The sequence below is a fragment of the Anguilla rostrata genome, chromosome 3, assembly GCF_018555375.3.
Source record: "Anguilla rostrata isolate EN2019 chromosome 3, ASM1855537v3, whole genome shotgun sequence".
Classification (NCBI taxonomy): domain Eukaryota; kingdom Metazoa; phylum Chordata; class Actinopteri; order Anguilliformes; family Anguillidae; genus Anguilla; species Anguilla rostrata.
The window spans coordinates 12,920,063-13,064,241 of record NC_057935.1 but is presented as its reverse complement, the minus strand read 5'-3'; the positions used below and the strand labels follow the sequence as shown (position 1 = coordinate 13,064,241).

The window sequence follows — 144,179 nt, the reverse complement described above, 5'->3', positions numbered from 1 at the left end:
CACGGAGGCAGAACGTTCCATGTTAAAAATACAGAGCAGGTTATCTGGCGGGTCTGTACGCTCTGTGTTAGCATCCCCATTGCTTCTATTTCACATGTCTCCAGGACACATAGTTATTGGACAGAGTGGGAACAGAATATTTGTCGAAAGCAGATTGTCCTGTTGAGAGCGGTGGAGATTGCCGCCAGCCGCGATGCTTACCACAGCGTCATTCATCCCCGTCGTCCCCCCTCGCCGCGCCCGCCCCGCGCAAGGCTCCCAACTGTCGTCGCTACATAATTACCTGCGTTGCATATCGGCTTTTTCCACACGCGGGAAGTAAACAGAAAAACGGTGCCAGCGAAAGCACTGCTGTGGCTACGTCGGCTGGGAAAGGCAGGGCCCAGCTAATCCTTAAAGAACAGGCACGCGAGGTGGTGCCACTTCCTGCTTTTATTGATGTCGTCATTAGCAATGTCAGGATGCCGTTATTTATGGACAAAAATAATACGCTGTTTTTCATGTCAGTCCGCTTTTGTGAATATTATATTTAATTAACATGGAACATTATGGCTGGGTGTTCCTTAGCTCCGTGCAGACCTGGTTGCTCACACTGATGCCCTGTGCAGAACTCCTCACAGTGTATACTGTCACTGTACAAAATCTGCCATCATTTTGCTACACTTTGGTTTTATTATCTTCTCTTACTCTTTTGTGTGCACGACCAGCACTCTCCTCCTGTTTATCGTAAATCCCTTAATTAATTAAGGGTCTGCTGTGTGACTCCCTGGACGGTAAAATGGCCAACGTTGATTCAACTATGAGTGCATTAAAAAAAAGCCTTAAATGAATATAGTCACAGGCACTTTGCATCGTGCCTAACAACGCCCTTTAGCCGTGACTATATTCACAATGTAGTATGGCTTCTCCTGCTTTTTTGCTTCATTAGGACCCCCTGGCTTTCATTGTACCCAAAGTCCCCACTGTGTGATTGGAGTTGTTAATCGGAGGGTGATAAGGCAGGTTTCCTGTTATTCTGAGGTCCAGATCATGCCCATCCACATGCTGGCCCATTCACACTACCTTCAAGAAAATAAAAAATCCAGTTTGCTTGAAGGTCAAGGTTAAACAAATCCCCCTTCCCTCACCAGCGATATGGAATCCATATGGGGTCTGAAAGCCCTGACTCCATGTCCTCATCTTGGCTTGTCAGAGGGGCCAAATGGCAGCCGTGTCATAAATCTCTTAGATATAGAAAATTCTAATGGGGTCTGGGCTTCAGAAAATCTTATATAACTCTTGTATGAAAAAGAAGACACTATGAACTGTGGACCCCTGCAGACCCGAGACCCGTGCTTGGTCTGAAGGGAAACACAGAAGTAATTTGGAATCTGGAATTCACAGAATTCACCGGGAACGCTGCGTGTGGCCCTGTGATGTCAGTGGCAGCGATGGACGTCACTTAACGGCCTCCCGCTTGCATGGTAATAACTCTAATATTGAAGATCGTGTTTCAGGAATTATGATACCATGCCCATTCAATTTTGCACTTGCGTAATACGTCTATTAATCACTCTTGAAATCTACATGGAAATACAGGGGACAAGATGATGAGAAATCGCTGTTTTATTACCCCACAGTAAATGAAACTGCAGCCAATTAAAACCATCAGATAATTTAATCTGGCGCGGATACATTAATATTCATATGGTACCTGTCTTTTGCTTTTCAGTAAATATTGAGTCCTATGAAGTCCTGAATTAGGGGTCAGCTAAAAACATTGGCTGCTCGCATGGTAATTTGTTCCTGTTCAAGCCATTATCATCCCTTTGGTCTAAGACGTTACATCTTGCTTGGGTTGTAGACAAAATGATGGACTTTTTGTTGACAGATTTAACAGAACAAAGGAAAGCATATTGACTGTCAAGGTTGCCACCTGTTCAGTATAATGTTAGTTGTCCCCTCAATGGTACAACACTGCTAGCGTTTACATCAGTATACAAGCATCTGCCCTACTGTACATGGTAGGAATTATGATCTCATTGTCTGCAGGGTGCTGACAACCGTGACAGGAGGAGATGAAGGACTGTATGTATGATGGAAGGGAGGTGTGAAAAACATTGGCCGCCAAAATTTGATGATAACATTTCACATTTCCACATCCAGGGTCTCCGGATCTTACGCCGAGCCATAGCCATAGCCCACCACTGTTGCCACGTAATTGAGACAACGAAAGACCAATCACACCAGGGTGGCAGAACTTCGGGTCACAGGGAGGTGCAATGTTTAACTTTGTTTTTTATTTTATTTTTTTTATATATGTAATGAGGTATTATTTATATAAAAATGAATGTATACGTAGCTTAAAAGCTTTTTATTATTTCTAACTGTCATCAGGCAGTTGGTCAGAGGCTCATGAAGGGCTCAAGCTCTGACCACACATAAACGCCTGAGCATTTGTGGCTGTGAACTAAATGTGAACCATGGTACATTAAATAACAGCCATTGTTTTTTTTCCCCCTCCTTTTCATTTTCACTGCATTTCTCCTGTTCATTATTATTCACATAATTCCACCTGCGTTTGTTTTAAATCTGCGAGAGCTCAGTCCGCTGAGCCTTCCCCATTAGGGAGTCTGCTGCCACCTGCTCTCTGGGTCACATGGTACAGCTTGTGTCATCCAATGGCATCTCGTGTTTTTGCATTATTATGCGAGGCTTTATTTATTTTGGGGATTCGAAACTTCCAGAGCTGTGTCTGCTCATTCTGCTGGACCCTGGCCGAGACAGACAGATGTGCCCCATAAACGCCACGGCTTAAATTATCGATACAATTCTCTTCGCCGAGGTTTATCTGCTATATATTTTTTCACCACTGATTTTTGGATGTTGTCTGGTGGAAAAAAAACCCATCATCGAATCGTCAATTCAGGAAAAGAGTGAAGGAGATTAAATGATGTGAAGGCCTCCTGTCCGTTTGTAAAAGATGATTGTGTTCTGCCTTCACCCACCTCCTGTCAGGTTCAGGGTCCTACGTGATGCGCTGGCGCTCTCAAATAAATGGCGCTCGCAAATAAATAAATGAAAAAATGCGATGTTCTTGCAGTTTAGAGTGCGGTCGCAGCTGTTCTGTTTTGTTATTAATACATAAACGAAGCGTTCACCAACCTGAGCAGCGCCGTGCACCGCCCCTCCCCCCCCCCTTGCAAAAAGGAAGGAGGTGGAACAGAAGGGAGGGTATGAATTAATCAGTGACGGAACGGGCGTCTCAATCATGCGTCTGAAGCTTTAAGCTACTTACTTGTCACGTGTACTGTGCGTCTCCGAGATGTTAATGCGTTTCATGGTGCCCCAGTCCACACTGTCTGTCCCCTCTGGGCTCTTGTCAGGTCTTGTATCTCAAGGCACTTCCGGCACAGGAGGGAGACCCACACTGTGTCCTTCCACGGGTCTCATCCCCTCAGTTCCTACTGGTTTATTACACGAAGTGGGTGAGCCCTTGTTGTCCAAATGGGATCAAAATTCTCTGCGCTGAAGGTCAAAGCAAAAGAGCGGGGGGGAACATAACTAGTGATAGTTATCCACTTGACTTACAAATGACATCACAGGATGTGTGATTCCACTCAATATCCTTTGTTAAAGTATAATCCATAGTGTAATTCTGAACATGTACATCATATTGCTAAATACGCTATATACGGCATATTGTTCTGTTGCTCTGTACTTGAAAAATATGCTAAATTATTGAACAATCTCTTAGAATATTTCCAATTTAAAAATGTTTCAAAAATAACACTGCCTTAGATGTTCTTTTGGTACACATAACCAAATAAGTATGGACTGCTAATTAAATTTCCTAATTAAATGCACCACTAACATATTCTTGAAAATCCACATGACACATTTTAAATTTTGATTGATCTCTTAAGGTAAAGTGTATATTATGGATGCACTTTTTGTATATTAATGTTGGTATAGTGTTTTGGTATAGAAATGGAAAATTTAAAATTGAGAATACCTAAAAAGATGTAGGTGCAATAAACTGAAGTAAAATTTATCCAATGAAGCATTTTTTCCCCAGTACAACAGTAGGCTAATATACGCTAATCATGCCTGAGGCAAAAATCACATCACATTAGTCGTATAGGATCAGAGAAATGCTAGCACATCCATTATTGTTTTATTTAATTATTTATTGTATAATTCTCCTCTATTTAGCCAGGAAAACTTTCCTGCAGAGTCCTGCAGTCATCAAGAAGGCAGTCAATGGCACTGATGTTTCAAGCAATTAAATTAAGCAGGTGCAATAACAAGACTACTATAAAACTTATAATATACAGTATAATAATATTGACTCTGCTTGGTTTATAATCATTGAAAAGAACAAGGGATTCTAATTTCAATTGTTTGGGGACTGTCTTGTTCTTAACAGGAACAGTGTGTAGATCAATTATTTTAATATAATGAATTAAATGAATAATCATTTTAAAAATGAACATAAGACAAATTTATTTGCACTGAATTTAGATGCTACCAAGGAAGGAAGGAAGGAAAGAGAACAGAGTGGAAAGATATGCTGGAATTTTCCCAAGACACTCTGAGATAAAAATATTAGAGCAACCCACTCTATGCATGGTTAACGCTGTTCGTGCCACCCTCTAGAGCTATGTAGAGTGACGGCTGAGAGACTTTGAATTTGTTATAAAGCACAACGCTCCCTGCGAAACTAAATCTAAAATCTACAGTGTTATAGTGAAGCCATGCATGAACGGTGCTGTAAATAAGCATTCCCTATCAAAGCGATGCAATTAAAATTTGTTTTCTCTTGGCGTTGAAAGAGGAGCTGGGTTCATTTTCGGAAGTGAAACACCTAGCATTGATTTAACCTTCAAGGATGCAAATGTGGGTTTTAAAAGAGAGTCATAGCTCCAGGCAACCTTAAGAAATCACAATTGAACTGTGTAGTTGGTAATACAATGCATGTTGTTTTAATCACAGTTAGTTTTTGATATTTTTTTTGCCTTTGCAAAAAAAACAAATAGCTGTGTGTGTGTGTACGTGCATGCGTGCATGCGCATGTGTATATGTGTATATATTCCACTTCAAAGAGCAGGGAGTAGGTGGTATGAATCAGTCAAAATAACAACTATACATTTCACACATTTAAAACATGTCTCTGTGTGACTTTTTAAAAATGCTCATATATGCATGTATATATTGTAATATCGCTACGCCTTAATGCCATAAAATGTTTGGAACCGCAGGAAAAATGGCTAGAGCATGATCTTGATAGAATGTTTTTGTTAAAGCTTAGCCATTTGGCCGAAATGCAACCAACTACAGCATAAATAAATTAGCAGTTGAGTAAAAAAAAACATGCCATACATGTTTTTAAAACATTTTTAATCTACTTATCACTACAAAAATAAAAACTCAGGCACAAAGGAGTAGAAAACCAGCAGTATATGAATATTACTGTATAGGCTATGTTCTTAAAATCAGTTCATACTTCTAGATTCTCTTGGTGATAAGTGGGTGGACACAAGTTCTGGCTTATTAATAGAAATATGATTTCTTCCAGGGCCTAAGTGGATGAAACTCATTTGAACATTGTTTTGCAGTTGTAAATGCAGAGAAACATTAATGCAGTAATTTATGTTTAATCTTTATAACTCATTTATTTCATTTCCATCATTGACTTAAGTATCTTTAATCCAGTTGTTGTTCATCTATCTTAATGTATTGCTGCCCAAAGTGAATAAAGCCTAAATGAGTATAAATATTTATTTACCTTGTTTCAAATGATTATCTCTGTAAATCCAATTGAGGGGTCATCTACTGATATGCTGCACATAGTGCTTAATACAAATGAATGAATGGATGCAGTGATTTTATTTTCCACAAGGGCCTTGCAGCATTACAGTTGCACACAGAATGATGTGATATGAAACACACGCACACACACACGAAAACACACACACACACACAGACGCACAGAGAGAAGAGTAAATGCGTGATGTAATGCACCATATAAGGACACTATGATTTTGCCTATGATTTGATGCTCGCATGTGGTGGTGTGTTGAATAGCGATGTTTTATAGAGGCGGCAGTCAGCTATTGGAGGGTCATTCCAGGGAGGCCTTGAAAAGCTTTTAAACTTCAAAGCTTGCATTACAAACAGAAATGGTTATATATATATATATATATATATATATATATGTATACACACACACATTGAAATGACTGCAGATTAAATATATACATTTTACTCCAGATTTGGTAACAGAAAATGCTTAAGAATTGCTTAATTAGGTGTTGGCCCACCATGTGTGGCTAGTACACATCATTCTAGCTCAGAAAAGCCAGTCAACTCATGCTTAGTTAATGGAAGTGCAAAATGCTGCCTGAGATGTCATGTCAAAATTTCCCACACGTTCCTGATTGGGTTCAGAACCGGTGATTGAGAAGGCTGTGACATATGTCATGACATGTCATGCTCCTCAAACTAGCGGGTGGCTACTCCTAGCTCTGTATATGCAGACATTGTCGTTTAAAGGACACCCCTCCCTGCAGGACAGAAATGCTTTAACATGGATTTGAAGGTTAATGAGTGACATCTGCCTTACCTTCTAAGGGTATGCATCCGCACTGATGATGCCAGAAAATGCAAACCACATCATTACAGAATCATGGGAACCCCTCACCATTGGAACTCTGTTCCAAGTCCTTATCCACCAACTGTTTATACATCGACAAAACAAAACCCATAAATACCAGTCAATACCAATCAATGCCTGGGGATAAACACCACATCAGGATCCTGAGTGAGTGTGGAGTCACGAGGAGAGGCGGGGGATGAATGAGAAAAAAGATCCATTGCTCTTTTCTGAACCGTAGTCACCTTTGTAAAGAAGAGGTCAGCTTTGTCAGATCCGTTTATCGACGCTTGACTGGTGCGATGCATTCTGACAGGGCTGCCGCAGACGCACCTGCGAGGCATGTGTGAGAAGAACCCTTGGTTTTGACACCTTGGAGAGACACTCCAGGGCTGAAATGAATCACCACTTGTGGAACAGTATTGCTCATTTTGGAGGATCTGTATATTTGGAACTCCAATAATAAAGTTGCATACCCCAACGTTAAAGTCACATATTCATAAAGTATTAAATAATACATCCAGGAAATGAACCTAAGGCAAAGGGTGAGGTAACTGTGTAACTAATTGCTATTAACAATCAATTAAAGGCTGAGTAACAATGAAAACCAGCAGGCCCTGCAGCTCTCTGGCACCAGGGCTGGCAGTAAATTCAGTTGAATTTATATGGTCCTTGCAAATTCAGTTTTCCATTATTTTTTTTTTTCCTCTTTGGGGTCATTTTCAGATTTTTTTCTACAAGATTATGGCATTAAAAAAATCATTTCAAGCTCCTTGCATTAGTCCGAGCACACATTGAGTTCATTAGCCAACACATGTAAGGAACAAGGACTCAAATAAAATAAAAATCTTTCCACAAGCCTCACCTTCCTGGGGATTTACTGAAGATCAAGTAGACCTGCCACAGAGACAAATCCGGCGGAGTCAGTATTAATTTAATCATCTGCTCACCAGGAAGGAACTGAGGAACAGGCACTCTGAGGCCACGGCAGTAGCTGTTAAATTGGCTTGGACTGCATCGGGACAGCGAGCGCCAAAAAGCCCTGCCCCGTTAGCGCTCCCCTCTTCGACGAACCCTCGGAATGTGACAGATGGCGGGTGGAGGCGGGTAATCGCGTTCGGGGAGCGGCCGGGAAAAAGATGCGCGCGGGAAAGCAGATATTTGATTCGAGGGCAGATACCCCCGCGTCCTGCCCGCGCTCTCCTTTCCGGTCAAAGCGACGGAGTTTCAGATCCAGCGCGAGCGCTTAATGCACGCAGTGGGCGGGGCTGTAGTGAATGTGCAGCCTCGTGCAAAACTGCTTGCCGCAGTAATCTTACCTCCCTGCCCACCCCCATTCCCAGCCCCAGACCCTGCTATCAAGCCGCTACGGCTAATGCTCCCTTTTATTGCCACATTCAATCTAAATGGGTTGGAAAGTTGTGCCGCAGCGTCTGAGAAGTGCTCTCTTGCATTCGGAGGCTGTGCCGGGGGCGATGCTGTGGAACCCATAGTTGTATCCAGAAGCGGCGCAATTAAATTAATTAACACAACTTTACACAGCCGCACCATCCGCAGCCATAGTAACAGCACCATGCAGGTGGACAGTCAGCAAAGCCTCGTTTCAGGGCATAAAACAGTTTGTAACCTTTTTCTCATCCCAACCATAGCCAGGGTGGCATCAATAGAGGCAGGGTCAATAACGGGGGGGGGGGGTTCAAGTGTCTGGACAAGGCATCTCGGCTTAGAGAGGGTAGCAGGTGCCTTGTCGGAGAGGACCCCCCTTACACACCTGCAGTCCCCCTCCTGCCCCGGGGGGGTAAGTGCTATTTCAATTCATCAGTCACCCTGACAGGATGTTTCTATTTGTGAGTTTTTGTAACCATACAGATCTACCTGTCCTTACCTGCAGACTGATAGGAGCAATGACCCCCCCCCAAGGATGATGATGGATCTGGGCAGAGCTTGTAATGAAACAGGGAAAAGCAACCTTGAGGTGAACTGAACCCAGGCCATTGTTTGTTTTCCTTCTATTCTGAATCCCCAGAGAGCAATGTGACAGTGCAGGTTTTGTGAGACCAGGGCCCCAGCATCCCAAACCCACCCCGCCTCCCTTGTTATCTCTAATGTTGTGTCCACTGCAAGTGCCCTGGTTTGGTGCTGTCTGTTACTGTTAGCCTGTCTCCTGCTGTGACACTATCTTGTTTATTTGAGTCCCCAGACAGCACAGTAAAAGCAAAAGTGGGGAAAGGCTTCAGCTCCAGCTTCCCTAGCTGTCTGTAGTCTTGGGTCCATCATAAATGCCCCAGCTGGATTCTGTCTCTCAATCTGCCTTCCCCTGCCATGAGGGGGCAGCATAGCAGTGGGTAGCAGTGCAGTTGAAACCATGTGCCCTGTGTTCTTTCTGTGGGAATATCAGTAGGGTTGTGACTGAATATATTTTAATGGCTGACCTGGAGCAAACTAAGCGTGGGGGGGGGGGGTTCCATGATTAATGATATAACAGTTGTGAACTGTGAAGCCAAAATGGAGTTTAGTGCTTTGGCCTGTGTTCAAACAAAAAATGTGATTCTCTTTGATGTCTCTTAAAGCGTGTGCTTTAAAACAGAACCTCTCTCTCTCTCTCTCTCTCTCTCTCTCTCAATCTCTCTCTCCCTCTCTCACTCACTTCCCCAACCAATAACACAGCAACACGCCCTCTGTCACCTCCAAGTCTAACGAGGTACACTCCCTTCTTTCCAAGAGAAGGTCCGTACGTGAAGCTTCGGGTCCCAGCGTCAGTATCCCCCTCTTCGGGGCGGACCTCCTCCTTCATCGCAGTCATCAATCACGCCGTCCCTCTCATTAAAATGGCAGGGTCTGACTGCAGCCCGGGCCAAGGTCACCGTGACTGCTGGGCCCAAGGTCCGCCTTCCTCGCGCTGCCAACTGGCAGTGTTTTAGCGTGCCGTGCCATGATGTACTGCTCCTCGCAGCCCGGTTCACCTTGCTGTGCGCAGTCTGGACCCCCCCCCCCCGAAAAAGCCTCGACTGAATCCTGAGACTGTCATGGAACAGAATCTGAATGCCATTTGTCTCTGGTTGCGCTCCAAATTCCATGACGTTATCAAACAAACAACAACAGAGACGGAAAAAAAGAGAAAGAGCCGCTTCCCCGCCGAGAAATTTTGGGGTCGCTTCAGGTCGTTCTTCCCGGCGTCCCGCGAAGCTGAACGAAACCTCGAACCTCGCTGTCAAAATGTCAAAATACAATAATCCTACATCACGCCGCCGGGGACGGCTCCGCTTCGCCTCTTTATCGGGACGGGAGAGAAACCTTTATCGATAATCTGTGTGAACAAACGATCGGCTGGAACTGGCGTGATGAATCTCCACAAGCTCAGAATTTTTAAGCTGTTAGGAGGATGATTTCAGGTCCTCTCTGTACCCTTCAATGACATACCGCCCTGACATAGCCATCCCTTCTTTTAAATATTGTCTTCAGATTGTCAAAGTAACTGTCCATTGAGCATTATAATTTTATACTACATACTATGATAACAATAATTGTCTTGTCTGAAATATGCAATCATTTTTTGGGTTTGTTGTAATGCAGAAAATCACTGCAATTTAGAGCTCAGAAGCAACTGCCTAGCTTTAGATGCATGAAAAAGGAACACTTAATTTGTGCTGGGCTATTTGAATGTAATTAGATTACCAGTAAATCACACACACACAAAAAATGTTTATCCCAAAAGGAACTTCACTTGTGGCATCAGCATAAGATATGAAAATACAAAACATAGTGTTTTGCACAGTACAGTCTACAGCAAACGACAACAAGAACTGCTCATGCTTTATTTTATCCACAGTGACAGATGTTTCGGGCTCAGGAAGTAGCGACTGGCCTGGGTGAATGATTTAACGATGAGTGAATTTGATTTACAAAAATGATCATAGTGTAATATATTAACCTGCTAAGAACCAACTGGCTTTGAGAAGAGATCATTAGAGACTCTGCCAATTGTAATCTAACCTGCCACACCATCCGATGTTTCTACGTAAATTAAGTAAGCCTCACTTTTGACTGTTCATGCTTTTTAAGCATGAATTTAAGCTAAGTGATCTGCCATCTGCTATGTAATTTAGCAGAACAGGGGGACATAGGTGGAAATGACCAAAATTTAAATTCCACCAAAAAATATCAGGAAGTGCTGTGAGAGCTGTCAGTGGGCCAGGTCATGTACTGCAGCAGAGGCAGAGACCAGATTAGGTTCTCAAGCCCAGGCTCGATGCAGTGCCAGACTTTCTCTAGATTGTAGGAAAATGGCAAGAGCTTGACGTTCTCTGCAAGCTCATATGTGCAAAAGTTAATATACAGTGCATTCCACAGATTCGGACAGTGCACCTGACAAAACTCCACAAAATAAGCTGCCTGAACTGCTCATGAGGTGTCATCATGGTAACCATGGGAAGATGAAATGATCCATTTGAAGAGCCGTTTAACCAAACCATAGCATCAGCTATACAAATTGAAACTGCTTGCCTGCTGCAATATTTGTATAATAACAGTTTTGTCAATAATAATAATTTTCAAATAAATAAATAATGTTATTACTGCTTCTATTGCAGATAGCTTTCCTCCAAAATATTAACTTCAAAATTGGTAGAATGTGCACCAACTTTAAAAGCGTTGATGTGTGAAGAATGCATTGCAAATATGTCTGAAGGAGTTACCTCCTGCCATACTTCTACTGATAGTAGAAATGTACTGCATCTAGAAATGAACTGCATTGATTTCAGAAGAATTATGTAAATACACATCGTATTTCCCCTGCAATGATGGCTCAAGCAGCATTTATATTTCAACTGATAAATCATCATTTTCCTCTTTACTTTATCACCATATGCAGGTAATAGGATTGTCTTCTTGGTTTATTAAAATACATTTAAATATTTGCAGTCCCAAAAGACTGAATTTACTTAATTACTTGCATCCCTGACTTGAATAAGGCTGTGTTATATTTGTGTCATATGCTGTTGTGATTCTAAAATGTAAAGGGAATTATTCTGCAGCTACTGCATATTAATTAGAGCATTGTTAGCACACACCTCAAGGTAAAATTTGTTTTATCCTTTCTTTATTTAATCTTTCCTTTAAAGGACTCCCTTAACAATCTACTGCAGCTTATTAAGCTCTAACGATAAGTATAACAAGGGCCTTGAGATACCTAACTAATTTGAAAAAATGTTGTGAAAGCAATTTTCAAAGTCGATGATGCAAAGTAGTATTCCATCAAGCATTTTACCCCGTTAAGATTTTCATATTGATATATTTATTGCAATTAACCTCTTCTTGTTCTTGTCTTGGATAGTAGTGAAAAGAATCTTCTTGCCCTATGTGTTAGAGATATTTAATTTGATCAGTTTGCCTAAATTCAATTTAATGCTGCATTCTTAGGCATACTCCAAGCTGCTTCCCCAATGGCGAGCAATTTAACAAGTACATCTTTGCAGAAATGTAATTTACTGCAATACACTGCAAATATGTGGACCTTTGAGGAAATACAATGATAAATATACATCATGACCAAACATTTTTGCAATATATCAAGGAAGCAGTCATCTTTCATTTCCCAGTATATGTTGTAAGTGTTGCAGTGCCTTTGATATCTTGATAATATGATTGTCCATGTAATTCCAGCTCCTTAGCTGCCTTGAGCAAGGCACTTTACCTGAATTTCTTCAGTAAAATATATAACTTTATCGCTTCATCAAAATTGTTTAGGTGTTTAGAGAACCAATGAAGAGAGTAAATAATGTCTTTTTATGTGTCCTTATTCATATATGCGCTTTTTATTCATGCAGTTGTGCTGCTCTACCACAACTCTGTATGTAGCCATGAAAGGAGAGGAAGGGGGCCTCATGACAGAATTTTGAAACAGGCCCCCATGGGCCACGGAATGCCCCAGTCCACAACATGGCCAGCCCTGCTTCCGTGACAACGGTTGATTGATGGCACACTCATCCTCATAATGATTGTACGGCTGGATGATTCTCGCTGCAGAGACAGAATAGACTATGCGGTCGTAAATGTACAAGTTGTCACCAGCCATTAAGGCATTGTAATGGACAATATGGAATAGTAGCCCGGGGGAATGAAATTCCGTCTTCTGCCTTGCGGCAGTGTGGGAAGTCTGAAGGCTGAATAATGAGACATTTCCTCGGACAATATCTCCTGCCCCAGTTCTGCAGAGCTATCTCCACAATATCGCCAACAGGTTTGGCTCAACTAATTAACTTGACTGCATTAAGACACCTGTAGAATTTCTGACAGATTACTAACAATCTGTAACCCCCCCCCCCAGCTTCCATCCCAAATGAAACACACACACTGTTTAGCAGATTTGTGAATCCTACTAGTGACAGAATTTAGATTGCTCGTATTTGCCGTTGTATCTCCTTCTTTTCATGGTGCAGGACATGTGGAGGAACCAATGTCAGTACACTGCATGAGGGCCACATCCCTCTGATATTACTGTACTTTGCATGAAAGTCACATCCCTCTGACTGTACTGTTGATGTGGCACTTTGAACATGTTATCTTGTATCTCCAACCAGTGAATTTGGAGATTAGTCAATTAATGCATCACTCCAATGTGGTTCGTTCCTTCATTACTGTATTTTTCTAGTGTATTTTTGCTTTACATTACATTCATTTTGTACATAGTCATTTTATTTACTTGTGCATGTGGAATATTTTTGATACACAATTGTTGTTTGCAGAGTCCTTCTAATCTGCCTGCTGTCACTGATAGAGTAATGTTTAAAACATGAAGAGGATTAGCACCATTTGAGTATCACTTCTGCATTAAGCAGTATTTTAATCATTTTAATGTCAGAGTAAAAAATTGTTAGCTCTCACTTCAGTTGGAAAAATTAGCATGATGAAAAGCTGGCAGAATAAAAAACCTCTGTGTGTGATTCACTCAGATAATATTTAAATTGCAACTGTTTATCAGAATCGTTAAACAGTTCACGTTGAGCATGCTGCTTTTCTTGGATTTTTTTTTATTAATCAATGTCTGAATCAAAGGCAACACATTTATCTTGTACAGTATGAAAGCACTTGGTGTAAACATTGCAAGAAAGACGAAGTTCAGTATAAACACTTTTGACTTTGACTCAACCATTTTCACACATCGTTCGCAAGCTTTTGCTATTTTTTTATTGAAAACAGATAGACTCTTTCAAAGCCGAACTGGGTTGTTTGCGGTTATCACAGTTAGTAATGGTGTATATTAGTGTGAATTATTTATTTTACAAACCAGTGAATCTTGTAAACAGAATTTTCTTTCTATCACAAAGCAATGCTTTTCTAGCAAAATTCCTCTTTTTATGTTTCTTTGAAATTGGGGGCCATAATCTTTGGATTCAGTATAGGTTTTATTATCTGATAACTTTGCAAAGCTGTTATCATCGAAAACAGTGCAAAAAAAAAATTCCGCCTCATGAATATTAGCATATTTCAGTTTAATTTATGATGCTGCGTTCCGGACTTAAACATCTTCATGGCCTGCCCCTGAGATTGGGAGAACGGTCTTTGCCAGTAAATAAATGAGCACGATGGCTTGTTCCCTCTCGCCCCGTAATATGTGGAAATGTCTTCTGGAACATTTTTCGAGCATAATTAGATAACCGTAGATAAAAGATTGCAGTAAGTCGCCATGCTGGAAGCTGGACATCTGATCGATTTTTCCAGAGAAAATGAAGCGCAGCGCTGATCAAATAATTTGCTACACCGTATATAGGCCTCCCTGGAGAAAGTGGGGAAAAACGTTCCAGTCTGTTTATGGTGTTCTTCTCTCTTCAAATTAAGAATCTTATGACACCGTTCCAAGATAATGCTGTATTGACTGTTTTTTTTTGTTTTGTTTTTTTTTTGTCTGAAAGAAAAAAAGGGATACTGGGGTTTCCTTAAAGAGGAGGAGAAGAGATGGAGCATACTGATCAGGCCACAATGCAATGTAGGATTGTGGTAAAAATAAATAAATAAATAAATAAATAAATAAAATCTTTTTCCCCATTGTCTCATGGTTTAGGATGCGTAGGATGTACAATCATGTCTTCAGGCCAATCTCATAGCTACAACAGGCACACACTGGCAAATTTGTAATGGGAGTATGTCTGCTGGCGGTTTCGAACCAAGCCCCAGGCCAACTGCTCAACACAGCAAGAGCTACGATTAATCTGCCAACCAAAGACCAAAGGTCCTCCTCCTCCAACTCTACGGTGCAGCGATTCTCTCTGTAGCTGCTGCTCACAAGCTCACTGGCGTCTCTGAACACTGCTACACACGCGCACACACACACACACACACACTCACGCACGCACGCACGCACGCACACACTCCAAAACGTGCGTGACCCATCCTCACACTGCCGTGTGCCACCAGAACTCTGCAGTTGTTGCATCAGGGGACGCATGCATGAGGCAGACTGAGACCTGTGAATCAGAAAAAGGAAATCTGAGGAAGATTTTAATGCCTATACAGCTTTTATCTCCATATATCGCTGTACTAAAGACAGACGTTTTGATCACCAGTCATGGGCTGCTGTAGTTTCTGAAGATTTTTGTAGTTTCCTGTCAATCAAGAGCTAATTTAGGCCTTTGAACCAAGGTATGTAGTTCACTGACTTAATTGAATCAGTTCTGAAATGCATTAAAAACAAACTGGTACTTCCAGGTCTCTGACACCTCTGGTCCGATGAAAGATAATTTGGTTTTATGGGGCCCCACCCCCCTTAGTTCTCTCAGTCCACACACACACACACACATATACACAAACCTTCAGGTAATTGGTCTGCTTACTTGATTGCCCCTTCAATTTGAGAGTCCCATATTAACCTTAGGACAGAAAGCACCCAAAGGCTAGGAGAATCATTCATTTGAAATCTCACATCAGCACCCCGAATTGATCTCCTGCCTCTCTCATTTACATTTACCATTTTCCAGAGACCTCTGTATTGGAATGACTTAAGGTTGCATTTTAACTTGCGCTGGTATGGTTTTACACTTTAGTTCAGAAGGACAAACTCAGGAAAACAAAGAGGGGCTGGCCGCGTTGTCCAGTTTGTCATTTCAGTGTGAAATTCAATAACTACTACTGCTGTCTGAAAGTCCATGACTGAAATCCTTACAATACTTATTTTTTTACTTTTTTCAAGCACATACGAGGTTACACTAGAATATTACGCACTTCAGATATCCAAGGAAATTCTGTGTGACAGAATATATACACTCAGTGGCCTCTATTAGTTACAGTACACCTTTGTAGCACAGGATAGGAGCCCCTTTTGCCTCCAGGACGCCCTCAATTCTTCACGGCATGGATTCTACAAGGTGCTGAGAACATTCCTTACGGATTTTGGTCCATGCTGACTCGATAGCATCACGCTGTTCCTGCAGATTTTTCAGCGACTCGTTCACGCTGCGAACCAGCTTGAGATGATGCATGCTTTCTGAAGTGGTGCATTATTCTGCTGGAAGTATCCATTTGATAAGGATCTGATAAGACTGTAGCCATAAAGGGATGCACGTAGTCAGCAACAATACTTAGGTATGCTGTGGCATTCAAATGATGCTCATTTGGTATTAAGTGACCTAATGAGTGAAAACATCCTCACGTCAAAGTAAACATTCCCCTAGCCATTACACCACCAGCCTCCACCATTTACACAAGGGGTTTGATTGATGCATGCCGTTTCTGCTAAATTCGGACCCTACCATCTGCATGTCGCACTAGAAATGAAGATTCGTCAGGTGTCCTTTTTCCAATCTTCATTTGCGTCGTTTTGGTGATAACCTGCCAACGGAAGCATTATCCACCTGTTCTTAGCCGGCAAGAGTCCAACCCAGTGTGGTTTTCTGCATCCACTTCAAAATTTGATGTTGTGCATTCAGAGATGTCCTTCTGCACTCTATTGTTGTAAACATCTGTTATTTGAGCATTTATGGCCTTTCTACTTGAATGAGTCTACCCATTCTCCCCTGACCTCTCTCATTTACAAAGTGTTTTCACCCACAGGACTCACAGGATATTTTTGATTTTGTGCAATCCCTAGAGACGGTTGTGCACGAAAATTCAAGGTGGGCAGCTGTTTCTGAGATGCTGAACCACCACTTCTGGCACCAACAATCATAACATGGTCAAAGTCACTTTGTTGTCACCCCCATTGTTGTGTTTGATTGAACAGCTGAAGCCCTTCACCATGTGTGCATGCCTTATACAGTATAATGTACTTAATTTCAGCCTCATGATTTGCTGTTTGAAAGAGCAGGCTATTTATGTTAAAGAGCAGGTGTATATAGTAAAGTGAAACTAGCACACAGTCATAGCATTATCCTATTAAACAAGGACGATCTCATTAATAAGTAGGGCCACCAGTTTGTTTTCTCGCATGGTACTTCAGTCCTCCACCAGCTGGAGGTCGTGATAGCCCTTTTGTCAAGCCCCTTCTCAAACAATTATTCCATTTGCATCACCTCAATAATCTAAGTTGATAAAGTATTGGTTTTTGTTTTTTCCTTAAGATCAGAGACTGATTCGGACCCAAGAAACCAGGTGACCTGAGTTAACTGTATAATGCAGTACTTTAACATATCAATTGCTCTGCTGGTCAACTGCTGAGTAACAATGAAAGCCAGCAGACCCTACAGCTCTCCAGGACCAGGAGTGAGGGCCACTGGCTCAAAGACATGCTTATCTTAGAATTGAAAATCCATGTTCGTTTTCCTTCCTGATTCTCCCCTTATCTTGATCAACCAATTGTTTTTATGAATGTATAAATTAGAAATTCAATTGTATGATTAGTCACTGGACTGTGCCATTTGAGTGCCTATGGGGACCCCAGGAGGATAACTGTTGAAATGCTTAAATTCCTGCAGGTCACATGTTGGAGACAAACTGGTGACCCTATTAGTAAGATGTAGTGAAGTGTTCTTCAATTCCGACTTAGCATGTGGGACAGAATCGTTACAAGATATTACTAAACAGCAGCATACGGCTTTATGTAAAGACTGTATGTGGTTTGTCAATATAATAAAACTGATATTTGGTGCCAAATAGAGGAAGTCTCAATAGGATGTTTAATTTTCTTTAACAATGCATTTTTGTGTTGACTGGTACAGTTGTTCCACCGGGAGTATTTAATGCTTGAAAGGTAAAGCGTTCTGACAAAGTGGAATCAATGCAGCCTTGACAATTATATTTCCTTGGCCTGGCTTAGCATAGGAAATGCTGATGAGTCATTTCTTTTTAAAAATGTATGTGTTCAAAACACGCATTTTCGTGTAGCTTAAATGCAACATAATAGTGAAAATTCCCGTGGAGCAGCTGGCTCATGCTGCTTAGTTTTCACTGTTCCCCTAATACATTAGGGGTTGCTTTAGTTTGAAACAAACAAATACTTATTATTTATCAAGATAATACATACTGGTAATGCAGGTGTTACGTTAATATAGTATTTCTATTTTAGAAGTTTCCTTTTTGGTAATTGTTCATTTTTGGGGGACACCAACTTGTTATTTTTACCATGCTTCATAACTTTTTTTTTTTTTTGTGCAAATGAATTCATCCACAAATTGCTCATTTAAATGAGTTTTAAACATTGTCCTGTAAATATTAATAAAAGGGCAATGGAAAGTCTGCCTTGTTTATGCCCCCCTCCCCCCCCCCGTCCCCCCCGTCCCCCCTCCCGTCCGCCTCATTAATTCAGACAAGGGGAAGCAGCGAAGGATACAGATTTGAATCTCAGTACAGAAAGTGACCTGTTGGGAAATCAAACCCCATGCCAAGTTGGAGGATTTGTATACAGGTGGAAAGTTGGTTCCCCCCGTGGACTGCACCATACTGTACAATCTCTCCTTAAATGACCCCCTTTAATTTAACCTTTTAAATTGCTTACGATATCCACAAGACACATAAATGGGGACAAAAACTAATTATAAGTATAGCAATATAAATGTAATCTTTATAACAATGTACCAGTGTTTATTTGCATTGTTCCCAACCGATAAGCTAAATAAAGAAATACCAAATTAGTAAATCTGATTGGTTGTCTTGTGCATGGGACTAGCCTGAAGCTCATCAAAAATGTATTTTAAAAACTCTCGTGTTTTTATGAGAATCAGTTTCACTTACACAAACACAAGAGAGAGCAGAGAATGCCTTTCAGCTCATATATAATTAAATTCAATTAGATGCTTTGTTTACAAAGATACTTTGTAGATTGTGTTTAAACGGTAGACAGCAATCATTGCAGTCTTGCGGTTGGTTTCAACAAATGGCTGGCTACTCTTTTGCGGTCTGTCTTGTGTCCACATTTGGAAAAAAAAAAAAAAAAACAGAAAATAATTATCATAAATAATTAAAGGAATCAAACAAATCAGAGTTCAAAACCCGACTGATCTTCCCTCTCAGTGAACTCATAAAAAAAACTCTGGATTAACTGCAAAGAGCGTCTGAAGAACCCAACTCTGGCACTGAAGGATATAACAAACAAACACATATACCGACACAAGCACACAAACAAACACATACACAGACACAAGCACACAAACAAACACATACACAGACACAAGCACACAAACAAACACATATACCGACACAAGCACACAAACAAACACGTACACAGACACAAGCACACAAGCAAACACATACACAGACACAAGCACACAAACGAGCACATACACAGACACAAGCACACAAACGAGCACACACACAGACACAAGCACACAAAAACTCACATACCCAGACAAAAGCACACAAACAAGCACATACACAGACAGGCACATGAACACAAACTCTCTCACACATACAAATACACACACACACAGTGAATTTCTTAATCAGTTATTCCACAGGCAGTGGTTCAGTTATTCTCAAGGCTTTCTGTCTCTTGTTTCAAATTCAATAGCCTTGTCTGTCATTATTCATTTTTTACAAAGGGTCTTCCCCCTTTCCTTCTTTCAATTTTCCTTTGTTTTTTTTGTTTTTTTTCATCATCTCTTTTAAGAGTAGTTCTTCCTGCTAAGGTATTTTCAGCCCTGGGGTCAGAGCAGGGTGACTCAGACATTCACAAATGGAGCCTTTTCCGAACTTTGGCTAACCACTCTGACAACTGATAGCGAAAGGACAGGGGAACTAATTAAAGCTAAAATGAGATATCATGAAGGAAAACAGAAATGGATGGCGCAACGAGACACAGTTTTAAATGTATTCCCCAGTCAGAAAGATCTGCATGAAAGCCTGTGCCAGTCTTACAGAGCCACTACGCTTGCATTCAGCGAGGAGCCCTTTCGGCTTTTCGGTGCATTCGTTTTAGAAAAACGTAGTGAACCGTCACACTGCGTTGCGTAGCACTCATCCGAGGTGATTTATTGGCTATCACAAATTAACTTTTGTCAAAGGAGGAAAGGTGGAAGCGCACTGAAGATGGGAGAAAATCTTTTCTTCCATAATCCTGCAGCTGACAAAATCATTTTAGTTAGAACCGTGGCTTCCCATCTGCTCTCTCAGACCACCGCGCCTCGCCCGACACACAGACTTTAAGCATCGCATTTGAAGTGCCAGAAATAATCACCAGTATTATCGCTGCAAGGCCAGCGGAGAATGGCTGTTTGAGTTCTGCAAATCCCTTTCTTGATTCATCTGAAGAGGACAAACATGAAATGGATTGAAAAAAAGGGAGAGATGAAAAAAAGAATTCCTCAGAACTGTAAAAGAGATGCCTTTTAACGCCCCCTCCCTCCCCCTCCGCAGCGCTTCAACTGCTGTGGGCTCAAGTGTGACGGGGACCATTTTCTAGATCTCGTTTAAACAAGTAATGAAATAACCCTGTAGCTAATGTGCTTTTACCAATCAATACTCTTCCCAACAGACTCTCTCGCTCTCCCTCTGTCTTCCTCCCTCCCTCTCTCTCTCTCTCTCTCTCTCTCTCACTCTCACTCTCTCAAACACACACACACTCACATACATAGATCCCAGACAGAGAGAGCAAAAGTTACAGGAAATTACACCAGTAAATCATTTCCTTATTATGACAGTGAAGTTGCAGGGTCTTATGTTGAGTCTGCATCCAGGCTGAAGGCCGGTGGTGGTGGCCTATACATTATTCATTTGAACAGATATCCTCCCTCTCTCTCACCATCCTCCCCCTTTCCAATCCCACTGTTTCTCCCTCTGTATCCTGGTTCTCGTTCTGTCTTTTCTGTTGCTACGGAGAGGTTAAACGAAACCGGTCTGCTTCTGTGAATTCCGATAAGCAGAACTGCTAATAAATCTGGCACTGTAGAGCGCATTACTAGCTGGCTCCTACTGTGTGAAACTGAGGAAGATACGATACCTGGACAGGTATGAAAGCACTTTTTCCCCACAATGGCTGATGAGCTCTGGCGTAGTGTGAAAAGACTTCTCAAGATACGCCCCCAGCCCACTTCATGTTCCCCATAGGCAATAACACCACTTAATGCACAGACATGTCTGGGATTGATTATGTAATCAGCAACAGAAATGAGGGATACTTATACATTGATCACCAATCAATGCTGCTTAGTCCTTTGGCCATTGTGCAAATGTAAGTGATGGAAGGACTTTAGATGAAGAGAACAGACTTAGAGAGAAAGAGAGGGAGAGGGAGAGGGAGAGAGAGAGAGGAGCAGTCCTCAAGCACTGTACATCATCTGCTAAGGGCTTCTTGATTATCTTTCCAATATTGGGCACACCTGTTCTCCCAGCCATGAAATGCGAGCCATGAATCGGCTGTGGTCACGCATGCGCGGGCGTGAGAGATGTATTAGTATTCCGCCTTTTTGCGTTACTCCCAGTCAGAGCACAAATCTCTAAGCTCTAAACGTGATTCTTCTGCGTCGTTCATATCTCCTCAGCTCCCGTCTGGCTTCTCGCCCTGTCCTGAAATGTGGATGAAGACTATCTGGCATAACTTTACGTGTCCCCGTAAAATTGTGCTGCGGGGAGATATAATTATTAAGTGGAGCTGATGTTGAAATTGCACTGCTGAGACAGTGACTCTGAACACTTTGGATTCTCCGGAAACTAAAATAAAAGATTTATTAAAAAAGCACACCACAAGTGAGAATTCCACATTTTTCCTCTGGTTCTTAAAGTGGTGCATTGTCTGGCTCTACTGCTGAGCACTAGGGCCAAAAGTTTGTGTGTGTGTGTGGGTTACTTAGGAGTCAATCTGCACGCTTAGAAACCACAGTTGTGGTAATTAGATCAGTTGGCTCGATTAACGTGCCGCAGTAGGATGATTATTTTACAAGTGTTTTCGAGAAGAGGCAAACGGTGACCTCATAGTGCAGGGAGGAGGGGATTACCGGTAACGGCAGAAATCAGGAATTTCAACCGGCCCTGGTGATGGATGGCCAGCTGCCAGTGTGCGGTGCGGTGCGGTGCGGCGTGTTTGTGTGCGAATGCAGCGTGCGGTTGGATACAGCTCTGTCTCGCCACGTATGACAGGCCAATGAGATGTGACTGAGACAAAGAGGAAATGCTTGCGCTGAACCTCATTTCTCTTCCCGTGCGCCCCGAATCGCCTCTGCGCCCACTGAAAATACACGGTGATCTTTGGCCTCTGAGTCTCGCCTGCTTGAACCAAATGAGAAATGAATTGTGTTAGTTTCATATTTCATATTCTCATGTGGTTAACGTGCACATTCTCAGCTTTTATTTGAGGGTATTTTTATACACTTTGGTTGGTGAACAAATGAACAGCACTCCTTATACATAGATCCCACTTCCCCAGTGCAGGGCACCAGAATGTTTGGGACATTTTAACGTCATGTTCCTGAAAGTAGTCATGTCTTATACGTCAGAATTCCAAAACAAATTAAGAAGTGCACTGCAAATATTACATAGTATTGTCAATAGCGATATTATGGTGCCATTACTATAAAATATCATTAATTCATGGGCAACACTAATAAAACCACTTCCACCACATGCACCACCGCACCTCCCCCCACCCTCCTTCCTGCCCACCTTCCAAGCTGCTTCAGATGGACTCGGAAAGAGAGCATGCTATGCTTCACAGAAATCCACTGATTGCTTTCAGATTGTGTCCCCTGTGGCAGAAGCTTCTTCACTCATCTCCAGTGCATCTCCCTCTGCTGTATATATTCCCCTATCTCCCCCTCTCCTCTACTTCCCACCTCTCTCTTTCTCTCTGTCTTTCTCCCTGCCTCTCTCTCTCTCTCACCTCTTCTCCCCTTTCCTCTCTTCTCTCCATCTCCTCTTCTCTCTCCTCCACTATTCAGGGAAATGGCTCTGTTCAATTAAGGCCAAGTGTATGTGAGCGAGATGTTTCACTAGCTTGTGGGCTGAAGATCAAATTAGACTGGGCACTAGGGAAAGCGGGTGAGAGGCGGGGGAAATGCTCTGGGGCTTTCCCTGTGGCAGTGTGAGCTGTCCCCTACACCCACGTGATGAATGCACCAGTACTCCAACTACCGGGTTATAAACCATCTCTGGGCCTCGGCATTATCACAGCTGACTCCATTTCTATGTCCTATGACTGATGTGCGTCAAAGGGGTTGAATGGAGCAGTCTTACTGAGCGGTGTACATTTGAGCCAATCAGGTTCCTTTATTCTGCTTCAGCTGAGTGTCTTAGCTGCTTTATCGGGGCCATTTATTGGTTGAATCTTTAATCACTTTTCCAGTCTGTCTTGATTGGTTGGCTCCTCAATCACCTTGGTCCTTGCCTTGTGTGGCTGAAAGCAGACCATGACCAAAAGTAGGTGCATTTGACATCTTATTTGGTAGCCAGATCCTTGAAGAATTAAAATAAATACTGAACCAACAATTAAATATATATTTCAATATTCAAATAGGAATCCCCTAAAATATTATTGAAAATGATTAAAAAGCCTTTGTGTATTAAGTTGAGATATTTAACACATAATTTAACAAATTAAATCATGATTGTATTAATTATTTTTGTAATATGTGCATTAAATTATTTTTTTAAATAATTTAAATTAATTTTTAAATAATAAGTACTTTTCACAAAGCTTATTTAAAACTATATTTATCACACATCTAGTCTGAACGTTAGGAATAGGCATGGAACAATGCTGTGCGTAGTGCTTTGGACATGGACCCTTCAGCTTTCCTGTGCATGAGCGTGTGATTTAAACATTCACTCTGTGATATCACTCTTCATTATTTGACCCACCTCCGAGCCAGTCTACTGAGACTAAAAGGAGAGTACACGATCATGCAAATGAAGCTTTGGTCACGAGGACCAATACGTAGAGATATTTGCACCCATAGTCATTCATTCAAACTTTATTTAAGATTCTCGGTGACAGTTGAGGGTAGGAACCCTCTTTCTCAATGCGCCAAGATTACAAGAGATATAAGAAATAAAAGAGCATAAAAGAGATAATAACAAGCGTCAATTAAAAACAGTTACAATCAAAAGTGACCAAATCTGTGATCAGGGATCTAAAATGGCCCAATGATACAATGGAATTCAAAGAGTCATCACCTCTCTTCCCCCATGGGTTTTTTTAGTCATAATTATGTTTTTTTTTTTTTTTTTGACAATGTCATTGAAATGGGGGCAGGTTAGCCGCAGGTTTTTCACCATGATTCTTGCCTGAGCATGCAGCAGAACTAGAGATACAATTAGCCTGCTGATCTGAAGACCAAAGGTCATGGGAGCGGCTAATTGCACTCGGAGGACAACCCCACCCTCTGTAGTGGACATTCACTCACTTATTGACGTCACTCAAGACTGAGCTGAAATGAGCTCAGGTGAGATTTTGCCTGTGAACACCACCCCCTTCCCCCCATATACCTCAACCATCTCCCTGACCCTCCCCCCACCACCTCCCCCCCAACTAATGAATAGTGGAACAAAAACACAGTTTCACAGCCTGTTTTCCTAATAACTAATTATACTAATTATATCTATATTTTTAGAATTATAAAACGGATCGCTGTTAAACAGACTTGTTCACCTGGATTCTAGAATGTTCACCTGGATTAAAACAAGATCAATGAAGCAAAAGCTGCCATATTGTACACCTGTCACGTGTTGTATATGATATGCTATTGTTAAGGCATTTATAGTAAAAATCCATACGACAAGGACATCATTCTGCATAGCTAGCGCGCTCTGTTGATTAAAATGGTAATCTCAGCACATGAACATTCAGAGCGAATTGATTCAGATAACATTTTTACCCTGTATTGGCGTGTTGTAATAGGTTCTCTAAATAAGCCCTACGTAGACTGCAGATAATTAGGGTTGAATGTTGTCGTACTGTACGTGCCTCAACAAGATGAGTTTGGACATTGCTCTCCTCAGGGCTAGGACAAGGACGGGGGTAGGCAAGCTAATTGGGGATCAGTGTTTTTTTTTTTTCCTCCGGAGTCTTAGAGAGCAGAGACATGTTTCCGTGCGGTAATGGGTCACAGTTTAAGGAAGAAACACTGCTTTTGATACTGCGCTTGCTTTTTCCTGATTAAAAAGTCATGAGAATGGGTGCATATTACTGCTGCTTCATTAGGTACCATGATGATGAGAAACAAAGAGTTATGTAAGAAATTCAGGGATGTCAACGACAAATTGCTGGGGAGAAACACTGACTGAATTAGACAACACCCTGGATTTATCCAACCAATTTTCTCCTTGACTTTTACTCACAATTAAATGAAAGCATTCCCATTTATTTTCACAACACAATTTGCCGAGTTTAGCAATCATGAAAATGAACTCTGCCACTCTGTGTTTGTGAAGAAAAAATCACTCTTAAATGAATTGTGAATTGTACCATTAAGGACAACTCTCGAATGAATCCAGGCCAATGTTGTCTTTGTCAGGCACAATGCCTTCTGTGTTAATGTCATCCTAACCATCCCTTAGCTCTGCTAGCAGACTTTATATACCATATCTCCAGAGATGGGCCATAGGCTGTGGGATCCGTACTCTGCTGTTATTCCTTATGAGGATCACAGTCAGCATCTTGTAGAGGGCCTGCAGCTTGAATTTCCTTCCTTCCTTCCTACTTATTTTTATTATTATTTTTATTTTTTTACAATATTGGGATAAAGTCAACAGCCGAATCCTCTCGGCCCGGTGAAAGCAATGTGCTCGCTCACTCGCGCATGTGTTTAGTTTAAAAACGTGCGCGCGGCACAAGTTTATTGTACGAGCTGAAGGTTGCCGTGCCGTCTCACCTTGTCGCGGCCTGGAAAGGGGCAGATTAACTTTGGGTAAGGGACGCGGTCTCTCCAGCTCACTGGATTTCACCTCCCCATTATTATTCCACAGCAGATGTGCTGCTGCCAAGCACATCTGTCTGAATGCCACGCTACGCCACCCCTGGCACCGGCCATGCCCACGGTCAATTGAGCCTGAAAATGTAATTGGCTGTGAAACGGGCTGGATTTGCACACGGAGTCCAGTGAAATCCACCGAAGTTGCCGATGTTTTAGTCACCTTCACCCCAGCAGAAGCCGGGTCGGAGGACCTCGATGGTTTGCCACTTTTCTACCACAATCCATCTCCACCATTTTAATTTGCAGCTGCACCGTCTGTGTTGTGACTTTGGGGCTCCCAGTTATCACGAGCTCATTAGCGCTCAAGAATTTTAATGCAAGTGCGTGGCTTGCATTCGCCCGACGCTAAAACATCTTCACATTATAGGAGTTGATTAGGCCTGAAGAAACCACGCATTTGCAGAAACAATATGGTGGGCACCTCCCTTAATGAGCCTTAATGCATTTTTTGTGAGCCAACCCTAATTAAAATGTAAAATGAAACTATGACTAGTGCAGTGTATGCAACAAGTGTGCAGTGTTTATTTTCACTTGTGTGAATGTTAATAGAAAACTTACAATATACTGTACATTTCTTTAAATGTATCACCCCCCCCCCCCCCCTTTACTCACCTGTGGATTCTGACCCCCCAGTACTGTGCTGGAACTTGTACTGGTCTACAGTACATCTTGCAACAGCCTAGTGAAAAACTACACTGGGGTGTGAAATCCTTAACCATGATTGTAATCCAAATTCTATGATTATGGATTTTTTTATCCATGGTTGCCATATGTGACACATGCAAAAGAGGTAGCCCACATTCTGTGCTCCAGTTACACACAGATGACGTGTTGCGACACTGACATGTCCGTGAATTGAACAACACTCCTGAACTCCTGTTGAAAACGACAATATGCTAAATAGCATAATCGTTCATTTGGATTTCAGTCAATCTCTTTTGAATGAACTTGCTCTGTCGACAATAGACTAGCCAAGTGGGGAGTTTTCCATTGGTAGGCTATTAATGTAGCCAGAATTCATTAATTTATTTTCCTTTTTGGGCTTCTGAAGCGGTCACTGGTATGGAATTAAGCTCTATTGTGTCAGACTGCAATTCTGAGCTCTGAATCTGTTTTTTTGCAAGGATTCCACTTTTAATATTATGTTATTATTCTCTTTCCCTATACATCAGGGAATAAAGTCAATTTCTCTTTTAAACTTTTTGCAGAATCAGCTTCCCTTTTTAACAGGGGGGTGCTTGTTGTTGCCTCTGTTGTTCCCTGGGTTTTTTTTGCGATCAATGAAATATTTATCCAGACTTAACGGAGTACCGCAGACTAGACTCTAAGCTCAGAGCAGCAGGACTCATGTCAAGTTCCCACTCAGTGGGGATAAACAGATCTTATTTTGCAAGCTGTTTATATTAATTCAAGAACCTCTGAGAATATCACTGTTATGATTGCACTGACACCAATTTCATAAGGTATTTTTGGTCTGATTTTTAGTAAAGCAGGGTGTGTACAGTACTCCGGTTGTGCAGGACGGAGTAACAACACTGTTTCCATAGCGCCATCATGGTGATACAGTCTCTATATAAACGGCCAACTTTCTGTAGAGTATCTGAACTGGTATGCTATGCCAGATTTGGTTGTGACCTTTTTTTTTAATTATAAGCACACACACACAAGTACAAGTCCTGAAAAAAAGATGGCATGGTCTTTGTCCACTGATGCTGAAAGGTTTTTACTAATGGGTTGACAGTGATGTTTCTGGACCTTCTCTGTAATCCTGTGGAATTATGTTCTTATCAACATGCTCCTAACATTCTTAGATGCAAATGCGTTGGAGTCCAAGGTCCTTCCCAACTCTGTGGCACCAGAAAGAGGACTTCCAATGATTTATATATGACAGCATACTCAGTGGCGTCCCTGACGCTGACACCTTTCCCCCTGCAAGCAATACTTCAAAAGAATTTGATCTGGGAAAGTGCATACTGGAGAAAGGCACAGGAAGGATTTACCAAAGCAGAATGCTAAATATGACAGGTGAAGGTTCAAACTCTAATTCTGTCAACCAAATGAATGGGAAGGTTTTGGTCAACTCTTTTGTTTTTGTTGCTGTTACCATGGTAACTTTTATTGTGACTGATCACTCATTTTCCAGTGGGTGGGTACTAGGGCTATGCAGAGATACCTTTATTTGTATCTGTATTTTTAAAAATTATAGAAGTATTTGTTTTTGTATTCAGATAGAACCCGGACGTGGTTATGGTCAGTGAGACAAAAGTCAAGAGGAATATCATTGATATTTGTCATATGAGTAGAGGGAAGTAGTTTTCTTTGGCTATCTGCCTTTGCTCTGTAAGAAAAATGGTGTCTCCTCTCCTATTGGTCAGACTGCTGACTCCTCCCCATTGTCCCTTGCAGGGGGTCTGTATCTGCTAGATCATTTCATTTAGTTTGGGTTTGACTCACAGCCATAAAACAATGTGCTGTATAGTGTGGGAACATGCTTCTTGTCAGCTGATGGGGAGTGACTACATAGATTATTTTCAGAGTAGGCTACAGCTGTATACAAAATACATGTAGTATATGAAGGATAGACATTTGACAATTCAGAGATAGATTATGTAGACTTTTTGTGTCTCAGTCTTCATGCAACTCTTAGCAGGTTAGTTTAGATTTCAGTGGCAAAGTAGCAATACATGTGAATGTCAGCCTGTGCAGTCTCCAAGTCACTTACAGTCTATTTTGGTGAAATCTAGTATGACGGGCTGCTTGAAGCTTTGACGCTGACGTGCTAACTCAATAAAGAAATGCATGATTTCTGTTTTTGAGTGATTCATGAATCACTCCCTGCTTGCTTTAACTTGATCTTGTTAATCAAGCTGAAACGTAAATGACAGCAGTCATGTAACAGCCAGCTGGGAAGCGAGGCCGTATGACAACAAACATTCAAGGTAGCTCCGACCTGATCAGGCATCGATAGCCCACACAGACTACTTTTCCCGCGCGGACGCACGCGTGCGAGTGCTGTCAGTGGGCCTCTCATTCCCACTTCCTACTCTCTTTCGCTTAGAAGCGCCGTGGTTTCTCAGAAAATGTGATCAAGATGGCAGCAACACACAAACTTCTGCTGTTACTCTGGCTGAAGAATTCCATTAATGTACAGCACATTCATTATGCTACAATGTTATTATTTGTTCTCAAATTCATATTTGTATCTCAAATTCATATTTTGGCATAGGGTGGTGGGTAGCTACCTCAGAAAGGAGGTTATTGATCACAATGTATTGATGTGAATTTTTTTCATTTGGGCCTTCAGTCCTGACACAGCCTAACAGGTTGGGCAGCGCAAAGTGTCGCTAAAGATCATTCTACAGCAGTGCAAAGTGACCGGATGGCATTTCTGTGGTGACCGAGGAGGAGGCAGCTCCATATGAGTCAGCGAGCTTGGATTCCAGTCAAAATTTTTGCCATGAACTTTTTGTTACAGACAAATACTCTAAATGCAAGTGTTTGTCTTTCTCTTTTAAACAAATATAGTGTTTGCGAGTTAATTTTGCTAATCTCTGAACTCTCCAGGTTGCATTTGTCTATTTGTAAATGCATTAGGATTGTACTGTGTTTAATTGTGAAGCCTAAATTAAGCACCAGGGCTGGAGGAGGGCAGGGGTGCGGCGTACGAGGAGGAGGGCCCCTCTGGTGGGCGCTCCCGAGAGCCGGTAGCCGTGCGTCGAGGGCCCCCCGTTTCCCCGCGGGAGAGCGCTAAGCTGCTTTGTCTCTTATCTCCCTGTTTCAGGGAAGGCGCGCGTGAGGCGGTGGGGTATTCGCGTGCTGGGCTGGCCCCACAGTCGCCCATTAGGAACGCGCAGTCGGTTTCGGAAGTAGTAAGGGGTGTTTGTTTGATAGCTCAGAATGTACTCCCTTTAGGCTCGGAGCTGCTGATTATAGACTGCCCTGAGGTAGCTCATATCTGTGTTTTAAATTGTAAAAATGATGGGGGGCCAGGGGGAGGGGGGGATTGTATGTGGCTATGGCGAATCAGCACAAGAGGGAAGTTTGTTTCTCCATCTGTGAAATAATCCAGGAACTCATTCTTTTCTATCTCGTTTGTAGCGATGCCAACTCTGCATCTGATTGGTCCCAGCTTGTCTTTGTCTTCAGCGTACTGGCGGAGTCCCCGCCGCACACTTATAGTCAGGGTCCAGTACTGCTCAAATTGTGGCAGGTGTCCCCCGAGACCCAGAGATTTGCACCTACCTAAAATCTCCCTCCCCCGGAGAGACTGGACCAGCAACAAAACCTCATCACTGAGGTTTTTTATTATTATTATAATTCTGATCACAAGAGCGAGAAAAATGTTTAAAAATATTTCTGTGTTTGGGCTGACCATGCCTTTTCCGGCTTGTCCGCTGCACTTAATCTCATTTTCACCTCCATTGAGAAGTGGATCTATTCCAAGGTGCAAATCAAACAATTACATGATACATGTAGGTTTTTTTTTGTTTGTTTTTTTGTTTTTGTACTTGAGGCCTGAGGCTTAGGGAAAATAAGCCCTCCATCATTATTGAAGTACAAATTTATTTGGATGGGTAGAATAGTGGATCTACAGCTCCCATCTGTTTCTAAGCTCTTTGTGAGGCTCCTGTTGCCAGTGGTTCGAAAAGCCTAATGGCATTTCTTTGGCAATGTTTTTTGTGCAACAGAAAGAGACCAGGACAGACCCTCTGCAGCTGGCCACCTTAGCTAATATGAGTCCTCTTCCTCCCCAAACGCTTTTCAATTACTCAGAGAATCTGTTGGGGTGCATCTGTTGCTAGTCTCAGTGAGCAAAGAGTCCACATCAGCTTCAGTCACAGCGCAGATAATGTAGCCCTGATGTGTTTAGGCGCTGGCGCTAGGTTTGTGCTAATGGCACTCACAGCAGTTTTCATACTGCTTTGGAATTCAAGGGGTGCGGTGGGGGGGGGGGGGGCGGGTGGTGGGGGGAATGTTTAACTTGTTTTCTGAAGCACACTAACTGATAGGAGGAGTGCATCTGATGGAAGGTGGCATGGTGACAGGTGTATGTACGGTGTCCATCAGGATTACAGAAAGCACAGGCCTGCTGTGGCCTGCGCTGTCAGAAGGACGTGTCCTTAACCAATCTGTAGCTTAGCCTGTTTCCTTCTTTTCCCCCTGCATGCTAAACCCTTATACGTCTATTCAGCCGAAGCAGGGATAAGCTTCAGTTCAGTGCATGAGCTATATTGTGTTTATGCCCAAATGAAAAAAAAAGCAAAAAGCAGTGGTATCAGATCGGCTTCCACTAGCAAATCCCCGGAGGCGGGGGGGATGCATCGATCAATCAACCCCAGAATCAAACTCCCCGAAAGTACACCTGGCTCCTTATCAGTGTGTTCAGCCTCCCCGGAGGGAAAAAGAGAAAAAAAAAACTCACCTATCTAAAAAGGAAAAAAATGACTAATGGTTTGTGAGTGAATGAGAAAAAATGAACTCTTTAAGAGGCTGTTTAAGTATTCTGCGTTGCTTCTGTTCGGAAATCTGTTCCTAGCCTTAGCAGTATACTTCACTGTGTGTCTGCATCTATACCACCCCCCCCCCCCCGCCCCGCCCAACCCACCCTTGTTGTCTCCTCCTCCGCATCCTACTTCCTGCGTATATGCCTCAAGTTCAGATCCACCAGAGCAGACCTCACAGAGACAGTCTGGTGCAATCTGTATGGCAGCCGGCTCTCAGCCCATTTGCACACCCCCCCCGCACCCCCCTTTGGCCATGGGTGTGCCACACAGCACAACAGAAGTACCACCACCTGGACACTGACAGCGGGTAACCTGTGAACACCTTGTGTAGCATTTAGACGGGCCAAAGGAGTTCCAACACTAGAAACCCTGGCCAACCTTACCCGACCGGTGGTGGGATAAAACTGTACACATGTACACTTTAATATCAAGCCATATGCTGAAGCGTTTGCTGCAACAGGGGGGCTTCGTGAACAGATGTTGGCTGAGTTCGAATTCACAGGGCACACAGCTTGAACAGATTAATCAGCCTTGTGCCTAGTGTGAAATGATAAGTCCATTTTCACATGCACTGTGATTTTGAAGACCTTTTAAACTGCATTCGTTGTATCTGCATCCACCATTTGTTTCTGCTTCTGTTTCTGAGAACGTTGCTCACATAGGAAGGATTTGGGTAATAACGGCTGTTGTGTGTACTGTAGCGTAGTGTAGACTTTCTGAGCTCACAGTCCATTTAATAAGTGTTTCATTAATTTCCTGTGACCTAATTACAGAGTAGCCTTACGTACGTTCCAATATGCAATTTAAATGTTTGTATTGCCACCGCATGTATGCTGTAGCTAGTATTTTGCATGTTACCGCTGGAGTATTTAATTATGCTGTTGTAAATATCTAACAAAAGTGTACGACCCATAGTGCACTAGTCCAGTCCACATGCATCTGATGACCCGTTTCAACTGCTTACATGTCTTTACTCATTATTTTTAAATCACTGCTACAGTGTGCTCTGCCACAGCAGTCTAATTTAGCATTTAACCCAACAACATGTCTCTGATCTCTGATAACCTAGGCCATGGCCTTTTCTTCTAAGCACGTGAACAGACTTAACCTGTACTTCAATCAGTTTGAGCGCTTCTTACAGTGGATAACATTGGACAGCCCATGTGGTAACTGAAAGATTAATTGAGATGAATAAGGCAACACAATGTAGTTATTGATTAAAATGGAGCCCCAGAACCTCCAGGATTTTCCCTCAGTGGAGTATGGATCTACAGGTTAAGAAAAGAGATCATGACCCTGATTACATCACACTGATACTGAGGAAGTCTCCTCTTCTTATCTAGTCTTATCCCAGCTAGTAAAATACATAAGCCTACATTCATTCATTCAAAACATGTCCTTATCACTGTCATGTAAACTAAGGATATGTTTCCATTGGATCCATAGGCCATTACAGTACATTATTTTTAAAAAACTGCATTTTGGTTGTAATAACCATATTGTATAAATACGTGTTGTTTCTTTTTTTAGATGACTGCCATACCACAACCACACCAGATGAGAATAGTCAAAATCAAGAGAACACACTCACAGCTTTACAAAACTTAGAAACATATTTTTTCATTCTAAATAAATTCCTGTTGTTTCATAATGCATTTCAACATTTTCTTTGTCAGTAAATTGATTAAAACATTGTCAGACACGAGAACTTATTAACTTGGGAGGGTGTCCCAATGCAAAAAAAAAAAATGGATGCAATGCGCTTTATGGTTTCATTGTCAACAAGACTCAACAATGCGACAAGATGACTAAATTTACAGCTATGGCTCTATGTATGCTAAGTGGAAGCAGTACAATAATGTAACTACTGGCAGAATGCCATGAGAGGTATCTGGTGTTAACTTGGCCATGTTTTCATGAGAAGTGACAATGCATCCATTTCTCTTCAGAGAAAGAGCGTTCGACGGCTGTAATCAGAATGGTGGAAAAGTAATCCTTTTCTCCTAGCAGACCGTTCGGGCCATAATAGTAGAGAAGGTTGTTTTCGCAGAATATTGTACCTCATTGAATTATCTTGACGCGGTGACTAATTTGCGATTACCAAGCTTGATAAAAATGTTAAGAACAGGACACGGGGGTTTGAGCTTGAACTCAGTTGTGAGTTGAATGGGACACAGCCTATGTTGCAATTTAAATCTCTGGCTTTTTCAGCTTTCTCTCATATTCAGTCCCTCAAACCAGGCACTTGTGGCCAGATAAGGTGTTACTTAACTATAATCAAAGATTTCAGGAAATGAACATTTTTAAAAAATGTCTGGCATGATGTTTTCATGAACAGGTGTATTGTTTTGGTTTAGTTTTTTTTTTGCATCAGTCAGAAAGTTATTTAATATTTTATTGGCTTTTTGAATATTCATATCATAACCATAAGATGTGTTTAGGCATTTTTTGCATAATTTTATGTAAAATGTCAGCATACAAACATAATGGAGGTTACTGAGGTAATTATTATTGCGTTACATTTCACAGCCTGCTCTCCTTTTTATATCGTAACCGGGGCGTAATTCTGATCTGGCTTTATGGGTGGCATATGGGAAAAGAAAATGCCAAAAACCTGCTCTCCGGCTTAAATCGGGGGCCGTTTAACATTCCGGGGCCGCTCTCGTCAGGCTGGGAGGAGGAAATTTGTTTTTAACATTGTCCCCATTGTTCGGAGCGCTGTAATGATCTTGTCCGTCTGCTAGGAGAAAAGGATTACTTTTCCGCCATTCTGATTACAGCCGTCGAACGCTCCGCCCCCCCCCCCCCCCCCTTGAGAGAACGCTGGACCAATACCGGAGGAACGGCGAAGGAAAGAAAGACCGGGTTTCAGCAGGTGATGACGGGTATTCGCCCAGTGATAACAATACGCCCCTGTCCCAGCGGCAGACCTCATTTCCTGTTGAGGAAGCCACTTGGAGGAAGCGTATGTTTTTGTGTGTGTTATTTTACAGTACGGATCGCGGCTGTTTCTTCTTCCAATGGCCGGTCTGAACAAGTTGATTTAACGCCACGCAGAGCCTCAGCGCTGACCCCCACTAACCACACACACAGCCCCAGAACTGACCCCGCTAACCGCTTACAGTTTCAGTCCTGACACCGCTAACCCGCGTACAGCCTCGGCTAAATGAAAACGCCGGACCAGAGCCGAGGAAGTGATGAACGAGCTACGAGCGGGGTTCTGACAGCGCGCCCGCGGCCGAAAAAAATTAAATTCCACCGTTCTGGGCCATTGTAGTGGAGAAGGTTGTTTTCGCAGAATATTGCACCTCATTGAGTTGTCTTGACTCGGTGACTAATTTGTGATTACCAAGCTTGATAAAAATGTTAAGAACAGGGCACAGGGGGTTTGAGCTTTATAGAGTCACACAGATTATTTTGATTCACCACAGGCCAACCCTCAAACCGAATCCCCCACCCTGACCTCTACCTTTAGGCTTTGTATATAGGCAAGTTCAATTATCGGTGGACAGATGGATAGCAAAGAAAATATTCCTGGTTCACCATGCAGGTCAGCCAGGAGTGGACACAGGCCAGTGTGGTCTCCACAGGCTTTTTAATGTGGAATGTGGTTGGCCCACCGGTAACCTTGGAGCCAATCAGAGAGGAGGATGCTGTGACTAATGGTTGCTTGTGCTTTTCTGTTACAAAAAGTAAATACAGGCAGAGCTTTTAGAATTGTCCATTCAAAGCCAAGGCAAGAAACCATGAACTCTTCAATGATTTAAACATTACAGAAAATATATTTTTCTATGGGTTACACACAAACGCTCAAATACAAATTATAGTGTTTTGTGTTAAATTACAAGATTACATTGACCTGTACAGGAACCAAATTTAAAATACCACTCATGCACTTCCCCTTTGCCTTCCTGACTGTTACAGAACCTCCTCATCTGTTATTTTCAGTGAAGTGAATAAAGGTTGAGTTAAATGTAATTGCTTACCTGGGATTTGCAGTCATTACAGAAAAGAAAGTGTTATGAACACCACCTACACCCAGGACCACTACTTCACTCAAGCTCCATGTAGACAGTAAAACATTTAGTGTTAATTTTATTCCAAAGGGAGGGCTCAAATGTACTTTTTCAGAGCTGATTTAACACTCGACATTTTACTGTGAAAATAAGCATACTCCTGTGAGTAGTCAGGACGGTACTTAGTCAGAGGAACCAATTCAGAATGTGTCAACCGGTAATTAAATGCAGTCCACATCATTCAGCTTTCTGTCAGTTAGACATTATTAAAGGGGAGTTCTTTAACCATGTAAAAGGCGCACCATGGTGTATTTTTGATGGAAATGAGAAGGAATGCTTTTGAAAAATCTGGTCTTACCCTCAGGACCATGTACCACCTGAGCAGTTATTTTTCTGCCCCAGCGCAGGTGCAGCAGACTTGGGACAAGACCTATTTGTCATATTTTGTCCTGGTGTGGCTCACAATACTGGAATGGTAATTGGCCAAATCATCTGCCCTGGTTTATTTTTGAGGGGATGGGTGGGTGAGGTGCAATTAATGGCTTTTAAACCTAATCTAAAATCTGAACGCCTTATCAAAATCCAGACATTGGGCACTTCCATGCCTTGTTATTTCAAAGCGCACTGCAGTTAATTTGGAGCTATGTGTGAATTGTGAAATGCCTAACTTTGACAGGATAGCAATGAATGAATGGATGAAAGCAATTCTAACAGATGCTACACTAACACATGGGCTGATTACTTATATATTCTGAAATAAACATGCAAATGAAAGCATAAGAAACATAATACTAAAATATATAGTCACACCCAATGTAATACATGATTGGGCGGGGTGAATGGAAGAAGGCAAAATGCTTATTCCACTAATGTGAATAATTCCAGCCTATAATTTAGGTTAAATGATACATTAACACATTTGAAATTCCCATTTAGTCTACTCTTGCTGAGAGAGCACCGTATTAGATTTGTTCAGACTGGCAGTCTGCCCCAACCGTCCACATTAGCAAACCATCTACCTTACAGTTCTGCTCCTATTAAATGACAGTGTAATAACACTGCCACATGTCTTACTTAATATAGTCTAAGCGTTAAGTGTACATTTAATTGAAAAGTTAAAGTTTTTTAGCCGGCTCGGACTTACCCAGCCTATATCCGAATAAAAACTGGGCTATACTGGGGTTAACCTTTCCACGCGAGGGAGTGGGCAAAAGCAAATCTGCGCATTGTTGAATGAAAAAAGCGATGGTAAAGCGTTTTTTAAAATTATTATTATTATAAAAATGCATTTCACTTACGATCAGCTCATATACTGTGTGTCCAGCTATCATTTTTAATTTTTTTCTTCGAAACCCGAAAAATTATGCATGCAAACGCTGCAGTGTTCAGAATTTCCCTTAAGCTATAGTGCCAATGGTCGTAGAAATAATATAGCTAATATACAGGCATTTTCCCATGAATAACATTATAATATACCGCAATTGTTGGGCTAGGTAACCAGTTGTCAGCAGTAACCAGCAAGGCACAGTTTGGGGGGAAAACATTAAATGTCTCTGGAGTAGGGTCAGGGTCCACTTTGAATCTAAGATTTAACAAGCGCTTAACAAAGCGTGCAGTGGTATCTGGCTATCTGTTGACTTTCTCTCGCTGCCGTCAGCAATATTCCTGTGAACCATGCAGCGAAAGATGACTTGAACGAGGATGCCTGCCCACTGGCTGGTCTCCAGACGTCTCTCTGTTTTTTGCGATTTTGTTGCGTGGACAAAAGTAGATAAAACATAAGCAAACTAGACCACGATGGCATTTCTATTATGGAAGGTAAAAAGTGGAGTATTTCACTAGGGTCCTACTCCCGCATTCGTTGAAGATCTGCGCCCATCCGTACTTAACTGCGAATACCGCAACTACGCAGCGCCCTGGATTGTGTGACATGCATGCCGCTAGTGGTTACAGATGCTGTCTAACGGCAAATCAGAGCTACCTCATTCCTGGGTTTGAGTATTGACGGAGCAAAGCGTTCCAGCTAGGAATTTCACGAAAGAGGAATTTAAACGATTGAGGATGAAACAAAGACATAAAAACAACCGTCCAGAGAATGTAACTGAAAGCTGTGTCTGTGGGATCTGAAATAAATTAACTTCAGAGGTATGTAATTGTTAAAAAATATATGCATTTCTTGTGATTAGATTTGCTGGAATGTCTATATGTTCTTTTACACCGCATTGGCTACGTTTCTAACGATATCGTCTTTCATTTTCAGAGATTTTTGTTGTTTAAACGTCCACGTGAGTTTTCTTATTTTAAATAAGATTTGTGAGTTTATTAGGGTACTGCGCCGTTTTGAAAAGTGTGATTTATTTTACTTTTTACCGTTAACGTGTGTTCTGTGTCACCTTATTAATTACCCAGTAGACTACCTAATAAAAAAAGAGAAAAATGGTTATTTGAAAGCATTATCCGGAATATGCTCAGTATATATGCTGTACGTGTTTCGAAAACAAGTGTCTGCTGTTGCGCTTCTACCATGCGTCGGAAGTAAAACGATGAATGGAGATTTAACGTGTCTGTAGAACTCAAAGCATTTGAGTAGACTAATTGCTAGGGTGTTGGCATCTATGGCACAGAGAATAATGGAAGTGCTGTGCTCACCTCTTGCTTCGCGTTTTTTCAATCTCGCTCTCTCTCACTGTCACCTGAAATTACAGATTAAAAACGTTCTACGACCGCAGTGATAATTTAGGCTGTGTTTTTATCGCATAAAGTGATTAAGGGTGAACCGTAGAATTATTTACCCCTTAGCAAACACCAGTAATAACCTCCATGTCAAAACATAATGAACAAATTGAATTTATCATGTGGTGCGTTTGACTGTGATAGGGTAACGTGCTGAGGACATATCAGTAGCACTCTTTCGCTCTCTCATACAACTTTTTCGTTCATATGGTCCACCCCACAAAAGGTATGTGGTATCATTTAAAATTATGTGTCACGTAATGGTGACTTTATTGACAGAACACGCGGACCCTGACGTTTAATAATAGAAGTGACTTAATGAAAAAATGAAGGTCAATTTTGAAAGGTCAAGGTCAAAATTTGCAAGGGACGGTTTGACGAATTTGCCAATGAAGATACGCATTGTTTCAGTGCGTACCAAGTTTCATACCCACAAAATTAAAGCTCAGCCATTGCCGAGACATACTGCAGTCACGCAAATACGAATTTATTATAAATCGTGTTCTGTGCTTTGTGGAGAGATGCATTTAGAATGTGCATCCCAGAGATGATTATCTTACCTACGGATCTCATATTGGTGAAGACACACTTCTTGCTCATTTTCACTCCACAAAATCGTATAGTGTCTAGATCCCCATTCAATTGGAAAAAGGGTTGTCTGGTAAATACCTGAACCTCTGATTATGACATTTTCTAGATCACTTTGCTTTGTTAACATGCTGTGTCCAGAATTGTACATATTTTGTTACCTTTATGCAACCATGAAGTGGACAAACCTCATTTTAGGACAGGTTTGCAGCCTGTGTTGGATTTTACAGTGATGCAAAACAGCAGTGAAGGCAGTCATGACTGCGTCAGCATTGGAATTGACTGGCTTTCAAGTGTTTTCATATGTAAATAAACCATGAAAAGACCTTAAAGCTGACCGCCAGATTCTCTTGCATGTGCTGACCTGAATAATAATTATTACTATCATTGTTGTATCTCGCGTGATGTTATACTCAGTTGTGAACATTTTCTGCCTCATTAACTCTTAACAGTATCATTGCAACGATAATCTTCTTTCATAAATCATGCTGCTGCTTTTGGTCCTGAAATAGTAATATACCAGAAAACCACTGAGGTGGACCAATTGATTAACTGTGAGCCTGTGGATATGAGTGAAAAATTATTTAACCCCTGGAGTCCTATATGAGATGCTGCAACTGGTTTTGGCACACTTAAAAGCCCCAGGTCTAGCCTCCATTTACCTAGTTCAAATCAGTGTGCTTAATTCCTGATGAGTTATGAATATGAACAGCTATGACAAGTGTTCTCTCGTATTGTTTTAAAATATATTTTCTGTTTGTGTGATCAGTGAATCGATTATCTTGTATGAGGAATCAGTATATACAGTATGTACAGTATGTGAACCTCGATGTTAGGGAAAAGTACACTGGCATTTAAATATAAAGAATTCATTTGTTGGTTTATGTAGAAATGATTGCCCTCTTTCTATAAAATGTTTAGGAATGTCTGCTTGTTTCAGTGATTTCATAGTGTGGTGATGTGCTCCTAAAGAAGCCAGCCGGACACAAGGATCCAGCCTTTGACTCTATTTGTGTATTGGAAGATACACTGTCTGGTTTTTATGAACTGGTATAAAGTACTGCAGCCGTGCTCAAATCAATCAACTCGATTGAGCACTAGCTAGATAAAATGAGCACATTAATACTGAAGTAATACTGCTCTTGCACACTGGGAGTTGAGTGCTCCCTGCCAAATCTCTCTCTCTCTCTCTCTCTCTCTCTCTCTCTCTCTCTCTCTCTCTCTTTCTCTCACACACATTTTTAATTCAGTTCAGTTCTATTCAATATGTTTTACTGGCATGACAGATTTGTACAATTGTATTGCCGAAGCTTGTTGGATGTGGAAACAGGGAACATGGCAACATGAAAAAAGTAACAGCAATAATAAATGTGGATAATAAGTAAACAGTAATTCAGTAGCAGATGTGTGTTTGTGTGTGTTTGTATTGTGTGCATGTCAGTAAATTGGTGGGGTGTTGTGGTAGTGTGTGTCTCTCTCTCTCTCTGCACTGCACTCTGTATGGTGGTTACAGCATATTGTGCAGTATTCTCTCCAGGCCTGGGTCAAACAATTATTTGAAATGCACCCGCCAGCTTGAGCCGCCTCCTGCACATACACATAAGACCATGATTCATCAGGAAGAAGAAGCCCATAGTTGGTTTATTAGCAAAACGTCTTCTCCAGAAATTGGACACACCGGAGTCTTAGCCCAGTCTGGCTCATAGTTCCATGTAACCTGCAGGTCTCTGTTGAATAGCTAGGAGGCCGATGTGCTACGGTTACCTGAGGAAACATGGCTGACTTGGTGTCCATCCTACACCCTGCTATCACTATTGTCTGGTCGGAAAAAAAATGAATTTCATTGGTTATTAACCCATTAATGCCCAGATTTTTCCCAGAGATTTCTTTTTAAAGCAACTGTAGTCATTCAAAAAATATTCCCAGATGGAAAAAGAGCGGCAGAGACTTTGGCAACATTAGATGCCTGTGGGCTTAAATGGGTCAAAAGCAACCTTGTTTGTGCTCCTGGAGAGTGGATTGACTTTCCAGTAGACTTGGCTGTGGCGATTTTTGGTCTGTTGTGGAGCTGGTTTGAATATATATCCAATTCATGAAGCCATGTTTGATTTTTTAAAAATGTGTATTGTTTTGCTCATATCTCATGGTATGACAGAAAAGCTTTCTAGGCAGTTCAGGTTTTCTGCCCATTTCCCATGTTACTTATTTGAAAGGAAAAGAGAATGAATTTCTCAGATCCTTTTATTTCTGTTTGACTTGAAGCATGATTGTTTTTCATTTTTTTTATTTTAGGTCTTTTATTTTGTCATGTTAATTGTTATTAATTATTAATTGTGAGTCTATTAAAGTACCGAACTGATTTTTGTTCCTTATTGCCTGGGTGTTTATTGTAGGGCTGGCCTGCACCCTTTTTTGTTATCTTGCCGAAAATTTCCGTAGAAATTTGGCAAGCGGCGCCCTGCGCGGTAGCTATCGGCCGTTCTTCTCAGGCCTGCTGCTTACCTCGCTGTAATTTAATCATCATCGTGTGTGCAGTTTGTAAACCGCGGTAGGCCATACGTGCGCTATCCTCTCACGTAAATATTTGCCAGAGATAGAGAGACGGTGCGCTCGTTGGCTCCCGGGGCTGGATGGCAGGTGTCTTACCTCTTCGTCCGCGGAATGGTGGAAGCGGGGCCCTCCCTGTTTCTCGGGCCTCACCTGGCTCTCTCTCTCTAGAGAGAGAGAGAGAGAGAGCGAGAGAGAGAGAGAGAGAGAGAGAGAGAGGGAGAGAGAGAGAGAGAGAGAGAGAGAGAGAGAGAGAGAGAGAGAGAGAGAGAGAGAGAGAGAGAGAGAGAGAGAGAGAGAGAGAGAGAGAGGCGGGCAGGCAGGTGGGCTTCACCTGCGACGGCTGTTGAGCCGTACCGGCCCGTGTCTCCTCTGGGTTTGGGGAGGCCAGAGCTTCCTCTCTGGCTCTGCCAGTGGAGCTTAGATTAAATCCATGTCTCCGCAGCCGCCAGAACTCCCTGTTTGGCTGTCCGTGGAAGGAGCTGCTCGCCGTGCGCATTTGGAGACATACTGTAGGAGACAGCCCCATGCACATACTGTAGGAAACAGCCCCATGTGTTTATCAAACTTGAACACAGAGGCGTGCGGAATCGACGACGCTTCAAATGTAATCCACTGCGGAACGGATTAACTCCATTAGAAAATTAGATAAGAAAAAGGAAATTCAGGCAGGATTATTCTTTTCCATCTTAAATCCTGCCCCATACTGTACAGTAATTCTCCTTTCCCGTCTAATTCCCATAATCTTCCGTATACTTGCAGGGCAGGTGGTAAATGAATTAGTGCAAATTAGCTTTTGTTGTTTAAAGCTTTTTTGAATGCATGCTTAGAAAAAATATAATGAAAATAGACTAGAACCCTGTTTTAAGATGATAACATAGTGCTTGTCAGTGCATATAATAATTATTATTAGTTAAGAGTTTGAAAAATACATTTGGGTGCTCTGAATTCTCTGACACAATGTAAAACAGTTACATTACACTTCTAATTATATTTGAATTTCCAAGTACTTTTCTTAAGCTTGCTTCTGTCAATTTCAGTAACCGCCAATTAATGATGCTATAAAATAATTTTCTGGGGAAAAAGTAAATATTTGGCTTTAAATTAGTCACTCACCCTTGAGCATGAGGTATTGAATTCTATTGGGTAAAGTGAATGGCCCTTGCTGTTTGTTTTTTTCTTCCTTTTTTTGGAATTATTATTACTTTTAAACAAATAATAGACAAACGTTCACTTCCCCTTTTACCGTTTGCAGGTGTCTGCATTCGTTTTCCTGCAGGACAAGCCCAGCTCGGTTTGATTGGAGCCCTGTGTGCTTTACGAGTGGTGCGTTTTCGGTTTGGTTTCCATGAGCCCGTCATGTGACCTTGTTCTCTCAGCTTGCAGTCAGGTGCTCCATGCCTTGGTCTCGGTCACTGTGTCTGCTGGTCGTTGCTGTGTTTCTGCACTTAGCGGTTAATTTATGATATTGATTGGCTAAAGAGTCCAAACACCTTGCTTTCAAAGACTTGGAAGCTAGAAATTGGCCACTCATTGAAAAGAAATCACAAAAAAACATACAGACACCATAGCCTTCCAGGACTGGAGTCCGATATCACTGGTGTTGCAGCACAGCTGAGGTCTGGGGGGGTTTTTTTGGCCAGATTTCCAATCGCTCTTCATAATTACTGTTTTTATATTGTTAGACAAGGATAACCAAAATTGTATTTCTATTTTTTTAACATGTTATTTTGTATTTAGTGCACGTTTGCTGCCTGTGAATTGTGATCTGTGATGTTTTCTGCGGTGGAAAATTAATTCTGGGAATGATTTGAAGCCACCAATATTTCCCAGGAGGTATAACTGATGTGAAACAGTCATGTGCACTCTTCTTTACAAAGACCTACAAAATGTGAAACATATGGGGGCCTAAAACTTGCAGGGTGCTTATTCTTAGCATGTAACGTCCGTGGTACTTTCAGTGTTCCGTGACAGGGCTAATCCAAATACTCAGTCTGTGAAAATGGGCTTGTGTTCAAGACCAACCGGTCAGACGGTTCCCCGCAAGCCATTTACAGAAATTCTTCTTTTTTTTTCTTCTTCTTTTTTTTTGATGATTCACATGTACTGTGCGCAGTGTTCTGTACATTTGAACAAGGATGGCTATCACTCTTAAACTGTTCATGCGGGTAACAGGTACATACACAAGCAGAGCAGCAAGCTGTATGATGTCATTCAAAGCAGGCATGTTGCATAATGACATAAGTGGAATGATTTATATAGACTTTACAGGGGACTCCAGGGACTAGGCCTCAAGTCATAAATGATTCTGCTTGTCCTTGAGTGTTGCGTATTTGTCCTTTTAAATGCAGTTCTTAACAGTATTGGTTTATTTTGATGCTAATCAGACATCACCATGTTTGCACTGCAGTTACACCGCAAGAGATAAAGAGGTAACCTATTGATGTAATGAAGCAGAGCAAGTTTACAGAGTAAAAAAAGAAAAGTGAATTGGCTGCAGCCTTTGGTTTTCTACATCAAAGAAGATGAAACTGAACGAGAAGAGAAGGGGCTGTTGCAACGCCGTTAATTACATTCAACGTGCGTGTTGGCGCCCTGCAGCTCGGTTAAAACATGTAAGCTCTGCGAAGCACACTTGATCCCTCGCTGAAAGAGCACTGTGTAGAAGCAGAGCTGGCCAATGACGGCGAGGCTCGCGATATGCTTATGTTGAGTGTTAGGAAATTAAATTCAGCAAAGAAATTTTGGAAGAAAAAAGTGAAAGTGACTTAAATGCAGCACCAATTCCTATTTGCCGTTCTGCGCGATGTTTGTTTTCTTATTGGTTTCCGGGGGTAACATTTAAAAAAGTGAAATGCGTTTAGAGTTTTATACCTTTGTGTTGGAATAAATGTTTCAGCGGTTGCTAAATAAATGATCCGTGTCGGAGTCCAGCTGTGCAGTCAGCCCATCAGTCGACTGCAATTTAAATCCAGGTCTCGCAGAGTGCGCGTTTATTTCCGTCTTTATTATTTATTTTGATGTAAGTGAAGTCTCAGAGAGCCGTATCGGTGAGGCGGTCCATCAGGGTGACCCAGGGGGCTCCAGACGGGACGGGCCTGCCAGTGTGAGCCCGCTGACGGTGATTTGAGTCGTCTGGCTGTCCGAAAAAAAAACATGCTGTCCCCGGGGACTGGACGTTCCGCACTGTAACACACACACTCACACGGAGCCGGAGAGTGTCTGAGCAGAGGGGGTCGGCCTTATTCGGGACCCACCCTACCAACACTGACAGCCTATCCCATGTAGGGAGGTCCTATCAGGGGACCCGGAAGGCACTACAGAACCGATATAGCTGGAGAAGAATATCTGGATTAAACATGCTGAGTTGTTTGAAAGACAAGTATCTGAACTGCATATTTGCGTGCATGTGATTTGTATGTAATAATGGCTGCATGCCTCTTTTTTAATGGTTTGTACCTCTGTGCCGCCTGAAAAGAAGCCTACTGTGCCATTTGGATTAGAATTTGTCAGTACTTCTTTGGGAGGTCTTTTTGTGTGTTTTTTGCCCATCTTGTGAGGTCTGTGTACAGGCTATATGTAGGGTATGTACCTCCAAGTGATCAAAATGCAGACACACATGAAGTCCTGGCACCTGGAAGCCACATGCAAGACTGGGAATGATCTTTCCCTCCCTCTCTCTCTCTCTCTTTTTTTTGTATGGAAAGTTTATGTCAGATCCTGTGTCAGAAGTCTGTGCCAGTTTCCTTCCCTCTATTGAATCCAAATAATCATCTGGCCTATCTGAGGAATAATCTTAACAAAACATGTCTTCTGGTAGCCAATCCACCCAAATAATATGTTCTATTTATGTCTAGTTTGAGGGATCCATAAAGTAACAACAGGAACGGGACGGTGAAGGTACCAGTTTATCCAAATAAATGGGTACACCCAGAGATAATCATCAGTACAAAGAGGGGCAGAGGGTAACCGGTTCTTAGTCAGACAGGGGACACACAGATATTTGAGCACATCGCAGCAAGGTAAATGGTGGGGCCACAGGAAGCTTATCAATAACACCGTTTTTCAGATGAGACATCAAACCGAGGTCTGTGAGTCACTGTGCCACTTATTGCAAAGACAATGGGCCCTCCCCTGTGTCCTGGCCCAATCATAAACCTGTCGACTTGGCAACCTAATCATCCCCAGATTTAACGGGCTTAATACCTCGCTTCTCCACATCAGCTGATTTGTGGTGAGCTTCTGGCACTAAATGGCTATCTTGTTTTGCCCAGTAAGCTACATATTTGTGGTGGTTAAAGACAGCTTTCCCTTTATTTCGTTTTAACGGCCTATGAGATCCTGAAATGTGCTTTTATAAAATAAAATCTGTTAAAATTATGATGGTTTTTTTTTCCAATGTGCTTTAAAATTGCGATAAGCAGCCTGGGAAAGTCCTCTCCCTCTGCCTTTCTTTTCCCTGCAATGCCCGAAACAACTCTTCTAATTCCCTCTGTTCCACTGTCTGTCACTGGCTTGACACTAGAGCTAAGAGCTGGCGTCCCATTGAGGGTTCTGGGACAGAAGAACTCGTGCTCATTTGTCATTTTCCTGTCAGTTGTGGATGAGCAACAGTGATCTGCTTCACACACTTTTGTCTTTGAGGTGTGGTACGGGAGAACGAGAGAGAGAGAAAGGGGGGGGGTTAACAGAATGGAAATACTCCCATGAGTTACTGGCTTGCGTTCATGGTTACTTCATCTTAAGTAATTGCTGAACGTGGATTTATTTCGGGTTGGTTAATTTTATTAGTTGGGACTTATTTCTGGACCGGGGAGTGCTTGTTTGGTTGGTGGGTTCAGATTGTGTCATGATGACAGAGAGGCTCAACTGCCTGGACCTTCTTTCACTGGGGCAAGCGAGCATCTCCTGCTCACCCTCTCCCCCCCCCCCCCCAAACCCCCAATCCCCAACCCCCCTCCCCCAGACAGCCCAGCAGAGACTTGGAGCCGCCAGGTCTGATAAAGAGGGAAACAGCAAAAGAAAGGTCACCCCAAGAAGCGTAATAAAGGCAAAAAAACAAAAAAAACAATCCATTGACTGTTATCTGCCGAGTCGAGATGCTCAGTCACCAGAATAATCTACTTTGTGCTCAGAGAAGGCACCGTGGAGCCTTGCCAGCTCTGGTGCACACACTGTCACAAATATAGACCGCATATTACAGTCGCCGGTGACAAGGGGCAAAAAAAAATGGCGCTCCCCATTTGGTCTCTTTGGCCTCCGAGAAAATACTGTCCACAATACTGGAATGGCTGACAGTAAGTCCAGTAATTGGCCAAGTCCCCAGAACTCGGTGTGGAGTTTTGAGACTTGTAAGATAACAGGATAGAAGGGTAAAACAGGATTATTTTTTCATTATTTTTTCATTATTTTTTTATTGGATAGAAACATAATAAACGATGTTAAGTGGTTAAATAGAAACATTGATCTGAAATTTGTAAGTGCGACTTCTGAGATGGTTGGGGGGAAAAAAACAGGTGAATCTGTCTTCCTGAGTGATTGGGGGACGGCTGTTCCACCACCTCGGGGACGAGAGCGGAGACGAGCGGGGGCCGCGAGCAGTGGCTGCTGGGAGCTCAAAGGGACGGGCCGGCCAGCTGGCAGGAGGACGGTGAACGGAGAGGCCCGCTTGGAGTGTATGTGATAATTGTCTGAAGACAGGAAGGGGCAGTGCCAGTCTCCGCTTGGTATGCCAGCGTGAGAGATCTGAACTGAATGTGCGCGGGCACCAGAAGCCAGCGAGAGGGTGCCTGTGTGAATTTTGGCCTTGAGAAGAGCGGGTAGGCAGACGCGTTCTATTCCAGCATTGCAGAGGCCTGATGGTACAGGGTGGTACACTGGCCAGCAGGGTGTTACAGTAGTCCAGGCAATCAAGAGCCCCTTCATATATATATATATATGAGAAATCATCAAAGTGTAACCACCACATTTATTTGCTAGTATATTTTTCTCTGTAATATATAAAAAATGTGTCGCAGGTACTGGTGACTATCTGTGTTCTTGTGAAACCTTGAAGGGTCTGATTACATAAATTGTACACAAACCATCATTGCAGTGGTGTATTTGGACTCCTGATACAGCACACAGCGGGGTATCTGATTTGTAAAGGGTAATAAGTATGTTGAGATATTTTAAATACCTCACATTGAAGTACCCTAGAAAATTCCTGCCTTACCTTGGTGTTGGGTTATTTCTGTCAAACGCTTCGGGCAGGTTAGAGCTCTCTGTTCATCCCAAGATTCCCTTCAAAGGGATAGCCAGAGAATTGCCTTTTGATAACCAGGGAAATGATATTCCTCAATTCAACAGCGACTAAGCCCCCTTTCGATGTGCTGTTGGATGGTCGCTTTTTTTGTGGTTAGTTCACAGCCCGCTCTTTCTGGGGACAGTCGATTTAATCCAGCCTGGAGTCAAAGTCAAAGGGAAATACTTCCCCGCAGCTATTGTCTGTTGTAAACTGCTGATGAAAGACAACATCTCCAAAAATCTGCCTGAAAAAAAAAATGGGTATTGGATCATTTTCTTTTTTTTAATTCCTATTTGAAATTCCCAAATGCAGTGGAAGAATAATGTGCCAATGTGTCTTCCGTTCAAATTCAAATTCTTTACTGGCAGGACATACTGTTACTGTATCATTATTACATTACACAATTGTAGTGCTGCACTTGCAATGTAGAGTAAAACTAAGCCTTTTTGAAATACCTATAGAGAAACCATAGTGATAATATGGTTCCTTTGTAATGGTAACACACACACACACACACACACACACACACATTGTATGTTCTCTGGTTTTTTCCAGTGCCGCTATGACTGGCTTTCAGACAGGCTTTCTCTGTGAGTAATGTTTTTGAAATGGCGGAGTTATCATTTTAAAGACCATCCCTTGTTAGGGAGAATTTTATTACAATGAAGAAAAAAATGTGCCTTTACCTCAGTCTCGCCTGTCTTCTCTTTTTCAGTGCAAGGCACTTTCATCACGAAATCATGAAATGGCTCTGACCCTTTCTTTGTTGTCGAATTTCTTTCTGCTGTTTTGGGGCAAATACAGTGTGCTAAAAGCACACAGATACTGTGTAATCAAGGGATGATGAAGCAGAGTGGAAAAAGTAAGGACAAATCTGTGCGATGCAATGGCGCATTTGTGTGCAGAAGCATATGAAGAACAATCTGTTAATAGACTTGATGGAAAATCTCAATGTAGCTGGCTGAGGTGGAAAGCATCTGGTTCTACACATATGTATCTGGTGCGTACGTACATTTACACACACACACACGTGCGCGCAAACACACGTGCACACGTACATAAACAAACACACAGACACACAAACATAAAAAGACATACACACACACACACAGATACACAAATGCACACAGACACGAACACACATGCACACATCTGCATAGATGCACACATGCACGCAGACACACAGACACCTGCAGATGCACACCACATGCACACATCCTGCACAGACACACACATGCACACACACCTGTGTACCTGCACAGAGATACACATGCACATACCTTCACAGACACACACATGCACACACGTGCATACACACGTGCACACACCTGTGCACCTGCACAGATACACACACACATGCACACACACCTGTGCGCCTGTACACAGATACACGCACGCCTGCACAAACACATGCGTGCACGCACACACGTGCACACGCCTGTGCACCTGCACAGATACTGTACACACACACATGCACACGCCTGCACAGACACAGGGGCGCACACACGAATGTGCTGAACCTCGGTTCAGGGCCAGGGGTGCAGCGCGTTCTCTCGTGCTGTTTTCGAGCGCTGAGCCGGAGCCAGAGTGACAGGCTCCACCCCCGCCGTGGCTCGGAGCCTGCACTCAGAGGAACAAACATTTTCATTATTTAACATTTTTTCCTGCGCACTTTTTCTCTCCTGAATTTGGAAAGCCAGTCCGTGCCCCCGGAGTCCCTGGCATTGCCATCTGCTCACCTGGAGCGGGGCGGCTGAAGCCCTCCTCCGATCCGCTCGCCCGCGAGAACTGTTTCACACCCCGCGGTCCGCGCGCGCGCCAGAACAGCGGCGGCTCCGCGTTAACGCCCATCATAAACTCCTCCGCCGCTCCCTGTGGGGAGCTTTCCGTGCCCGTGGCTAATTTGTTTAGCAGGAGATACAGATCTTGCTTTTTCTTGCTCCCTGTAATGCGATACACGCTGTTAGCGCGGCGGTGCGGATGACAGTTTGAGCGCCCCCCCCCCCCCCGAAATAAAGGATCCCGATAAGCAGGTCCGCCGCGGCGCTGGCGGAGTGACAAGCGTAGCGTTTGACTGACTGGAGACCGGGGGAAAGGACGCGTAGAGACGAAAAGAGCGCTATTGGGCCTGATGGGGCGGCCGCGTGTTTGTCACTGGCTGCTCTCGCGTGACCTCCGGGGAAACGGAGCGGGGGTTCCGCACGGGGCGCACGCAGACAGGTTCGCACGCCAGCCTGGAGGAAGGCACTCGAACCACGGACCGAAACGAATTAGCGTCGCGTATTACTGGGAAGACAGCAAACGGAGCAACGCATAGAGAGAGCTGCCCCCCCCACCCAACCCCCTCAAACCCCCTTCCCCCCACCCCCACTTTCCCAGTCTGGAGGCGTTCACCTTGCGGTTAGCAGATTGCCAAACGTATCTGCAGTCCCCCATGAATGCACCAACTCCGGCACTGCCGCATTTACCGGGCACTTTTAATTTCACACGCTGGTACTGTCATGACCTGACCGGCGAGTTTGTTCTTGAAGGGGTGATCTTGTGTCGCAAGCCCACGGTGCCTGCCAGTACATTGTCACGGAAAAGCTTTGTCATCATCATACCTCGAATTATTAAAGAGGCGTTCCGCAAGATTGATGTGATGATAATAGCTAGCCTAGTGGGCTGAAAGTCAGCAAGTCATTATTCAGGCAAATTTTTAAAAATGAAAAGCTAAACAAAAAAAAAAAAAAAGCTAACAAAGTGCCACTCAATTCAAAACATCCCATGCATGTTAAAGAACTTGGACTGGATATTGAGAAATTTTTATTGAGAGAAAAAAAAAATCAAATCAAAAAGAAAAGTTGAGAAAATGGATCTGAAGTAGGATTAGCTTAAAATTTCAAATCTGTCTTCAAATTACGTTTCGAATTCCAATTCCAAGGTACTATTAAGGAAGGAGATTTATTGTGGAGTGATGACACATGTGCCCTTTAACCTGAAACCACCACTAGGTTGATGAGTCCTGACAGTGATGTGGGGTGGGGGAGGGGGTGGGGCAGTGATCTGTGAATATCGCTGCACTAAGACATGCTCAAATCCTCTTTACCAGATGACCAGACATCATGATAAATAGTCAGTCTAATGGTTCCACTTGAGCTTTAGAAAACGGCACAAATTTTCTCTGCTATCGAAAGCATTATGTGGTTCTTTTCCCTCAGGTAGCACAGGCAGAGCAGCTGTCAAAAGCAGGATCTTTTAGAATGCGCTTGGTCAGCTCAGCATCTTCAGTCTTCAGTGCAGTTCCATGAATACTTTGCAAAGGCCAGTTCATAACCAATTCATTACGGCTGATTCATTCAATGGCCTGCTTGCTGGCCTCCTCTCTCCCAGATACACTTGTAGTGCTAGAGAGACTAAACATATTCCATTTGTGACTGTCCAGGAAATTAGTTAAAATCAAGTTTGATAAATAAGAGCTGGTAGGCCTGTTCAGAACATGATAAAAATCTATGTTTCATGCCGAAGCTCAGGGCTGTATCCTCTCTTGGTTGATTTCTCTGTCAGAAAGTGTCTAAATCTTTGGGCTATTTGGACATTTCGAGTGGATGCAGTGAAAAGCAATGCAGTGCTCTGGTGGCCATTTTCTTTTTGCTAAAACGTATAGACCGCAGTGGCTCCTTGTTTTCCTGTAAACAGACAGGAATCCCCACGGTGCCTGGCCTCACCTCCTCGCGGGCCCACCTCATATTTTTAGCTATTGAATCACATCGCTTTTCTCGGGTTCGCCTCTTCCCCGCTGGGCCAGGGACTTGCATTACCCAGGGGTTGAGCTTGCAGACTGAAAGCAAACATTTCCCAGAGGGATCTGCCTGTTTTAAGTAAACGATTAAACACCCTGCCTGCACATGGGTGGTGCTGTCTCAAGGGAAAAAAAGGCTCTTTGTCTTTCATCTACTTTCATACCTGCCCAGGTTTTTGGAGAATACAGTCAGCTGGCTGTTAAGCAGTCCCCAGGTACAATATCGTCTGCCGTTTTGACCATCGTAATAGAGGGGATGCAGTCTTGTTCGGTTTGAGAATCGATCCGTATATGTTGAAAATGCCTGGGTTAATTGGTTCTGTTTGTGGGTATGGATGAGCCTCCTTATGAGTTTGGCCTTGAAATGGATGCAACAGTTTGATTTACTCTGTTTCTTTTTATTTTTGTTCCACATACAATGGCATGCAGTAAAATGTCCACTGTTAATTCACCTCTAACAAAGCACATACTGTATGAGTCCAATGGGGATCAAATGTACTCTATAAGAGTTAATTTATCACTTTACTGTGCCGTATATTATATTATGTATAATCTGGCATGTTATGGCATTTGGTGTATATTGCACATGACTATCTAGTCATCAGATTGACTAATTGCATTTTTTAACCTAATGATGTACGTTGTTTGTCTAAGTGGATTCATTTAATGGTATACCTGTATTTCAACACGCAGAAGGCCATGTAATGGCTTGGCAACTCCATGATTAATACATGTTCCCTTGACAGGCTTTTTCTCTCTCTGTGATTAACTATTCAGCCTAAAAGAACAGATGTGACTGCCTAATGAATAGTTTATTTGTCTCTCCAGCTCCCTGTCTTGAGTGTCCCAGAGCTTTGACTCAAGTTGCCTTGGAGCATCTCCTTCTTCCTCCACAGTCTAGTCACAGGAGGGTTACGGATTTAAAATCAAGACACTCAGAAAGTTTTCCCCATGGGCCAGTCAGGTCCTACCCCTGCCAGAATTTGGTAGGAGTTTAAAAATTATCCTGACAAAGAATGTGAAAATTTAGCCACTTTTTTCAGCAGTGTAGTCTTACATATTGCTGCAGACGTTTCTCAAAGCCGCAGTCGGAGCCTTTGTTTTGGAAGCTTTAGGAAACATCTGACGGGGGAATTTGGCTGGATAATTTATTTTCAGTTATAAAATGAATAGACTTTACCACTTTAAATCCCATTCCAACTTTGTCTTAACATTATTATGCATTATGTTATTCCACATTATTAATTAAATGTTTCAACAGTGTTATGAGACTCCAGTGGTAGCTGGTGTAGCCTTAATCTGTGAGGGGGATGATAGAAGGGGAAAAAAAGAAGTTATTCAGACTAAAACTGGCACAGTGAAAGGCTGCTGAAATGATCCCAGCATTGTCTTTTAAAAAGAATCGCTTGGCGCACAAGTGACCTCCAATTTAGATTCCAATATATATACTCTGCTGAGCAGAGCTCCAAAATGAGTGCACTGTAATGCTTTATGGTGACTGCTCATAGCCTGGTAGGGTACCTTCTGTTGGTTTGTTGCAATGCCAGACCTATTGTATTGACAAGGGAAGATGGAGGGTAAAGATATTGCTGATTAATATTCTGAATATGGCCCTCGTGAGAGGAATTATACAGATGCCTGCCATGTCTTTTTGCCCTGTGAGTGCCAGGCTTTTGGTTTGACAGTTACAGTGCTTATCTTTGGAAAACGAGGACTTCCCCGCCCCCGCAGAGCAAGTTACATTCACATATCCGCTACCCTTAAAGACCCACCAGTGTGAAAATTGTGTCCGTCGTGTAGGTAGCAGGAAACCCGCGAAGCACAAGCCATGTACAGCCCACTGTGAACTTTTGCCAAATGTTTTTCAGTTATTTTATTTATTTTTTTGTTTAGCTCCTGAAATATCGGAAGGCACTTCAAACGAAAAGCCGCAAAAAAAAGATGACATGACTGTGTCCTGCTGGGCGGCAGCCACCCACTGAATGGGTTGGGTGATCCCACTCAAGAGGAGAAGTGCCTGCATTTACATGCAATACGACTGCCCACATGGGTTGTGTGTCAGCTCTCGATTGCTGTTCATGATGCATACGCATCACCGCGCTCCTTTGAATACAAACACGGGCGGAAGTGGCCAATCCGTGCCCACGCCATCTGTTTCAGTTTTTTTTTTAAAGAAAAGGCTAAACAAACCAGGCAGAACTTCTGCTGGAGTGGGTCTTTAACCCCATGACCGGATTCAAAAGGAGAGAGGGGCCCGTGTCAAAACACCGGAGGAATTCAGATCATCTCCGATTCATCTTGATGAACAACGGTTCTCGTCTCTAGTCCTGTGATGTCTGTGCATTTTACAAATCTTTCATTTTGTGCAGTAAGTGGAAAGGAGTACATCTTCTTTGGTTTAATAATGCACGAGCAGTGAACCGTGGTGTGACTTGCAGCTGAACACCACTCCCCTTGCACTGTTCCCTCACTGACGCAGTATCTTTATTGACTTAGAGACAGAATCCTCTCTAGTTTGTTTTGAACTCGCAGTCTATCTGGTGTATATTCTGCAGAGCACCTTTTCTGGTCAAGAGGTTTCAGTTTCTCTGGAATCAACACAGATGCATCTGTGACATTTCAACTTACTCTTGGTTTTGTTTTTTGTTTTTGAGGGACCAGGAGGCAAGGTAATCTAACAGCTGTCACCTACAGACAGGTGTGAGAGGGTGCTGTTTGTTATTTTCTGACAGGAAGTGATATGAGGCCACTCTGTGGACTAATTGTTCTTGCCATGAAACACCTGGATAAAAGTTTACCAAGGACAAAAAGAATTCACAGTCCAGCCATGGTCTGTAAATATGGTGTGTAAATATCGCCAAATGTAATTTTTTTTTTTTTTTTTTTCAATTCTTGCATGAACTTGAGAGTCCCTAAAGACTGGTTCAAAGATAATTCAGCTTATAAAATCTTTGCCAGTACTTCACAACCTGACACTGGCACTAGCTTTTCAAGTTGGATTCAGTGAACAACTGCAATTTGTTTCCCAGACAGTTTCTGGTTTTGGGTAATTGTTGAACTCGCCAAATTGTATTAATAGAGAAAAAAGCAACACCTCCATTTGTCAAAGTTAAGGACACATGTTGAATCCCGCGCTTTCTATGGTGTTCAAAAACTGTGGAGAGAACTTATCTTGTGAAACTGAAAACATGGCTTGATTTATATTTTCCTTTTGAGTTAGTCTATGGCCATATAGACAAGAGAGTGAGACTGACTTACAAATATACTGCATACTTTGGATATCAAGGAGTTGAATTTTTATCCCTCAAAGGTTAACTCATTAACTTATTAAAATCTTTCTGTTATTCTTAGATTTCAAATATGAAATCAGAATTTGAACTAATTAAACCTAGTACTGAGCTGTCTCTTTTCATCAGAAATACTATTTTATAGAGTTATGGTTTGAAAATGCCAAATCGCTAGACTATTCGTTTTTAATTATAACTCGGCAGCGAAGAGCATTAAGGTGTTAGATGGAGAGGAGATTGTCCAGTCAGATTCAATTATCTGTTTATGAGGAATTTAATGATCCCTGATGTTGAACAGCAGACTTCTTGGATTCTCTTGTAGTATTAAGCTGGCAGGTTCTGTAATGTTCTGACCCACAACTTTTTAACAGAACAAGAGGGGTGATTAATGGCACCTACTGTTGGTCCGCATTCTCAGTCTTGCCCTCTCATAATATCACTTGGTTTTGCCCTCTTTTGACATCACTCAGTCTTCCCATCCTGTCACATTTCAGTCTTTTCCCCTTATGAGATAATTTTGTCTTTTTGTTGCTTTAATGGTGGTTGTATCTTTTCATTTACTCTGCACTGCACTTTGAGAATCTGAAAAGTGATCCATAAAATAAATAATGTAATAATTATTATCCATCCATTCATCCACTATCTATACCCACTTATCCTGGTCAGGGTTGGACACAAAGAGAATAAGCAAACTCCCCACAGAAAAGCCCAGGCTGGGATTCAAACCCTGGACCTTCTTCCTGTGAGGTGACAGTGCTACCCACTGCACCACCATGCCACCCATTATTAGTATATTACCAGTTACAGCATGACATAAATCTATGTGGCACTGAACTTGTACAAGAAAGCACAGACCTCTCCCTCCCTGACAAGATGAGAACTTGGCACATGTACCCGGCTTCAGCCCTGGTCTGTTCTCCCGATATCTCAAAGGAGGACATCTCACAGAGGCCATCTTAAGTTATAAGACGGTTTTGCCTGCTAAGCATAATGGGCTGTTAAGTTTCACTCACTGTGGCACAGACGTCTCTTGGGACCTGTCACATTTCTATTTTAGCGCATTTGCAGAAAGACGGCAGCTTGATGGGAAAGGAAAATAATAGCATAGAAATATATTATAGAAAGCTCTATAATATATTCATGGAAGCTCAGAAAAACTAAACTATATAACATACTGTGAAAGTACAATAAAAATAAAAATAAAAATATTAACATTATAATTTATGTCTAAAAACAGACCCAAAAAGTAACCTACAGTAGGTAACTAAGTTAAGAATATATGTCTTCATTGCCTACATGGCATTTGCTTCTTCTGTACAGTGACAAATCATGACACTCAACAAAAAAGGAAACAAGTAATGGCCTGCTTGCTATTGCAGATAAATAAGCAGGAAATGACATCACTGGTATTCATTGGATTCATGTGCTGTCATCCTGTATTTGATGTCTTATACTGAGAAGTTGTATTCTATCTAACCTACTGACATGTGCTTGTTTAGGGTCAAGGTTAGCCCTGCAAGCTGTTAGAATGGCTGGTGTGCTTGAGAAGTCATCTAGATGAAGCATTCGTAGTAATATTTTCAGTGTTAAATCAACTTGGATAGTTTATATTTAACTCTGATTGAATACATTTTTTTATCGAACCCCTGATAATCTTGCATTAACATTTTACTGTGTGAATACAGCTGTAATTGTTTTTCATAGTTTTATTGCGCTTGTTGATGAAGTCTGAACTAATATCTATATGTTCTGCTTTCTTTGTAAGTCTGTGACACCAGCAAGAGACCCACAGGAAGAAGGATGGTGTCAAAAAGATCCACAATAGATAAGAAATTACAAATACTGAAACGTGACAGCTAACTACTTACACCTCAACAGAAACCTTTTTTTAAAAAAAAATCCTTTAAAAGTCATGACAGTCGAACAGAAGAACAGTCTCTGTGGGTCTCACGGAGTTGAACCAGAGGAGTGATGGCGCTTGTGCTGCGATTTGATGGATTTTGTGTTTAACTAACCTTGACACTGTTATACTACCATGTATGACAATTGTTCTGCTACACGTCACTGTGCAGAAGCTGAGTCATCGTGTGCATCACCGCCTGGGTTTGAGCAGGGTGTTGTGCGTGAGTTTCTTTCCCCGCCCGCTGACATCACCAGCCTGTGCCGGAAATGGGCGGAGCCAGCACTGGGTCTCCCGGCCTCCTCATTGTGCATGCTGTGTGTCTGCAGTTCTGTCCGCACAGCGCCTGCAATGTGGAGGCCGAGGGCCGTGGAGCCGCTGCAGCAAGAGAGAGAGAGAGAAAGAGAGATCAGCAGCCCACCCAGACAGACCACAGAGAAAGAGACGGCTGTCCATCCACAGAGAGGCTGCAGTCCCATTGAACCCTGAATCCTCTATTCATTTATTTACTTATTTATTTATTTTTATTTTCCTGTTTGCCTGATAAAAGGAGAATTTATTTTAGAAGATACATGTTTAGTAGTAGTAGTAGTAGTAGTAGTAGTAGGTGTAGTAGTATTGCAGTCATATATAATGTATATTGTAGTAGTACAGATCTCCGTATCTGTAATGTTCAATATTCCACACAGTTTCCTTCTCTCTGCAGAGTGGGTGATTTTATATTTCTTGGCACATATAGTAGGTTGTTCCTGCAAAGAATTATGACCATATTATTGTTCTATTAGTACAATGCTAATGAGTGCTGGGGTACTGGCTCAATGCTATTTGAGTCAATATATTTATTTATATTTATGACATTGATTGATTGCTCTAGGTACTGCCGTAATCTCACGACTGTGTATTCGACAAAAAGAGAGAAGGGAATATTTTAAGAAATCTGCTTTACCGTGTTAAGAGGAGTTGAAAACACCTTTCTGCCGGTGTTAGTGTATGATGTTCTCTATGCTATGCGCAGGTGACCTCAGAAGCCCCATGTTTTCCTGAAATGAGGTGCACATAGTTCATTGCACAGAGGTGCATTTTGTGCAACTCTGTGTAGTGGACCACTTTACCCATTGCAAGAAACAATAAATCCTGAGTACTTTTTTGTCTGATTGTATTGCTCATCACATTAAATGTGGGAGCAGAGACATTTGAATGGCATGATGATGCTGATGAAGGTTCCTCAGTTGAATGACTAGATTTATTTAGATTTAGCCATATATAGTTTTGTTTTGAAAACACAATAAAGCGTCGCATCCTCACAAAATAATTGGAAAAGTATTATTCAGAAGCACAATGAAAGATTGACAGGTGAAATCCCTTGGTGTTTTTCTTGTCTGTCATCTTTACTGGGTATGTTTTTTTAAACGGTCTTAAGAGAATTATGGCCTTTATTGATTGCTCCATAATTATTCCAAGCAACCACTTAATTAGATGCCCTTTAAAAAAGCAAAGATCCAACCTTCTCTTCTTTAAGACAGAATACACCACTCAAGAATGAATAATGGAACAAAGCTTCAGAATCCTTCTGTTGTCTCTCTACTCTTCCCCATTTTTTTATTTTTCAGAATATTCTTGAAGCTTTTTTTTTTTTTTGTAGTGTGTTTATGGTGCCTGACACCTGTGCAGACAGGTGAAAGTTAGCTTGTTCCAGTTGAAAAACACAACTCGATCCATATCTGTCACTGTGACAGACATTGTCTTCCATCTGGTGAGACAGCCTGTCTCCATTTGACTGGCTCAGCCCACCGTAGCTCTGTGGGGGGGGCGGACGCAGACGCAATGCCAATTAATTCCAGTGCATCCCTGTGTCACTCGACGCCCTTGCATCCTTGTCTCAATCAACACCGTGACATCGCTGCATTTCTGTCAACACCAACGTGTATCTGTGCCTCAATTAGCATCGCTGCATTTCTGTGTCTCAATGAAAACCACTGCATCTTTGTGTCAATCAATACCACCGCATCCCGGGTTTTGAGGGGGGATAAGTAGTCAACTGCAGTGATTTCTGTCATAGGTGGGTGTTTTCCACATAGTGAGTTGTTGAGTGCAACAGCTTCCTGGGTCATGTGGTAGACATATAGGGCCTTGGGGTGTTCTAGTACAGGCTTGACATGGGGAAACTCTGGACAGTAGGTAAAATGACAAACATTGGTCAGCTAAATGGCCTGTTCTCATCAACAAATACTCACTTATAGTTTTTTTGTTGTTTTTTTGGTGCCTGGTGAATATGTCATGATTATTTTATGGTATTGAATCTTTCATGACTGTGCAGTCCAGGTCCTTTCGGGACATTAAGCTGGTGACAGGGCCAGGGATGGAAGAAGCAGGATTAATGACTTGCTTATAATTGATGCATCGGCCTTAGAAGGTGGCAGTTGTAGTGGAGAGAGGCAAAGGTGTTTTCACCAGATACTATATTGTAATATCACTGTTATCTAGGTGATTGAATATCTGTGGTCTGCCTGTGCTGGCTGTGCGGACCTTGGGTGCATTGGCTGTGGTGGTTTAGCTTGTCAGATCGTATTGCTGAAGAGAATCGTTGGCTGACTCTGCAGGTTTTGAGAACACATACCCCTAGTTCTCTCTGTTCCTAACTTGAGGACACTACAGTTGAATGACAGGCCTAGAGGCTTCATTTTGGCATAACAATTTGAGGTGAACACAATGTTAAAAAAATTAATTGCTTCCCCCTGTAAAGGATTCCAAATTTCCTTGTCCTTGTTTTACCCTGAGACATGATCCTGATGGTAGTAGTAGAATTTTCTCACCACTTGGTTTTCGGGACTTATCTTAACTGCTTGTAGAATTATTATGATTGGATCTTGTACATTGCACATGCTTTTTTAAGATTCACTATTAAATTTGTATGTTTGTATGAATGATGTGTGTATATTGTTATTAAATATATATATGCAGCTGCTTCTCCAATCATGATTGCTAAGAGTCATTTTCCATGTTACTTTCACTTGGCGGATAAAAATTTTTAAAAATTAATTCCTCTGACCTACCCTTATGTCTGTAGCGCATGATCTATTCGAGATAATGCATTTCCATACTTTTCATCCCAGTTTAATTTCCTCTTATTTTATGAAGCCATGTGGCCACCTCCCAACTAAGTACTTCCACTTATATATATTGTGTGTGGCCTTTGGTTGCAGGTGCTATAAAAAATCATGAATAATGGATTGCACTTATATGTCACCTTTCAAATGGCTTGATTGTGAATTGGAGGGGTTAAATGAACCAGTGTGAAAGGCATTGCACAGCAAATATTTTGCACCAGAAACCCCACCATACATCAGCTGGAACTGAGAAGGATGTATCTATACACTTTGAGATCGTTTTGTTTCCAGACAGGGAGAGCCAGGTTGGGAATTTGGGAGTTTGTATCTTCTTTTTAAAAAGGCTAGATTACTGAAATGTCAAGGTTCTGGCCTGGATGCAAATAAATAAATTTATGCAAGCTCAACTCAGGTTATGTGTATTGTATAAGCAACGCCCCAAAGCAGAGGCTTTTGTCTTGGGGGGTATGTGGATTATACAGCCGAGCAACTGTTGGTTTTGCCCCCATACCCGTATTGTTTGAATGTGTCTCGCAGGGCGTCAGTATTCCTTTAAGAGCCGTGCGTGGGAGGTACAGTAACGTGAGGCAGGGTTTTTACTGTAATGGCTGTTCTTCTTTCACGCTCCTTAGGCACAGTGAAAATTTGCACGAGCAAACATTTGTGCGGGAATAAAAAACTCTCATAGTTTGGCACTCGAGTGCCGCTGTCAGCACAGGACGGATGCTAATGTGCAGCCGAGGGAGTTTTCTCGTGTCGCCTCGAATAAAAACCCCCCTGACGTGCTTCCTTCGCGGCGCGGTCCTGGAGCGCGGACGTCGAGGCCGAACCGGAACGGTGCCGAGGCGGACCGGGCCCCGGGTCCCGTCGCGTAAACGCAAACCGTTTGACATTTAGCCGAGGGGCAACAAATCAGGATGTAAATCTGTCACACGCTTTGCCGTCAAACATAAATCGGGAGATTAAGAGCCTGTTTGTAAGGCAGGGAGTGTAAAAACAACACACCCGGCAGGAATCCAAAATGTGTACGGGGGTGGGGTGGGGGGGGAGGGAGTGGGCGTGGTGTGATCTAGCTCTGTGTGCCCTTTGGGAGCATGGATGGAGGGGATTTCTAATGAGACCATCAGTTAGAACATAAGAATACATAATGAGGAGAATGAGACATTCAGACCCTCTAGGCTCATCCTTTACCTACGGCCCATAGAGAATATCCAGCAGAACGTTTAACTAATTTCCACCTATGCCCCTTTGTTCTTCTGACAGAACTCATTCTGTTCTGCTGAGCCCAGAGAGGAACTAAAGCCATGCCGAAGGTGAAATTTACTGTTCATTTGCTGTCAATGGACTGGGCTGATACGACCTCCCCAGTCCGACTGAGAACCACACGGCCCCCAAAATCTGCATCCACCTTCCATGGATTAAACTTATTCTTCTTTTACTTTCCATTTTCATTTGAACACTTAATAGTCATTACTAAATATTGTAATGTATAACTGTACAGATTAATATACTCTCCAGCAATAGGCTTTCATTCTATATTCTGTGTTTTCATTAAAAACTTTGGTGCAGTAAATATGGTGAATGTTTACAAAAGTTTCCAAGGGAAATCAGATACATTATTTATCATGAAAGCCCTCTTGATTAATTCTTGTAGCCATTAGTCACCTCATAGTTTATTCAGTGTTAGTGAACAGTCAATAACACATAGGCTACTGTGCATAGATATTTTATGACACTTTCTGAGGCTTGTTTGTGCTAATGTGCTACCGCAGTTGTACAGCTTTTCCTCAACCAAATGGTGATGCATGCTATATGTTAGTCCGAACTCCAGCCCATCCACAGACTCTGTGTTTGAATGGAACTGCTTGCTGGAAGCTAATTAGCTTCACCCTGGGATTGTCCTACTGTTCAGATTTGTGTGTATCACACAGAGTTTTTAGCTGGGTCCAGACAGCTCAGAACTGAGGGGGCTGTGCAGGATTAAAAGTAATCCGAAAGAGGATGTCATTCTAGGAAAATTAACCGGCATTGCTTGGCTTGGCAAGAGAAATGTCTGATTCCGGTCACAGATTCTGCGGTCTTTCCTGTACACGTGGATTAAGGAATGCTGGAAAAATTGAAGAATGGGAAAAGGGGTTAGGGTTCGGCTACGGGCTTTGAGCAGCTGGATAGACTCACACTTTAGCAATGTAGCGCATCACCCTCCACACTGCAGTATCTGCCCAGGGGAATGCTAACACATTCTTTTTCTCCATTCTGTCCAAATATGGGTTGTGTTCCTGGTGGTGCTAAGTGAGTAATGGTGAAAAAAAAAACGCAAAGGAAGCTTACCTGTTCGTTGAGGAAAAAAGCCTTATCACAACGCCTGCTGGTCAACCTTATCTGGATGGTCTAGTACAAGATAAAACAGTAGCCAAATCCTGCACCAGTCCTCCATATCTGCCATGAAGATTCCCCCCACGAAACCAAACTGCAAGGCAGCCAGCTGTTTTATGATCTTTGAAGAGCTCAATCCCTCATGCTAATCAAGAAATTAACACATAGTGTAACACATAGGGAATTTAAAATGGATGACGCACCTCTTAATTAATTCTAAACAACCGTGGTCTGTGCTGTGTTTGTGAATGACTTCAGTGTGCTGTGTCTCTGTGAATTCATCATATGTCTTGAGAGTTGTTAACAAGAACTGTAAGAGGTCATTCCTGTTTGTGTCCACTAATACATCAGGGGCCCATTAATGTCTATGGAGCATGCTGAAGCAGTCAAGAAGAATGTCAAACACAACATTGAGTTTTACATTAGAAATGCACACTTCCGTGGTGTGGACGTATGTAGTGTAAATGCACGGATAAGAACATAATCTTCTAAAACAGTCCTGGGGGTCTACAGCTTCTGCAGCTTTTTGTGATTTCCTTAGATCTTAAGAAAAAGTTGGTAGACTCCAAGCCAATAAATGCTTTAAATTAAGTATTAAGACTCTAACACACGAATAAGCAGGGCTGGACCGGAGTTTGAGACCCCCATTCTAAATCAAGAGTTGTGATTATCATCACTACATTCCCCTTGCTCCATAGTTTGATAATGATGTAGTAAGGTATCGCTTCATCACTTCCCTAACCAATGAGAAAATTTAACTCCGATCTTAAATTTATTTTCACTGCTGCCGACATTCTAAACTGTCACTAATGCGTTATCTATTTTTATAAAGTAATTTTTCCGCTCGTCGCAATTAGATGAGCAATTTTGAAATACAATAAAGGTACAATAAAGGAATAATGGATTTACTCTTGGCTAGTGTTCCACATCTTCGAAGCTCTGTAGTTAAATCACGTGATGTTATAGAAGTTTCTTAATTGGCACTCACCTGAGTTGAAACAGCAACAGGAAAGACTTTCAGGTTCTTTAATGAGTGTCTGGATGTATCTTGATACATGAATCCTCACAGCTGTTACACACATAATGGAGAGTGTACTGTATATCTTTTTGCGGTTGTGATGTTCATTAACTAGTAGCAGGCTGAGCACATATTCACACTTTGCACATTTGCTCACTCCAAAAGCACATACACACTATAAAGCCCACCATGTAGTAGCATCTCACCAGAGAGGAAGTGGAGATACTGGAGATATTGGGGCATCCTGACAGGCTAGAGGAATTGTGTTCCTTATATCCTGCTTAAAAAACTACTGATCCCAGAGGGGTTGGGGGGGGTGTAGGCTCAGATGGCAGATTTAGATCAACGGAGAGACACCGGACCAGATTTACTAAAGGATTGCAACTGCTTTTCCAATGCAATAGCAGTTGTTACATATCTGTCGTGAATATCTATGTCGGATTTACTAAACAGTCAAAATCGCTCTTAGAATGTCTTTTGCAGGGATTATGTCACTCAGCAGTTTTCCTTTCATGCATAGTTACATTTTTTATGTATGTGTATACCTGGAGTATACATTCTAAAATAGAGGGTGGAGATTATGTAAATTTGGATAATTGAGTATTCCGTCTGATTTGCTAAAGCACGCATTAATTGCGCCTCCCCATTTGTGGTGAGAATTTTTAGAACTTCTGAAAGCAGGAGGTATTTTGCCCTGATATAGCCTGTCGCTCATACACAGGATGCCGGAGAAGGGTGTCGGTCAGTACACACGTCCTCGGCAGTCAAATCAGTTTGCCTTGTGGGCTGCATGTCCATTCAGTATGGGTAATGTAATTTTGAATGCAGCTTTACCTTCAGATACTCTGTGGCCTTCTCCCATCACAAATTAATCTGTGTCTAATGCTTCCACCCCCGCAGCTAGCTCATTGTGAAGGAATTTTACACCTGTTGTTCTATCAGAGTTAATGTTCTTTCCTAAGTTGGATCACCAGATGTGTCTTTTGCCCTCATAACATTTTTCTTTTTGAACGATGCCTAATTACGTGCCCGCCTTTCTTTATATCCTCTATACCTAATTAATTAATTTTGTATTCATTTTTTTTGTCACTCCAGATTTAAATCCTTTCTATTGGTGTTGTACTGCTATGCTATTATATACCAGTGTGAAGCTGTACCTTGCTGACCATAGATTTTTTTTTTCCCGATCCTGTTTTCTTTTTCTTGTGGTTCCCTCACTGCTTGTGCCTGGTTGCTCCATACCCATTCCCTAGCGCCTTGTAATCTGGACGTGTAAGCATCTCATGTTGTTTCCGACAATTTTATGGGTGTCTTCTACCACAGAATTGCGAATGAGAGGGTTGAATTTATTTGACTGCGTAAACAGAACAAGCCGTGGTAAATTGGTTGTTAATGTGTCACTGTCTGCAGCACGCGACAGATCCGCGATATAGTGAATGCTTTCTGCTACGATCATTTCCTTAGTAAATCTGGTCCACAGTACAGAAAAATAAAAAATACACAGTTAAGAATGTTTTGGTTTCTGAAACATTGCCATCACATCAAGATTAATGGTTTCTGTTTTGTACATTTGTCTGCTTTCCTGAATGCCCACAAAAGCACTCTATGCACAACACTGTAGATTCTGAGCCAGCCGGCCCATAACATGGTTTTGAGTCAATGGGGTGAGGTTGCATACTCAATAAAATCCAACAGGCTGGCTCTAAAGCTCTCGTTGGAGATTGTAACAAGTTAATGATTCCTGCAAAGTTATGGTAGACATTCCCAACATGTCCCCATTTTATCCAGTTTCCTGGATGCCCCTTGAATGTTAATTTTAAGTCGCAAAGGAACATTGCAGGAATGGTCTCAGAATGATATTCGGGTCACTCAGGTTATCTGTATTAAGAAAAGTTAAAAATTAAAAGTCATTCCAATACTTTTTTGATACTTCCTGAGACACATCCTGATGTTTTTTTTTTTTTTTTTGTTGCAACGAAAGCATAATTATATGTGGACTTCACCAGTTTCTATGCAACATGTCATTTTTTCTGTGATTTTGATGGAATTTGCCTGGAACAACGAATAAGACCATTTCGAGAGGATGTTTTCCTCATAATTTTAGTTATAATCTATGGAGAATGTTGCCTGGTGTTCTTGACGTAGTCTGTGTTAGCTGGGTGGAGATTTATACTGGGGGCAGAGTGATGGCTAACTCAAAAAGAGCAACACACTTATAGATTTGTTTACAAAGAAGGAAAAAGGAAATGACCGAAGTGTAGATATTGTGATGCCAGGAAGGGTGATGGTGCACTGGAAATTCATCACACAGGAATTTCAGTCCCCCGGGAGATTTGCAGTACCACAGACAGCGCCGGCCCCACTCACAGGCAGGCTAGCAGCTGTGGCTAGCCGCAGTCATCACAGCTGCTGCCCATTACCTAATCACTGAGCCTTGTGATGGTCTTGCTCCCAGGCCAAAAAAAGGGAGACCTTCACCTCCTTTCCTGGTACTGTGGTTGTTCCTGTTTTTTTTTTTGGTTTTTTTATTGTGGACTGTTTGACCTGCTTTGGCCTGTAGATTTATGTTTACTGTTTTCACATTTCTTGTTTTAAGAATTTAGAGTTTTGTTGCTTTTCAGTTGCAGGACTTAATCAAAGGCTGTAAGCTGTATATTTCTTGACTTTATTTTGTCTGTTCACCACATCACACAGTGGCTCACCATGCAGATACAGAGGAAGGGAGAGCAGGCAAATAGTGATGTGATAAATATGCACAGAGTCTGAGAGGAAATGTTCAAAATCGGGAAAGGTTTTTTTTTTTCAGATATTGAAATGCGCACTGACTTCATAATTCAGGAAGGACACTTTCGCACTGTTTCTCTCATAGCGCTTTAAACTGGCAGGCAACATCACACCTGTGATCTCTGACAGCTCCCAGGTGGGCATGAATCCGTGGGTGTCTTTCTTGAAATGAAAATGAATAAAACAGCGTGCAGTAACATAATAAAGTAATGTAACATAATAAACAGTGAATCATGGAGACTGAATTACACAAATAGGCAGTTAAGGGTCATCTTGCACAGATAATGAGCTCCTTTTTTTTTCGTCTTCTCTCATTCAGTAAAAGGTCATTGAATTCCCTGAGGGGTACTACACCTGGACTACATTGAAATGATGGATGGATGCACAAAAATTTTATTCCCTTATAAATACAGACTCTCCGACACGAGCTGATGGCCTGTCCCTCCCCCAGGCTTTGTGCTGTCGTGACTTTCAGACTTCTTCTGTTTTGGACCGACACGGGGAATGAAGCTACCTTCGATTTACACTAGTGCCCCAGCCCTGTTTAAGCCTAACTGGCTGCTGCCCCCCTCTGCACACGTGGTGGAGGGGGGGTAAAATTAAAGCGTGCCCGGATTGAGAGGTTACAGCTATGTGGATGCTAGTAAATGAATCGCATAGGTGCAGAGGCATGCTCTGTGCTTGTGCAAACAACAGGTGTGCGCACACTAGGCAAAGAGTCGTTTGTGTGGTGCCATTTAGAGAGAAGCCCTCTGAGCTCACTGACCACTTTTCTGAGTGGGCAGCCAGCTGTGTATTGCCCTTCACGTTTGGCCCTTGGTGTATCAGCTTCGGTGCTGAAAAACACTTTAGAAATACCGTGAACCCCATTTGTCGTACTTAAGATGACCAAAATGTGAGCGGCATAGTTAAAACTGAGGCAAAAGCTATTCATAACCAATTTAGACAGGCAAGGATCTGAGAAACATATGGCCTTGTGTAGGGAGCGGGGAGTAGGCAGTGTGACTGTAACTTTTAACGATGTAAAGTGAACTTGTTCCAATTAAGGAACAGTTTTTGTATCAGAGCATGACTATTTCAGCATGTACATTAGCAATGGCTAATTAGCCATTATAACGACAAGGAAGTGTGTGATTTCAGTAACCTAGATTTCTGTCTCATCACATGCCAGTGTCTCCCTGGCCTATCTGGTACCAAAGGTCTGCCTGCACAAGCTGCACATGGATCTAAACTGATGCACTGCAGAGGGAAAAGAAACCGTCCCAAGTACTTCAGAGGAATGTCTGCACTTGCCCACGCGTTCCCAGATTGTTAGGTGAGTTTCCAGAAATGACTATGATCACAGCAATAAAAATGGTGGAAAAAAAGTTTAAAACACTCCACTGAAGACTGAAACACATTGAACAATCTATGTTTCATGTCCTTGAAAATAATGTATTCATGTTCCTCAGACTCATGTTGGCCTTTATGTGAGAAAACATTACGGGACTCATGTGAAATTGCATGCGAAGAGAGGGCAATGGACAGGGAGCAGACCACTCAAACCGGCAGGAGCCACTGGCGTGTGCGAGCAACACTGACCCCCCTAGATTTCATTTCGCTGCACCATTCATCTGTGAACAAATGGGAGGGCCATGGGGGAGCCTGTGGGGGGTTGGGGCTTGACCCTGATGTTCAAACATTTTCCTGCTGACACATCACACTCATAGCGGTAGGGTCATTGGCGATGCCCAGGGAAACTGTTGTGCGCATGATTAATGCATGATTAATGCTTGAGTGCATATATTAAAATGGCTTTAGATTAAAATATCTACAGGAGGATTATACAACAAAAGTGATCATTCATCCAGCAATGTCATGGTTCAGCTATTTTATATTTGTAAGTTAATTGTCAGCGCTGGGGATTCAATTTCAATTCAGTCAGAAATATTTCGTTAAATCTTTTGTTATTGTTTTTTTTTAATTCAGAAATTCATTTCATTTAAAATGACTAAAATGCCTACAGGGTTCTATGACATTTTTTTCAGTCAATGAATGGAAGTTCAATTCATTTCCAGAACTGGCTGAATTGAAATGGAACTATCCCAGCCTTGCCAAGTATGGTTTGCCTAACCCTGCTCTCGGCCGGGAAAGACACATCGGAGTGACACTGGCAGAGCCTGAGGCAAACAGTGAGAGGTGACTGGAAATCACTGCTGCTGTGCGGGTGAAACTATTCCACTGTGGCACCCATTCAACCGTATACTCCATAAGATCGTTATTTGTGGTAATTACTTGGAACTGTTCCTTCTCTACATAAAAATTCAGCACCTGGGATGGAACTGCTCCTCTGGCAAAAATGACATTATTGGTGTTGTTAATGGTATAGCTGCACTCTTAGTTTTGTTCATAATTTAATGTTGCGGTATCGGTCTTGCATCGCTACGTAATCTCCCAAACACATCAACGCCCTTCCCCCTTCAAGGGGAATATCAAACTTATTTTTGATTGTCTCCTGGTTCAATCTACCGATTAAGAAAGCATGTTCAATTTCCTCAGAGTGAGAGGAAAGGACATAGAGATTAATCTGTCCATCGGTGATTGCTGCATTTAAAACCAGTCAACCTTTTGAAAGCATCCCCCAAGAAATTGCCTTTGATTTAAAATGTCCTTTAATGTGATAACTGTTGTTTTCCTTTTTGACCTCTAACAAACTCCTGAGAATGTTTCTCAAGATGATGGGTCCAAATACGTCCCAATAAAAATTAAAGGACGAATTGCAAAGTTTTGTATTTAAAGTGCATTTCTGCCATCCAGCATAAGCCATCCAGCAAGAGTAAGCCCATGCTAGTTAAAAGCACAGTTTAAATAAACTCCCCTTGATGTTTTTTTCTTTGAAGGGATGGTGTCATTATTAGTGGGAAAGCTAGATCTTTCTGTCTGTAATGGATACACTACTGTGACTCCAAGTGGCCTTTTCTGTTTGTTCCTTCTTAGCTTCTCCCACAGCCGTAGGCTCTTTGGATGTATCTATAAAAGAGCACTGCGATACCCAGGCATGCTTATCCTTCCCACCAATTAGGGCTGTTCTCTGAACTGCGTGGGCTCGTAAGCTTTCCGCAGGCAGGTGGGCAGTCCTGTCTCCAGCAAAGACCAGTCCTTGAGTTTTCTGGTTCACTCGTTGTCACGCTGAGTACCAGGGGGAGACGCCATGGCTGGGAACTTGTACTAATTAGGGCTAATGATTGTCATTGCAGCCAAGCGGCTAATTGTTTCACACCAGAGTAAGAAACAGAGGACGCTCGGTGTCCCTTGGTGGCCGGCATTGCTGAGCTCTCTTGGCATAAACAATGACACTTTCCGGAAAGGCGGGAGGGCGGACACGAGGCTTGGTCACAGGGGTCGTGGTCCCGGAAATGCAGACAGTTAGCTTTCAATAGATTTCTGGAGATTCTCACTTTATTAAAAGTCTGTGAACCGTGCTTTAGGCCACAGTGATTGTCATGTCAGAGAAGCAGCAGTAGACATTGGTCAGGTTCTCGTAGGGCAGTTCTCAAAACTGTGACGTATGACCCCCCCCCGCCCCCCCACGTTGCTGTTCAACCCACTCAACCACTTATAGTTGATGTTGCCCACGCATCTTTATTCCTTGGCAAACTAACATCACTGCAGCATTTTTGTTTTTCTTTTTGACTGTGTGTGCGCTAAGAAAAATAAAATTCAGAAGAAGGCTGTGACACGGTAGACAAATAGCTTTCAGCAGGCCATCTCCTATCGTAACGGGTCCCGTTAGATTCTCCACTGCAATTGCAAATTCCAGTTTTACAGAAAAATCTTTACCTCGCAGGCTAGTAAGTTGCTTTTCGAAATAACAGTTCTCCCCACCTCTGAGATTGATTTAGAAAGGGATTTTCCTTAATTTAACGGCTTTTGCCAGGCTTATAGCAGAGAGGTATGAGACTTACACAGGAGGACAGGAGCGTGACAGAATGGGGTCCACGCCTTCATTCCACTCTCGGGCCGGACCATCTTCGGTGGTCATGGACTAATGGGGAGTAAAGACAGCTAAAAGGAATTGCCAGGCCCGTGGTTCTGTGGAGCAGTGCTCTTCAAACTGATTCTTGAACTGCTTCTTCCTGGGGGACAGATTATTTTTAAATGGGGTCAACAGAGGCCAAACATTTTTCCGTGCGCCGCTTATGAAATATTGCATGAGCAAGCGGTATTTTGCATGCGTGCGTAAACAAAATAATGCGCCCCCTTAAAAATATGCGCGGCTATTGCTTATCATATCCGTCACAGGCGCAGCGCGCGCTGACTCTGCAGAGCCCATGCAGATGCGGACGTCGATGCGCTCGGTCGCATTTTTGAATTCACCTGAATGATTGTTTATCGCCCCCATTGATCCGGAGTGCGTCTGTGGCGGACTTGCTTCGGCCCCCCCGGTGTAAGGGCTAAAGGTGGCTGCTGACAGACGGCTTGTAATGACACTTCATTGCTTTCTTGGCACCGCGTCACCCATGCGTTGCCATCTCGCCGCTCTTGGCAGACGTATTAGACAAACCGGGGAGGGGAGGGGAGGGGAGGGGAATTGCTTGGGCAGCAACAGCGCTTCTTTAATGTGATGGAAATGGCGGTTCTTGACTTGTTTGATGTTGTTGTTTTTTTTTTTGATCGTGATTAACCATCACACCCCTTCCCCACCCCTTATGGAGCTAATTCAGAGATTCTCTCTCTCTCTGACTCATGTCACTCCACAGGCTCTCAGTATGCTCACAGGGAATTAGGAAATCTCATTTCAGGTTCACAACATGCCCACAAGGAATTAGGAAATCTCATTTCAGGCTCTCAGTGTGCTCACAAGGGAATTATAAAATCTCATTTCAGGTTCACAACATGCTCACAAGGAATTAGGAAATCTCATTTCAGGCTCACAACATACTCACAAGAAATTGGGAAATCTCATTTCAGGCTCTCAGTATGCTCACAGGGGAATTTGGAAATCTCATTTCAGGCTCTCAGTATGCTCACAGGGGAATTTGGAAATCTCATTTCAGGCTCACAACATGCTCACAGGGAATTATGAAATCTCATTTCAGGCACACAACATGCTCACAAGAAAAAAGAAAAATGTACACAGTGCTGACATTGAAAGACATTTTGATATTATTAATGCATATACAGAGGGTTGTTTCGTCCTTTATTATAATGTAAGCGAATTACAGCATTTCATGCAAGGCCAAAAAATGAAATGATCGATTTATTAAAATGAAGATTTGTTTACTCTTATAGAACCAGTCATCTGGATTCAGCCTATATGGCAAACATTTATATGACTTGGCACCTTCAGATGTTGAACTAAAGATTTTCTCTAAAGGAGTCAATAAGAAGAGTGTGTCTTTTCCCTCCTTCACAGAAAAGAGCCTGTACTTATGAAATCAAACACTTCCCATTTTCACCTGAGTCCACTGAACCCTGCACATTATTTTATTTTGGTTTGTTAGTGTATTGTTTGTCCCTCTGGTGAAAATGAAGATAATACAAGTTTAGATTTTTCACCCATTTTTTCCAGTATCTACAGTATTAGCATCTTCTATATAATATTTTCATCCTTCCTGTCTAAAATATAAGGATTAAAAGAAGGCAAGACTAAGATCCGACTGTGATGACCTCACACTGCGAGCATCTCGATAGAATGTTTTCGTGTTTGTGAGAGAGAAAGTTAAGAGCGGTTTGATTTATTTTTCAATTTGTATCAGTGTGTGGGAAGCGCTAGCCACTCACTGATGTGATTTCTTATAAACAGATAAATGCCTGGGAGATTAGAAGGCAGGCTTATGGAATTTGCATTGAATAGTCTGACAGTCAGACGAGTCAGTGTTGATCCATGCCGTCTTCCTTTTACAGTTTAACTTCATTACTGTAATCCGAGCATTCAAAAAATGAAACAAACCCCCATTTAATATTTGAGAACCAGCCAAGCAGAGCCTCTTGAAGCATCTTCGTATAATTTTAAAAATCTGTTTATTTAATTTAAAAGAATGTTAAGAACAGTGAAAGTTTTCCATTGCTGGGAAACATCAGACTTAAGATGTAACCTTGGCTCGTGTTCAGAATTGTTAGTGCTATTCAGTAATGAAACCATTCACTATTTGTTTGCATTACTTGACGCTTTTCAGCTCTCCCTTGTGATCACTTGAATTACTTGAACCACTAGTAATGCCAGACAAATCCCTGAATACAAATGCTCGCATCTATTCTCACCTATTCTTCTTTTGTACTGTACAACATTTTCTTACGGAACATGTCTAGTTGATCATTGTCTTGAAGCAGTGCTTTCGAATTGTCCCAGTATCTTAAGAGTTCATTGCGAGAGCACGTTAAGCTCGGGTCTGATTGGGGTAGCAGGGGGGGCGTTGTGGTGAGATGGCTGGTGTCTGGGCCAGGGGACAGGGCTCAGTGATCTCTCTCCCGTGGGCTCTGCTGCCCCAGGTCAGCGGTGGCCCCTGTGGCCCTCGTGGCCCTCCACACTGGGGTCTGTGATGTGCATCGCAGCACAGTGTAGCAGGTGTCACCGCCACCAGCTTTAGCGCTCCTGCAGAGGTGTCCTTTGATGGAGGGGCTGTGGAAGGAATTTGTCCTGGCTTTTTTTTCTCTCTCTCGCTCTCTTCACTTGAACAGTTTGTTGTTGCGTCCTTTTTTCTTTTTTCTCTTTTTTTGTTGCTTATTTTAAGGTGGAAACAAAAAACAACAAACCCCGGGGCCATCCAATACCAAGGCTGGGGACTCCCGGCTGTAGATAATGTAAAAAAAAAGCGGTACAGCTCCTGGCAGAAATGCCTCTGTCAGCGTGGAGGCGTCGGGCGTCGGGCTATTCCCCCGGCCGGCCCTCAGAAACGCAGAGCACGGCGTTCCCAAAACCCGCGCGGTGGAGAGCGGCGGAGTCGCCGCCCGCTCCGTCTCCTTCCTCCTCCGCTATAGGTCAGAGGCGGCGCGACCGCGCCGAAGAGCCCGCCCGCCGCGGGGGATCGGTGTCGCTCCCAGGAAAGGTCAGACCCGTCTCTCAAAGTTTAATTACGAGATTTTCTTCGACGCTTCGCGCGGCGTGCTGTCGGCCCCTTTCCGTTTGAGACGGGCCCGATCCCGCCGGGGCCCGGGGAGAGTTTCCCCCGCCACACCGCCGTTTTCCAGCCTCCCACCGCGTGTCCGCAGCCTCTCTTTTCTCCGCCGTTTCTTTCCCAGCGTGCACTGCTCTTAAGCGCCGTAGGGGGATAGGGTTACGAATGGTTTGGCGCCTGCTGCAGTAGAACGAATATGACATTTATTTTTTATTTTTTTGTTCCTTTTTGTTCTTCTTGGCATTGTCCTTGCATTTATCACAGCTGGCAGTGCCACACAAATCCGGCTGAGATATAAAAAAAAAAAAAACTTTTTTTATGGGTGAACACATCGCAGATGGATCGAATGTGCACACAAAAGGATCTGGGTTGGGTGCACAGCCTAAAAAGGTCCTCCATCAAATTCCTGCCACCTCACATAAGAGGCAAGGAAAAGGCAGGACTCCCAGAATTACAGTTGTTACACCCAATGCTTTTCCTAATATTTAGCATCAAATTTGAAATTTTTCAGCTTTAACGGTAGGGAGACAGGACGTTTAGTGTTGAGAGTAGAGCTGAGTAACTGGTCGGTATTCCTTTGCTAATACAGTATGTTACACTCAACAACCCTCATGGGCTACAATAACCATGTAGTTAACAAATGACATATACATGCCACATACAAATCAGTATGTTTAATATAATATTAAATACAAAAATGTAACACAAGTCCAACTTGCCAGCATAATACATACACAACAACAGAACTGAGGACAGAGAAGGCATAGGAGACTATCCTGTATGCTACATTATTGCCTACATCAGATCTTCTGGAAAAGAGAGCTTACCTACTTACAGTACTGTAGGTGATCATGATCTTCCGCATGTGTGAGCTTTTTCGTTGATTTTAAGCTTCACTGATACCCCCCTGCAAGGAAAACAAAACCAAATGAAAAGACCATTTACAAAATTATAAATCAAAATGGAGATCTTGCTTTGGCCGTAAAAAATGCCTGCCTCTCCTCCCTGCTGTTTCTCTCTCTCTCTCTCTCTCTCTCTCTCATCTCCTGGACAGAAAACCTGAGGCTTTTTAAATATCCCACTGCACAGCTGATCCTCCACGTTAGATTTGAGGTCAGGGAGGTCAGCTGATCACCGGTCTTCAGTCCCTCCAGCATTTTATGGCGACACTGCGTAACAACAAGTGCAGGGACGTTACGATTGGAACCTGCCGTTCCTGTTGAGATGGCCAGACACGGCATTGTGCAGCAGTTGCATGTTTTTTGTTTTTGCTTTATTATTTTTTGCCTTTAACTAATACTGTAGGGACCCTGAAATACTTTTTTTGATTGATGATCATTGTGTCTCCCGGCCTATATGGTGTGTCTGTATGGGCCATTTAGTCAGATCTTCTCTTAACTGATGGGCACTTTCTTTTCTCAAGCGACTCATTATATAAAGCCTGAGAATTCACATACTACTTAAAGGCCTTAATTAATACTCGATGGAAGGGAGAAGTCTGGCAGTTATGGCCTCGCATTGATCAAGATTATATTGAGCCCCGTCTTTGGTATAACACCACGACCGGCGTTTCTTAAAAAAGTGCTTTAACATATTATGTTTTCCGCAAAGCGTACAAGCCAGCGACGGTAGGCCAGGCAATGTGGGAGGATGGAACGGCGATGGATTTCTGCGCACCCTGATTTCTCTTCCCACACGGCCATTGGGGCTGTCTGGGGTGTGACAAATGATTTCTATAGGTGCCTAACGAGGGGGGGGTGTGGGGGTGGCCCACGCAGCTTGTCAGCGTCAGATCGTCGGAAGTGCGTGACCCGGGTTTGCTGACTAACTGAATTTTTTTTTCTCTCTCTCTTAGAGCGAGCCTCAGTGGGAATTAAGTGCTGGCTTTCCCTGCGATTAGCAGGAAGCTGTTATTAATAGGAGCGTAACTTTAAAGTGTGAGCTCACGGGAGTGACCCGTCTCTATTGGGCATCCGGAGGCTGCTGCATCCGGGCGGGGCAAGCGCTTCCTGGCCCCTCTGTCTGCGTCACGCCTTCACTCTTCCTGACACTTTTCCTCTCTCCTCTGGAGCGACCGGGCCTGGAACGATGCGCTTGACTTGGTTCACGGCAGCCTCATCTCATTACTCCGGAGTTTTCTCTCCCTCCCTCCTCTGGGAATATCTCCATGGTCCCATGTCTCATCAGGCTTTTTGATATGTGTGTGTGCACATGTGTGTTTGTGTGTGTGTGTGTGTGTGTGTGCATGGTGTGTGGTGGTTGTGTGTGTGTGTGTGTTGTGTGTGGGTGTGTGTGTGTGTGTGTGTGTGTGTGTGTGTGTGTGTGTGTGGTGTGTGTGGTGTGTGTGTGTGTGTGTGTGTGTGAGTGTGTGTGTGTATGTGTGTTTGTGTGTGTGTATGGTGTGATGTGCTGTGTGTATGCGTGTGCGTGCGTGCATTTATGTACATATGCTTGTATGTGTGGATGAATGAGTGCCAGACCTGAGTCAACAGGACATGATTAACACGACATGACAGCAATAACATGATTAACACTGATGGTGAGAAATACAACACTGCGACACAGCTTTACTGATATAATATGGCTTGATTCAAGGCCCTGCACGTCAGAGTACAAATGCTGTGTTGAAATTCAGAGCTTAGACATGATCAGATACAAATGCAATGGAAATACAGGGAGCTTTGAGATCTGTGGGGGAGGACTCTGCAGCTTCACCAGTCATCAGTGTCTGTAATGGCTGTTGTGTTTCTGATCATTCTGCTATAGGATATGATGATGTGCACTATTCAAGATGTACTGTAAGATCTGATTAGTGGAACTGTGTGAAATTGTAAAACACAGTTCAAATTTTTGAAGTGTTTTTATAAGTTGTGCTTTTAAGTTGTAATGCTGTGCTCGCAGAGGAAGTGTCACGGGTTGCGAGGAAGAACACAAGCTGATCTGAAGTTTTTGCTCTTAAGTTTGTCACCTACTTCAAGCTATTTAACTCCCATTTAATTGTAGGCTGACAGAACAGCACACTGAGAAATGCAATTACAGTAAGAACCTGAACTAAAGATTCAAGGTCCCTGGATAAATATGTTGTCGTGCTATTAAGGGGTGACATAGCTTCTCAGGTAGACATTAAAATGCTCACACCTGTGCAGTGTAGCAAATTATCTTTGAAAAGTGTGTTGTACTATTTGTTGACAATACATTTGGTACCATTCAAATGTATAAACATAGACTCCAAAAAGAGATTTATAAAGTATATTTAATACTATATTGCCAAACTGGTTAGTGTCGCATTGAGTAGTGTTCTATTTTAAATTGAAATTACCTCAGTAGAGACGGGGTTACTGAGTTCTAACAGTCAGAAAGGGCACTGCAGGTTTCTGTACAAGATATAGATCTGATGAAGTGCAGTGAGCTCTGCAAAGTTTTTAAGAATATCAGTATTTCAGTAAAGACAGTTGTTTGCAGGGAGTTGTATATTGCTTTGTCCATTGCATTTGACAGATGGAATACATTAGAGTCAGATGCTGTCGCGTATTATGGGGGAGATGGAGAACGGATTCTTGCTTTTCAAAGTGCATACCAACCTGACTGTTTGGTTGGAAACAGCGGGGGACATTTTTGATTCGATTACTGAAGTACCCCTTGAAGCTCATTGAGAGCAGACTTCAGTTAAATATGCGTTTAAAATACTTAACCCCCAGAAAATTTGAAGTATCACTCCTGAAGATATCTGTAAAATGTTCAACAAAAAGTACTTACATTTGCTGGTGTCTATAGGGTTAAAGTACTTAGACCCAGGGCTGATGGGGAGGGCTTTTTGTAATCTCTGGAGCATTCAGCCATGCTACCTAAAGAGCACCATCACTGTATTTTCGCCAGTACACCTTACATGATTAATCAGGTGGTCAACAGCTGAGCGCTCTGAGGAGATTTAAACCATGGCAAATTTACAAACACATAGTCAACTGCCTGAATTCAGTCATCATTTGCCCTTAACCCACAACTCACAATTAAAAGCAACAAGGGTTCAATGTTTTCTTCAACAATCATGGTTTTGGTGAATTTAGAAATCTCCAAACTTGGAGCAAAAAAAAAAATGGCACTTGAATTTATTTGTCAGTTGTAGAGCAAATATTGATTTTGAGGCCAAAGAGTCAGAGCCCTAATCCCTGGTGTGGATACCCGAGCAGGGAGGCGTCTGTGTGATGTCAGGTTTTCTCCTCGCGTGCCGATGCGAGATGCCACGCGAGTGTGATCAGGCACAGGCCGTGCGGGCACAGCCTCTGCCCGCCTGGCAGTTTGACGCGTCAGCCCGCTGCACACCGAGTCTCGCTCTCGTCCCCGCAGCCTACACAAAGACCCCCCCTTCCCCCACTCCCTCTCCCTTCTCCCCCCCCCCCCCCCCCCCCCCCCCTTTAGCTCTGAGCCAGCCCTGCTTGCTGAATCTGAACAAAGCACCTGCCACCGGCCCTCCTGGCTCTGCAAACATTGTGTCAGGTGCCAGGCATCCACAGGCAAACAATTTGCACACCCAACTGCTCTATCCGCTCCTCGGAATTCGGTTTGGACGCAGCTGATTAGGTTCACCTGCGGCATGTCGTTTCACTCCAGATAATTCATTTGGTGAATAACAAATGGTTAATTTAAGCCTGTATATACATACTGTGTCTGCCCAGGATATTAACAAGTTTAGTTTAAAAACTTTGGGAGAAAAAGATTCTCTTTAAGAGCTTATCTCTGTATCGCTGAATTATGCACTAGGTTGGAAAAACAACTCAGAGTGAGTGAGTAGGGCATATAGGGTTATTCCCTAGCAGAAAAATTCTTAATATTTACTGTTATATTTCAGTGAATGTTGAGTGCGTGTTTTCTAAAGAATCATAATTCTCACTTACCATGGAATTAGCATTTAAGCTGCTTTTGGGTATGAAAGGTAAGCTAAATTTTAGCTTGAATAACTAAGACAGTATGCAAAATGTTTAGCTTGACAAACCAAACCTTTTGGTTTGGTTTGTCAGAATAATTCTGGTAAACAGCTGAAATATGGTAAATACATTTGGTTGGATGTAGTCGACCTCAGTTGCTCTCTTTTTATATCTTATGAGAAGGGAAACGACAGTTTGTGAGACTACTTTCCTGCAATCTGATTGGTTCTAACAAGCTTGAACATGTGCTCTCTCACACGTCAGCTTGGCTTAAATCACTGCCTCCAATAGGAGCTCCAGTGACACTGACTGTTGGTTTACCTGAGGTCATGAGCTGGACCTCATAGTGAGGCTATGTTGGATGTGCCAAGCCCACCGCAGGCGCAGCACACTTAATTGATTGAGAAAAGTTTGGGGGTTTGTTTTGCAAAACACTTCTCACATTTTAACTATTTCAAAGACTGACAACCCTCAGCAGAAACCTGTGAGGTCACTGGACTGCAACTGGGATCAGTTACTGTTGAATCTTGAAAGTGGCTGTACATTTGTGCGGTTCCTTTTTCCTGTCGTCCGTTTTCCTTTCTCGGGATGCAGATGTTGGCCGGTAACGCCGTCGCGCAGAATGGGATTGACAGGGCTGATGACTGCTCGTCAGCCTAAGTGTTCTCACCCAGTGGGACTTGCCTCAGCCATTATGAGCATAAAACTTACGGAGACAAAGTCATTCACAAAATCCGAAGGAAGCATCCTGGCGTTCTCGCTCGCTCACACCGACTCTCTCAGACAGGAGCTAGGAAATATTTAAGTTTCCCGTGTCTCTTGAGGCCGCGTTCTCTGCGCTGTGATTTGGTTTTTTTTTGAACGTTGACAAAAGCCGTCGTTAATTAACAGAGAGCAAACAAGAGAAGCCTCGTCTTGTTTTCCCCGCTTTTCAGAAAGAGCCGCGTCAGGAAGGCTCCAGACTGCCATTAGCTGGAGGGTATTAAAAAAGGTGCGCATTGACTCGATGTGTTTGTAATTACTTGTATTTATTGTGCCGTGTCGAAGTGTTTACACGTGTAATATGACAGGCGCGTGTTTGTGGGGCCAGTGCAAACGTAGCGCGTTCTCCGCAGCCTCAAGGCCATCTTGTCATAAAATGAGACTGTGAAGCGCAAGTCTGCTCCTGCAGGGTCCGGTCTGGAGGAAGCAGCTTAATTTACACCTGAAATCAAATCAGAGCTCTTTCTTACATTTTTTTTTCCCCCATATAAATGCCCTCTGGCCACTTTTCGGAAATCCGATTAGTATTTTGATCCGATGTGTGAATTGGAAAAAATACATAAGTTAGTGGGCAGATGGAAAAATTGCCTCTATATTCATCAGTGATCGTTCTCTGCAGGAAGGAACTGTGGGTGTAGCAAATGCAGACTTCATTCGTGAGGTCTCCTACCCAATCTCAACTTCTGTCAGGCCACCTGCCACCACCCCCCACCCCCTCAACAAGCTCTGTACTTTTACATTGCTCGCATTGACTCCTGCTTGTCCACATTAATGAAAACCTTCCATAGAAAATAGGGGTGTGGGGGAAGGGGGAGGGGGGCGTTGTAAGGAATCGTTTTGTAGTCCAATCCAGCTGTCAGTCAACCAACTGTCAAATTATTTATGTGGTTACCCTCACAATTGGATTATCCATACAATTGATGCAATGAATAAAGTACACTTGTATCGCCTGTGTATTGCCAGTCTTCTCACAACAGAACAGCTGGATGCGTTCAGTAAGAGAGAGCGCGTGTTGTAGCGTGTCTGCTCCTGACACTGAGAGACAAACTGAGAGTCAAACAGTAAAAAATTTTTTTTTTTCTGATTTCCATTTTTCAGTTAAGTCACAGTAAATACTAAAAAAAAACATTTTTTAAAAACCCCATTGTCTTGTGAAAACGCAGCACCTTGGTTTTTTTCATCCGTGAAGGAAGAATAAAATGAGAGGGCGCCCTTCCTCTCTGGCTCCGCACTTCATTAAGCGGGGGTGGGGGGGTGACTTTCAGCGATGGAGAAATCTGGTTACTTGGCGACCCCGACACATCCAACAAATGGAGCAGAAGCTTTATTTAGGATTCCAGTGCCCAGTAAATCCACCGGCCGGGCGAGAAGGGAACCAGGCTGTGCGTAGCTGGGATGATTGTGCTGGTGAAAACCAAAGAACTCTCAGTCACCGGAAGCCATTAATTAAAGACCATCCCCGTGCCCCAAACCCCCCCCCCCCCCCCCCGCCCCACACACACACACACACACAACCCCCCACACATGATTTGTTCACCTTCATTGTAATAGCACCCCGAACAATTAATTATGCCCATTCATAATTACTGGGATAACTGAAAATAATGCTGCAGAAGGAGGGGGTGAGAAGATGATAATTTGCAGCCAGCATCTGTGAGCTAAACCGAAGCTTTTGTGGGTCAGCGGTGGTCAAGCTTTTCCTTGATTCGTTTATTTGCTTTTGTTCTTTTTCAATCTGCCTTGTGTGATCACTCGCATCTCTTGAAACAGAGTCTGTTTCTCTCTGTTTCATTTTTGATTGCTTTCCCCCCAAAACCTCACAAGTATTAATATGAAAGATGAGAGAAGCCTGTAGCCACATAGCGAGTTGTGAATTTCACAGTGATGAGTGTTCAGATCTTTGTGTGAGATTAGTGCGTGCACCTGTAACATAATGAATAGATTTTTAAGCCCTCAGGTAATCTTGTGCTGTGTTTGGGCAAGTCCATTTTATCTATTGTTATTCAAGGCATCAGTAACGGTTTTTAATCAACCATGGTTTTCAACAGTCATTACCAGTTCAATATTTCACTTTGTCATGCATACATTTTACAGTCTGTTATTCTGTGCCATTATGTGTAATTCCTGCTTGCGTGGTCTGTCTCAGAATGTGAGGCTTTGCCAAAGAAAGCATATTGTATATCCTAGTATTGTGGTTAAGGATTGCAGGTTCAATTCTCCAGTGGGGTATTGCTGTAGTACCCTTGCGCAAGGTAGTCAAACCAATCTGATTCTGTAGCTATACCAACTACAGTATATAAATGTAAGCTATGTACATTTCTCTCGGTAAGAATGACAGCTCTGCATATAAATCGTTAGTTAGCATTTCTAACCATCTCTTGAGTCCTATAACTCATGTAAATGTTTCTCCCCATTTGACCGAGTGTGCCAGAGGGGGAGGGGGGGGTAGCCACCTGATTACTTTAATTCCCTTGCAAAGGTACAGGAGATGTATTAAAGGCTGGGAAAGATGTATTTAATGCCAGGGGAATCACGGGAGGGTGTGGGCAGGGGCCGGGGGCAATAACTCCTCATAGCTTCTGACTTTCCTGTGATTGACCAAGAATGGCTCTCTTGTCCAATCAATAAGTACGATGCGACACGTGTGATACGGGTATCAATCTGTGCGAGTCAGCGGGGCCCTGGGCTGGGGGAGTAACAGAAGAGCCTGGGTTTTAATGTGCTCTGGCGGCCAGAGCTTCAGTGAAGAGCGACCGCCCGTCCGTCCCGTCTCAGCTACGTGTCCGACTCCGCCTCGATGCTAATTGTTATGTGTGGCTCAAAGAACGCTGGCTAGCGGCACAGCGCGAGCGTTAATCAGATCTGTCTCCGCAGCCAATGGCGTTCATGGACTGTCGAGCGGGAGTCACAGGGGGAATTTTTAAGCGACTTCGTCCCCTGGATGGAACAAGCGTTCCGCCCACTGAAACCCAGCGCATCAGAGGCTTGACATTTTAATTGGCCGTGAAATATTAGACATGCAGCAACCGACCGTTCAATGCCGTAGCAAGGATCTGGGTGTGTGCAAAGTTGACTGATTTCTCTGGGGAACGTTCCAAGGGCTTTCTGTGTGAACTTCTACGTCTGCTATGACAGTACGTCACCTGTCAGAATGATTTCAACCAAACAAGGACAGGATGCATATGAACAGATGTGTATGTGAACCAAAAGCACTTCAGGAGGAATATGGCAAGCGTAGAGTCAGGATAACGTATGCTAATGTACGTTTGTAGTAAATAAAGAAACTCCATAGAAAAAAACTGCGACTTTGTTTTACATCCCAAGTCAGTTTTAAAAATCGCATCACTCTGAAGCTGCAGTGCTTTATACTCACTGGAATCCTATCTGTGCAAGAGAAAGTGTCTTGAAAACCCCTACTGGAGGTCTTCCCAGAGGCAGGAGAATTAAAGAGGTTCCTGTGAGCCTCGGGAGTCGGAAGATGTTTTTTCCCCCAGGAAATCACCAAATAATTCCGAACCAGAAATGGCCAAACATAACTCAGCTGAGCCTGGGGAGACAAATCGGCTGGTGAATAAGCAAAAAGCCAACTTGAATAGCAAAGCCATAGATTTACAGTTTTTGGCTTTTTCAATTACTGAGTGCTGAGCTGGTGGAACCACTTCTAATTGAAGGGGCACCATCTGAGAAGCATAAACCATCTTGTGCCCATGAGGGTGGCATGCCTAATCTACCAGCACCCTCTTCTCTGTAGTGCTGAATCTGCATCTGTTAATTTACTTTCCCAGGTTGAGAGAGGGAATAGGCAGGCATGCATGGTGAGGTATGATCTCGCTTTGTTTTGATTTTTTTATTCATTTTATTACAGGATTTGGCCCACGGTGCTTCCGTTATTGCCATTTATTTTATCCCTGATGAATTCATTTGTGTGCAGTAAGTGTAATCCGGATGTGCTTAACTCTGGGAGAGGGGGTGTCAGTTGGTGTCCCTAAGGGTGGGGTGGGGTGGGGTCTGTCGCCTTGCCTGCCACTGATTAATATGGGACTTTGAGGGTCTGAACCAGCTCTTGTTCCAGCACTGTCACTGTGCTGGGTTAGAGCACAGCCCTAACTGCGCTGGGTTGGGGCACAGCCCTCACTGTGCTGGGTTAGAGCACAGCCCTCACTGTGCTGGGTTGGGGCACAGCCCTCACTGTGCTGGGTTGGAGTACAGCCCTCACTGTGCTGGGTTTGAGCATAGCCCTCATTATGCTGGGTTTGAACACAGCCCTCACTGTGCTGGGTTGGGGCAGAACACTCACTGTGCTGGGTTGGAGCACAGCCCTAACTGCACTGGGTTAGAGCACAGCTCTCATTGCACTGGGATAGAGCACAGGCCTCACTGTGCTGGGTTAGAGCACAGCCCTCACTGTGCTGGGTTTGAACACAGCCCTCACTGTGCTGGGTTAGAGCACAGCCCCCACTATACTAAGTTTGAGCACCGCCATGGATTTAACTCTTGCTCCATCAGACCCGGCTTGCTGCTCTGGCGACCTTTTGGCAGCGTGGATGACCTTTGAAAAGGGGGAAGTGTGGCCTGCTGTTTCTACTGTTCCTTCCCTGGACAGATGTGACTCCTTTAAGCCCCCTTAGGCAGTGCTGGGGGGGTTGGGGTTGATAAGCGGATTTGCACTGAGATTACTACCTCCACACCACACACATACCCCCCCAAGGTCAGAGAGCCTTTGTGAAACGATGAGCTGGCCAGATGTTCCTGACTGTGGACCAGAGGTGTCTCCCCAGGAGGGGAGTAAGAGAGGTAACAGGGGCTTGGCCTCCTCCATCTGTGCCCCCGATGCGCTAGCTTTACTCCACTCAGGGGCCATGTAGCAGTCACCACACCCACTGGGGGGCTGGGGGGGGGGGGTGGACTGACCATTAGACTGGCCACAGCGACCTACACCTGGGTCAAATCTGTGTTTGCAACGCTTTAAGTCTTTAGATGCTGACACAGTTACCAAACCGCTCCTGCAGATCCCCTGGGAGTCTTCGACAAACCATACCGCTAACCAAAGTAATATCATCTGAAAAAAAGATTTCTGAATTTAGGTGACCATATATAATGCTCTTTTAAAACTGTTGGTAAATTGTGTCAAAGGGTTTCAGGTGATTATTGACCCGGGTTCAGCCGCTGATGTCAGAAGAAGAAGCGGGGTTTTTCCTGAGTGGAGACGTGAATGGCATGCACACGAACGCTCCCTCCTGCGTGAGCAAATCTCTATGTGAGACGCGAGGCGCTTTGACAGCAATCAGACGCTGGAGTGCTGGTTAGCTTCTGACCCCGCCCCCTCCCCCACTTGTTATCACGCTGCTGCAGTAACCGCCAGAGCCGGAGTCTCAGAGCCTCGGTCACTCCCCCTGTCCGCCTGTCAGATGGGAGTACAGGCAATTTTCTTCTGCGCAAATATTTTTGCGGGTGACTCCTCGCCCTCGCCCCCACCCCTCGGCTTCCAGCGCACCTTTACGCGCTGCTCGTATTCTGCCCTTCTGATTGGTGTTCTTTCATGCGGACTTTCACTGGCTTTCTGTCAAAGGTCGCTGCAGTGACTCACTCCTGTAATCAGGATTGCAGATGTTTGCGCGTGCATTTGTTTGTGTGTCGGCGGGTGGCAGGGGGGTGGGGTTGACGAGCGACCAGATGAAGAACAAATAACCTTATTGGCTGCAACCTCTGACTCACCTGCTAATCATCAGCCTTGTTGCATTAGTCACACAAACACCCTTTCTCATTTGCAGAGGGGAGGTGTCCATACGAGTCTGAAAAATGGCTTGCCCTGCTATTTCGATGTCTGACGATGGCTGAGCTCTCCAGCGCCCCCCCCCCCCCCCCCCCCCATGCCGCTGAAAATAACAAGCGGAGACGAGCACAGCCGTAAATCCCGCCCCCGGGCAATCAGGGCGAATTAAACCGTGCAGGCTTAGATCCCAGAGAAGGTGGCTTTGGTCTGCTCCCATTAGGTCCTGCAGAAGTGTGGCCCTTAGCTTGTACAGCGGGACCTTTATTGAATGTTTTGCAGAGACACAGGAAGCTGTTTGGCACCTCTTCCCTTTCCCCTTGGACAAATACTTCCTTTTTTTCTTTGTGGCAATGATATTACAGTTGTATCTGCTTTGATAGGGGTATTAGTATTATAGTTCCTTTATTGTTGTCAAATTAGTGTTGTATTTCCTCTATGATAGCGTTGGTGATTAATAATGCATACAATTCATTGTCCCGTGACTTTTTTTTTTCCGATGCCCTTTACAGTTACAGTGAATGACATCACCAGGAAGCGAGGGAGATGTGTGCGATAGCTGAGTTATGTTCCCGCTTTAATTTACGAGGGCATGCGGAACACTGTCTCGTCGCCTTGCCTCCAAATTAAAGGCTGGCGGGAAATGTCAATTTGTAAAATGCTCATTAATATTGATGCTCATGAGTGAAAACTGAAGGCACAGTATCCCTGTAAACACGGTTTTTGTTGGCTAGACATGATTCATTTCCCCAAATTTTCAACAAAAAACCTAACCTCAGAGATTTGCAGCGTATATTAAAGACACAGGCAGGTATCTTTCTATCTCTCCTTTTTTGAAATTAGGCAATCAGTGACACTTTTTATAAATGGCTTGCTTTTCATGGTAGTTAAGTCAAGGCCCATTCCAGTTCACACACCAATGGTGGTTGAGCCTGATTTTTTTTTATCAGAGATTGCATTACTAGCATTAATATGCATGTGGTTGGTACTGAAGCTGTACTGCAGTCTTGTTTTGGTGGGGGGGTGGGAAGGAGGCAGTTTGGTCGTTGTAAAGATAATCTACCTTGTTAAAGGTTTATGAGACAAAGCCTATGTTTTACACAGTGGCAATAACAGTGACCATTTAACTATGAATAAAGAAGAGAAATACAATCATAACCTTAATGGTTTTAAGCTATTTTATCATCCTATATCAAACTATATATATATATTGCGCAGTTGAACCCCTGGAGGTGCTTTTCAGCCTTGTTAAAACACAGAGGTGGTTTTGATTCCGGACGCTCAACCTCTGATCAAGCTTCTGGAAAGTTTTCCTGGCAAAGGCGCGCTGTAATCTGATTGGCGGCAGCCGATTTCCTGTTATGGATCTGATTGGCTGGGGCACTTTCTGACCATCTCTTATCCTGACTTGTACTCTCTCTATCTACTCTATGTCTGTTCATCTTGATCTTCCTCCTCAACTCGCATCAGTGAATGATATTATCCTTATGCTTTGCTAATATGGAGGTTCAGAAGATGGTTAAAATCTGCTATGCACAGATGTGCAATACTCGTTTCATCCAGTGTTGTTGCCTTAAAACTGTTGCTTCACACTGAGACGTCTCGCCTGCCCACAGACAGATTTAGGGGAAAGTTAAATTTATTGAATTTGGCCTAAATTACGCAGTTTGTTAGCAAGTTGCTATCCAGCAAACCAAGTGTTCTAATGGCAGACTCATTAATTTTGTTTCAGTGAGCTGCTTTAATAGAACAAGCCTCGAGACAACAGTAAAAGCCTCTCCTGCACTCACAGTCTCTCACACAGAATTATTGGCCTCTCCCCGATAAGTCACCTAGTTTTTTTCATTCCTCTCATGGTGAGGGAGCAATTCTTCCATCCATCAGTCGAAGTGGGGAGGGGGGTGATTGGGGGTGGTTTGTGGCCACCCAGGTAGCCAATCTAGCATGTACGTATTGGTTTTTTTAATTTGTCTTTTCTTTGCGGAATGTAGAGGGATCCTCCCCAGTGTCTCATAAGCCTTTCCTGACAGTGCCACGCACTCCCTCCCCCCTCCCCCCATCATCCCCCCCCCCATTTCACACACTCTAGAGCCTTGTCTGACAGACAGAGAATATCTGGCCTCTCACATGCCAAGGAGACAGACGGGAAACTTTCTAATAGCGCTGCTCTGGACCTGAGCCGTATGCCTTGCCGATGTGTCTGGGGATAGTTTGACAGAACACTCAAGCTCTTCTTTATCCATTTCCTACCCAAGTCTAAACATACTCCTGTCAAAGGGAAGATAAAAAGGGCTTTCCCTTTTTTGTGATAGGTAACAAGGACAAACGGAAAAGGCATTGTTATGAAATTAATAAGGGTCTGTTATCATCACCATGGCTTATCTACATTGTAGGCACCTTTTATTAAACTAAAAGAAATGCAAACCAGTGAACAGTTTTAGTTTCTTTTCATTTCGAGCCCTAGCATAGCTCCATCTACTGCACTACCTCAATGGGCATCTTATTCCTTATTCAGTTTTACCTCTGCTCTGATACACCACCCCTCCCCCCCCCACCCACCTTCGATATAGAATAGTATACTCCACTGGTACAGCCTCTATCTACAATTGTAACATTCCCTCTCTCTACTGATAAAGCCAACCTCTACAGCAGTTAATCCTCATCAATAGTGATAAATCCCCCAGTGGAGGATTTACGTCCCTGAGGACCACAGTTTCCCCACCCTGCATCCAGTCTCCCGCTGAATCCCGCCACCCCAAGCCGCCTTGCCCCTCGCTGAACCCGCTCAGACCCACGGAATTCATCGCACAAGGCCGAGATTGTTCTAGGGAGACTCATGACTCATGAGTCAAAAGCGGAGTGCTAGTCCCACTGTGCAGCTCGGTGGTTTCCCGTGCTGATATGAGAGAGGTTTTTGGTTCCTGTCGTTTACCCCTTGGTCTCTCTGCCCCTATCTCCAGGCAATCTCCAGGGATGCTCTCTGTGCCCCTGTCCGATGGTTTTTGCCCGCCCCCGCCCCGCCCTTCAAAGCTGGCTTTGCATAGAAGAGGGACACCAGAGGGGTATGAGATTAAGGAAAACTCTGCTCAGGACAGTACAATAATCAAACCACCCCAACATGGAGAGGTAAGTAAGGAGTCCATAAACTCTGCCTTATTCATATTTGTAGTGTTCAATTTCAGACTTTCTAGGTTAAGCTATGTCAGGGGAATAAATTGGATGTAGGAGGGAATTTACTTAATTAAAGGTACTTTAAATTCCGTGTTAATATCAGGAACCCTATTTATTCAGAGTTTTCAATACACAGACCTGTCATTTAGAAGAGGCAGAGATGCTTAAGAGTGTTTAACTCTATGCTTGATGCAGTGCTGGACACACTCAGTAGCAGGGGCAGGGAACCCTGGTTCAGAAGTGCCCAAGATGTTTCATGTTTTTGCTCCATCCAGACCTATAACTGCATTACATTACAGGCTCTTATTATTCAAACTTTTTAAGGACGGCACGGTGGTGCAGTGGGTAGCACTGCCGCCTCACAGCAAGAAGGTGCTAGAATCTTTTCCGTGTGGAGTTTGCATGTTCTTCCCATGTCCATGTGGGTTTCCTCTGGGTACTTTAGTTTCCTTCCACAAGACTGGTGGGCTAATTGGAGATTTTAAATTTCCCATAGGTATGAGTGTGTGAGTGAATGGTGTGTGTGCCCTGTGATAGATTGGGGACCTGTTCAGGGTGTATGCCTGCCTCTCGCCCAGTGCATGCTGGAATAGGCTCCAGAACCATCAGCGACCCTGACCAGGAAGAAGCAGGTATAGATGACAAATGAACATAGCATTTATAATTATACAGCTAGATATATACTGAAGCAGTACAGTTTAAGTACCTTGCTTAGGCGGTGTCCTACCCGGGAATCAAACCTGTGACTTTTAGGTTACAAGGCCAGTTCCTTACTTTTATACTACACAGCTTCTAAATATGGATGGAACAAAACTCAGAAATAGCTCTGGCGCTCCAGGACCAGGCTTGACCGCTCCGCTCTTGACTGCAGGAACGTTACGAGCCAAGTCGGGCCGAACAGCATGTACACGCCATCATGCATTATTCTAACGGCCTTAATGCGTGGGTGGCCCTAGCGTCTCTGCGCGGGAGCTTTCTGCCTCCTGGCCCTTCCCCTGCCCCTGGAGTCTGCTGGAGCTCATTCGGACGCCTGACTCACCTGGCAGAGGCCTGGAGAGGAATGCAGAGGGGATGGGGGGTGGAGGTGGGGGCGGGAGGTGGGGGGGGGGGTGGTTGGAGGGAGTCTCTGACCCAAAATAGCTGTCTTCTGAGAGTGCTGTGGAAAATCTGTAAATCAAGCTGAAAAAAACACCGCATGCTGATGAATGGAAAAGTCCGTGTGAAGGGATTTAAGTTCACTGTCTGCGAGGTTTCACATTTCTTATCGGAATACTGCTAAATCCGTGGCTCCTGCTTTTTATGCGGCGTTTTAGGCTGCCGCTTTTAATACAACTTCACTTTAAAATATTTCACAAGCACACAATTTCAGAAGTAGGACAGTAACAGAGCACAAATAGACGAATTATCAAATAAAATGTACGATTTTGTATGTGATGATAAAAAATTTAAAGCTTAATTATGTTTTTGGTTACAAATTCAACCTTTTAAAAAAACATCCACCTTAAGATTTACTATGGTAACAGCCAGCTTGTGGACTGCGGCACTGTAGTAGATAAGCTTCTTTCTTTTTACCAGTATGTATTTACTTATTCATTCTTCTCATTTATGTTTAGCCTCTGCTTAAGTCAAAGACTGAAGTCTCAAAGGAAGGACATCCACAATAAAGAATCCAAGAAGAGAAAACAGAGGGAAACACAACGGTGCTGTGAACCCTTGATGAAGCTTCTTTTTCATGTATGACTCCTAAAGGAACAACAGAAAAAAAAAAATACATTCTGTAACTTCGGATAGCGCCTGGCACCTCCCCCTCCAACCACAGGTCCCTACAGTGGCACTGAATGAGCTTTTAGTACTGGCCGGGCTCTCTGCTGCTCCCCTGTGGCGGGAGGCACAGTAGCAGGCACAGGCACCGTCCAATGATGGGCGGCCCCAACGGACCGCTGCTGGGCGGGTTCGGCTCCACCACGGCCTCCCTGGATGTCGGCCTGTACGGGGGGTGGGCGGCCTGGCCCGGGAACATGTCGGTCGGCCTGAACCAGAGCCTCCACGGGGCCGACTCGGGGGGCAACCTCTCGGCCGAGGCCCACGCCATCTCCCGGGAGCCCCTCAAGGAGAAGAACTGGCCGGCCCTGCTGATCCTCGTCATCATCTTCCTCACCATCGGCGGAAACATCCTGGTCATCCTGGCGGTGTCGCTGGAGAAGAAGCTGCAGAACGCCACCAACTTCTTCCTGCGCTCGCTGGCCGTGGCCGACATGCTGGTGGGCATCCTGGTCATGCCCATCTCCCTCATCAACATCCTATACGGTGGGTACCCTGGGCAAACACAGCCCATCTCCCTCATCAACATCCTGTACGGTGGGTACCCTGGGCAAACACAGCCCATCTCCCTCATCAACATCCTATACGGTGGGTACCCTGGGCAAACACAGCCCATCTCCCTCATCAACATCCTGTACGGTGGTTACCCTGGGCAAACACAGCCCATCTCCCTCATCAACATCCTGTACGGTGGTTACCCTGGGCAAACACAGCCCATCTCCCTCATCAACATCCTATACGGTGGGTACCCTGGGCAAACACAGCCCATCTCCCTCATCAACATCCTGTACGGTGGGTACCCTGGGCAAACACAGCCCATCTCCTCATCAACATCCTGTACGGTGGGTACCCTGGGCAAACACAGCCCATCTCCCTCATCAACATCCTGTACGGTGGTTACCCTGGGCAAACACAGCCCATCTCCCTCATCAACATCCTGTACGGTGGGTACCCTGGGCAAACACAGCCCATCTCCCTCATCAACATCCTGTACGGTGGGTACCCTGGGCAAACACAGCCCATCTCCCTCATCAACATCCTGTACGGTGGTTACCCTGGGCAAACACAGCCCATCTCCCTCATCAACATCCTATACGGTGGGTACCCTGGGCAAACACAGCCCATCTCCTCATCAACATCCTGTACGGTGGGTACCCTGGGCAAACACAGCCCATCTCCCTCATCAACATCCTGTACGGTGGGTACCCTGGGCAAACACAGCCCATCTCCCTCATCAACATCCTGTACGGTGGGTACCCTGGGCAAACACAGCCCATCTCCCTCATCAACATCCTGTACGGTGGTTACCCTGGGCAAACACAGCCCATCTCCCTCATCAACATCCTGTACGGTGGGTACCCTGGGCAAACACAGCCCATCTCCCTCATCAACATCCTGTACGGTGGGTACCCTGGGCAAACACAGCCCATCTCCCTCATCAACATCCTGTACGGTGGTTACCCTGGGCGAACACAGCCCATCTCCCTCATCAACATCCTATACGGAGGGTACCCTGGGCAAACACAGCCCATCTCCCTCATCAACATCCTATAAGGTGGGTACCCTGGGCAAACACAGCCCATCTCCCTCATCAACATCCTATACGGAGGGTACCCTGGGCAAACACAGCCTGATCCTTCTCCCAGAGATGTTGGTTTTCACATTGTTGCTCCATTCCATCACATTACATTACGTTTATTTGGCAAACGCTGTTTATCCAAAGTGACATAACGAAAACTCCACCCATTACCTCATTCCGTCATCATTAGTGCGTGCCACGCTAATGTTGAACAGCTAATTCCCATGATATCTCTATTGTGAGAACCTAGGTAGTACGCATAGCACTGCTACAGTGGGCAAGAGTTTGGGATCACCGCATTGCAGAAGTGAACTCACACCCAGGGATGCAGTATCTGCTGGTCTCCAGAGTGTTTCGGCTCTTAAGCACTGAATTCAAGGCATTGATTGGCTAAAGTCTTTGCACACCTTTTTTTTCCAAGTAGGTAATTTTCCTTGCACTTTGGAAGAAGGGCTAGGTAGTGGCACAATATTATTCTTTCCCCATACACTTTCATGTGTCATTTCTTTTTCTTTTCTTTTTCCGGTTGTGTCATATTGATCGTTTTAAAGGTCTGCAATTTTCATACCTTTTTTTTGCCACTTAAAGATCAAATACAGTTTTTTTTACACTTTCTCGTATGTTTTTGATGCTGTGAATGAATGGTAGTGCAGGTCATATATTCAACAGTCAATACCAACGCCAGCACTGTTTTAGCTCGTTACATAGCTCATTATTCAGATGGGCCATTAAGCTTGCAGGCTGAAAATACTGTGATTTTATAATAACATTAATTAGATTTTTTTTTTTTTTTGAAAAATTAGAAAACAAGACATCCTTTTGTAAATCCACATCCCTAAGTTTCATAGATTGTTTTCTGGTGAGTCTGTTGTTCCAGTATCTGTGATTACAAACACACAATCATGTGGACAATAGCCTCACAGTCAGCCATTAAAAATATGGAGGCCTCTATTCTGCTTGGAGCCAATCGGCACCTGCTTGCCATCCACAGGACTGTACTGCACGCGGGGATGCAGGCTAGGCTAGGCTAGTCTAGGTCTGGACTTTCTGGTATGGAAAGGAGTGTCTTTTCTGTCTTCCTCCTGCGAAGCTGAAATTCTTCCTTCCTCTTCCCAAATCCTCTGGGAAGAGGAAGGAAGCTCTATGGCCCTGCGCTGACTAATGGATTTGCAGCTTTGCGATGACCGGAGGTTCTCCGGTTAGCAGCTGCAGTTTCCGGAAGCCCCATCAGAGACTTTGCAGATCCACCAGATGCTCAGTTCCATATTTTTTTGACGCTGAACGTCCCGTAGCCCTTCCAATGACGTTTGAACATCACAATTGGTGCATTTCATGAATATTCATGATGGGGTGTGACCGAGTGCATTAGTGCTGCAGTGGAGGTCAGTAATACAATACAGTGCCAGAAACTCCTGTTACCAACCAGAACGTGCTATTTTTAAGAAGCAGAGAGGACAAAAGGAACACAGGAGCAGAGTATCCGGTGAGTTTGCAAAATCTGCACCGATTCATAGATACGCATTGTACCACAGATTCCATACACCAGTACACTATTCAGATCAGGTCAGCTCTAGCAATTCCAACTGTCCTTTCCCCTCCCCATTGACGGAGGGTTGACAGTTGGTAACAGGTGTCTTCAGTGCTATAGAGCATCCATTATAAAACATGCATTGCTGCCTTGTACTTGGTCCTACCAGTTCATGAATATTAAAAAGGTATATGTCTAGCTAGAATTAAAAGGGTGGTTTAAGGTCCAATATGAAGAAAATGTAGCGCATAATCTGGTGGGTCTAGAGAATCTGTGATCATATTCACCTCTATGATAGCCTCCTTCTCACCCTTATAATAATGTATTATTTTGATGATTTGCATGTTTTACCTCCTAAAATGTATTGAACACAAAGCTTACAGTCCAAAATGAATATACTCCCTACTGTGCATTCTAGCTTTAACTGAACTGTATGAATCACGAAAGGATTGGAAATATATCTTAACAGGACAGATACAAGTGCATCCAGATGGAGAGAAAAGGTGGACAGACAGACATATCCGTATTATGGGATGTCTTCAGTCAGCCTCTGAATTAGTTCAAAGCTTTCAAAGCTATCGGAGAGAGGCAATGCAGCACATTGACAGTGTACCGACTCTGAGCCTCGCCTTACATCGGCATGACAACAGCGCTCCTATCTCCACTGCACCCCCCATCACCACTCCCCCCCCCCACCCCCATTCTTGCATCCCTTTCTTTATATCCTGCACCTATATGGGAGCCTCAGGAAGTCATTCAAACTCTGCTTTATTCAATCTCATCACGTTCCCTCGAGTGCAGCGAGTGGGGGGGGGGGGAGGCGGAGGCGGGGGGCGGTGGATGCGTCAAACGGCTCACTTATTGGCGGATGCCAGGATAGACATCGTTCTGAATGGACTCTGGATTCCCTGGCTAAATTATGAGAGTTCCAGAGGTTTGGCCATGCCAGTCAGTGGGACTCGCCTGTCCCCGCCCCACCCCCCGCCCCCCCCCCTCGTTTATTCCGTCCGCCCGCTATCTCCCCCGGTCCACACGTTACTGCTGCAGGCTTTGGGAGAAAAAACATGCGGCTGCCTGTCTATGGAGAGTCGGAGGGCACACAAAAGGCGGCAGGCTGTTATCTGACCAAATAAAAGCCGGGATATGACTGCTTTAGGCTTTAGTGACCGAGGGGTCGATTCAATTTAATTTATCACCCGGATTATCTGCTGTTTACGTGTTCGTTCTACAAGTCATCAACAGGAATGGATGCATATCAATTCAAAATGGGGAGGGGGGGGGAGAGAGCCGAGAGGGATTAGGTGATTTACGATAGAGAAAAATATCATGTCAAATCCGTTTTTGATTTGAATAAGTAGGCCTACCCTAAGACATTAGATACAGAGCACATTATGCTCGAAAACAAGGAGAGAATTCTCTTTATCTGCCAAACATGGAGAACATGTAGCGCGCCCAATTTCTGGGATGAAACGGTTGGCAGGAAACGATACTGACAGCGATGGAACAGGATCTGGAGTGAGGGGGTGTTCGCTGCTGTATTGGTACAATGGCCGGGGCCCAAGTTAAAAATCCTGCAGGCTGCCTGTGTGCTGATAGAGACGGGGTGTTCTTGGTGCCTGCGAGTGTTTGTGTGCTTGTGTGTGTGTATGTGCTTCTGTATGTGCATCATGTGTGAATGTGCGCGTGTGCGTGTGTGTGTGCTTGGCCATTTATGCGTGTGAGTGTGTGTGTGCGTACTCGTCTGTGCACGCGTGTGTGCTGGTGTGTAAACTAATACTGTATTTGTGACCGTGTGAAAGAGAGGGAGGGAAAACATGCCGTCGTCATGCCTGACGTGGTTTGGAGAGCATGCATGTTTCTCAGCAGCGCGAGGGATCTGGCTGCCGGTTTCATGTTAACAGACGATGTGGTGCAGTGTTGTATGAAGCTTGCGCCGGTGGGGCAGAACAGCCGGGGAAAGAAAAGCCATTTTTTTAGTCGAGTAAACTGCACGGCACCGACCCTCTGCCACGGAGGTGCGAAGACAGCATTACCACCTTCTGCAGTGTCTGGAAACACACACTGCGCCGAGCCAGCATATTGCGCATTCGCCGTGAAAACAGAATCAGGAGTTATTTGGAATAACGTGTCCGATCGCGGGCTCAGCTCTGATAAATTGATCAGTTGTTAGGTTTATTATGGATTTCAGTGCCGCTCCCTGTAGATACAGAATGCTCAATTGTAGAAATGCTCCCTGCTCATTTATTGTAATTATCTGCAGCTCATTGGCTGTAGAAATGAAGCTGATTTTTGGGATTGTTTCTGCGCAGAGAACCGGGAATTTCAGTGATGGCGTTGCGCCCGCAGGGCACTGACGGTGTGGAGGCCGGCAGACGCCATGTGGTGGCCTCAATCTGAGTGACCTACAATGTTACACAAACACTGTGCTTTATGTCATCACACTGTGTGTGTGTGTGTGTGTGTGTGTGTGCGTGTGTGTGCGTGTGTGCACGTGTGTGCATAAATGGAAATCAGCTTCTCCTCCCACGTTATGACAATGGATTAAAAAAGTCATAATTTGTTAAGCTCCCTGGACCCGCCCCTTTCCAACACCCCTGAATGTGTACAATGTACCATGTATAATATAGAATGCATGTAATGTGTACATGAATATATTATATATAAATACACACACGCACGCACCTTGGTCCATTATAAGTACAAAACATGTTTAATGAAGATGGTTCCGGATGCTCAGCAAATGCTCGGGGGCATAAATTAGCCCATAACGAGCTGGGAAACCTCCTTGAGGTGAAAGGAAAAGTGCTGCCTGTTCATTACTATGCGGCTCCGGGCATGGCAGGGAATATACGAACAGCGCTCCGAGCAGATAGCCGACGAGCGGGGGAAAAAAAAAAATCAATGGCCGTAGCCTCTGGCGCTCAGCACGGCGCCGCAGCGATTGGTTGCGCCGGCTCGCAGCCTCGCCGAGCGGGTGCGCGTGACACGCGCCCTTGGATGGAGGGCCGCTTTCTCCGGCGCTGATTACGCGGAGTGACGGAGCGACGCGTCGAAAGGGCACGCGTCTCTGACGCGCATCCGTCTTCGCGCCAGCGCTGCCGCCAGCCGCCAAAACGACCGCCGCCGTCCGTCCGTCTGACTGAGTCATGCGGTGAAACGCGTATCCGGCCAGCATCTGGTGCGTCTGCCCGTGTGCCTGGATCTCTCGCACGTGGAGCGCTCTTACGCAGGAAAGGGAAACAATAATCCTGACGGTGGAGATGTACGATTATGCCCCTCCCTCACCTCCCACCCTCCCTCCCACAAAATGTCCCCAACCTCCAACTCCCCCAGGTCCCATAATCCAGTCACAGCCTCATCAGCCCCAGACCCCCACCCTGGCTCCTTTTGATTTTATTTGAGAAGCTCTAATCACTGGGAGCCTGTGTATGGGGGGGAAGAGCTGGGAAATGTGAATGGGGAGGGTGTAGTGGATGGGGTGGGGGGGTGTGGGGGGGCAGATGGAGTGGTGGAGATGAGAGAGAAAATCCCCGCTCGCAATCTGCTGCAGCGGCGGTGTGGTTTGAGAGCAGCTCTGTTACACACGGTTCCTGTCCAGGGCCCAGCTGGAGACTAATCTCCCGCCGTCCTCCTTCTTCTGCAGGGGCGGGAGCCTCGGTGATGCGATTTCACCTGATTAATCAGGAAATACAGATTTCTCAGACCTCGTTTCGCCCCGAGGCAGAGATGACCTTGGAATGTCTAAAAGCACAGACGCATCAAAGGCTTTTGTGCTCTTTGGCAGCTGATGACAGGAGAGAATGTCCTACAATAAAGCCAGATGCTAGTGGCCCCAGGTACATTTAAGGGTCGGACGATCATTTTTTCCTGATTAATCAGGAAAAGCCAGGAATGGATCATAACATAACATTCAGCCCAACAATACTCATCATTTTCCTACCACTAAAGGGTACCTAGTGCTCACTGTTTACCTAAAAAGCAAGATTTAAAGCCCTGTTCTAGAAAACCCCCAGAGTTCCCATCCTTGAGATCCTCTTGTTTATCCTGTGATAGAGTCCATAACTTTGCCCGTCTGTTTGTTCCCCGCTCAGACTATGCCTGGCCCCTGCCCCACGCCCTCTGCCCCATCTGGATTTACCTGGACGTCCTCTTCTCCACGGCCTCCATCATGCACCTGTGCGCCATCTCGCTGGACCGATACGTGGCCATCCGCAACCCCATCGAGCACAGCCGCTTCAACTCCCGCACCAAGGCCATGCTGAAGATCGCTGCCGTCTGGACCATCTCCATAGGTGAAGAACCAGAGTATCAAAACGTCCTGCACAGACGATCACTACCATTGATTAGACCGAGATTAAAACACTGTTTACTTGCAAGATCTAGTTAAGCTACATCAGGTAGCTGCTTGAATTAAAGTAGAAGCTGTGCTTTTAATTATTATTTTTATAATGCATGTGCCAGTGCAAGTATAATCATTAAATGTACCTTGGTCAGACCTTTTTGCACACTCTATAGTTGAAGTCGCTGCCCAGCGGAGATCATTTGTAAGCATGCAGTTCTTTTACATGCAAATCAAAGAAAAAGGGTGCCAACCTTCCTAAAAATAATGTGATCAACTGAGCAAACTCATATCAAGATAGTTGCGACATTTCATCGTCAATCATTACATGTAATATTTATTTAATTTAACAGATTGAGTATTGCTTTAAGAGGCTGACAGGATGAAAACTCAAGATCTGTTTGTCAGGAAACTTGGGATGTGAATCATGGGTCGCTCTCAAGCCAACATATTTTCTCCTTTTTGGAGGTGCGCGAGTACGTCCTCCCTGTGACAGAGGTAGTTCCTCTGGGTCGTCTGTCTTCGGCTCCGCAGAATGCCCAGGGACGCCAATCATAACAGCCCTGCCTACGGAGAGGCCTTAAAGCAAAGTGACAGCACTGACCCGTTCCTTATTTCTCTGAACTTCCTCTGGTCCTCACAGGCTTTTTGGCCACAGCGCTAATAATCTGCTATTTTTCTCTGGCTCTGGTTTTTCTTCTTTCCGAGCAAGCCTCAAGCAAGCCTGTCCCCTTTCTTTTCCGAGAGGATGCATCTCACTTAAGACTGAGGCACCCAAACAAAAACAAAAATGTGAATTTGTGTTAATCCGGCCCTGAGAGTCCTGAGATTGTACGTTTAAAGTCTCACTGCCAAATTAAACTTGCCAAATTGAATGGAGTACCTTCTGCAAGGAAATCAAAATTGGGAAATAATTCATCATTAGAAGAGAAGGGTTAACAGCAAAATACAGATTAAAGATGACATCAGCAAAAGACCTGATGTTACCTTTAAGATATTCAACCTTTTCACCAGTCAATAAAATAAAATATTTTTACTGTTCTATCATGCTTGGAAAAATGTAAAAAGCATGGAACTGGCTGTGTACACTGTCCTTCAAAATGAAGTTTGAAAGATGGGACACTTTGTTTCATTGGCAAGGACAAGTACGCATACATATTCAATTGATTTTGAAATCCTACAGATAACAGCAAGTCAGGAAGAGCATTAATGTCAGTGGTCATACACATTTTTGTACTGAACAGAGCAGTGTTCCTCTGAACTATGGGAAAATTTGTCCTTGTGTCCACAATCTTACAAAGGGCATTGCGTGTTCTGGGTGTTTTATTATCACCTCAGATTTAATAATTAACATTTTTGCAGATTTTAATGTAGTGCTCAAACTCTGCAATTTCTACATTCCCCCTCCTCTGACTCCTCCTTTCCTCGTTCTCTACCTTCATCATCCTCCTCTTTCCCTCTCTCTTTTTTTCAACTCTCTCACCCTCTCTTTCTCTCCCTCATCCTCCCTCCCTCTCTCCCTTCCTTCCTGCTGCCCTCCCTCCTCCCTCCCTTCTCCTCCTCAGGGATCTCCATGCCCATCCCGGTGATCGGGCTCCATAACGAGTCCAAGGTGTTCGTCAACGGGAGCTGCGTGCTGAACGAGGAGCACTTCATGCTGGCGGGCTCCTTCGTGGCGTTCTTCATCCCGCTGGTCATCATGGTGGTCACCTACTGCCTGACCGTGCAGGCGCTGCAGCGCCAGGCCACCGTCTTCCTGTACGAGGACCGCTCCGCCTCCTCCCAGCAGGCCCTGCAGCTGGCCCCGCCCCCTCAGGCCCCGCCCCGGCGCAGCAGCCTCAACTGCCTGCGGGGGGATCCCTCGCACTCCTCCTCCCTCTCCAACAGCATCTCCATCATCCCCAGCTCGGAGGCGCCCTCCCAGCTGAGCTCCCCCGCGGGGCGGGACCTGAGCGGGCACGGGAGGCGGGGCATGATGCAGGCCATCAAGAACGAGAAGCGGGCCTCCAAGGTGCTGGGCGTGGTCTTCTTCCTCTTCCTGGTCATGTGGTGCCCGTTCTTCATCACCAACGTGACGTACGTGCTGTGCAGCGGGTCGTGCAACGAGCCCCTGCTGGGGGAGCTGCTCAACGTCTTCGTCTGGGTGGGCTACATCTCCTCGGGCGTCAACCCGCTGGTCTACACCCTCTTCAACAAGACCTACCGCAACGCCTTCTCCAGCTACTTGCGCTGCAGGTACCGGGACGGGGCCGGACGCAGGCGCTTCCACGCCCCGGCCCCCTGTCCGTCACTGGTGGTCACGCCCACCTTGCTCGGCGGGAAGGAGGGCATGGACCGCAACAGCAACTGCCGCAACGGCGACCGGAACCCGCCGCCGGGCGGACTGGAGTTGGACGATGGCCCGATGCACCCTGGGATATCGGAGGTATCCGTTGACAGCTGCCACACCCCCACCGAGCTCACCAGCTGCGTATGACATGTATGGCTAAGCTGAGCTCGCTGTTCGCAGCTGATCGGCCCAGCAAAGCTCACCGATTGCATCTGATTGGCCAGGCACACCAGCTACGTGTGATTGGCTGTGCACAACAACTGCATCTGATTAGCTGGGGGTGTCAGCTGTGTGTGAATGACTCCTTTCTGCCCCCCAGTGGTAACACTGGAGCCCATCCCCCTGTAGAGTGGCCCCTTGTGTGTCTGTATTACAGGGTACAGCTTGAGGGGGACGGTGAACTACCAGCATGAGACTTTCCCCTGATCTGTCTGTAACAATAATAATAACAGTGTACATATTCATACTCTCATTATCCCTCACCAAATTCCAGAGGAACTTAGCTTGACATTAGTCGGTTTGACAAATTGTACTATTGTGCATCATTTGGAAAATAAAATTCCAGCTTATCCCAGGAGCAGGTGAAGGATTAAAGTTGCTTCGCCAAAAAACTTGCTTGTTCCTCTTTGTATGCAATGAGAGAGAGCTTTTAATTTAGCTTTGCATCTTATATATATATATATATATATATATATATATATATATATATATATGTATCCCAATAGGGTGCCTAACAGACTCCTTAACTATAAAACGCTATATACCATACTGCCCAGTACTGCAGCACCACAGCACCCTCAGGTGATAGCAGGTATAAATTACACCTTATACATGTTTCAAATGTATAGCACCGTAACAATAAAATATTTTTGTCAAGTGTACAGAATGGTTTCACAAGAAAATAAAACAGTGTGAACCTGCCACATAAACCTAGAGAGTTATTAGTGCTGTTGGATAAAAACAGCCAGAGGGATTGATACCTGGCAGCAGCTGTAGTAGATTAGTTTTTTTACCACAGTGTTTCACTGGAATCTTTTGTGAATGATCTCAAATTACTTAACCACTTGCACCCATGGTCTGAACAGGAATGAGGAAGCGCAACAACTGATTGGACCACTCACCACCACAGCCATTTCCCACAGAAAAAATAATCACATTCAAACTCCGCCCTATTTGTATGCACAGCCTCAAGCAATACAGATGGAAATGAATGAAAAATGCTATCAACCCAAAAGACAAGCAGCACAAAACCTTAATGAAGTCCAGTGTGTATATTGTTCTTGTTAGCAGGTTGTTTGGAATCTGGGGGGCATTCTACCACTCGCAGTAGCAAAACTAGTAGGTTCTTCTTCTGGCTTGGGCATTCAAAACAAGGGGTAAAATCATGACTTGCAAAGGGTTGCAAGTCTTCATTAAATTGTTTGCTGCCTTTGGAACAATGATATTGAGCCATACACAGATCTCTCACCGTCTCACCATCCAAACTGCCACAGACTGCCACATTGTAGATGTAACATGGCAAACAAATGTGCTGGTCTTATGGCAGTTGCTATACATCGTTTGAAAGGAAGCAAACACATACACATGAAAAAACTAGAATAGAACGGCATAAAAGGAATCTGTGGGACAATTTTGTATTGAGTCTGTGTGTTATCAAAAGCAAGAACAAACATTTGCTCTCTCTCTCTCTCTCTGTCTGAGAGAGATACACATATTTGAGCTGTATATTTTAACGGTGTATATACAAGTAGTGAATGCCTGTGTTTTTAATCTCATTACCCTTATCATGATGTGTGGATATGGATATTTTTGTCGTGCAATGATATGCTCTTCTGTTTAATTCATCTGCACAGTGGTTTTCTTTTTTGTGACGCTGCTACTTATTTATTAAAGGTTTGTTAAGATGTCTCCAGAGATACTTTCTTCCTCAATATCTAATTGGCTAGAGATCCAGGTTTTGCAGTGCACGATGTATCGTACAATATACACTTTATTTATCATAGCTGCCAATCAAATTCCTTCTGCCTCCAAGCCATTTATTATGTGTGCTTGTGTATTGGCATTTCACACAATGTTTTCCCATTTTCGGTTTTTTTCCTAATGGCCACAGGCAGAATGGGAGGGGGAGCAGGGAGGACAAGAGTGAGTGAGTGAGTATGTGTACTATATGTGTATGTGTTTGCATCACCAACACGTGTGTCACCGTCTTTGAAACGTCATCATTTAAAAATATCGAGTGTGGCTGTTTTATGAACGTACTTGCTGAGCTACATTACTTTGTGATGCCATGAGTTGACTGATCTTTTATAATCTAGTCTTTTATAAACTATAGGCCCTGATTGGCAAGTACTCTCTGATTAACCTGTATGCCCGTGTTAATGTTTTAGGGTTAGGGTCTTCATAGTTGCCACCAGCATATAATACCACTTTGTTGATGAATGCAGTATGTCCGAAGGGCTGCAATCCTTAATAATAAAAAATAATGAGTCACATAATGCTGCCATGCATTGCATACAATGCACTCAAAATGCTTTGTGAAACATGAATAAATAAGGTATCAGAGCAGCTTTATGTTTAGCCTTGTTCTTTATGAAAATTAGCAAGCACTGATTTTTTTAAGGTACATCAGTAACAATAGCTCGCATTGCTTAACTTTTTTCAAATGTAAGAAAGACAAGTACAAAAGACAAGAGAGTGTGGTGTGAACTATATCATTCAATCCACATAAAGTTGACAATACTTTGGACTGTGAGTGATTTTTTTATCGCTACAGATTCAAAAGTCTCAGGGTATTGCATGTCTTCTTTCACTCTAGACACAAGATAGGTTTAATGTTTGTGTGTTGAAGTTCTATTTTTGAATAGAATTTGAAATTATTTAACTAATATAGTTTTTAACTTATTTACATTGCAATAATTTTGTATTGTTTTGTTTAATTTGTGTATATTTATGTATTTGAGTATGGGGTGAGGAGACAGAAAAATCAGGTCAGTTAGCTAGGATTTAATAGCTATCTACTTTTAATCACGAACTCATTGCTGGGGTTTCTAGGAATGGTAGCAATGGCAGAAATTCATAACTTAAAACATGACCTGGAAATATGTTGTGTGTGGGATTACAACTCATGTTTGGACCATAAAACACTGCTCTTTCCCATTGTGATAAAGTAAAACGCCAAAAGGACTTTAATTATTCATGAGACTAATATTTTATATTCGAGTGATTTGTCTCGAGACAAAAGTTACAGAGTCTAGTTTATTTAGACCCCTGGTCTGGACAGGTCAACTGTTACCAGGCATGGACCAACAGACTGAAGAAGTGAGAGAGGTAGAAATGTTGTACAACTGCTGCATATATTAGGGAAAGTTTAGAGTTTTGGAATTTGTTGATATATTTTTGCTAGTTATACAACGTGATATTTGTTCCATTACTCTGATTCCTGGAAGAAAATGAAAGGATGTATTAAACCAGATGTCTGTTTGTAAGAACAGAGCAAGGATAGAAGCTATACTATGGAAATGAAGAAGTATTATGGTAGCATTAACAGGAGTTTGACCCGGGATATCATGCATCGAAATAAACCAAGCGGACATGAAATTTTACTTGTTCTCAATCATATCAGCTAGCTTGTTTCCAATGAAGAGCCTGTACTGCCATCCTGTGGTGGGATACAGAAATGAAAAACAATGCTGGGAGAGCAATAGGAACAGCAGAGTAACACAAATGAAGACATCTTTTATCATATCATTAGAGACAGATAAGGGACTATTCTGTAAAATAATATGTATTTCATAATGTATAGCTGTGCAGAATCTATGCCGTTGTACATTTTTTATGATTATTTTATTTATACAGCACTTTCCTTAGATGATGCTAGGAATGTTTTCCAAAACTAAAAATTGCAATGAAATAAGATATAATGAATGAAAGAGCAGGTCAAACACCAAACAGGCACAAAAAAAGAGGATAATAATAGCATTTTTGAAAATGAAAGACAATTAAAAAGTGGCAATTCAAAGGTAAGGACCGCACTCAGTTAAAGCAGGTTTAAATAAATCTGTATTTTAATAATATATTATAGTCTTTTCCAGTGCTGTGGTTATCTTCAGAAAACAATATCTTTTTGATGTCCTTCAGTTTTGAGCCTGATGTCTGTGTATAAAGAATTTAAGTTCACTGAATACAATGTGTAATTTGTGACTATTCATAATATGAAATTATGCAAGTTTGACTTTTTAATTGGATACCCTTGCCCTGTTCAACAACATACAGTGTATCAACACTTTACACTGTTTTTGAGTTTGAAAATACATGATGGCTGCAATTGCTTAACACCAGACATAATTGACCTGTGTCATCCAAAAGGTTCTTTTGACTCATCTATCTGTGTGCTGAGTCCAAGGACCACAATGGAAATAAGTCCGTGACTTTTTGTGCTATCCTTGATAATTTTGGGATGAATGACTTGCTGTAACATGTATTTAAATAATTGTCAAATAAACTAAACTAAACTAAACTAAACTAAACTAAACTAAACTAAACTAAACTAAACTAAACTAAACTAAACTCAACTAAACTAAACTATGATAGAACATCATCCCAAAAGGCTTGGGGATCATCCAAGTCCTTTTTTGAATATGATGTGAGATGAGCACTGATGTTTGTCTTTGTTGGCAGTAGATTCCAACTTGCCACTCTTCCATGAATCCCATTTTTGCCCAGTCTCTTTCTTATTGTGGAGTCATGAACACTGACCTTAGCCAAGGCTAGAGGCCTGCAGTTTTTGCTTTTGTTTTTCTGGGATCTTTTGTGACTTCCTGGATCCGTTGTCACTGTGCCCTTGGAGATGTTTTGGCAGTCTGACCACTCCTGGGAAGATTCACCACTGTTCCAAATGTTCTCCATTTGGAGATAATGGCACTGTGGTTCGGTGGAGTCCAAGCGCCCAATTACTTTTCACATGGGTGTTTGATAAGTTTTTTTCAATAGGAAAAATATTTGGTTGCCAAGATGTGAGCGGCTTACTTGAAGATAACTTCATAAGGAATAAGCATTTCCCTTTGGAGTGACAGTAAGTATAATTAATTCAAAACATATCTTCCTGGGGTCCATAACCAGAATCCAATTAATTCTAATTCCCATCTACTCGTATGTTAGTCGATTTGAATCGTCTGTGGTGCCATCTAGTGGCAATCCTAGGGGATCGATCAACATAAAGCTGTATTTAGAATGCAATTTATGTAGAGATGGTTGTTCATTTCACAGGGCACACCCTAACTCTGCCTGGATTCAATCAACATACTACTCCTTATCTTTGTCAACTTGAATGATAAATAAATGCAAATGCATTATTTTATTTCACAAATAGTTTTCCCTAAACAGTTTGTGAAGAAGAAAAAAAAACATTTGCATTTAATTGCAAGTCAATGACACGTTGATTGAATAAAGGTGACTGACTGTTGTTCGAGGCTGATCACTTGTTTGTGATTAAGAGTATAGCAGACGCATTGTGGTTAAGGGTATTTTTAAATTCACTACAATATACTTTGTTTGGTTTTACTGTTTAGTATCAGATTTGCTCATATGTGTAAGAATTATGAACCAGTTTATTGACTGAAGGCTGACTGACTGAAATGACCGTTCTGGGCTTTACTGTCGCAGCATTTAAGGAGGATGTTGTGCACGTTATAAATTTTTTTTAAAACTTGAAATTGTACTGAAAACTGTGCTCATCTTAAAGCTTCCGAATTTCTCATTTTTTGAAAATGAGATGTTATTATAGTGACCTTAATATTTACTTGCAAAGCATTCATATAAGGGTCAATTGTTTGTTTTATTTGTGCATTGCTATACAGTAGACAGTATGTTACTTGGCTGTGTATGTCAAGAAAATTGTGTCTAAAATATGAAAATACTGAGCTGAGGCATAATTTAGGGAGAACATAGGGATACACCCATCTAACATACACCCTGGCTCGAGGTCAGTCATTTCTGTATAAAGGTTGGCAGTGGCAATGCAGCGCACTAACGGAAAATATACTTTTAGTTGGCCCGACTATTCAGGTCCAGGAACGTCATTAACAATCATTAAAAACCGCAGGAGCGGTAGGCTTTGAAGAGTATGTTTTAAAACCTTTCTGTTTGAAATATCGGAGACCGAAGCTTATGTGTTAATTCCCGTGAAATACATGGAACTTTAATGGTATTGCCGTTAAGATAGTCACAAAATTTCATGACCTCAATGTAGACGGGTGCTGTGTGGTTTCAATCGTGTCGTACAACTGGAAACGTCAAGATTGTGTAAAATGCTTCCTTTAAACAGCCTTCACTCTTGAACGTGGCCACATAAACGAACAGGCCGGTCATACTAGCGTGTAGTTAATTACTGAAGGCCAGTACAACCACACACGCTATAATCATCTGTTGGCTTGGGAGCAAGTAATTGCTCTTCCCGGGGGAGTGTTTTTCATCGTCGTTCGGTAAATTCTGGCACGCGAGCATCTCTGTAGTCTGTACCATTGGGGTGGGTGGTGGTCTGGACGAACAAGACACGCATGCGCCGTGGGGTCGCTGCTGCAGATCACTCGCGAAGAGTCGACGGTGCCAAGGAAACACACATGCGGGCAGGAGGGGACCCAGATTTCCAGATTGCAGGAGCGTCCTCCATTCTTGAAATTCGCGATAATGAAAAAAACACCATCCATTACATTTGAATCATTCGATGTGTAATGTCTCACGAGTGATAAGCAAAAAGAGAGGAGTTAAAATCATTTACAAGGGAGGGACGCCGCGAGCCGCCCACAGGTAAATCGAGGGTATTTATAATCCGTTTCGCAGGTCCACTCTGCTTAGCTAACTGGCTAACTAGCCATCTGTTATTATTCTATAGCACACGTGCCTTCATTTGATCTGTAAAATTAACGAACCGCAAGCTATTTTTGTGGGTTTGAAATGTTTTAATTTGCGAAAATTCACGTGTATGGTTAATTTGCGTGCTTGGACTGGCAGACTGGTTTACGATTTTCTGTTCTCTGGTTGACAGGGGTGGGAGGGAACCCCAAATTGATACGTGCAATGGCATATTATTGACGAAACTCTTAAACTACGCAGTATTTTTTAAGAGCAAGTGTCGAATAGCGAACAGATAAATATCGCACTTCTGACTGCAATAACGAAGATGTTTAAACGCTATTTGGTGGAATTGAAAGTTCAGAGGGTTGACAGGAATGCGAACTGAATTTCACCTAACTGCAGCACCTAGCTAAGCTAGCTAGGGATATTTGCGAGTATTTGCACTGTAGCCTAAGTAATGATGTGTGTTTTATTCCTGTTTCCAGTCGATTTAGTGCTCTAGCTGGCTAATTGTATTAGCTCGGAACCAAAGAGCTGCATATAGGGGGGAGTGATGTAATCCTTGTCTTAGTCGTAGTTCTGCTCAGTTAAATCGGACCATTGCTAATACATGGTGTTCATTCAAACTGGATGATCATGGCTGGCTAAATGTGCTCTGAATATTTAGAGATTTGTGTGGATTCCACAACGTTGCACATAGAGGACTGTGTGCACCCCCCCCCCCCTTCTTTGAGGGTCTACCAGTTCATTTGACAGCCTGACATAATTGCATGTTTAATAGTCCACTTGAATTGGGGCGCATAAGCGTAAAGGTGGGCGCTGTTTGGAAACTTGTTTAATGTATTTCACGCTTCAGCAATCAGCGTGGGAATATAGTTATGCTTTGCTGTACAGTCTAACAAGCACAGCGATTCTGTGGTAGACAAAGTTCATTTTGGCTGAGGTCTTAAAACGCCACTTCACCTTTGCGATCAAAACTAGTGGGGGTACCATTGCATCAAGATTTGAGAACTGAATATCATTGTGATAGTATGTAGCCTGTATGGTCTCGCATATTATGTTTGATGTTGTCATGTGAATGTATTGTGATTTGCACATTTTCCTCTGTTTTATAATTTTTTTTTACATTTGCAATAAAGTGATACATGGTGGACTGAAAATAAAATGAAAAATATTATGAGAGCCTCCAACAATATCGCGCACCTGCACTGATCCAACTCTTCCAAGAGTTGTGAGCGATCCCTTGGCTCTCTACCCGTTAGAATCTGTTATATCGGCAGCATTCACGAGAGTGGCCACTTGCAGATGTACACTATCTGTGTGACCTGTGTGCTCTGCTTGGCCGAATAGTCTTGACAGCAAGGTTTTTTCTGCAAGTACAGGAGGTGTTGGTTCTGACTGTCAATGCTATTGTGCCATCTTTGACAATGACAGTGACTGTGTAGTATAAATGCAGCGGCAAGTTCCTGTGTGTGTACATTATAGTGAACAAAACAAACAGTTCTTGTAACAGCCATCTGTACTTTAATTAGACCTCATTAAATAAGTCTGTCAGCTGTCACTTTCAGATTGCAGAATGCTGTGGTGTGATCTGGGTGAAGGATTCCGTTTGCTGAATTTACAATTTGTGGATCGCAAGTCTGATCTTATAAATTAATCCTGATATGTAAAGGTTCCAGGACTGGGAGGATATTTGTCACGCTCATGCCATTTCTCTATGGTGGACATCATTCCATCACTGACTCTTCCTTACAAACATGCATGCATGGGTTTGTTGCCAATAGAAACATGAGTAGCTTTAATGTGGGAATTAGCATATGCCCAGGTTCTGGCATTAATTACATTGCATTATATTTATTTGGCCGACGCTCGTGTTCAAAGCAATGTATAATAAGTGCATGTTCGGAGTCTCCATTTTAAGAGGTTTAACAAGTATGACATTGAGATTTAAAAATGTAATGCGACTTAGCAGAGCCCTTGTGTTGTATCGACAAATATAAAGGTTAATAAAAAATAAAAATGAAATGCACAGTATAGCCTAACTCTTGGAATGGAACCCCCCCCCCCCACACACACACACACACACACAAACAGGCATCTTCCAAATACATCATATGATCAGAACTAAATCTAAGCTTACAAACCTACATGCATTTCTAGATTCTTTATAAGAAAATGCTGTCTACTTGCTGGCAGAGAAGGATGCAGCATTAGGATGAAAAAAAGATTGAAGACGTGAAAGGGAAAAATAAACCCTGAATTTTCATTCCTTTCACAAGTGCTGTTTATATTGGCTTACTTTATTTATTTGGCAGAGGTCCTGATCCGTCATGTCAAAGCACTTTAAATGTGTTACACAGTCAGTCCTGCAGGACCAGACTAGGGGACCCCTCCGCAACTATAGCAACATTACTGCACCTTGGCCTTCAGCATGGTAATGTCCATGTAGAGCCTGATAAGGATAAGTTTTTCATTAGTATAGCGTGTTCATCTGGTAGCAAAATGTGCAAATGCTATGATTTCACGTAATCCATAAGAACAACAAAGTAATCTGTCCAGCTAATAGATTCATAGTGCAGTACTACCAATTATATTTTGAAGCTACATTCATCCGTATCTGATTCATCTTTGGGCTTAAAGTGATTAGATACTGGGTGTTAATGTGTAGGATATTCAGGGGATTTTTGAGAACCAAGGTGAAGGTGATGTAATACATTTCATCAAATTTATAGGCCTAAGTGGTCCATTATATTCAATGAATTTAAGAGCCATTTTCAGATTTCTTGGCAGTTTGCCTTTTTTTATGGCAATTTCAAATTGAGTTCTCGTGAATATTGTTAGGTCTTCACTGACATCAACCTCAAGCAAAGTGACTTGTCAAAATAAAAGTAAAAAGGTGATGGGAATTAGCGCTGTTAGCTGTGTGAAAAGTCAGCGTTTGATCAGAGCCGCCTTTAGGCAGTTGATGATCATGAGATGTTCTACGCACAGCAGTGTGGGCTGAGGGGTTTGACTGGAGTTCTTGTTGGGGGGTGGGGGCTTGTATTGTTCAAAAACCTGGGCTAAGCAGGTTTAACCCCCCCCCCCCCCCGGCTCCAATTCACTGTCTGTGCCACTGTACCTTTCACCTACTATTATTGTTACTGGTCGAGTGACCTTGTGAATGTTCTCTCGTTCTCTTTGCATGGGGTAATCCCAACTGTTTTGTTTTTCGTGCCTTTTTTCAATCGAGGGGGGTACAGGGGGGGTTGTGGAGCAAGGTTATTGTTTGGAGTCCAGCCCTGTGGTGTGGCTCAATGACAGGTCAACCAACACGATAAATGCAGTTTCAATGGCTACATTCAGCAGACAGTCAGCAAGACAGTGTGCTGTGCATCCAGAGGTTTTTCTTTTATTTTTTGCATCTGAAAGATTCCCAGGGTTGCTTTGTACTGGGAAAATGTCAATCATCCTGTGAAGGGGAAGGTTGGATTTAAAGCTGATTTGCCCATTAAACACTCTTCCTGCCGTTGATTTTCAAACGTTTATTGATTGCTTATTGCTTCACATTTATTTGAAGCTACAGTTTGATGTACCCTGCATGGATAATGACAAATGTCCGATAATCTATTGGAAATGTAAGAGAGAATAGCCCTAGGTGAAACCCTCCTTGGCTGATGCAAGGTGCATTACCTTTGTCTTTCCTAAAACACATAGGACAGGATGATTTCCCTTGGACTCAATATTCAGCATTTCAGGGGGGCGAGCAGTTAGTGCATGCGCTTGTGTCTGGTGCCAAACAGCTGCTGTCATTGGGGATGAGTGTTTTGGCAGGGTCGTTATTGACAGGGGCATTGATTAGCAGTTTACTGTGCGGCTGTGATCTCACTATCTCTCTGTATGCATCATTATCTGCATTTAGATGTGTGCAGGATAAGTGCTTGATTTCACAGCAGCGGCCATGGGTGATGTACTGTTGCACCGATGTTGAAGCTGCATTGGTTAACTGTAAATGAAATGAACACCTCACGGGCCTGTTTTCCTTAACTGAATTGAGCACAGCTCTGGCCTTTTATCCATAACTGTAATGAGCACAGAGCGGCCCTGTTGTCCATGACTGAAATTAACACAGTGTGGGCCTGCTATGCATAACTGAAATTAACACAGTGTGGGCCTTTTATCTGTAATTGAAATGCAAACAGTGTGTGCCTGTTATCTATTACTGAAATAAACACTCCCCAGGCCTGTTATCCACAACTGAAATGAAAACAGTGCTGGCCTGTTATCCATAACTGAAATTAACACAGTGTGGCCCTGCACAGGCCTCATACACAAAAGTATACCTGGGTAACTTCAAAAATAGAGCAACCTAAAGAATGGAGAACTGTAGTACACAAAGCCCTTGCACTTCTTAGAGCTTTTAGGAGCACATTGATCACGATAAACAGGACAAAATAAACCTGACATCAAAAAGTATGTTTTGCATGGTGTAGCGTCATGCTTGAATGCCGTCATACTCCACCGAAGTGACTCAGACCTGATGCTTAGCTGCACTTCCCCAGACACTGATAGCGAGCGCACAGTTGATTTCTTGCAGCGCTTGATACTCATGTTTTGGACGTTCTATCTGTTGAATTGGAAGCTCCCACTGAATAGTTTGCAACATTCCTCAGATGTGTCATGGGCATGACTTGGGGGAGCAGGAATGATGGCTTCCTTTGGTTGGGGGTGGGGTTACATGTTTCAAGCCACAGTATAAAGGCTGTATAAAAGCTGCGTGATATTTATGTTATATTTTAAACTTGTATCTCCAGTTGCTATACCTCCAAAGTTCTGAATTTGGATGATCAGTTCAATCCCCTTTCTGTTGTGTAACATTTGTGTTAATGTACCCCTTGATCAGTTAATTCCGGTGTTTAAGTGCTGTCCTAAAAGCCTGCATCCACACCAGCCCTACTGGGATAGGATTGTGGCATAGGTGCTACAGTGTGTGCAGCGGCAGTCTTTACAGTTCCAGTCCTAGCCTGGTGGAGTTGCTCTGCTGTTACTGCCGTTTTGTTGCTAGCAGCCTGTTCTCAATGGATCTCCTGTAGGTGTCTAAATTTAGCCCACACAAGACTTTGTTCAAAAGGGAGGACGTGAGTGTCTCGCTATTCAGCATTCAATATCATGCCATTGAAAGCTCTATACAACGTTCATTATCATAGCGTGGAGAGCTCTATGCAGCATTCATTATCATAGCATAGAGAGCTCTATACAACATTCATTATCATAGCATGGAGAGCTCTATACAGCATTCATTATCATAGCATGGAGAGCTCTATACAACATTCATTATCATAGCATGGAGAGCTCTATACAGCATTCATTATCATAGCATGGAGAGCTCTATACAACATGCATTATCATAGCATGGAGAGCTCTGTACAACATGCATTATCATAGCATGTGGAGCTCTTTGCAGCATTCATTATCATGGCATGGAGAGCTCTATACGGCATTCATTATCATAGCATGGAGAGCTCTATACAACATTCATTATCATAGCATGGAGAGCTGTATACAACATTCATCATTATAGCACGGAGAGCTGTATACAACATTCATTATCATAGCATGGAGAGCTGTATACAGCATTCATTATCATAGCATGGAGAGCTGTATACAACATTCATCATTATAGCACGGAGAGCTGTATACAACATTCATTATCATAGCATGGAGAGCTGTATGCAGCATTCATCATCATGGTACGAAGAGTTCTTTACCACATTAATAGGGGCGACATAGCTCAGGAGGTAAGAGCGGTTGTCTGGTAGTCGTAGGGTTGCCAGTTCGATCCCCCGCCCTGGGCGTGTCGAAGTGTCCCTGAGCAAGACACCTAACCCCTAATTGCTCCTAATTGCTCCCAATGAGCTGATTGGTACCTTGCATGGCAGCCTTTCACCATTGGCGTGTGAGTGTGTGTGTGAATGGGTGAATGAGAGGCATCAACTGTAAAGCGCTTTGGATAAAAACGCTATATAAATGCAGTCCATTTACCATTTCATTATCATGGCACGGAGAGCTCTGTACAGCATTCATTATCATAACATGGAGAGCTATTCTTCATCACTTGATTTGAAAGGTGCTTGCAGTGCAACATGTAGTAATGTTTTTTTTTATTTTGGCTGATTGTTGCAGCCGCTACAGAAGACACTAGGGTGTGTGTCATAGCAGGTTGCCAGGTCAGGTAGCTTTTCTCAGATACTGTGAGCTCGATCAGGTTGGCACTTTTCATGTGAGAAAAGTTCACCCAACTTCTGGGGATGTATTTAGCTAATAAACAGGTAGCCTCTTTCTTCTAATAAGTCATGAATTTGTGTTGGTGGGGGCTCCAGCTGGAGGTGACTGTTCAAGCCAACTCAACCATTAACCTTTAACTGGCTTAAAACTGGCTAGAACCAATCGGATTTCTGGACAACAATCTGCACGATCTCACAATCTGCAGCTCCTACTGCAAAGAGAGAAGATCGGGGATTAGCTTTGGGTAGGCTAGGCTAAATTGTGCCACAGATTCTATCAGGAACTCTATCAGACCGTTCATTCTTTGTGACATTGAACTTTCAGAGTTGGCCGGGGAGTGGGGGAAGTCAGGGGGTAGCTTTGTGGATTTGCCGCTCTGCTGTGATCCCAGCAGACCCGACCGTACCCGAGTGCCAGGGTCGGGGAGTCACATGGGGGGGAGGGTTGTTTTGCTGGTTGGCTTGTTCTGATTGTGCTGATGGCGACACGTTTGATTGTCACAAGGGGGGGAAAAGTTCAGACCAAAACAGGGGTGGAGCTGAAAAGGAGGTATTAAAAAGCCCTATACCCCCCCCCCTCCCCCCTCGGCTGTACTGTGTTTTGCACTGGCCGTGACAGGGAAAACTCCATCACTGGCCATCTGTGAAAGGCTCCTGTTCCATTTCAGTGTGTTCGTTTGTTCGGCTTTGCTTCATAGAAGCCTGTTTTCCATAATGAAATGGGGTGAGGTTGTTTGCGTAGCTCCTGGTCGTGTTTGCGTGCTGGTGTCGCACGACTTTGACTAAAATACAGAGCTGTGACTGAGCTCAGGTAGCTCTCCCACTGTGTGGGGGTCACATGGATGTTATGTCTTATTGTATTTAAATAAGGAATTTAACATATTTACTGCCATTCAAGAAGTTGTTTTGCATTTTATAAACCTGTACAGCCCATATAAAATTCATTCTAGATCAGGGTATCAAAGCTGTGTTTTTTCAGTTTGTGCAATGAAGATCTTTTTTGGCTTGGTTCTACAGGAAGACCTGAGGCCATATTTTCCCCACATATGGAAGAGTTCTATTGGAACATGCATTCTGCACATAAATGAAGGACAGCAATGTGTGACATGTAGAATGTACTGTCTAGTGTCCATACTTTCACTGTTCTGTTCAGGCCCATTTGAGCACTTCCTGGCTGAGATACGGGTCTGTTCAGCATGGTTTGGGTTACTGGAACAGGCGAGCCAAGGAGGAAATGCAAAAAACATATGCCACCCCACCGCGCTCCTAGCGCCCCCCCCCCCCCCGGCTGCCTCAGCGATCATCATCCCATCGATGAAGAAACTTCTGGAGAGAAAGTGTGCCCCCCCACCACCCCGCCCCCGCATCCCCGTGCTTTCAGGACTTCTGCTTCTCGTTTTCTCCGGCCGAAAAGCAGCGTGGGTCGGAGGAAGGCCTTCGCGGTCGCGCCGCGGAGAGCAGCTCTGGCACCGCTCTCCCACGCGCGTTTCGTTTTTGCGGTGATTTATTTCTCGTTCCCCGCTCGCGCGGGAGCCCTTGCCTGATCTCCTGTTTGTGTTTTCTCGGCGCCAGCGGCTGAGATTCTCTGGAAGCGTCTGCGAGCCGTCGGCCGGGTGATTGACTCCGCTCTGGACGGCCTCTCCTCTCCATCATCTTATTTATTTATCAGTTTATTTGTGTGCTTTCCGCACGGCAGGCGCTCCGCTTCCCCGCTTTTCCGTTTCGGTGGCGGGAATCTGTCGGCATGAAAAGAAACCATGGCAACCCCCCCCCCCTCCACTCCATCTGTAAAATTGACACTGATTGGGGCGTCCTTATTTGGAACAGTTTTGCATAATTTTGTTTCAGGGTTATTGGCTGAATAAGTAATCATGTGCCATGGTTGTTTAATTATTCCCGTGTGGTGAATCTTTTTTTTTTTTTGGATCTGAATTCGTACTGCTGTCTCAGTAGAGAGAGAGAGCAATGAGTGCATAGCCTACATTTTAAAGTCAAGCAGCTCACCATTTTTCCAAAAAAAAGAAAGAAAGAAGCAGGAAACATGAACCAGCTTCAGTGAAGTTATCTGTGGCTGGGGTGGGGTGGGGGAGGGGCAGGGGCAGGCAAACACAGGAAACGTTTGTGTTGTGACCGTAGCCTTTCTTATACCGCCCCCCCCCCCCAGACCCACAGTTGTCAGTGTGCTGAACTGTGGCTAGGTGGTTAGCGTGCGACGGCATCCCATTCACTATAAACACTCTCCTACCAGCGCTCTACAGCCTTTAATTCCATTAGTGCCTCGTCTGTGCCTCCCTGCCGCAAAGCTGTGGAACCGCTGACGGAGGCAGTCTTTTCCGCTGAGCCCCGGCGAGGGTATCTGAGGCCAGGTTACCGCGGCGGCTCTGATCCGCCAACGGCCAAATGGAAAACACACTTGGCAGCTGGCCCCATCTGGGGGCCTTACACGCTACATGTGCGTACTACAGACGCCGCCGCTAACGGTTCTGTGATTCGCATTAGCTGGCGGGGTTTAGACTACTGGGGGAGTGGGGAACGGGGGGGTTGTTACTGTCAGGGTAGCCCTAAGAGTTTCTTTGTGCAGCCGAATGGAGGTGCGAGCCCCAAAGCTGGAGGCTGTGAATTGTGTCTCTCAGCTGTGGACTTCGTTTCCCATGGGCATGTCTGCTTGTTTCTGTAACGCTCTGGAATTGAATGTCCCTGTTCTTTGCTGGTGTACCAAGTGTCGATCACATGATACGCCTCAGATTTTGCTTAGTTCCGATAGGCTCTAAGCCGGAATGTTGTTGATTTTGGATTTTTTTTTGTTATGCCTACAGGATCCCAAAATGATCTGGAGCTCAATGATATGGAAAGGTTTATATTAGAGAGAACTGAGGTGTTGCTCCTTTCCTGTGTAATTCTAATGAAATGACCTAGTTTGCCCTTCAAAGCTTGGTATCCACGGCTCTCTCTCTCTCTAATTCTCTGTCTGTCTGTCTGTCTCTCTCTCTCTCTAATTCTCTGTCTGTCTGTCTCTCTCTCTCTCTCTCTGTCGGTCTCTCTCTCTCTCCCTTCTCTGCTCTGTATCTCTCTCTTTCTCTGTCTCCTGTCCGTCTTTTTCCATCACCACTGACAACGGGGCATGCAGAATGTCCTGGATGTGTTTCCATGGCAACGGCCTCCCCGCTCACCAACACAAGTTCCTTCCAGACCATTCTGTGCCCCACATACTGTACCCCTGCACCCCCTTTCACTGACCTCTCCTGCTAGCAGAAATGCTCAGAGTAAGTGGGACGCTTGCTCAATAAGTAAAAAAGAAAACAGGATTGCTTGCTTTGTTCAAATATTTAAAAGCATTAATGTTTCTGCCATTGTTGGACTTCATCAGAATTGACAACAACCCAGGAGCACATTTGGAGGGATTTCCTTTGGAGAAAACCAAGGTTCAGCTGATAAAAGGAAGTGGATTCAGGAAGGAAACCTATTTTTACTCACTCCTGATGGGAATAAGGAGTGTTATTTGTGTGTGTGAGTGAATGTGTGTGTGTGTGTGTGCATGCAGAGCTGTGTTGAGATATACTGTGTAGAGGACTGTGGGTACAGGGCATCCTTCAGTATGTGACCTACCCACTGGTGTGAGTGAGTCTTCAGTGTGTGACCTACCCACTGGTGTGAGTGAGTCTTCAGTGTGTGACCTACCCACTGGTGTGAGTGAGTCTTCAGTGTGTGACCTACCCACTGGTGTGAGTGAGTCTTCAGTGTGTGACCTACCCACTGGTGTGAGTGAGTCTTCAGTGTGTGACCTACCCACTGGTGTGAGTGAGTCTTCACTGTGTGACCTACCCACTGGTGTGAGTGAGTCTTCAGTGTGTTACCTACACACGGGTGTGAGTTAGTGTGTGACCTACCCACTGGTGTGAGTGAGTCTTCACTGTGTGACCTACCCACTGGTGTGAGTGAGTCTTCAGTGTGTTACCTACCCACAGGTATGAGTTAGTGTGTGACCTACCCACAGGTGTGAGTCTTCAGTGTGTTACCTACACGCAGGTATGAGTTAGTGTGTGACCTACCCACAGGTGTGAGTCTTCAGTGTGTTACCTACACGCAGGTATGAGTTAGTGTGTGACCTACACACAGGTGTGAGTGAGTCTTCACTGTGGGCTCAAACTGATCCTGGCAGGTCTCCTCCAGGAATACTCCTCATGCAGGGCTTTCTCTGCTGTATCCTGAGAACAGCAGCAGTGGCCCTTAAAATTCACCCCCTCAGGGGTGTCATTGATCAGAATTCTACCATGGTAACCATTAACTGAAATGATAGATTAATGACATGCTGGAAGCAGTTACAAGGCAAGGCGTTCAGTCACATATTTTCACTCTCCAGGGACAAAACAACTGTTAAAGCGTCAGAATGTCTGAAAAGCAAAGCGCTGCCTTGTTCAGAGATCATAAAGTTCAGAGAGTCTGTGATTGTAAGACTGACAAGCTGCTCTGGGTAAAGTGTGTCTTCACTTACTTTATTTTTTGCATTGTCTCCCGCTAGGAGAAGCTCACTTTAAGATGATGTTTTATCCCCTCCCTTGAAAAGCTTTCAATACACCATTCAAATTTTAACTATTTTATATGTTACAAATGAAAAACATAATATACTGCCATAATGCATCACATTATGGAATGCAGTAAATATTTTGTCTTGTGATCTCACGTCAAATCCACTGGCCTCTGTTTAACCTCCACTATCCTGGCATGACTCGGGGAGTTCCATATAATGCTGGTTAGTTGTAGAAAGTGCGTGATGTAGATCGAATTTCGTTTGCGGCGTTTTTTAAAACACGCTCACTGAGCTGTTGACGGTGGCTTACCATCTGGACCCAAAAAATCATTACAGCCTCCAGAGTTTTCTCCGTTTACTCTGTGATTGTCTCTGCTGGCGTTGAGCCGTTACGGGAAACGGTAGCGGTCGAGCGATCCCTCGCGTTTTAACGGTTCACCAAAAAAAGGCTGTGCCAGCCCAGACTTCATTATACCACCTTCCCCTGCACTTTATACCGCTGCTGCTTAACTGCTTTTCCAACAGTGCCATAACCAGTTTACAGCACTGATGCGCTATGTCTGTGCGCGCTGTGGCCAGTCGTTTGAGCTACGTTGCGTGCTTGCTCGCCGTCAGGGACGTGACTGCGCGTTTCTGTCTTCAGCTCCCGTGGAATGCTCTGTTTTTGTTTTCTGTCTGGAAGGATGAAAGAATTCTGCATTATCGTGTTCCGCGTTCAGTCATGGTGACCGATTTAATGTAACAGCTATTAGGGCAAAAACAACAACAAAGGAGTGACCTATGCTTCGACCTTGCTGACTAGATTGAAATCACTTGTGTTTATTTTACGCAGCTATGTTGACCTTAGGTCTAGTGAGCTTTTTTGTGCTAATGGCATTAAATTATTGTTTTATCAGCTAAACTAACAAGCTGTTTTTTTTTTTCTTTTAAAAATACACCTTTGTCCTTTGACGAGTCATTCGCTGCAGGTACTTTAAAATGTGAATTAAAATGTGAATTATAAAACAAGCAACTGGATTATATAATTGCAATGGAAAATAGATTTCTTTCTGCTTGTGTAACCTGGTATGTGGGATGCCAGGAGTATTATAAAGAATATTTACGGCAATTAAACAGTCGGAGGAAACATTTATTTCAACAATATTTTTCTTCCCCAATTGGGCATGCTCAGTTGCACGCTTAGTCTCATCCCATCACCTCAAGGCATAGTCTGCTGATTCAGGGTGATGCCCAGTGGCACAGGCATTCCCTAAAGAGCTTTAAGTCAACGGCTGTCTCTTTAGTCCACAAGCCTAACTGCTGCACTCACTGCTCCAGTAGACTTCGCCCCAAATACTCTTTTCCCAAAGCATCTGAAAAGGAATGTTACGCCACTGGCTGGTGTTAGCCAGTGTCAGTGTTCTAGATGCTATGGGTACTGGAGCAGTTGAGTTGACGTGAATCACTGCCTTCAATTGGAGCCTCGTCCAGGCAAGTTCATGATTCGTCAGAAGAAATAACTGACTGACTGATTTATTAGCAAAGCACAGTCCCTGCAAATTAAGCAGTTTACGTGTCCAGATTTCAAGCACCCAAGAGTTGATATTGAGTTATGAGTTGAGGAGTGCCCCACATACTGAAGCCCTCTGTCTGAAGAGCACTGACCAGAATGACCAGCCTTGCCCTTTGAGTCTTCTGGCCACAGTCAGGGCTGGCTTGGACAAAATTTAACCCCGGACTGTGAGTCGTGTCGCTTTGCTAATGGATAATCCATAACAACATAAGAATATATGATGAGTATAACAGGCCAGTAAGCTCACCTGGGCCCCTGGTTTGTTTTACCTGGGCACGCCAGCCCTAACTGACCATAACGGAGTCAATCTGGGGAAAAATGGAAACTTTGCTTCTCTAAGTGTGGGAGCACAGACAGGCAGTGCACAGTCATTGTGCATGGTGTCAGCTGACGGCAGAGAAGGAGCGAGAGAGAGGGAGCGAGAGAGGCTGAGAGAGAGGGGGGAGAGACAAAAGCAAGGCAGGATTTCCTCTTTAATCTCTTCCTCTGCGGCTCAGGCGTTTAGCGGTGGTGTGGAATGCCAGTCTGCATTGGCGGAGAACGAGAGGCCGGGCGATCACCCCCTATTAAACTGATGGACAGAGCGCAGGGCGTGCCAAGCCCCACAGGCCCCATACACACACAGGGATGTCATCGCAGCAGAGCTGGCTGGAGCCAGTGGAAGGGGTCCAGTCACATTTCGTGTTGAATTATGATCCTTATCAGTCTGCTCACCCACCTACTCTAGGCATTTTGCGGGGCTGTACAGCTGAAGCAGTGTCCCATCCTCCACCGTGTTGTACACACACTCTGTCACCGCGTATCTCATTGATTAATACGGACACGCACATTCAAGTGTTACAATTTATAAGACTACAGGTTCACATGAACGCGAGCTGAGGTGACAGGTTTGTGCATACTCACGAAGCTCTTTCACTCTCTCCCTCCATCTCTTTCTCTCTCTCTCTCCACCTCCTCAGACTTGCTGCTCCAGGTGAGGGCGTCGCTCAGCGGTTGCCATGCCGCTGGTGAAGAGGAGCATCGAGCCCCGGCACCTCTGCCGGGGGGCGGTGCCAGATGGGGTGACCAGTGAGCTGGAGTGCGTCACCAACAGCACCCTGGCTGCAATCATCAAACAGCTGGGCAGCCTGAGTGAGTGTGCTGCCCTGCTGGTGGGAGGACTGAACTGCAGTCTCTAATTTTGAGTGATGTTTGACTGAAATTCACAGTGATGTTGTGCCAGGGGTCACGCCTGGTTCATGAAGAATCTCGTCTCGCTGAATTTAGTCTCTCATGGTGGTATTCGTTTCACTTTGGCACTGCAGAGGCGGCCAAACCCGGGCTGCGTCAAAATACTAAGTCAATTATTTTTTTCCACAAGAAAATGTAGTCGCAACAGGTGTTTTTTTTTTCTTCAACTAATGTCTCCCCATATGCCAATTTGTTACGTTACTGTGCTATTTGGACAAGGCCGTAATATTTAGAGGATGAATCAGGAACAGTTTGCGTCACTACTGAGTCAGTGCATCTCACGCGCTTCGTGTACAACCGGACTTCATGTCCCTACTGCGCCATCACTGGCTCCAATTTGTGTGACATGGTGGCGCCCACGAACTACACTTCCCAGGCTTCAAAACGCTTTTCACCATGGAAAGTCACTGAGTGACATCACAGTGACTAGGCCATATTTTTCTACTGTCTATTGTTTTTCCTCATCATGAGTATTTCATGAGCCAGGCTTTTAAATGGAACCTCCGCTGGAAGAAATATAAATGCACCAGCTTTTAATATGTTCCATTGTTGGGCTTGACCTAGTATTCAGGGGTTTGGTGTTCCTGCATACTCATGGCCTATTGCGTTGTATTCAGCCCCAGCAGCTGCAGAAACCCATATACAGTAGCAGATTTTAACTGAATTGCGGACTTCAGATCCAGTTCCTGAGGATTCAGGAAACCCATTTATAACACGCAGGATCCTGTACTCTTTATAAATAGCCACATGGATCAGGTGTTATCTGGAAATTGTTGCTAATTTGAAGGACACTGCAATGTCATTCTTCAGTTTTTGGCACAGGCTGGTTGAGATGTGAGCCACAGCAGTTTAATTGACTGTGCTGTACTGGTGGTATTATACAGCTTGCTGAATATTGAATGCTTGTGTGTATTTAATAAGTTGTTGGACTGGACTGGAGGTTGTATTACCTCCTGGGCCGTCGTGTGCGGTAGGTGCCATTCAAACAGCAAGTGATGTCAGCATGAGGTCGTATTGACCTCGATTCCAGACTGGAGTTCTGAGATCTCATATGGCCCCCTACTGCTACTCAGCTGGGTTTCAGCCAGCTGACCTGGGGCTGCTATGAAGCCCATGCTGAGCTAATGCTAATAAGGTGTGTGTGTGTGTGTGTGTGTGTGTGTGTGTGTGCGCGTGTGCGCGAATGCAGGTCGGCATGCTGAGGACATCTTCGGGGAGCTGTTCAACGAGGCAAACAGCTTTTACATGCGCATGAACAGCCTGCAGGAGAGGGTGGACCTGCTGGCAGTCAAGGTCACGCAGCTGGACTCAACCGTGGAGGAAGGTAGGCGGGGCTGGGGGTGAGCTGGGGTGGGGAGGACTTGTAGTTTTCTTCTGGGCCGAGAGGAGAACTTGCCTTGTTTTTGTAGTTATTTGCCTTCAGTGTTTCTTGCTGTATTAGCCATGATGGTTGTTTTTCCCAATACAAAAGCATCTGTCAAATAAAAAAAATGCTAATGACGTTAGCTGCCACTTCTAATACCAGTTTGTAAGTCGGGCTCACACAGAGTTGCAGGAAGACCCTTTATGCGCAGCTGAGCAGGTGGGCTTGCAGCCGCCCGATTGACCAGTGGGGGTTAGTGGTGAGACGGTGAGGTACCTGAACCCCTCCCATCCCTGGGCTGTGCTAGAGACCACTGTGTGTAGCCCTGCAGGGCTGCTAGTCCCATTAGCACTGACATGGCCCAGATTCAATGCCAGACCGCGGGGCCCATTTTTCCGCTTGAGCAGTGCATTAACAGGATCAGCCACCCAGCACCTCTGAAACCATTCCTATTTTGCTTATTACTGATGTTCTGCAGTACTTATGATATAGTCTGCTGCACCGTTTTTGTGAGTCCTATAAATTGCGGGGAATGGAACCTTGAAAATTCTTCTGAATTGGTGTCATAGTTAAGAGTGGGAACTGTGAGAATCACAGGTGATGAGGTTAACGTTACATAATCTACGGTCATTTATTTACTAAAATATCTTTTCCTTTCACTTTTCTTTGTTCTGGTTCACCTCTTAAATTACTTTTTTCCTCTGCTAGAATGTATTTTTTGTTCATTTGAGCAGACATAATTTGCACATAAATCCTGACAGCAATCCCAGCATAAAGAGGTCTCATTCTGTGGGAAATTTCAGTCTGTTCTTTGCTCACTTTTTGCCTGGTGTCAGTGTTGAATTATTTATAGGATTCAAAAACTTGTGCTCGCAGTCTATTTAACTGGAAGAGGACCAGCATGTTGTTAAACCCCATTTAAGTCTGTTTGTCCTCAGACATTTTGCATTGAAGGGGATTGGGTTTTAGATTTTTTTGTCAGTGTGGTGCTGAGGGCCTGATAATAATAATAATAATAATAGATTACATTTAATTAGCTTTTGTCTCACAATCTCAAAACGTTTTGTAGCAAACTAAGGTGTAGCACGTTTGCCATTTTGCTCCAGAATCACCATAAACCTGATTCTTCAAGCATTACAAACTAAGCTGGTACTCTAATGTCCTTGCTGCAGTGCTGACCGGTAAGCTTGTGAGCATTCATTACACATACAACACTACAGAAGTGCAGTCCATTTATCAGAATCCCTGTAAAAGCTCCTTTGCAGCGATGGGAGTCTCATACAGAGACCGAGCAGCGCAAACCCATGTGACCTGCGCATCCCGAGGAACGCAGATGAGAATGTGTTCCTCTGATGGAGGTTCACTGGAGGACAGATGATGTGCAGCTGTGTGTGAGCTCATCGCCCTCTCACCCAAACCACCGGAGATGTGTCCCCCTGTGCCCCCCCCCGCGATGGAGTCCCCTTAAAAGACCCCCATTATCCATCATCTGATTAGTGTTTGACAGGGAGCGCTCTTCTGGGTCCTGTTGCTTATCACGTTGTTTTTAGGCAGGTATTGGTGGTGGAGGGAGGGCTAGGGCGTTGAGGGGGAACGCTAGTCTCACTTCACGTCATGCTGAGAGCTTTCGCTGCGCGGCTACGCATGGATAGCCCTGAATCACTACCATCTTATGACAGTCATCAGCGCTGATTGACTGACCCCACGCTGTGATTTAATTTAATTAAAGTCCTACAGCAACCAGTTACACTGAGCGCGAGAGCGGGCAGGATCACCAGCTGCTAATCGCTGACAGCAGTGTGAGTGGCGCTCGGGCCTTGTCATGAACAGGGCGGGGTTTTTGAAGGGTTTTGGGCAGATTCGGTTAGAGCAGAGGCACACAGAGGAATGGGAGAAGGGCTTGGGTGAGGGGCAGGAGAAGGGTGTGTCACACCTTAGCCACCAGAGCCATTAGCGCAGAGCATTTACTCTACAGTCCATCTTCAGCAGGGGGTGAGTGATCCATGTGAACTGCTCTGCCCTGGCATACAGTAGCACCTCCGCCCAGGACTCAGACACAAGATTATCAGTCCAGCATTCTTAACCGGTGCTGCAGTCTGTGGCTGCGTGCGTCCCCATGGCAACGGCGCAGTGCTGCCGCGCTAGCCAGGGGAGGCTTAGACTCGCTGGAGTCCCAAAGGGAGTGAATCACGCTCAGTCCCATCAGGGCCGCCGTGCGCCTCTGGAACCTTTTCCAGTCAACAGACAGCTGCTGCTGCTGGAGGCGGAGTCAGCAGAGTTCCACCCTGCCTCCATCAGGAGATATGCTGTCATCACCTCCCTCCATGCTGTTATAATATCCCGCCCACTCTGAGACCGCCTTGAGAGAGCAGCCGCCATCTGGGGATGTCCCGTATAGCGCCACCCCCCTCCCTCTTAATGCCACCGGGCGCCAGATTCTGGGGGTTTTAACGGATTGGGACGGCCTTCCCTCCCCCAGAGTTCAGACGGATCGCTCTCGTCTTGCTTTTAGGCACCACCCCCTACCCCCCTGCCCCCGCCCCCCATAACCGATGGCATTCGCCTCCCCGCACGCACCCTCCTGCTGCGAGCGATTACAGGGGCGGGGTCACTGAGGTCACGGCAGCCTTGATTAAAATCCTGGTAAGCCACTGCAAGGGGCAATTAAAAACAGCTGTTCCCGTCCTGTCAGATCAGCGGTCTCTCTCTTCCTCCGCATCCCCCTCTCTGTCTGTCTGTCTTCCGAGGCAGTCTGCCGAGGTTGTGTGGCAGCTCGCTCTGGTTCTCACTGCTCTGCCCCCCCCAACGCCCCCCCCCCAGAGGGAAACTGTGAGGTTGCACCACTTAGCACTTCTTTTGCAGCAGCCGTTCCACACCCCCCCCCCCCCCCCCGCCCTGACCGGGGAACACAGCAGCTTAATGTGCACCCGGGTTTACTGGCCAATGAAACCGCTTTATGGTCATGTCAATAACAGAAAGATGGACGGACACCATCATATTCATTTATTTATTTTGCATTGACACAAAAATGAAAAGGGCTTTATTAGTCCTAGTGCTCTTGGAACTGCTATTTTAGATGCAGAAGATGTCTGAAATGAGAAGCTGCTTGCCTGATTCAGTCAACATGTGTTCTTCAGTTTAGCCTGGATTCAGTACAGTACATTTGTCCTTCAGTTTGACTTGCAGGTAACCCTCCATTACTAAAGGTATAGTTTAGTGGGTTCACTTTGGCTGTCGCTGAGCTCATCAAACTGTTTAACATTAAAATTTCATTTAATTGTGACTCAAAGTTAAGGACCATTCTTTGCTGGTTGAATCCAACCCCTTATCATGCCAGAGCTTCAATTCTTATTTAAATTTTTTGCGTTTTTCTTCTCTATTTTAATTAATCTCATCCTTTCTGTCTCTGTGCTCTGTATTTCATTCACGTTTCTTTATTCATTCAAAGAGGAGTGCAGCAGTGCTCATTAATGATTGAGGCTGTTACTTTGAAAATTTTGTCTCATTATGTTGTTTGATGTAAAATGGAAAGAAGGACGCTTTGAAGGCAGAGTAATGATCGCTTAAAAAAAGGGTTCATATGTTATGAGAAATCTTACTCCGGAGTTTCATCTTTCCCATAGCTGCCCCCTGTGTGTGGCTATGCATGTGGCTGCCTTTATTGGTCTTTTAAGTCATTTTAATCTCTTTGGTGTGTGTGTGTGTGTGTGTGTGTGTGTGCATGTGTTTGTGCGTGTGCAGTGTCTCTACAGGATATCAACATGAGGAAAGCCTTCAAGAGTTCCACCACACAGGACCAGCAGGTGGTCTCCAGGAACTCCATCCCCAACCCTGTGATGGAGATGTACCATCGCTGTGACAAGCCCCCTCCCCTCAACATCCTCACTCCCTACAGGTGAACCCATTACCATCACCTAATTACTGTACTAATAATAATAATAACAATCATCCTGATACTTTAAATTACTATAATGGATAGTGTTCATATAGCAGTTCACAGTAATGGAGGGAATTCGGCCAGTGAGTAGAGCCCAGATTAGTGTGTTGTAAGTGCTGAAGGAGACACTGAAGCCCTTTCTGGTATGTGTGTGTGTGTGTGCGCTCGTACATGTGTGTATCCCTCTCATGCAGGGATGACAAGAAGGATGGACTCAAGTTCTACACTGACCCCTCCTACTTCTTCAACCTGTGGAAAGAGAAGATGCTCCAAGCCACAGAGGACAAGAGGAAAGAGAAAAGAAGGCAGAAGGTGTGTGTGTGTGTGTGTGTGTGTGTGTGTGCGTGCGTGCGTGCGTGTGTGTTTCAGTCTGTGTGTGTGTGTATTTGTGTATATTTCTTTGTCTTATATGTATTATGCATTATCTTTACAGCTATGATATCACTCCACTGAAATGCTTACTGCTATGAATAATGTATAGCATAATAAATACTTCTTAAATAGGTTCCCATTGTCTCTTCAGTATGATGCTTATGGGATTGCTCTGATTTATTGCACATGAATGCATATAATATGAGCAATTTGCTATGCACAGATAGTGTTGGGGGACTGTTAAGTGGGGCCAGCAGGCACATATTTGTTTTTATGGATCTGCAAAGGTTGTTGTCTGGCAGCGTAACACACCTGAGGGAGGTCAGGTCTGTCTTCCGTCTCTCCTTCGCTGCTCGCATTTCCCTACAGGGGTATCTATCTGTCTCTTTCATCCTCCCACCGTCTCTCTCTCTCCACTCTCTGATCCCCTCCACTCCTCTCTTATCCTGTCGTTCTGCTGTTTAGTAAGAGGGAGTTAAGCTGAAAAAAGGGTCCAACTGTTACACGGCGGATGAAAGCCCACATTTTGCACAGACACTCTTTGGGAACCATCTCAGATGGGGTGCCCAAAATATCACACCCATGAAAGGCTTTTTTGAAGCAGAAATTCAAAATGGCCACCCAAAAAGCAGTTAGATTCCCAAGAAGGGATATTCCTCTTAAATGCTGGCACACCATGCCTATTTGACAATTTAGATTTATGAGCAGTAGACACATTTGAAACACTATTCACAAAAATGATGATTAGAATGTTTTCAAATTCAAATACATTTTAAACACCAGAAATTGACTCAAATCTCATTCTGAATAGGGTGACCTCTTAAATATTCACCATTACATCATCTGCAAGATCTTTCCAGATTTTTCATCAAGTCTTGACAGACACCCTCAAGCTCAGAAATGAATACCAATATGCTGATGTGTATAGACTGATTGTATTACTATGATTGCTCAAACGATTAGCTAGTTTTATTCATAATTACTACAATTATGTAATTTGGTTATGACTAACCATGATGATATTGACATTTTTTATTATAGTGTATTTTTTGATATACACACTAATCTCTCACATTGTAATCTTGATATTTTTATGCATGTATGTGTGCGTTCATTAATATCAATATAACGTAAGCTTACGTAGCAATATTCAAGAAAAAGCCTTTTAGGTCTAACGACAGCCAATTTGGCGAACATTTTGAATTTGTTCTGTAACTTACTTCCTGTTTGCAGTTTCTTTTGGCGCCCTTTTAATGATGTCTTGGGGTAACCCAAGGGAAATGTGAGGCAAATTTCATGCTTTCATGAGGTCATTTCTACTTCTACATTTCTTCTTCTACAGCCTATTAGGTGGCCATTTTGAATTTGTTCGAGAACTCACTTCCTGTTTAAGATTTTTTTGGGAAGCCCTTCATGAATGTCTCGCCACTCGAGGGACATCTGTACCAATTTTTATGCTTTTATACGTAACGTTTTTTCACTTAATCTCCCCTACTAGTTTGCTCTCCACTCTCTTCTCCCCTCCTCCTGTTTTTGTCTCCTCTCTTGTTTCTCTCACTCTGCTGTACGCTCTCCCCCCCTCTTCTCTCCTTTCCTCGTTTCTTCTCTCCTCTCTTCTCTCCTGTGTCTCTCTCTCTCCTCCCTCCTCTGGATGTCATTAGTCACAGTCAGCTGGTTTACAGCTCTTCAGAATGTAAGCGATCAGTCGTCCTGAACCTCACGCTCAAAGAGAGAGGGAGAGAGAATTGCAGCTTTCGCATTTCGTGTTTCCTCGTCTTTGTTTGCCTCCTGCTTGAACCCACTTTTAACTGTGTTGAATTTGACTGAGTGTGTATAATTGGAATCCACACATGTATTGTTCTGTACACTGTGCGGCCCTTCTGTAGAGATTTACACACTGGCACCAGCCCTAAGAACCACTCCACCCATCTCAGAACTCGAATATACTTCCCTGAATCTCACAGCTTTTGCAGTGCCACAGTAACCAGTAGCTAGCACCTTTATCACATGAGGTGACCTCCCCCAGCACCATGGAAAAACCACACCTCCTGTGTTCACCAAACCACAGTATTGTACTTGGCCACGCCCCAAGATGAATATTCATAAGATGTATCCGGTTCCGGTAGTGTCCATGCAGTCTGCGGCTGCACCAGGTGCCGTCCCTTGTGGGCGTGGTTTACCCGCAGCCCCTCGCCCCCACCCACCTCACGCGCAAGTGTCTGTGTGTGCGTGCACACGCACGTGCGCGCTCATCGCTGTGGGCGGGGCTCCAACTCTAACCCCGCAAGCTCTTCCCCCGTCTCTCCAGACAAGCGGCCCGGCCCACTCAGACCAGGCTAGGCCCCAGACCAGGCAGGCCCCCCAAAGGAGCCCCCTGTGCAGCTCAGTAAGACAACCTACCTCCACTACCTGTGTACCTGTGTTTGTCTCCTTCCACTCCGCCTGCCCTACAGCAGGGGGCGCTAGGCCCTGACGGGTGGCCTTTTCTCTCCCTCTCCCTCTGTGTTTACTTCACTGGGGTTTCCTTTTCTGTAGTTTCTGACGTAGCATATAGGGGATCTTGATGGGCTCACTGCTGACTGTATGTCTGTATGTAGCTGTATGTGTTCATTTTCATGTTAAAATTCTGTACTGGGGGTGTGACACCAGTCTATTGGCTGGAAGCCTGTCTCTCTCTGAACAAATAGTGGTCTGAAAAACTCTTTATTGTTATTTATTCATGTATGTTTGTTGGAAGATGTTGCACAAATTTAGGTTGGTCCCAGACCTCGGCCTTGGCTCTCTCCTCTCCTGCGTGCTGTCCTGAGGCATCAAAAGCTGAGGGCTCCTGTCCTTCTCTCTCTGTTTTCCTCCCTCCTCTCCTCTCCTCTCCTCTCCTCTCCTCTCCCTGGTTTCAGGAGCAGAAGCAGGTGGAGGACCCCACCCGCGAGGTGAAGAAGGTGCGGAAGGCACGGAACCGGCGCCAGGAGTGGAACATGATGGCCTACGACAAGGAGTTCCGCCCGGACACCCGCTTCACGCCCTCGCCCTACCACGGCATGTCCTCCGAGGGCTCCCTCTCCCCCGACAGCAGGTGAGGGCAAGGCCCCCGCCCCCCCCCCCCCACTGGAGACCCACGCCTGGGAGGGCTCAGAGCCTCGGGATACTCACCCAATCTGGGAGCTCACCCAATTCAGGGGATTTCCGTGCAAAAGGATTCAAATCACAGATTAGACTAATTTTTCCAGGAATGTTGACGCAGAAAAAACTAGAATTTTTTTTTTTTTTAAACAAAGACGTGATTGGAAATGCCACATATAAGACCTCCATCAGAAACAAGAATAAGTTTGTTCTGAGTCTTTGTTTTCTGAGGTAAAGTTAGCACAAAAATTTTATTTTAGGATGCAAATCAAACAGTGCTCATCTGTCCAAATATTTGGGCCTCATTTTTGATAATTCAAATTTACAGTTTGTATGCTTCTCTGCTGCCCTCTGTTGGTGGACTGAACACTTTGCTTGTACTCTTATTTTATGCGAAAAGCACGGCATAGTTCATAATAAACTAAATACTGAGTTAAACACAGTCATTTATTTTAGTTGCTTATGGTTCGATTAGTCTAGGATTAAATAGCTTATTTTCAATTTAGCTGTTTTTCCACATCCATATTTCAGTTTTGTTTTCATTTTAAGAACAACATCAAACAGGCAGGGCTCAATGGAAGAGCATTAATCTGAAAATGATTATATAGGGAAATGCACTCATCAGCGTTACCATCGCATGAATATGCAGTGATACTGTTCAGTATTTCTGAATGAGATTTTCTTTTTCTTTTGTGATTCAAAATATACTCCTTGCAGGCCTATTTTGGTAAAAAAATGAACTTCACGCAAGTTAGAAATAAAAAATAATGACTGAGTAATAAATAGAACAGATATTTAAAACGTCTCCTCGTAAGATAGTATTTGAGCGTGGGGGGGAATGTACTCACCTCTCTTTGGTCCCCCCCCGCCCCATGGCCGTCTCTCCCTCCCCAGGTCGGTGGCGTCGGACGTGGCTGAGCACTCCTACCCGGCCAGCCCCAACCACCCCTCCCAGCAGGTCGGTGGGTCCAGCCCCTACTCCACGGCCGAGGGCAAAGAGCACCTGACCGGCCCCTCCCAGACCCAGTCCCTGGACCGCGCCTACCGCCCGCCCCCCGCCGCCGCCGGGCGCCAGGCCCACTCCCTGGGCCGCGCGCAGCCCCCCCACGCCCCCCCGCCCGCCGACCCCGCCCTCAACGGCCCTCGTCCGCAAGCCGTCAAAGACTACAGGTCTGTGATCGCGTAGGCTCCTCCCCCTTTCTCCATCCCCTCTCTCCCTCATTACATCACCCACCCCCCCCCAGAAACCCTCCAGCTGCGTGAATGATGTTCATTTTGCTTTATTGATACTCTATTATTCTATTCATTAAATCAGTTTAATTATTTATTGTAGGTAGCACTCTTCTGTAGCGCCGTACTGTCTGAGGGTGCTGAACAGAGAACATGACAGAGAAAATGTCCAGACGATATTGAATTGATTGTTTCCCCGGTGTATATTCTTTTCAATATTTGATTCAATCAGCAATCAACTTTAAAAGGATTCTTTTTGGTGTAGTTACAGGGTATTTATATCTGGTTTCTTAGCCTGCCATCTCTGATCTGCAGATGGGTAAAAGCTTTGAGTCTTCTCCAGCCGTGGTTTATTTTTAAACGAAGCCTGGCCTTGATCAGTAACTCAGTGTTGAGAGAGAGAGGCACAGTAAGCACAGCCTGGCCATTGAGACAGGCAGACACCGGCAGACCAGGCCATAGACTGGGAGCAGTGGAAACAGAGCTACTCTCAGACCAGCTGTGAGAAATATGAAACTGTTTAAGCACAATATTACCCCAAGCATTCATAGGCATTTAAAAAAAGATCCAAATAAGCAACCACTCCATTTTTATCAGGTGGAAATCACTGTACAGAATTTGCAGCACAATATATAAACTCATGCCACAATCTGATGGACAGTAAAGAATTCTTCCTGAATCATGAATTCATATTTTATTTTGATTGTATTATTCGGTAATTACCATTACCATTATTACACTGAATCAAATAGTTTAATTTACCTGCACTGACTTGATGCTTGTATAGATTATACTGTTAATGTTTGTTTCAGTGAAGCATTGGCGAAACATTCCATATAACATATGTTGTCATGCCAACGCATCGATTTGAATTAAGTTAGATGTGTATGTTTCTTTCCACAGTGGTCAACAGATGCCGGAATACTTTGTGCCACCCGCCCCTCCCCCGCCCCCTCCCCTCATCCCCTCCGCCCAGACGGCCTTCGACAGTCCCGCTGCCCCGCCCGCCCTCCCCCCCAGCGCGGTGGCCGCCATGTCCCGCTCCTACACCCCCTCCCCACCTCCTCCTGCCCCTCCCGCCTCTTACGTCCCCTCCCCCTCCCACCCCCCTGCCGGGGCCCCGCCCATGGCCCCGCCCCCGCCTCCACCTGGCCCTCCCACCCACGCCTTCTCCCCTGCCCACGCTGTGGCTCCGCCCTCCGGAGAGGCCCCGCCCAGAAAGGGGCAGGTCCCGGTGATCCCCATGAGCGACGCCCGCAGCGATCTGCTCGCTGCCATTCGCAGAGGTAGGAGTCCCGCCCTGTGTGAACCAGCTGGTTCCAATCTAAACCAGATAAATCCAGTCTCAACCAGATAAATCCAGTCTCAGCCCACTGATCTCTACCTAAAAGAGACTGTGGTGAATTCATCAAAGTGCAATCAATTTTTTTGACTTCCAGTGTTCATTAAGCCACCAGATGTTTAGGCTATGTCATTTTTGAGCCCAGCGATGCTGAGCTTTTCCTCCTCTCCTCCTCCGCTCCTCCACAGGGATCCAGCTGCGGAAGGTGCAGGAGCAGCGCGAGCAGGAGGCCAAGAAGGAGCCGGTGGGCAACGACGTGGCCACCATCCTGTCGCGCCGCATCGCCGTGGAGTACAGCGAGTCCGACGACGACTCCGAGCTGGACGAGAACGAGTGGTCAGACTGAGGGAGGGGGCGGCGGCCTGCGGGGGCGGGGCGGCGCTGGGCGGGACGGCATCACACCTTCAAACCGCTGCTTTTCAGACTCTGTTTCGACAGAGCCTGCCACTGCACACGTGACCCCGTAAAACTGCATCACACTCCAGAGTGGAAGAGGAAGAGAGGAGGGAGATAAACACACATGTATATGCAGAAATGCACAGGTTTTCACACACACACACGCCCACACACCCATACATCCACAAACACACACGCACATACACACACACACACACGCAAGCACACCCATACACACGCCCACACACCCATACATCCACACACACACACACACACACACACACGCACACACACACACAGAGGGACAAGAGGCAGGGATATCACCAGAACAGAGCTGGCTGGAGCACGTTCCAGACCAGCAGGGGGAGCCAGTCTCGTTTCACGTTGGGGCCGGAAGGAGCCGGATCAGGTGGCGGACGGCATGTTTCCCTCTGCCTGCTCGCCCGCCCACTGCCGGGCCTTTCTGCGGAGCTGCTGGAGAGAAGCATCTGGTCCGAAGGCCACAGCGAGACGCTTCGCTCCCGAGCCCAGAATCCTCGGAACCGGGGTCCGCTAACGCGCTGACGTCTGCCCGCCATCTGTCTCCACACACCCACCCCTTCCCCGGCTCCATCGCGCCCGCTTTCCCCTAACCTTTAAAAAATATGTCCTCGCGTTCCTCATAAACACCATCTGTGTGGCGGCGGCGGTGCCCGCGTCACCGCGAGGGACCGTTTAGGCACCGCCCACCGCCGCCGCGGTTCCTCCTCACCTGCCGCCGGGCCGCGCGGTGAGAGAAAGCGTAGGTTTGGTGCGGAAGCAGAACCGACTCCAGCTCCTGACAAAAAGAGCCGGCGTCTCCGTTCATCCGTCACCTCTACCCCATCCCGCCCCCCCCCGCCCCCCCGAAAAAAAATATGACTCAGCAGTCACCTCCTCCACATGGATGGCAAACGCAAAAAGAAATTTCGGCTCTGTTTGGACTTCCCCCCCCCTCATGGTTCACAGGTGAATGCACTTAGCTTAAGGGCCCACAGCGGCAATAATATTATTTTGGGGAGAGGATTTCCAGAGTCAGCCTTGCGGCAAATGTGTGCGCGTGCAAGTTTGTGGGTGGGTGTGTGTGTGTGTGTGTGTGTGTGTGTGCGCCTGTGTTATACAGAATGGATACATTTCCCAGCTGCGCGAATTAACACACACCAGAAAAGAGGCGCTTTTGCGAATGAAGAGGCGACAGAGTGGCCTGGTCTCCACTCCGCAGCAGCTGCCCTGGAGGACTGTAACACTCAGACTTCAGCAGACACACACACTGAAGAGCATGAAGGTGGACCCCGCTGTCTCGCAGTCTGTACAGAGAATGTGCGTATGAGACACGAGCGTGAAGGTGTTCCTGCGGCCTGCTCTGACCCCCACTCCTTCTCAAACATGTCTCTTCTCAAACTTCTGCCAGGCTCTGAGCCAAGCCCAGAACAGTGTGCGGTGCATTTGTGAAAACATTTGATTTTTTTTTTTTCTTTTTTTTCTCCCCCAGAAAAGAGTAATAGATACATTTTAAAAAAGATACGATATGTCTATATTATCTATATATACATACATGACTATAGAAGTTTGCATATAAAGTATAACAAAATCTATTTGAGGAGTAGGAGGAGACTCATTAGGTCAAAACAGTGAAGTTGTTGTATTTGCTTTTGTTGTTATATGCGAGGCAAATGATTTCTCCCTGCAGTATTGTGTAATCTGAGATGCAGTTTCCCCTCTCGTGTCGCTTTGTTTTCATTTCTTACGTGTAGTGGTTGAGTGTCAATGCCCTAATGAGTATCATAATTATTTTTTAGAGGAGATGGAGAAATGCAAATTGGACTGTTCGGCCATTGATCATGTCAGACTCAGCCGTGTTAACTTAAAAGTCAAATTCTCGGTTATTAGTTTCTGCATTTCCTAGAAGAGGATCCTTTTCCACCTTGCGTTGTGGCACACGGTTGCCTCTTTGCTAATACGATCAACATTCTACTTCCTCATTTGTGTATTTAAACTGAGCCACCGGTCAATAATGGCCATGACCACACCAGACCTGGGTCAAATAATTGTTTGAATTACTTTAACCCTTTAGACACCAGCAAGATTCCTCTAGCTTGAGCTCTGACAGCACTGAAGGAACCATCTGCATTCACCAATATGCTGTACAAAAATTCCTTCCTTCATTTGATCGTACCTTTTACCGACTAACATGATTTTTAGAAAAATCTCATATCTAGATAGAGGTTTTTTATTTTTATTTTATTTTACTGGCATCTACGGTCAAGTAGATGCAGTCTAGAGGTATTTCAAACTTTTTGTTTGACTCAGACCTGTCCCATATGCCTTTTTTTAGTTTTTTCTCTGCATTTATTAAGAACATCTCTTCATTTTCTTTTAAGAGCCTGAGATAGTTTGGGCTTGAGCAGGACGCTGTAGCAACATGGCCCACGTTTATTTTTGTTGTCATCGTCAAAAAATGTGCCATGAGGTTAGCTGTGAGGGATGGTGCCCCTTTCACGCACACTGAAATTCCATTTTAACAACTGAGATGTATGTGCAGCCTGCAGTATATAGGTACTTCTCATGTGTTTTAAATGAACTGTTGCAGAGATTTTGGTAACACTGCTTGTAATGTCAGTTTGGGTATCTAGGTAACAAACATCGCTGTATCACATGGGCAATATGTAGGCAATTATGCATGTATCAATAGCTAATAAAATGGAACCAAAAAGTGTAATATTGAACTGTTAATGCACTGTGTTTTTTCTTATTCCTCATATGAGAAGGTCAGTGCTAATATTGCAGATCCTGTAACATCAGCAGCTAAATTCATCTTTCATGTACTTATATTTTAGCACTTATCCAGAAAAACTTAAACCGATTACATTTTACATAGGACCCATTTATACAGATGGATATTTTCTTAAGCAATTAAGGTTGTGTACCTTGCTTTAGGGTACAATGGCATCACCGCAGCCTTTCAGTTACAACCCCAGTTCCCTCACCATAATGTTAGGCTGCCACCCCATTGGGGAGTTGTGTACTTGTATCCGAGTTGTTTCTTTACTGCCTAACGTGGGAAAGGAACTAAAAGCCAAATGAGACTCTTGACAAGTGCTGTTCTGCTTTGTCTCCGAGGAAGTTACGAACTATTAGCAGTGCAGAGCAGTAACTGTATGTCTCACAAAATCCAAAAAGAGCATTCAGTACATCCACATATGTCGGGGTCAGTTTGTGAAGAATGTATGTCGGATCCATAAAGGAGTGTGTCTCTGCATCCTACTTTGTGTTCTCATTAGGTGGAGCTGGGCTCACGACCAACAGGCAAATGAAGGTGCGTGACTGTCTCAGATTTTCTTTTACTGCAATCTGAGACTATGAACTAATAGAATACACCTTTTAGGAAGAATGTTCTCTTAGTTTAATCTTGGTTGATGTATTGATGACTGAACTTTTATGTATTTATATAATATTCCTATGATATCTGCTTTATATTTTGTTTGTGAGGATTTAGCAAACAACTACTTCCGGTGCTACGGAATGGCTTGATGACATAAGTTTGGCCGATTGATTAAACGTTTATCAATTTTCTGTCTCACTAGAAATACATATAAATCTATCTAGAATTCCGTGTCCCCGAAATTGTACTGTGCACTTTGCTTCATCGTGGTAACTTCAACTTAATTGCCACCATCCTCTTCATATTACCGTGGTGATGTCGTGATGTTACTTTCCGCAGTGTGTCTTGCAGAGAATGTGGGTCCGCACCGTCTGAGTCACTGTGATGTGGGCGGGGACCGCGGAGGTGGTGCGTGCTCGTCTCCCCGTTCGTGCATTTCGCTCTTCTGGTCGGTAGGTGGCATCATTTCCTCATCAGAAGTCTGAAAGATGACCTGCAAGGTGTCCCCTGAAAACGGGGTTTTTCCTCTTCTCGATGAATTGCATTAAAGAACAGTGAAGTTGGAATGGACCACATGAGCAAAAGGCAGGCATGTTTGCCCAAACGCCCGCTTCAGGACAACGTCTACAGTATGTACGAAAGAGATGTTTCATGCCTATTAATCAGCATGTCTGGACCATGAAATGCGACTGGAATGGGAAAGGAGATGAATGCTAATGAGGGAAACCACGGCTATAACGCTTGGCCGTGTCCCGCGTGGCCTTGGCTGCGTATCCAACGTAGTAGACAGCTGCAGCTGTCGTCGTGACAATACAATTCTGCACGCTCTTCTTGCAACACGTTGCGTGAGCTAATGCCCGTATTCACTTTTCATTTTGGAATAGTTTAAGGATTCTGTGTCACAGTGCAGTCTTAAACCGTGGTCGTTTACTGCTTTTCAGCAGCACTTTTGGGGATTTTAAAAACAGCTTGCTCACGTTTAACATATTCTACAATGCATTATCATTGACCTGACATGATATTTGTGACCACTAGGACACCGAACATTATACCGAAACTCTTTTTAATTTGGGGAATAAAAAGTTTGAAAGTTATTTGTTGCGCGTGCTTTCAACCAGTGACGTTGGTCGCCCTCCAAAGGGCAAGGACAAACGTTCAATGGACAACTTGGACGGTCCAGGAACATTTCACTGACCCACAGTTTCCCGTGACGTCTGATACCAACCCGATTTACGTAATTTACTTGCGAGCTATAGCTAAATCGGAATGTTACGCAATGGCTGAGGATTTAATTATTAATATCCTCCCCTTTTAAATTCTGTATTTTAAATTTGACCGCCACCGAAGATCAAATTCGGCCATGAAGAGACAGCACAGACAACACAGACATGATTTCCATGTAAATGCAACCACTATTAAGAAGAAACAAAACATTTTAGATTTTATATTTTATTTGACAAATTATTATTCTTTACAGTCTATTTTATTTACAGTAATAAAAATAAATCATTTTCATCAAGGAATACATTCGACATTTACAGTGCAGTGTGTAGCATGTACCCTCTTTTGTAAAGTGCATTGTACTTTCCATCATAGTTTTATTTTCACAATACAAAAGGAAAAAAAATTATATCCATGTGTCCACGTCAAATTATCAAAAAAAGACAATTTCCTCACTCCGGTCTAGATCCATGTACACAATAATGAACAAAATATAAATGATTCCTTGTAAATGTTGTTCTTTCTAATCTTGCAGGCAGTTCTGTGAAAGCTCCCAGTTGTGCAGATTTTGTTTTAAGTGACAAGATAAATGTTGATAGTTAGGTACTTGCATTGAGAACAGTGTTTAGAGCTAATTGGGAGAAATTACCTTAATCTCTGTAATTAACTAATTAGAAGTATATAATGCTGTCTGTACCACTGTATTCCTTTTAATCAGGTTGTAGGGAGCTATTTTTTGAACGGGTAAGGGAATTCTATATTTGGGGAAGATTCAGTCCTAATTTTGTGTTGAGGAGGAGTGGTAGTGAGTGAAGAAGGCCTACTTTTTGAGAATGTCATATTTTTTGCTTTTGCAGTCCTCTGTGAATTTTGAGGAGAGACAAATGTATCCTTGGTTGGTATCCTTGGTCTGGGAGGAGAGTAGAGATTGCTGGTCTGTGCATTTCTCCTGTTGCTAATGCCCCCACTGTGAATTCCACACACAGTCAAACATATGGATTAAGCTGAGCTTTGAAAAGCCTTCAGGCTTCTGCAGTGGTGTAGGTTTCGTTTGAACATTGGGGGGGACATATTAAGCGGGAGGTCTGGGGGTCCTCCCCCTGGAAATTTTGAGCATCAAACACTTCATTTCCTGCATTCTGGTGAATTTTTATGCACCAATTTGTGCCTTTTCTGCATCAATTTATGGTGGAAATGCTTCTTTCCTGTTTTTATCGGAGGGGGGGGGGGACAAATGCACGTGTTCTAAATATTGTGGGGGAAGTATCACCTGCGCGAAATCTACGCCTATGGGCTTCTGCAGGTATTCTCCGTGGTGCTTCTACGCTCATGCCTCTCAAGTCTTCACCCTGCCCAGCAGAGAGGTCACAGGCTGCCTGCGTTTCCCCACTCTCCATCTGTCTGCGTGACCTGGCCAGGGCTCTCCTGCGCAGAGCAGACGTATTGGATGAGGGACGGATCCCTTGGAAATCCCCGTGCTTTTGGTTTGGCCCTAGACGCTTGCACATCGGATAAAGCACAAGTGGATAAAGGCTCGCCCCTCTATTGAAGGTAAGCGCTTCTGCACAGTGTGTGTATAAGAATACTGCCTTATTTTCATTATTCAACATAATTTTAAAACTGTGTTGTACTCTGGAATCTAGCATAACAACATTTACTGAATCATTGAGTAAAAAAAAAAAAAATCACATAAATAAGACACTTGAAAAATGTGGCACTTATAGCTTTGCAGATGTACATGTTCAAAAATAACTTGGAATATCAATTTGATTTTTTAAAAATACACTAAATACACACATATACATGCACGCACGCACGCATGCACACACACGTATCCAACAATAACAAACATTACTGAACTCATGAATGTCCCAGCTATGTATATAAAAATATGTTTTGTTACAGCATTGTGTACGAAAAAAAGAACAGTTCCACTGAACCCACAATATGTTTGGCACCCCGTGAGATCAGTCAATTACAATACAATATATATTGGCAATAAAACATTAATACTTGTCACATGATTCTTACTGAGGGAGACCTACAGGATTTAGGCGACACACAGTTTCTCAGACAGAGAAAGCATGGGGGACTTCAGGATGTCTGAAACCTATGAACTCACACACATGCACAAGAAGACCGGTGATTGCTATTTGGTTGCAGTTACAGTGTTTTGGAAGGGATTGGCCCCAACACGGGCCATGCCGCTGCACATCTTTGCCGCTACACCATGTTTCCACCATTTTTCCCTGAAGTCCGTTGAATCGGCTACATCTATCATTATGGCTCAGGATCAGTGCCGAATCGCCCCAGTCATGCTTGTCCATATGCAGTTTCACCATAAAAGCATGTGACCCAGCCAAGCCAGTTACGTGTATGGGTTATTGTTATCACCCCCCCCCCCCCCCCTCCCTTGGGTATTCATATGAATCTGCAAATATTATCATTCTATATTAGCAAAACATTTAAATTCCCATATCAGGTTGGTGAACTTGGAGGCATAATCTCCAAATGAAGCTACATGTTATACTTATTGGTCTAAATTTAGAACACCTGTGATGGTATATTCACTCATTTTCAACCATAGTTTTTTTTTTCCACAATGTGATATTCAAGTGACGTGCCTGTGACTGAAAATTCTTTGATGGTCATATTGGCTGCAGCTTCTGGTTCATGGCAAAGAAATGTCATTTTACTTCCACATAAATAATATGGCCAATAATTGTGCCAAATTCGAGCAACATTAGGCATTGTTGTGAATATTTTGGCATCAATACTGACCATGAGCATTTAACTACAACTCCCAAAAAGTAATATATACATCAGGCCATTTTCCACAGAATAAATCCCAGAAAAAACTTGTATTCCACTGCTTACAAGTTGGAAGCCTCATTGTGCACTGTACTGTAGACCAGTGGTAACCAACCCTGTTCCTGGAGATCTACCATTCTGTAGGTTTTCACTCCAACCCTAACAAAGCACACCTCATTCAACAGCTGGGGATTTCATTGAGCTGCTAATTCGTAGAATCAGGTGTGCCAAATTAGGGTTGAAATGAAAGCCTACAGGATGGTAGATCTCCAGGAACAGGGTTGGTTACCACTGCTGTAGACCATCTCAGTGTGGTTTCTTTTCATGGAGGGGAAGAGCAGCCTCATACTCATCTGAACTAATTCCTGCAAATCAGTCATGGACCTATGTGATTGGTCCAAGAATGGCTTCACTTATGCAAATGTTAATCAATGAACACAAACACAAACAGCAATCACAGCCTTGAGTGTACTCCAGAAAGGCTTAAAACAACTCTGAGGTTTAAGGATAACTAACCACACTCTTGGCACTAACGCATGCGGCACAAGATGACATTGGCTTTCTTGCCGCATTTCCGTTCCCCTGTCCAAACACAGCGCTGTTGCCTCACAGTGTAAAGGCAGATGTGGGGTACCCCACAATTCCATCAGTGAGTGAAAAGTGAGAAGCACTCGGCCATCCCAGGTTTAACAAGGGAAAGTGTGCACCTAGAGACCCGGACCAATCTGACACAAAATGCATTATACATTATTGCAGGTGAGGGTTAGCCAAGGCCAAAAGATATAGAGCTTCTGCATGTCAAAGGAGGGAGTGGCATTGCCAACAATTGAAATGTGCATTTGTGTATCCCCCTGCAATGTTGTAGAAAGTACAATTTCTAAATATCTATAAAGTTTTTTTATGTTACATTGGTTCATCTGCGCCATTTTCCAGAATGAGGGTTTTTTGGTAGCAGCATTAATTCGTCAAATAGCCTGTTTGACATCATACAGTATCGGTGCGGCTTCGTAAATAACGTTTCATTCGCTCGAGCCACGGATATGAACGCTGTGGCCAGTTCGTCTTCTTGTCTAAATCGACCTTTCAACGCTCCACCAAAGCAACCACTGATAATTGGCCTGGACACTGAGAAGAAGCCTTGTGTATCATGAGACGATCACTTGGTTTTCTGCTGTAAATTGTGAATGTAAGCCTTTTAGTTCAGAAACGTGAGGATCTAATGACTCCTGCCTACTACTGTGCGATTATCCTATATTCTGTTCTCCACATAATTTACACATTTCTAGTACGTAGGCTATATATATATATATATATTACCATGTGCGCCCAGAAGCCGTCAGACATAAATAAATAAATAAATAAATAACGTAGAATTTAACCGCAAGTGAAATATAATGCGTCTCAACTGGCTTCCCCTTTTGCACCGTCAGATGAATTTTCATTAACCTCGGCGTCTAAGCTGCTGCGACGCCGGGAGGCTCGGTTGCAAACATTGTTGAAGATATGTGATACGATCATAGGGGAAATATAACCAGTGAGAAATATTGTTGTACGTGTTAAATCATATTAAATCGTCGAGAAAACTGATTGAAAGTAGGTGTTTTTATAAACTTGTAATTATTTGAGGTTGGACGGTACTGTCCAGCATGTAGGCTAGGTTATATTTATCTAAATATTTTCTCTTTCAGATTATTTAAATGGGAAATCAATTCTATGAATAGAGCCTTCGTTCTATAAACGCAGTTTATTTATTTATTTATTTATTTATAATGAGTCGTTTAAATTGTGGTTGACACGTGTATATGTATATGATAGCTAGTCACGTTCATGATTTACGACTATTCCGGTTTAGTGTTATTACATGCAGAATAATTGAAGTAGGCCTACACAGCACACATCTTCTCTGAGGGTAAGGTGATGGATACTGCCTGGAAAGTGTTCGCTTAGAAAATTACTTTTATGCGTGTACAATTTTTATTGTTGCTGTTGTTGTTTTCCTCCAGTACGATTTACTCTTAGTCACCACCAGTAGGAACATCTCAGTCCGATGGCCCAAAATGTATTGGTTAGCTTTCTGTTGCTATCCAAGGTACTGAAATGATAAGTGCGCTCGGTGGCGTTTTGGTTGCTATAAAACCCTGTGCTCCGACAGTTATAATTTTAGCGATGTTTGAATGGCTTCAGCAAGAATGCCTACTCATATTGTTGCTTCTCACTTAAATTCATTTTTTCGTCGGATAGTGTTAATTAATATAAATTAGAAGAGGCTGTTCCTCATCAATGTCGAATTTATTTAATCAACCTGACCAGAAAAAACTCAGGTTTAAATAAACTCTAACAGAGTTTATGAGTCCAAGTATACTCCATAAGAGTTACAAGTATTATATCACAGTTTTTTACCATTACCATTTTGCTATGCATCTACCACTTGATTTAACTTCTTCAAATGTGTTTTATAGAGACATTTATTGTAGAAGTAAATTGTTATATTTATAGACTTAGAATTGTCATCAAGTAAATACATAGGCGGGCCCTCGAAAAACTTGGCACAATAGTGAAATGACTGAGATATAGACAGGAGTTTACATAATGGAAAAGGTACCCCATTGCCAAGTTACATATACTGTACACAGAGAACCTCTTTGTTGTACCGACATAAGTCGAACACAGTCAAATTAGCTCTGGGACAGAACTAGCTTGTAAATTCTGTATCGCTGTGTGCACATTTCCGTTGTACTAACACATAGGCTACAGATTCTATCGGGTCTGTGAGTATGCCCTGCTTCTGATTTATTTGTAGTGTTAGTATTGGCATTTTTATACTTCACTAAATTTGAAGGAAGGATACTACACAGTCTTTGCCATTCTTGCAGATGTAGCCCTGCCGAATCCTGTTCACTCAGATTCTATCGCTGGGTGGGTGGGGCCGAACAGTGTAAGCGTGGTCGCCGTGGCCGAAACAACTATCCAGCCAGTTCCATGCCCAAGTCTGTCCACCCTACCAAATACGAGTTCCAACCGATTTTGCAGTTATGTTCGACAAACGCCATTCTGACGAGTGCAGACTCACTCGGGGTGCTAAACTTGTTATTATTATTGAAATTTGACCTCTAATAAGCCATAGACATTTATTCACCGGTGGAAAGATTATATACTTGTAGATAAAAGGCTCACAGTGTATATACTATTAGACCCGCAAGCCTTGTTTTAAGGGACAAAATTGGGAAAAACTAGGTCATAGCATGTGATTTTCTTGTGACCGCGATTATGCATATATAGCCTACACCCACAGGGTAGGCGTATAATAGACTACTCCGCAAAACATATGAAAACAAGATAAAACAAGCAAGTGTAAAAAGATAGGCTACTTAGGCCTATATATAATTCATGGCTATACATCACTTGACGTCCTTGGCCGCAGAGAGATGTTGGAGGGAACGCATCCGCAGCACGCCAGCCACAAAGATTTCTGGATGTCGGGGTTTCTAAAGGCGTAGATGATGGGGTTGATAACTGAACTGCACGTGGCAGGCAGGACAGTGGCATATGTGTAAATTATTGGATAGCTGGAGTCCGCTACTATAGAGTACATCGCAAAGGGCATCCAACAAAGGGCGAAGGTGCAGAGGATGGCGGAAAGCGTGGACACGCCTTTCGTGGTGGAAATGGCCATGAAGTGGTGCTGCACTGCGATCTGCTGCGCGTGCCGGAAGGCTATTTTACAAATCTGCAGGTAGAGCTGCATCATCAGTGCGAAAATGAACAAAAACGTCACTGCCAACACCACCGCGTTGTTTTTAGTCACCGGGCGGCAGACGCTGCAGGAGGACTCATCTCGCAGACAGTTCCATCCCAACAGTGGCAGCAAACCTAAGGCGATGCACACGAGCCAGATGAGTATCACCATGACGTAGGTGAAAGTCACCGTACGCTCAGTGTGGTAGGTCAGCGCATTGTACAGAGAAAGGTACCTGTCCACGGTGATCGCCAGGATGTTGAGTACGGAGGCGGAGAAGGCGGCAATGAGCAGTCCCACAGCGACTAGCGTCACCAGCTCCGTATTCAGCATGTAGGTAAGGATGAAATTCAGTATGAGACCCAGCCCCGCCAGCAGGTCCGCGACCGCGAGACTCCCTATGAGCACGAACATAGGCGCGCGCAGGGTGGGCGTGTAAAAAAGAATGGCAATCACAATTGCGTTCTCGCAGGAGATAAGGGTTCCAGTCACGCACAGTGCGACGTCCCAGGGGCTGACAGCGACCGGCTGTACGTCTGTGGTCCGGACGGGCGAGGAGTTCCCCACGTCTTGGAAATTCCAGGTCTCCGAGTTAAAAGAGGAAGTGTTCTGGAGTTGGTTGCTCATTGCTGCAGCAAGAGGGTGAATCATAGCTGAAGGAGAGGGAGGGGGCGAGGGTGTAAGGAGAGAAAGGGGGAGAGAATGTGTGTTTGAGTGGTACACGTAGAACAGCAACAAAACCGCCAGCTTTGGTATTAAAATAGAAATTACATGCTGAAAAAGGAATAAAAAGGCTTTCGCATCACCCGCTTAATGGATGTACCATGCAACCACACCCACATGAACACAACTACTAGTAGATTTTTAGTTTACGATTTCTGAATCTCTTATTCCCATGGAATGTTGCGCTATTCCTTCTATAACAGAGCTCGTAAAATAGGTTGTAGCTCATTCGTGAGCTACAGCGTACTGCTGCCACAAGTAGTCTGTTAGAATTAATAACATTTTAGAAAATGTCTCTGTTTTCTCAGATAGCATGTATTCGTGTTTGAAATGTGGCATACACAATGACAATGAAGTTAAAAATGGAAATATAAGTCAAGTGTGATGTAACCAGTTGTATATTTTATACATTGCTAAGATCAATATTAGCGTTACTATAGCACGCGTATCTTACAAAACAGACAGTAATATACGTCCCTTCAATTCCATATCATGCTCTTGCAAGCCTGACGCCATGCAGACAAATAGCACGAGCTAATTTTAAACTCAGCGTGCCAGCGTTTCATTCACAAATTTCTCCCCTGTACCCATATATACGCTTCATCCGCGCCAACAAAGGACTTGAAGAGGTCATATAATAAACCTAAACGACATCATTGCCGATAAGACGTGACACAGTATTTTCTTTCTCTTCTAATAAACAACTAGTCATTAACCAATTAATAAATATTGATACATAAAACAAGTTCATCACCAATACGCGCATCCCCACAAATAACCTCCAAACAATACCCCAGTTCCTTCAAGCTCCGATCCTTTTTTTTTTTTTTTCAAATCCAAGCGCAGTCCGTGACAGCCACACAAGAAAGAAGGAATGGAAATGGAGAGCGAGAGGG

General features: G+C 44.0%; 3 protein-coding genes across 5 annotated transcripts in view; 2 read left to right on the top strand and 1 right to left on the bottom strand.

The window, feature by feature from the left end:
* Positions 1-37,131: 37,131 nt before the first annotated feature.
* Positions 37,132-101,121, top strand: LOC135250230 (5-hydroxytryptamine receptor 2C-like). Of its 2 annotated transcripts, XM_064326318.1 has the most exons (6): positions 37,132-37,627; positions 67,061-67,204; positions 87,401-87,566; positions 89,225-89,918; positions 96,631-96,831; positions 98,444-101,121. In XM_064326318.1, exons 4-6 carry the CDS (start codon positions 89,528-89,530, stop codon positions 99,352-99,354), a joined length of 1,503 nt encoding a protein of 500 aa, XP_064182388.1. In that variant the 5' UTR covers positions 37,132-37,627; positions 67,061-67,204; positions 87,401-87,566; positions 89,225-89,527; the 3' UTR covers positions 99,355-101,121. The 2 variants fall into 2 exon arrangements, with proteins under 2 accessions (XP_064182388.1, XP_064182387.1); XM_064326317.1 differs by lacking the exon at positions 67,061-67,204.
* A 4,518-nt stretch (positions 101,122-105,639) lies between these two features.
* On the top strand, positions 105,640-134,136 carry LOC135250229 (actin-binding protein WASF3-like). 2 transcript variants are annotated; one of them, XM_064326315.1, is made up of 10 exons: positions 105,642-106,011; positions 119,362-119,533; positions 120,822-120,956; positions 124,737-124,890; positions 125,127-125,244; positions 127,613-127,690; positions 128,202-128,377; positions 129,319-129,594; positions 130,558-130,940; positions 131,185-134,136. In XM_064326315.1, exons 2-10 carry the CDS (start codon positions 119,401-119,403, stop codon positions 131,340-131,342), a joined length of 1,611 nt encoding a protein of 536 aa, XP_064182385.1. In that variant the 5' UTR covers positions 105,642-106,011; positions 119,362-119,400; the 3' UTR covers positions 131,343-134,136. The 2 variants fall into 2 exon arrangements, with proteins under 2 accessions (XP_064182386.1, XP_064182385.1); XM_064326316.1 differs by lacking the exon at positions 127,613-127,690 and having other exon boundaries at positions 105,640-106,011.
* A 4,290-nt stretch (positions 134,137-138,426) lies between these two features.
* LOC135250228 (G-protein coupled receptor 12-like) overlaps positions 138,427-144,179 on the bottom strand; it is a 6,210-nt gene continuing 457 nt past the window's right edge. Inside the window, exon 2 of the mRNA XM_064326314.1 lies at positions 138,427-143,213. Within this exon, the coding sequence (XP_064182384.1) occupies positions 142,216-143,211 (996 nt within the window). The 5' untranslated portion in view covers positions 143,212-143,213 and the 3' untranslated portion in view covers positions 138,427-142,215. The remainder of the gene's footprint in view (positions 143,214-144,179) is intronic.

Bases quoted from the DNA above. Each gene is read 5' to 3' on its own strand.
- LOC135250230 (XM_064326317.1), top strand. From the start codon at position 89,528: ATGATGGGCGGCCCCAACGGACCGCTGCTGGGCGGGTTCGGCTCCACC. The intron at 89,919-96,630 runs GTGGGTACCCTG...TTCCCCGCTCAG, and splicing joins CCTCATCAACATCCTATACG to ACTATGCCTGGCCCCTGCCC. The intron at 96,832-98,443 runs GTGAAGAACCAG...TCTCCTCCTCAG, and splicing joins CGTCTGGACCATCTCCATAG to GGATCTCCATGCCCATCCCG.
- LOC135250229 (XM_064326315.1), top strand. From the start codon at position 119,401: ATGCCGCTGGTGAAGAGGAGCATCGAGCCCCGGCACCTCTGCCGGGGG. The intron at 128,378-129,318 runs GTGAGGGCAAGG...CTCCCTCCCCAG, and splicing joins TCCCTCTCCCCCGACAGCAG to GTCGGTGGCGTCGGACGTGG. The intron at 129,595-130,557 runs GTCTGTGATCGC...TTCTTTCCACAG, and splicing joins CAAGCCGTCAAAGACTACAG to TGGTCAACAGATGCCGGAAT.